Source organism: Oratosquilla oratoria, chromosome 21 (genome assembly GCF_046742065.1).
Source record: "Oratosquilla oratoria isolate Oo_2021 chromosome 21, ASM4674206v1, whole genome shotgun sequence".
Classification (NCBI taxonomy): domain Eukaryota; kingdom Metazoa; phylum Arthropoda; class Malacostraca; order Stomatopoda; family Squillidae; genus Oratosquilla; species Oratosquilla oratoria.
In genome coordinates, this window is record NC_134797.1 from 18,199,662 (window position 1) to 18,343,840 (window position 144,179).

Here is a 144,179-nt window from a genome sequence, read left to right on the forward strand (position 1 = left end):
TATGAGGAAAGAGCCTCAATCCTGTATACTATATGCATAGATCATTCAGTTAATCACCGAAAGATAATCACACACACACACACTGAAAACAACCTTCTCTTTTTTTCTCTCTCGTGGTCCAATTCCACACACTGAGAACAATCCACCTGAGTCTTGAAACTGAGTATATCCTTTAAATTCAGTTTGCACATTTCACACGTCAACATAGGCACTGAAAGGGGTACTACTCCAAAATCGTGTTCAAAGTTAAAAAATACAGTTTGAACACAGAAATGCGAAAGGTGCCTGGAACTATATGTTTATGAATAATTAATAATTCCAATAACAATAACTATCACTATATAAACTAACTTTCGATATGACAAATATGTCACAGTATCACGCAAATACAATTTTTTTTATTTTTTTATTTGAAAGATCTATTTTATTCCCTGTGGAATGGTTACGTTAGGTTATATTTTAAGTTAGATAATGCTATGTTAGAAGCTATTGGACAACGTAAGTTTCATGTTAGATATCCATGCTTGCGTGATTATGGAATTTTACCCCTATACCGATACAAATATACCCACGCTTTGTGACTTGTCCGCATCAAGATATGAACAACATCCTTGAATATGTTACGTAAGAAATGATAAGATATCAAGTTACTGCAGTCTTGCTTACCAAATCGTCTGTTGACTCCACTTCTAACTGAAAATTTTCAGACTGTCATTAAAATAGTTTCAGGAATCACAGCCGGCTTGTGTGAGCCAACCACTGCAAAGGATTTCCAACGTTCACAAGCTGGACAAAACAAAACAACATCAACACAACGACCAAAATAGAAAAATCGATTGTCAGAGTAGTTTGAAATAATCTATCATCTTTATTATTTCATGCGTTTATGAAATATGTAGTTATCATATTCGTTTACTATAAAACTTAAATATATATCTGATATACCATATTCAACATACATTTATGCATTTTTGTGGTAGTTTGTATGAAATGCAAATAAACACTGGCGGCGGCATAAACGTAGTTTCACCTGTACACAATCGTAGTTGCCATGTTTCACTCGGTACCATAATAATATAGCTTAAGATATCACTACCCTGTACTGGTGTATCGGCTGCTTGGTGACTGTTTGGGTGCTCCTACGTAGCAGGGTCACACATCATTCATCTGAGTAAAGTCTATACTTATAAAGGAATGATGAGATGCTATTGTACTACAACTGTCCCCTACGCCTTGAACACACACACACACACACACACACACACACACATACATACACACACACACACACACACACATACACACACACACACATATATATATATATATATATTAATTCATTTCTATAACTATACATCTTCCATCTTTGGTTCCCCCTGTGGAAGTGCATGTGTGTGAGTGGGCTGGAGGATGGGGGGGGGGTGTTGTTGCTGGCACCGTGTCCCCATGCACATCGTAGAAGGAGAACGACCATAAGGACTTAGAAATTTACCTAATGAAGACAAGCTTAATCACCTTAACTCTGGAAAAAGGAAGAGTGACGGGCGATCTAACAGAGGTATTCAAATGGATCAAGGGCTTTAACAAGGGTGATGCAGGCAAGGTCGTCATATTAAGATGCAGGGCAGAACTCGTAGTAATGGGTTTGAATTAGACAAATTTTGGTTCAAGAAGGAAATAGGGAATAACTGGCTTACCAACAGAGTGATTCGAATGGAATAGACTTCGTAACCTATTAGTGAGCGCTGAAAGAATTCCTTGTTTTAAGAAAAGATTAGATAACTTTATGGATAGGTATGACAGGTGGTAAGTGTCATGGAACTATCTAGTGTAAACCTTATAGTCTCTTGCAGTCTCTTCCATTCTGTTCTAAGTGAGCATGAGGGATCCTCTGCAAAAAATGAAGGTATAAAGAGGGTTCAGTAAGACTCCAACCAGACCCTTAGTAATAGGATCATTAAATGCGCGTGGATATGGTAGTAGATCAGAGCACAAGGGAAGAAACTGGTAATATGTTTGTGAGAAGAAAGATGGATGCATTAGCGCTGAGTGAAACGAAACTGAAAGGGAAAGATGAATTGTCATGGTGGCGAGGAGGCGAGGTAGGAAGTAGCACTGCTGGTAAGTGATGAGATAGGCAAGTACTTGGTGGAGGGAGGCGTTTTCAAGGATGTGAGCAAATATGCGACTGGGATAGGAGATCTGGGTTTTTGCGTTTGGATGTGGTTCTAGACGTAAGAAAACTGAAACGAGGAAACATATGAGAGGTACAGAATGAAGAAGGAGGGAGAAAAACGAAAGTCAGTAAGGCCAAAAAGAAAATGGATGCAAGGTGGGGTAGGTGTTTGATGTTCTTTTCTTATGAAAAAGGGTGTTCTGAAATGAATTAAATCGAGTGAAAGGAGGAGAGTCGGGTAGAGAGTAGAAAGTGAAGGGCGCAGATGGAAAGACACTAATGGATGAATGCGGTCATGGGAACACGAGTAGGGTGGTTTGGGAAGTTGTTGAATGCAGAAGATAGGGAGGCTTTGACTTTGGCAGCGGGAGATACCAGGCGCATTCCTGTGATGAGGAAGGAGAATGGAAGGGTTACAGGAAAAATGAAGATACCAAGAGCATTGAAAGTGATGAAAAATAGGATGAGATATTCTTGTCTGCTCTGTAAGTTTTTTTTCGAGTGAATGGATGGAAGTCACCACATAATGAAGCGGTGTAGGCTCTGCTGTAGAACTGCTGTCTTGCTGCATTACAATTGGCCTGAGCGGTGTGACACGAGCCGAGGATGACCCTTCTTTCATTGAGTTCTAAGATCGGAGGGGCAACGATTTAGGACGAGAGAGCATATGCCTTTTGTTATATGCATGTGCCTATGTATCTTAAGCATTATACTCGTAGTTTAGCCTTTTGTTCTCCTTGTGGGCACGTATGTAATACAAATATCATGGGTCAGAAAATATCATTCGTTTCCATGATGCGGACGCTGAAAAAGTTGGACTCTTTTTCGTGAAATGTATCCAATATATCCAGATTGTTATTCCACATCTGGCCAACACCAGTGGCATGTCCTAACAATGTGGACTGCGCGATTACTTAAGACAGTTTGCAAAGTAGTGGACGGATTAAATAAACGTAGAGACAAGGAGAATCTATATTCAATTGTGAACAAGGAATACTATGCAATATAAAAAGTGCAATATATAAGGGATTTTTTTTCCAGACAGAATCATGGCAAAAAATTAAGTAGATGGTATTCAGAAGAGGTGTAGAGTTAAGTGCATCTGATAAGGAGAAGAAATGCTCACCCAAAACTAAAGCCGTCACCTTTGAACCACATACTTGGACTGCCAGCAAGTCAACGATAATTATTGTTGGATTACAACCCGGGTTCGGTTTTTTTTTGTGTGTGTATTCACCTCGGATCTGCTGCAGTCTCTGTCGAGACAGCCAGACACCACCCTACGGCAGTGAGCTCAGAGCTCCTTATTAGCCGATCTCTGGGTAGGTCTGAGACCACTCACACACCACACACCGGGACAGCAAGGTCACAACTCCTTGACTAACGTCCCGTACCTACTCGCTGCTAGGTGAACAGGGGCTACACGTGAAAGGAGACAAACCCAACTTATCTCCGCCCGACCGGGGAATCGAACCCCGGTTCTCTGGCTTGTGAGGCCAGTGCTTTACCAATTCCACCACCGAGCCGTGTATGTGTGTGTGTGTGTGTGTGTGTGTGTGTGTGTGTGTGTGTGTGTGTGTGTGTGTGTGTGTGTGTGTGTGTGTGTGTGTGTGTGTGTGTGTGTGTGTGTGTGTGTGTGCACAACAAAAACAGTCAAGGACTAGAAATAACACATGATTTGAAGAGGATGAAGGAGACTGTTCCAATTAATAATCGACTGCCACAAGAAATCCTTCTTGATATATTACTCGTGTAACTGTAAGGTTACAGAAACTTCTTTCTGTAGGACTGCAAGGGGACCTGGTGATATGTGTAAAGAACTCGGACAAAAACACCAAATAAGAAAAAAAAAGTCTTATAGAGCAAGAGCAGAATTCAGGATAAGCTGTTTTAGGTTTTTACAGATGACAAGGTTGCGCTGTGATTAATGAAAGATGAAAAAATTAAGCTATGCCTTTGTCATTATGGTTCATTAGAACAATGAAGTTTAATTTCAAGAATATTTCGGAGGGAGGGGATTGGGTTATACTGTGTCTAACTTGAGACAAAGTGATAAAATTGTATAGACTCGTTAGATCATGGTAAAAGATTAATGCACAAAAATACTTAGTTCATGAAATATTAAGTCTTAATTAGACACCTTAGAGTGCATAAGAGTGTGCAATGAGTGTCATACTCTCCCAAAGAAGTGAGTTTGGAGAAAATAGGATACATTAAAAGTCACTCTCTGTGTATCGAAACAGATATCTGAAAGAAAGTGAAAATATTTTTTTTTAGCATAACTTACGGGAGATGATATCATACGGATTATATAATGAGTGTAAATCCTGTATCGACTGCAGAATGCGACAGGAAGGCATTGGAAGCGCCAGTAAGTCTCCTAAGGCCTGACCCGGGTTGGGGACAGATCCAGTCCCCCTCAAGAGAGGGGTGGGGGGACCCCCGAGGTATGGTCCTCCTGCCTGCAGAGGAATACAAAGGAAGTTGTAGTTGGAAGTGAAACCCAAGATGCATTGCCATTTGGGAACAGTAGGAGCAAATTGGACAGACGCTATTCAAGCAAGCGAGGCTGATCACAAAGGGGCATTGGGATTGGGAACCAAGTCTCCCTCCCCCTCCCCACCCCTCTCTCTCTCTCTCTCTCACTCTCTCCTCTTCAACAGATCCATTTTAAGCCACCGGGAACAGATCACGCTCAACATGTTCGATTTACAGGTACAAATGCTCCAACACTGGGCTTGTGAGGCTACACCACCACTACCCCTTCCATCACCATCACCACACCCAGAGAGAGGGAGCGCATGCTAGGTGCCCTCAACCACTATAATATGAAGAAAAGTGTCGAAGTATGATCAAGACAGAGTCGAGAGGTGGGACTAAGAGAACAAACGATGCTATGTAAAACTCAATTGGTAAAGTACACACACACACACACACGGGGCTAAACTGAAAAAGAGCACGTGTCTAAAGGATGTCAATATATATATATATATATATATATATATATATATATATATATATATATATATATATATATATACATACCCATCAACTGATGATAGATATAGCCAAAACTAAAACTATAAGCGAATTCAAAACTACTCATAAGTTTGATAGCTGGAAAAAAAGGGACAGGATGAGTGTAGTTTCTTTCCTGGATATTACCATTAAGCAAATACAGAGACTCTTTCACAATAAATACACACTCACACACACAGACAATCGCCATGTGGACTGTGCACTGTCGCACGAAAAAAATATGTTTTAGATTCGGCACTTATAGTTCGAGAGTGGTTGTATTTTGTTCATAATATATACAAAAGCACAAGGACACAAGAATGGAGGAGACTGCGAGACCATAAGTCCTACACTAGGCAGTTCCATATCCACCTGTCATCCTTATCCATAAAGTTATCTTCTCTTAAGACAAACAAATGCTTCCGCGTTCCCTACATGAAGGTTACTAAGTCTATTCCATTCGTTAATCACTCTGTTGGCTAACCAGTTTTTGCCTATTTCCCTTCTTCTTGTGTATTTTTTAAGTGGCGAGATGGTTTCAGCCATGGACGGCGGCAGCGATGCGTTCTTGGACGTGTCGGCTGGTGACGTGACTCATCTGGAAGGGAGAGTCTGGCAGGACTCCAGACAACGTTACGATGACCTTCCGGAGGAACCCCGTCTCCGCACCACCTCCTCCACATCGCCTCCACACTCCTTTCGCACCTCCATCCATCATTTATTCGCTTCCCTAACCCACGTCTTCGTCTCGTCAACAAGGTCACGTGTTTTGTGGATTCTGATTCGGTTAAGAACTAATACATATACATATGGGGCGGAATTTGGCCTTAAAGGGGTTTCCACTCCACTTTTCAGGCCTAATTCCACTACCAAGCCGTTTGAAATCGTGTTTTCAGCCAGAACAAAATATGTGAAGTGCATCATCCTGCTGGAAAGACCAACGCTACTTAATAGTTTCTTGTGTTTCCACTTAGCTATGTACCCCTCTCCTTCGTGAACCTTCCCCCCCCCCCTCCACTGGGTGCAATCAACACCACCTTCACCTAACTCCCCCCCCCCACACGCCACCTGTGAGCACTACACCTTTTCTTCGCCATTTACATTTCACCTCTGAACTCTTGTTTCCTCTCCACCTGTTCAAGAGGATGGCGACTCTTGTGGCGGCAGGAAATTTCAGTTACCTGAAGGGCGGAATCGGGACGAAAAGGTGTCTCGATCTATCGAGGTTCCACGGGCACCCACTTCGGATCCTAACCTGAACAGAATCGTGTAGAATTGGCCACAACAACAAAACGCTCTAGCCTAAAGTGCGTCACCGCGTTGAGGTTAATTTGGCTCCGCGCTTTCAAGGCAATGCAACTACTTCCCCCTCATCGACTATCGTCCAATTCTCCCTTACGTCTCCATTCCATCTGTCGATGGGCTCTGACCAATGCAGAGCTAATCTGTACTGGCAAAAATACTGAGATTAAAAGACGTAATCTTGTGGGTTGAAATTCTCTCTTTCGTCAGTTTTTCACTAAAATGACAAAAATTCCCAGGTTCAATGACATACCTGATTACGTTGAATTCTCTCTTACGTGTAATTTTTCAGTACAGTAGCCAGAGCAAGTATTCTCTACTCTAAGCTGGTGCTTGTTCCCATTTTTGGCCAATAGAGACGTACTCTAATAAATAAATGAATAAATACATACATAAATGAATGAACAAATAAAATAACTAATAAAATTATATCATATATATATATATATATATATATATATATATATATATATATTATATTATATATATATATATAAGATAATGAAATACATATAGGTTTTAGAAAAATAGACGGGTAAATAGAGAAAACAACAACAGAAGGTAAAAAGCATGATCAGCCAACATTGCATATTAAAGAAGCTAAGATTCCCACACTTAATTTAGGGTCAATTTCACGGAGCCGGATATTCTGCATTGGTGATACATCACGGCCGTAGAGCATATGCTAGATTCGTGATCAATAGTTATTACCATTACGGATGAAAGCTCACAACTCGAATCTAACATAAGGGCAATGCTGTGATTTTACATACGTACATCTTATTCCCTTACTCAAGGAGGACGGCAACGGCTTGTAGTATCGGTGAAAGCTTTTCCCACCTGGAGCGCGGCTTACGTGCGTGTATGCATGCATCTAACCCTAAAGCACACATTCACAAGTATTACTTTTGTTCCCTTGACGCTGCTATATTCTCTCCTCCATGCTATTGAGCTTTTACGATTGTATTTTCATTTCCACTTGTTCAATGCTTCTTGGACTCCTTCGTACACACCAGGTCCGTCCGTGGCAGCTCCTGTGCTATTCATCTCCGTGGCACCCCCCCCCCCCCGAACGGCATCAACGGGACCAGAGTCTGCCAGGAATGAACCCCTTCCCTGCCGTGTAGCACTTTTCATTTCACTTTACTGCGTCAGGCTATTTTATTCATCTCCATGTCAACACCTTGATAGCGGGAGGCTGGCCAGACACTCCAAGGACAGGAGGATCCGCAAGGCTAATTTCGCCGGCAGAGAGTTCACTTAACTCGACTTTTCCCTCGTTATAGGGTATATAGCTTATGACCCTAATAATAACACTGACAATGGTGTAGCGTACACCGAAAAACCAGCCGCAAAGCAAACGTCAGATGAAGAGTTCTTTGGCTTTACGGGCCCAGTTCAGCGTCATCGCTGCTGCCTGCACCACCATCCTCCCAACATAACTCCAAAGACGAGGAACTTACGCCAGGAGGAACCGAGCTGCAGATGTGGTGACCTTCGACCTCAGTTCGTTTAGCCACAGGGTGGAACGAGGCTGTCACCAGGCACCGCCGCCTCTTGTCGGTTTTCTCGTGTTTGCATAAACCTTCTACACTGACCCACTGGGATGTGTTGATATTCGTTATTACTACTTTCGTTACCTTTACCATTATTACAATTCTTATTATTTATTGGTACCATTTAGCTTATGAAAACAACCGCGTACACGCATGCAGAAGCCCCACAAAGGGTTCCTTTCAGGGTGCCAGCGACCACTTTGACCTCGATGGTGGCTTTCCTATGCATACATTTCGACTAACATACGATCTATAGTAAGACCATTTGATTTTGTTAAGACTTTGTCCACTAATGTCTCTGAGTTGGTTTGTCGTTCTCCAATTACAATTTTCCGGTGCTTTCTCATTTGTTTAATGTACACCCCGTCATTTTCTCCGAATCGGCTGAGAAACCTTTGTTAAAAAGAAAAAAAGAAGGAAAAAAAACAACAACAACGCCAAGATAGAATGAACAAAGATTAGTGGGGAATACTAACACCATAGGAACACCCAAAGTAGGGAAATTGTAGAGGCCATTGTGTCCTCTTGGTCTCTGCTGCATCTGCACTTGGCCCATGGTGGCCCCAAACTGTCCACCTTCACTTCTTGCCTTCCCTTACCACGGTACTCCACCTTCCTCTCGCAAGCTCTCCCCATAAAAACGTCCCTCACGGACCATTTCACACTTTCTCTCCTGTCTTAATCCCCTCCCAGCGGTCCGCTCTTCCTAATTTTCACCTTCGTGCCTTCCCAAATATACATCGTTGCCATCCAACGCCCTCTATACTCGTCCCCAACACGCACTGGTAACGACGAGATTCGGCCTCTTCCTTGCGCATTTTTCCCATGAAATTGTTTCCTATATATTCTTCCTACAACTGATTTCGCTCAACCCATATACAATGCAAACGCACACGCATACACACACACACACACATACCTCCCCTCTTCTCCCCTGTCTCACCCCTATCGTGTTACAATCCAAGCTGGCAACATACCTGAGTCTAAAGCAAAGTTTGATGTATGGAGATAAACTGACGGTGCTCCAGCAACATGATTCCAACCCCATTTATAAGGTATTCATTTATATATATATATATATATATATATATATATATATATATATATATACATATATATGTATATATATACATATAAATATATACATATATATACATATAAATATATACATATATATAAATATATATATATATATATAATTTACATCTCTAAAGCTAGAAAGCCAAATTTCCTCGACAACCTTGTGTTACCGCTGCCTGCCTACAGATGGCACTTGAGTCATTGCCTGCTCGCAACGTTGCAAATGTCTGATGATTAGCATTTCACTGAAACACTGCAACGCTCAATCCAATCTCGTGTGTTGATGTCCACCATCAGGCAAAGATACAGCTAGTCTGTCGGAGAACTTGGAAATCCAGAATCACCTTCTGAATACTTTATCGGTTCTTCTTGCAGGCCTCCAAACCACCACCTGGTCCTATTTGCAGAAGGCCGCTACTTTACAACATTTCGTGCTCCGTGCCTTCCACACTACCACTCACCGAATACCTTCTGTTCCATTTGTTCCATGGTGGTCGAGGTCGTCCAAAGACCACTTTCCTCTTTGGGTGGTGGTGGTGGGTGTGGTAAGTCTATATCCTCATATTGGAACAAAACGATGAACAAATTGAATCTCCTGTTTTCCAGCGAGTGCGGTTGACCATATAATCATTAGAATAATTTAGCCCAAAATCCATTAGGTTTGAGTTAACGGAACGAGAAGAAGAACAACAGGAGGAAGAAGAAAAAAAAAAAAAACTGTTTTCAAAAGCACATCCGTATGGCCGCCACAAAATCGTAAACGTTTTTTTTTTTTTTGCCAACATTTGCTATTTTCTACACATTGTCATAAATAAAGTGCAACACAGATGTGAACTTAAGTTCACATCACAGTTCATGCACCGAAGATGTGTATGTGAATATTTTTAATTTTTCTTATTACCAATGACAAAACACATTAAAGTAGCAAATGTTGCCGAAAATTCTTTGACATTCACGATTTTGAGACAGCCATGAGGACTCCCGGTGTTGGCGGCGGATCCAGGATAAATTTTGGGGGATTAACCTCAATTCCTCCCTCAGAGTAGTGGGAGTTATAATACTGAATTTATTATTTTCAGATTTACTTGTACTTTAGGTATGTATAATAAAAGTAACATTCAACTGGGATGGCTTGAATTTTGTTTTTTATATACTGTATGTATATATGTATATATATATATATATATATATATATATATATATATATATATATGCACAAATTTCACAAGTCACACGTGAATCACAAATATGCAGAGTCCACTAGGTAAAGGAAAAACACACGGAGTCCACGCGCTTTCGTGATATATTCACATTATATATCAATGAATATATCACGAAAGCGCTTGGACTCCGTGTTTTTCCTTTTCCTTGTGGACTCTGCATTATATATATATATATATATATATATATATATATATATATATATATTTATATATTTATACATACACACACACACACACATATACAGTATATATATATATATATATATATATATATATATATGTGTGTGTGTGTGTGTGTGTGTGTGTGTTTGTATAACTGAATAGCAGAATACAAGTATGACTTAAAAAATAAAGAAATATAAACATAAATGGGTCTGAGTGTTAATAACGCACAGCATGGTTCATATTATTTCACACGAACATCAACTTCCTGTGTCTTTGGGCAAAGAAAGATATAAAAAATGTACATTGGTTTCGCTGTCTATTTTAATATCAGTTTCGTTGTGAACACCAAGCAGTGCCAGGACGTTGCTGAGGCGTTCTTGACCACCCATGGTATTCCTCAAGTATGTTTCCAGTCGCTTCAGGCCTGGTAATGAACGCTCGGCCTCCGCGTTCGAGACTGTGAGCCTGATCTAAACTGTGAGGAGCCTGGTCAGGTTTGGACACATTCGGGTCTGGGCAAGGGCATCTCCAATGGAGTCAACCTCGATTATTGACGAAAACCATCGCTCTGCTTCCGCCTTGACGAGGCTCAAGTCCTCGGAGTCAGCCTCGTATAATTTTGCCGCCTCCAGTCAAGCAGAAACATCTCCGTCGGCGCCGCTGAGCAGATGTCTGATGTTGAAGTCGAGACCGGAATAGTGTCATCCCGGAACCACCGGCTCTGTAGCTCAGTCCATAGATCTTGGCTCAGTCAACACCTGGTCAAGGAACGAGACGTAGACAGATCGGCGGTCATATTCCTTACAGCCGTCTGGAAGGTTCGCTGCGTTTGCTGCCTACATTCTCGAGGCACGGGAATTATGTCATGTGATGTAATAGTGACACTACAGAGGTCGTTACACAAAAAGGGATTTCATGCTGTAATTCGGTACTTTTATAACTCGGTACTTCCCACCTCTGGGAATTTCCATTAATAATTCTATTCAACAAATAACATGATAACCATAATTTCTTTTTACAGGAATAATGATGATGCGACTATGTGTCTATTCAATAAACACGAACACTAGAATGTTGGTGAAAATGTTGGCTATAATATAAACTTTCCAGATAGTTAACCATTTACCCAGTGCTTTTATTAACGCAAATATAATAAAAACAAACCAAACACTCACTTGAAAAACTCGGTATACTTGAAGTCACAATATATGTGAAATTTGGTTATTTTTCCAAGGTTTTGGAAATACTAAACATACATTATAAAAAATTAAACATGATTTCACATTTAAATACACTAAAAATTATATTTCCAATACAATACTTCGAGTATATTGAACTTCATAAGATATTTTGCGTTCAAAATTCAACATCTCAGTATAAATTGAAAACAAATTATGTACGAGTGGATAACATGGTATCAGTTTAGCTCGATTATTTCATCGAACGTTGGAAAATCTTTGCTATTTAGTCGTAAAAAGTTTTGTCGCAGCGATAAATGACCGATGATCGTTTTGTAAATATAGATGACGCTTTTAAACAGATGTAATATGTAACACAATTACGTTGATTTTGAATATAAATTGAAGTATATGTTCTCACTTGATTTATTTTCTTTAAAAATGTTGGGCAGAAGTAATACTTAATCTTACGTTAAAAAAAAAATACCCTCAATAATATGCTGAATATCCTTTCAATTAGTAACACTGAAGTGTTTTATTAAATGCTGCCCATTGTGTTACTGTTTTCTGCCACGTACCGGCGTCCACGAGGAAGGTTTCTCGATCTATATAATGAGGTAATGAAACAACAAATTTGTGGGGGGTGGCGGTTTCACCCCCCCCCCCCGGGTCCGCCACTGTGTTAAACCACTTGATTCCTTTTTACCAATCACTCTACAATAACCCAATCCTCTAAACTGATACAAGGTTGTCAGGTGTGTCCATTTGAAGACACGTCTTTTTGTGTATATTCTTGTATGTTTATATATATATATATACGTATATATATATATATATATATATATATATATATATATATATATATGAAGAAGCATTGTAGGGAGAAACGTTAAATACACTGAATCCCATACTCTGCGTTTGGCCTCTCTCCTACAAAATTGTCGCATAAAATCTCCATATAACTTTGTACAATCAATGTCGTATGGAGACACACGACAACTTCCAGTGGAAGCCAAAATTCCTTCAAAAACAGATAAGAGCCCTACAACAAGAATGTTGACACAATTCTAATCACACACACACACACACACACACACATATATATATACATGTATGTATATATATATATATATATATATATATATATATATATATATATATATATATATGTATGTATGCATAGTGGCCTCCAACTGCCGACCTCTTTATGTTATTGTTTTATTGGTTCATTGAATAAGGACCAGGTAAGCTAATATCAACTGGTATACATATATACAATATGGAATCTTCAACAGGGGAAAGCTACGGGATCTAATAAAACAGCTTGACGGGATCAAGAACAAAAGGTCAGCCGCTACAGAGGGGATTAGACCCAATGATGTGCCAACGACTCGGGTTTGGGTGGTTAGGTGCGTCATTTTGTTCTTCATCAGTAAACGTCCCACCATGTTTACGACTTACGTCTCTCAAACCATCGGTTTTGCGGGCTCTGGTGCCCCCTCCACCACCGCGACGATCCTACTACACCTCTTGGCTGGAACCAAGAGCGAGTCACTCGTTCGTTCGCTCGCTCGCTCGCTCGCTGGCCAGCCACCCCGGCAGGCTGGCAGCCGCAAGTCGACCACCACCGCGTCGGTTTCACATCTGCAATTTCCTCGTCAGCTGCCGTTAACCCCGTCAGATCGATGACACCCTCTAAGGACTGTTCTCGCTGACGAAAAGCGATTTTATTCAGCAAAGGCTACGCCCTCAAGTTGACGGGGTTAAACAAGGGGGAAGGGAAGAGACATGGCTGCCGATTCCTTCCTCAGTCATTTTATTACTCCTATTGTTACAATCCACGGTGTTAACTTACCCATACAAGATAAGTCACACCACAAACGAAACCTGCCTATTCTTGCCAGGGTCCCATACACCTTAACACATACCTAAGGACCATCACACAGGCACGACCACAACATATCTAGGGCGGAGGGCCTCTGGGTGGAGCCCGAGAAGGGAATATATTGTCTCCGTCTCCACGGTGTCAAAAATCACTGACTTGGTGAGCTCACCGACATCAACAACACCCGCTCACACATACCAAGAGGCCCTTTCCCCCTTATATGGGGGGTGGCCTCGCGTCTCCACACTATTCATGGTTTCCATTCACTGCGTCCTTCTCTCGTCTCAAGGAGGCGTTGGTCCTCGATCTCGCCTCGTGATTCCCAGGGGTGAGGTTCGATTCCCAACGACTACTGATGACTGCCACTTGCTCTTCCAACACACACACACCTTGGCGCCTCTTGTTGAAAATTGCTCGTTTCTTGCAACATTATTACATAAGACAGATGGATACTCTGATCCTTGAGGGAGGTTAGAAAATTATCAGAAATAAAAGAGGATTCAATTCACACGCGTGTGTGTGTGTGTGTGTTTCAGTAAACGTTTCCATAACATAGGTCATACTTATTTCTTATCCACGATGATATGAAAAATATATATACTTGGCTTGCTCATTTGATCCTGTGTGTAATTAGACCACTTAAATTCTACTGAAAAAGACAATTAAGCGCGTTTGAAGGCGTCATAATTGCAGCGTGCACAGACAGCTGGGACAAATGGCGATCAACGGTAATCGAACCTGTGCTCCCGTCATCACAAAGCGGGATCGAAGTGAAGTGACACGGTGTCACTTCACTGGATACATCCAGTCATACCCGGCCCTCATGTCCCCAATGTCATATCTCTCACTCACCGCCTGGCCTGGATCGCTATCAGCAGACTCTGAGAGCTGAAAGTTCTTAAAGCCGAATCTTCCCAGTTTCTGTTTCTACCCTCTATAGTAAGTACTGGGCCCCAAGTCTCCCCTACATAACTTCCGAAGTCACCTGCGAACTGGTTTCGAAGTCATCTTCACCCACTCTGCGTCGCTGGGTGATGCAGACGACCTCGCTCAGCTGGGTAGATGGTGACCCACCATTTCGTCCCAAGATGTGTTCTGAGGTTGTATCGTCGCCTCAGGGGATAGGCTGGTGATCCTGCAGTGCCTCAAGGCTGAACACTCGCAGTGCTGGACTGAAGCATAAGCTAAACATGGCCTCACAATCCACATGGGGGCTTACAAAAAATCAGAATTTTGTTGGACGCGTTTTTTTTTTATAAGTTTTCACGAAACTTTTTATGTGCAATGTAGCCTTTAACACGTGCTGCACAGCAAGCTTTCGTGTTTAGGTTTAAGCCGGCTTTATATACAGCTAATTAAAGTAATCTATTTGTCTAAATCTATGTTTGGTTTGCTTTAGAGCAAATCGCCTTCAAGCTATAGCTTAGAACCTCGCTTCGTCTTCCAGCCCTAGTCCTAGTCATCAGATTGAAGGGTTCTATGCATACAGCCCTGATGGTTCCACCTCTCTATCTCTTCTCCCCCCCCATCCCCTTTGCCTTCTCTCCTCTCAGCCCAGCTGTACCCAGCCAGCCAGACCTAACTACTCTGGCCTTGCATGGCCTTGCCTCACCTGTTCGTGGCTCCACATTCCAGGGCAGGACTGGGGTAACAGACATCGTTAGTATGTCAGTAAGGAAGCATCACTGCAGACCTCGGCGATATCTACAGCCGGAGGCGAGGTGCGGTACGGAGGATCTCTGGGGACGTCGACGCTCGGAGGACCACTCCTCCTCCTTCCAAACACGTTCGTAACAAAAGACAGACATGAAAAGACGCCTGGGAATGTGTAGCCATGGATACGGTCATTTAAGGGACACACGGTATGAACACACACTGATATAATATAGACGCATACTCTTATAAACTGCTATGCTATGTAAAAGTACCAGGTGACGCCAGAAAAATGAATTAAAGGATGGATTGATGAATGCGGAGGTCAGTATTGCTAATGTGCATAAAAAAAAAACATACCAAAGGGAGATGGAGGTAATGGAGTGGAAAGAAAAAGGCATAATAAAGAGGTACGATGGCACAGAAACAATTACACACACACACACATGCACATGTACATACACACACCAGCACCATACATACATACATATACCAAAGGCTTCTTTCCCCTTACACGGGGGGTGGCCAAAAAGAAAAAGGCATAGAAATCACTCCCACCCATTTCATTTCCCATATATGCCACTCCCCTCCACCCTCCTTCCTATCTTGGCACCTCCTGGATGACGGGTCATCCCTGCATCCTGTCCCATAAAACCTAACCAGCACCATAATACTCTAATATCTACAACAACATACTACCATCACAAGACATCTATACAAAAGACATATGCATTCAGATTACAATACAAGCAAACATTTCCAGACATTAATGTCACAGAATTTTTTCCCCAAGAGAAGCAAGAAACACACTAACATGACTGATGCATTCAGTAGCTTCCTTATATGTGATGTAATGAGATGGGCTAGTGTTGTTGAGGGCTCTTGCATAGAACTGTGCGTCTATCATTTTCATGTGATGTTATTTGTGGAGAATTATTATTTCTATGTGGCGTTCTAGTAAGGTGGTTCTGGTGCACCCTGTTGTCATTCTCTCTCTCCCTTTCTTTTTTTTCAAGAACCGTTTGTCAACTGTGATTGGAATTTCCTTCTGCTACCACAGCTCATGCTTTCTACTGATTTTGGTATGTTTACTTTTTATTTTCATTGTCAGGTCTTTGATTTGCAGGTTGAAAGTTATGTTAGTATAAAAAATGAGGCACAGAATTGTTGGGTTCATTTACAATAGAAGGGTTTGGCCATCCATTATTGAGTGCTTCTTTTGTTTATAGTAGTCTGAAATGATTTATGTTACTAATGATATCTGAAGGGAAGCCTCCATTCCATTACTGTATTTCTAAGTCATTAAAATATTTTGTCTAAGTAAGATGGGTATTCTTAGCAGTTATTTTGTAGTTGCTATGCAGTGTTATTATTGTCACATCATCTGCATATGTGATCCCTTTGGTATCTGGATATGGAGTTGGGGAATCTTATGTAGAGATGATGGAAAATGCAAGTGAGGCTACTGATCCATGGGGACTCCATTGTCCAGTTCTTTAGTCTCAGAAATTTAGTTGTTTTGGGTTCCTTTGCACTGTCTGCTAGCTATAAAGTTTTTTAGCCACTTCTTGTCATTCTGGGTGTTGACCTCTATGATTTTTTTTACATAATATGTGTCTAAGAAGTTTATTAAATGCCTTGTTTCTGTCTACTATGACTAGACTGTTCTTTCTGCTGGCACTTTCTAATTAAATCCCTCTAGCACTTGTGTGAGGTTTGCGAGAAGTGTGCTGGTGGAGTAACCTTCCTTGAATCCATGTTCATTTAGGGAAGTGAGTGGAGTTGATGTTTCTGGAATCAGTCTTACCATCAGTGTGAATATGGAAGACAGTGATGAGATTGATTTGTAGGATGATGGGTTTCCTGGTGGTTTGTTTGTTTTTAAAATGGGTATTATGTGGGCTCTTTTCCTGTTGGAGTTTTGATATACAACAAGTAGTAGCTGAAAGTATAAGCCAAAGCCTTTATTACACTTGGGCTGAGGAATTTCAGACAGATGTTTGAGATCCTGTCTGGAAATGAATAAAAGCTCAAAAAGACCATCTTTGAACTAATCAATGGGAAGTGAATTACTTACCACATCAAAGGAAGAGAAAGATCTAGGACAGGTGTTCCTAAAGTAGTGCTTCAATACCTCTAGGGGGTATTGAAACTGGTTCTTGGGGGTGCCCAAAAAAGGCATCATGGAGGAAATATTAAATCAATGATTTTGTTTGGAATTATATTTTAGTCATCTTTTTACTGAAAATAAAAAGAAAGCATCCCTAGATTTCAGCTGTTTGTTCATAGAAGTTCTCTTTTCTTTCTCTCTCGCTTTTTTTTTAAGTTGAGTAAATAAAAAGTTGAAAGTCAAGAGCAGCAGGTTAATATTGGATATCAGATTATCTTGGAGTTGAATTTTGGGGTATTGGGGCTGCAAAACTTTAGGAACCACTGATCTAGGAGTATTAATTAGATACCAAGTCACCTGACAAACATATCAGTACAATCGTGTGTTATACAGAGTACTGATGAACATAAAAGTAGCTTTTAATTACAGAGACAAGATGATGAAAAAATATTACAGAATGCCTGATCAACTCTATACAAAAATATGCAGCAGTGGTATGGTTTTGGCATAAAATGAAGGACATAGCCAAGATTGAGAAAATAGAAGGAGCAGTGACCAAGTTCATTTCTAGCTTTGCAAATAAAATGCATAAGGAGAAAACCTACCACCATTGAGAGATGAGAAAGATGTGAAGTGGTGGCAGTGTTCAAGTCACTTACAGAAGTAAATAAAACAGTCAGTCTCTTGGTCAGGGGCAGGAGAAAGTCACAAGGTCATGGAAAGAAATTGAAACAGACCATATGTTAAAAGATGTCACACAGTTTTCCATATAGATAAATAAATTCCTAGAATAACTTGGAGCTTAACAGAGGTCAAACTAAAACCTTAACCACTTCGGTACGATGATGCCTATGTAGGCATCATGAGGTGCGAGTGAGTACACAAGGATGCCAGCATTGATGTCTTGATTATATATTTTTGTAATTGTACACAATTTATTCCCGGATTCTGTGAACCTGTTTCATCACATTTTCTATGTTTATTATTATTCTGAGTAAAAGAGAAAGAGTAATACAGCAGTGACTTTATATTTTATAATACGAGTAGTGTGATGAATTGTACATATGGCAGCCGATGCTGCATGCATGAATTTGACTCATACTGAGGTGATTAAGCAAATTCAAAGCTATGAATAATAACTGGAGAGAAAGAAACAGCATCCCACAAATCCACATACAGTGCTTGTCACGGCAATATGCCAAGTGAGCACCCCTACATAATGCCATGACAAATAACCATGGCCTACCATATGGGGGGGGGGTCTTTTTCCGTCACAACATTATTCCAGGTACCAGCTGTTAGCATGATGTCACTACCTCCCAACAAACACCACATACCGAATCAGTGTTTGCGTGTCTGCCATGGTGAGAGGAAGTGATGCCCCTTTGTTCTCTTATTCGCCTCATCTTTTGTCTGGGCTTCCCTTGGTTTCGTTATACAGTACATATGCATTCCTGAAAACCTTACCGCAAATTGAAATTACCGCATACCGAACCCATTATAACATGTAATAATAGGATATAGCAGACGTACCTTCTCCCTGCTCTTTCCTCTTCAAAATATCTAGCGGATACAATATCTGTGAATTTTTCTTACCGTAAATAGAATTGTGGGTAATAATTACCAAATAATGTAACTGTGAATTTACCGAATAAAGAATTACTGTATAAGGAGGACTCACTGTACCTTGGTGACTATAGGTAAAAGGAAGTCATTAATGCCTGTAACTATAGCTCAGATCATATGGCTTCACAAAGCTGGGCTCCAGACAAGAGAAATAGTGGTGATTGTTGGTGTGAGTGAGCGATCTGTGAGAAACTGGTTGAAGCGTTTCAAGGCCAATGATGGTGTCAAGTTACCATATGCTACACCTTGGCCTGGCCCCTTGAAGAAGACATCTGTATGTACTTTGACTGTGCTTGAAAAGCAGCTAGAGAGTACACCTACCATAACTGCAAGAGAATTGAAAAAAAAAAAAAAAAAAAAAAAAAAAAAAATGCTTTCTGAGGTATCCATAAGAATAGTCAACAGGTGTGGGTGGATAAGCAGAGCTACAGTAGTCACTGGCAGGTAAAGAAACCCATCCTTACCAAGCGGCAGAAGAAACGTAGGCTGAATTTTGCACTTAAACATCATAATTGGACTCCTCAATAGTGGTCTGAGGTACTGTACTTTGGAGTGATGAAGCCACCTTCATCATCACCTGTAACAATGGTGGACATGTGTACCAGGCCAGAGGTAGCGACCCACTAGACCCATGGAACACCTGTGGGACCACCAAACACCCAGACTTGTTCAAGGTTTGGGGATGTTTCACTGCTCAGAGTGTTGGCAAACTCATAGTGCTCCCCAAAAACCAGCATATGAAACAATGTAATTATCTTGAGGTGTTGTGTGACAATTTACCTGATGCATTTGACAAGTGTTGAGGTATGGTATTTATACAGGATGGTGCACTGTGTCACACCATCAGATCTGTAGTTGGGTGGCTTAAGGACTGTGATGTGAGCTTCTTTAATGACTAGCCAGGCAATTCCCCTGACCTGAACCCCATTGAAAACCTGTGGTCAATAGTGATGCAAAGTTTGATAGGCAAGGATATTGGTTTATTCCATGGCTCGAGTCTGCTGTATGTGAGGCATGGATTAATATAACTCCCCAGATCCTCAGGAATTTGTGTGAGTCTTCTTAACCCCTTCACTACGGGCCAAAATCTCGCGGGCAGCATTAGCTGCCAGACATGCAATGTTGCGTCATAATACTCGCATAATAAAAAATAAAGTTACCGCTGTATTGCTCATTCTCTTTCACCCGTGAATTTTGATAACCATAGAAAATATGATGAAGCCAGTTTACAGAGTATGGGGGTCACGCAGGTACAACTACAATATATATAATCAAGACGCCGACATCAGCATCCTCGAAGGGGTTAAACATCTGAGGGATGTGGTGAAGCATAAGGGAGGCAGCACCAAATATTAGACCCTCGACAAGTGTGCAAATGTATTTTTATGATATGTGTTTGTGTTTTGGTATGTGTGTGTGGGCTGGCCAGAATAATGCCGTGACGAGCACTGTAATGTGAAGGATATAAAGAGTATATGAAAATGTAAAAAGCAGTGACCAAACTGGTTACTAGCCTTGCAGATAAAATGTAAGTAGATTAAAAGCAATAAATCTGCCATCATTAAAAGAGAAGGAGGTGACATGAGCATAATGTTCAGGTCATTAAAGGGAGAAGACAAACCTGACAGTTTGGAATAGGTGGGAGCCATGAAGTCATCAGAACAGAATGAAAATGGCTACATATCTGAAGGATGATAAAAAACATTTTTCCATACAATGTATCAATTCCAGGTATATCTTAGAAGATAGTATCACCTGAATTAAATCAATCAATCATCCATTTTAAGTCCACTGCTGAACAAAGGCCTCTCAGGACATTTAATGACTTGAATAACAGCACCAACATCTGCCACATCATTCCTGCAAACTCCTCTATCTCATCTCTCCACCATCTATCTGGTTTTCCTTTTTGTTTCCCATCTTTTGGCATCCAGTGAGTAACACACTTGTTTTATCATCCCTTACTCTTTCATGCCAGCTTCCTTGACCATTTTCGTTTCCTCTCTTTTACCACCTCCACAATATCTTTAGCTCCAGTCTGTTCTCACCCAACTTGCCCTCTTCCTGGCTTTCAGCATTATTCCCAGCACTGATCTCTCTATTTCTAGCTTTGTCTCCACTGCCTTTGGAAATTACCAAGTTTAACATCTGTAGATTATAGCTAGCATTATATGCTAACTGTAATCTTTGTATCTCATACATATTGGCAGAGAGGCTATTATGTTCTTATATTTACCAAACATTTCCCAACCAACTCTGGTATGCTCATTTATCTAATTTTTATGATCTTTAATCAGTTTCAGCATCTGGCCCAGATACATTCTTCAATTTCTTCATGACTTTTTTCAGTTATTATAATTGCTTTCTTTTGAACTTTTGAGTTGAACATTACTTTGGTTTTACTCATTTATCCTCAAACATACTTTGAAACTGTCCTTGCTCAGATCACTCAGCATACTTTAGAAGTCTTCTGCTGTTTCTGAAATTAAAACATCATCTGCAAATCTAAGGTGATTAAATATTATCCATTAATCTTGAAACCTTTCCCTTTCCAACTCAACCCATTGAAAATATTTTCTAGGCAAGCCTGGGTAAATTGTGCTGTCTTACTGTATTCCTTTCACAAAAACATGCCAACAGAAAAACATACCCTTAACATTAAATAAATATGCATAAGCAGTATCACAAACACATGTATTTGCTTAAATTTATACATAGCTATACTCCAAGAAACAAAATTAATACTATAATTTACATTACCCACATTCCCTGATTACACAATAGTACATACATACATACATATACCAAGGCTTTTTCCCCCTTACAAGGGAGGTAGCCAAAAAGGGAAAGGCATAAAAACACTCCCACCCATTTCATCCCTACATACACTCCACACCCCTCCCACCCTCCCTCTCATCTGAGCACCTCCTGGATGACGGGTCATCCCTGCACCCTGCCCACCGCCCTGGGTCAGAAGCAGTGTCGCAAGACACAGCACATCCACAGCAAGGCCGCTTCATTTAATCGGCGACCTCCCCTCTCTGTCCCCCCTTGTATATAAGGAGAGGACGGGGAGAAATCCCTTCGGGCTGCGTCAAAATTTACTCACACATACTACCCCCCCCCTGCCCATTCCTCCTCATGCAATCACAACATCATCCATATACAACCATTCTCCACTCACCTCTGTCTTCTGTCCTCTCCCTTCCTTCCTCAACAGACATTCCCCTCTTCCCCAAAGCCCCCTTCACCCCATCCATCCACCTCATCCTAGGACGTCCCCTCATGTTCACTCCCTCCACATCTGCCTTCCATACCTCTTTTACTAGTCTTTCTTCACTCATTCTTTCCATGTGTCCAAACCATCCTAATATTCTTTCATCAACCCTATCTCCCAAATCCTTTTTCACCCCTGTTCTCCTACTCACCTCCTCATTTCTCACTCTATCCAGCCTAGTAACCCCACCATACTTCTCAGACACCTCATCTCACACACATTCAAACTCCTTCCCTCTTCTTCTCTTATGTTCCACGTTTCTGCCCCATACAGTGCTGTTGGCACAATCACTCCTTCATACAGTCTCCTCTTCGCATCCATTCCCAAATGTCTATTCCTCATTACACTCTTTAATCCACCAAGGCATTTACTCCCTTCTCTCAATCTACATTCTACCTCCACCTTCACTCCACCTTTTCCTGCTACACTTGCACCCAAGTATCTAAAACTATCCACTTCCTCCAGTCGCTCTCCCTTAATGTTCACTTCCAGTCTACTGCCACTTTCACCCCTTGTACATCTCATCACCTTACTTTTACCTACATTTATCTTTAGCTTTCTTCTATCACATACTCTCCCAAACTCTGCCACCAGCTTCTTCAATCCCTCCTCTGACCCTGCCACAAGCGCAGTGTCATCCGCAAACAACAGCTGGCTCACCTCCCACTTTTCTCCATTTTCTTTAACCATCTCCAATCCCTGACCCACTACCCTAGCATTCACCTCTCGCACCACCCCATCCATGTATAAGTTGAACAGCCAGGGCGACATAAAGCATCCTTGACGAAGTCCCACCTTTACTTCAAACCACTCACTCTCTCCATTTCTAATCCTGACACAAGCTCTACTACTCTCATAAAAACTCTTGACAGCTCCCAGAAGCTTTCCTCCTATCCCATAAATCTGCATAACCTCCCACAGTGCCTTTCTGTCTACCCTATCATAAGCCTTTTCCAGATCCATAAAAGCCCAAAAAACATCCTTCCCCTTTCCTATAGCTTTCTCACATATCTGTCTTACCACAAAGATCTGATCTACACAACCTCTACCTGTCCTAAATCCACACTGTTCCTCACCAATTACTCCTTCTGTTCCTCTCCTAATCCTCTCAATTAAGATCCTCCCATAAGCCTTCCCTACTACACTAACAGGCTAATCCCTCTGAAACTACTACATTCACACTTGTCCCCTTTTCCCTTGTAAAGAGGAACTATACAGGCACTTCTCCAGTCCTCCGGTACTCTACCCTCTCTCCAGCAAACATTAAATAACCTCACCAACCAGTCCACCATCACTGAACCTCCCTTTTTCAGACATTCTGCATGGCATCCATCCAGACCAGTAATAGAAGATAATACACAACACAAAGATGGACTTATCACACTAATACAAAACAGCATCCTACAGACACCACACCAGAAATAATCTTAATCCAAATACAAATAAAGAAATCAATTTACATTACAAAAATCTACATACCACCCACTACATCACCCCCTAGAAGCTGCACCCCTAAACTCACAAACTACATACTGGCTTGCAATCTGAATGTGCATCACCCAATTTGGCACAACACAAATTTTAGATAAAAAAAGGCCACAAAATACTACTACTCTTACTACTCAAAAATAAATAAATAGATAAATAAAAAATAAATAAAATAAAACCTTGAAACCACCTCACTAGTCAACTCCCTCAACATAACCAACAAGTAATGTCCCCTGATATAATAATGTGCTCTTCATCCTTAAGTATGCAAACATGGGAAACCTTACATGACCTCCACTCAGACTACTTCCCATTACAGGTCAACAAAGAACTAGAGAGAAGTATACACATGCACACATGAGAGGTACACAAGAGAAAAAGAAGAAAAAGAGATAGCAATAGCAATCCTAAAAGAAATTCAGGATGGAGCCCAGGTTGTAGGGAAGGACATCAACGATGTGTATAGAACTGGTCAATATTCTACGGAAAGAAATCCTCCCCTAAAGATAAAACTAAGATCACAAATGGTAGTAGAAGACATATTTGAAAAAGTAGGTAAACTGGCAAGGAGTGAACAGTACAATAAAGATATGGATAAAAAGAGAAATGAATATTGAGGAATTAGGAAAAGAGAAGACACAAAGAGATGAAGCTATGGAAAAAAATGCGGAGATAACGGAGACTGAAAGCAAGGAATTCTATTGGAGAGTAATTGAACTGAGACTGAGAAAATAGTACATCAGAATGGGTGAACCAAAGACAGTAAAAAAGATGGAGAAAGGAAAAATTTGAAAGTGGCCTATAATTACATCGATGGATTAATTTCAGGACTGAATGAACTTAATGATTACCTGTTAGAAAAACCAGACATAATGGGAATTGTGGAGACTAAACTAAGGGGTGCAATACCACCCATCAATGTTGCACATGGACTATACAATTACTGGATTAAAAACAGGATCAAGAAACAGGGAGGAGAAATCATGTTCTTGGCCAAGAAAAACTTGAATGTGACAAAAACTGTGGAGGGCGAAAAAATGTAGAACTGATCATGATAAAAATCGAAGACAAGAACATGAAAAGTAGAAAGTTTGTGGTGACTTATGTGCCCCCAAAAACGAACACTTGGAAAGAGAAAGAGCATATGAAAATGCTAGAAGATACAAGGCATTCATTAAATGAGATACTAATGGGCGGAGGTAACCTGGTAATTATGGGGGACTTTAATTGCAGAGAAATTTGTTGGGAGGACATGACAGTGAAAGGCAGAGAAGACTTGTGGGGTAATGTATTACTGGATATGACCATGGAATATACAATGACTCAGTGGGTCAGTGAAAACACCAGATACAGAAATAATGAGGAGCCGTCGAGATTAGATTGAATATTTAGAACAGAACCTGAAATTGTGGACAAAATCCAATACAAGACACCAATTGGAAAGAGTGACCACTCATTGAGACTGAACTAAAGGAAGAGATATATATGGAGAGTAATGAAAAGCATAGGAAAGGAAGACTGATGTACAGCAAAATGGACTTTGGAAAAACTAAAGAAATTCCTCCAGAATGCAAATTGGGAAAAATTTTACATGGAAGACACATAAGTGGAAGAGAAATGGGATATCTTGATGGATAATTACAATGAAGGGGTGAATAGGCACATACCAAGACAGAAGCTAGAGAGTGTACATTAAATGCTGGTTCAACAAAAGATGCAGTGAGGCAAAAGATGGAAGGGACAGAGCTTGGAAAATATGGAGAAAAGATAAAAAAAAATCCCGGAAAATGGCAAGTATTTATAAACTATAGACATGAGTATGTAAAAGTGCAAAGAGAGGAAAAAAGGAACAATGAAAAGGTCATTATAGATAAATGCAAAGAGCAGCCCAATCTATTCTATTGATATATGAACGGTAAACTTAAAAATAAACAGGAAATGGTGAAACTACTCCAAGGAAATATAGAATACACAGAATTAGAAATGGCCGAAGTCATGAATAATCACTTCAAGTCTGTTTTCACTAGAGAAAAAGCACAATATTGGGACAAGGGAAATGAAATGTGATCTTCCCCTATGAGCTAGATAATAATAACACAAAAAAGAAATAATGGAACATCTATCAAACCTTGACATCAGGAAATCACATGGCCCAGACGGATTTGCAAATTGGATTCTAAAAGAATGCAAACAAGAACTAATGGACAAAATACATAGCATAATAAGTTGCTCAGTTAAAGAAGGAAAAATACCAAAAGACTAGAAAAATGCTAACACTGTACTAATATATAAAGGAGGAAACAAGGAAGAACCAACTAACTATAGATCAGTCTCACGAACAAGCACTATAGCCAAAATTTGTGAGAAAATCATCAAGAATAGATGGGTAAAACACCTGGAAGAAAATAATATAATAAATCCAAGACAATTTGGGTCCAGAGAAGGAAGATCATGTACCACAAACTTAATATGTTTTTACTCAAGATCAATAGACATAGTGCAAGAAAGGAAGGGATGCACTGATTGTGCCTTCCTAGACTTACAAAAAGCTTTGACAAAGTCCCACACAAAAAATTATTTTAAAAAACTGGAACATATAGGAGGGATACAAGGGAACCTACTAAAATGGATGGAGGACTTCCTGATTGGTAGAAAGATGAGAGTAGTGCTCAGAGAAAAATATTCAGGTTGGAAAGAGGTGATCAGTGGAGTTCCACAAGGATCTGTATTGGCTCCAATAATGTTTGCTATTTATGTGAATGACATGGATGATGATGTGCAATGTTACATGAGTTTCTTTGCAGATGATGCTAAATTGTTAACAAAAGTAAAAGCAGAAAAGGATTGGAAATTATTATAGGAAGCTCTAAGGTATGGTCTTGGGTTCAGAAATTGGAAGTGGACTTCAATATTAAGAAGTTTAGCACAATGGGGTTTGGAAAAAGTAAAAATAGAATATCAGGAAAATATAAAATTGGAACTAAGGAGGTAAAGAAAGTTGGATCCGAAAAAGATTTGGGTGTAATTATCTCAAACAACTTGTCCTATGACAAACAGATAAACAAAATTTTTGGAGAATCCTATAATTTGCTAAGATCAATAAAAGTGGCATTTACATATTTGGATGAAAAAATTATTTAAAAATTTTAGTCACACTGATAAGGCCTAGACTAGAATATGCGGCAACATTGTGGTCACCCAGTACCAAAACTATTAAGAAAATAGAAAGAATCCAGAGAGCAGCCACAAAAATGGTCCCTGCACTTGCAAACTTGTCATATGAGGAGAGACTGGCTAAACTGGAGTTACTGACTCTGGAGCAAAGAAGAGAGGCGACCTACTGACCATCTATAGAATCATGAAGGGCACAGAAATTCTTGATAGAGAGGACTTGTTAAACTGGGACAAGAGAAACACAAGAGGACATGGAAAGAAAATAAAAAAACATAGTTATAGAAGAGATCTGAAGAAAAACAGTTTTCTACATAGAGTGGTGGACACTTGGAACAAACTGGATGAAGAAATAGTGTGTACAAAAACCATTCATAAGTTTAGGAGCAAACTAGACAATGCGAGATACAAAGGCAGGACACCACGAGTGTAGCTCCCCTTCCCGTAAAATACAACTAGGTAAATACACAAAGACACACACACACACTCAGATAATGTTTCCTGTTTATATAAATGACATGAATGAATGCATTGAATGTTATATGAACTTCTTTCCAGATGATGCGAAACTATTGAAGAGAGTAAGTACAGAGGATTGCAAATCTTTTCAAGAAGACCTGGACAAAGTCTGGAAATGGAGTATAAAGAACGAAGTGAATTTCAACATTAAGAAATGTAGTATAATGGAATTTGTAAAAAGTAAAAATAGAATATTGGGTCAATACAAAATTGGTACAAAGGAAGTTACAAAAGTAAACTCAGAAAGGGACCTAGGAGTAATTATTTCAAACAACATGACACCAGACAAACATGTAAACAAAATAGTTGGTGAAACTTACAATTTAATAATATCAATGAAAGTGGCCTTAGACTACATGGATGAGGAAATGGTAAAGAAAATACTAGTTATACTGGTAAGACCAAAATTAGAATATACAGGATCACTATGGATACCTAGTACAAAAAAAAAAAAAAAAAAAAAAAAAAAAAAAAACATAAACTAAAAAGAATTCAGAGTAACGACAAAGATGGCACCAACACTTTGCAAATTGACATATGAACAAAGAGTGGACAAACTAAACTTATCAACTCTGGAACAAAGAAGAGAAAGAGGTGATTTGATAACCATCTACAGAATTATGAAAGGGATGGAAATCTTTGATAGAGATGACCTACTTAAATGGGACAGAAGAAATACAAGAGGACACGAGAAGAAACTTAAGAAAGACAATTACAGAAGAGATCTGAAAAAACAGCTTTCCACACGGAGTAATAGATACATGGAACAAATTGAAAGAGAAAACAGTGAGTGCTAAAACTATACATGATTTTGGGAAAGAGCTGGATGCGAAAAGATACAACTGTGGGTTACTACAATCATAGCTCTCCTCCTGCAAAATGCAACTAGGTAAATAAACACGCAAGGACATGACACTGGATAAGCATATTGATAAAATATTCGGAGAAACCTGCAATTTATTGAGGTCAATTAAAGTGGTGTTTGCTTATTTGGACGAGGAAATGATAAAAAAAAATTCTAACTACACTAATAAGACCAAAACTTGAGTACACAGCAACACTATGGACACCCAGTACCAAAAAGAATAATTTTTTTTTAGAAATAATACAAAGAGCAACAACAAAGCTAGCACCAACTCTTTCTGAACTGACATATGAGCAAAGACTGTCCAAACTAGAATTACCAACTTTGGAACAAAGAAGGGAAAGAGGAGACTTGCTGACTATCTATAGAATAATGAAAGGAATGGAAGTCTTAGATAACATTGACTTGTTAATATGGGATAATGGTAAAACAAGAGGACACGAAAAGAAACTAAAAAAGGATAGTTACAGAAGATCTGAAAAGGAACAGCTTCCCACACAGAGTGATAGATACTTGGAAAAAATTAGACAACAAAACAGTGTGTGCAAACACTATTCAAGATTTTAAGAAAAAACTTGATGCTGAGAGATACAAAGATGGGTCACCACGAGCATAGCTCTCTTCCCGTATAATACAACTAAGTAAATACACATGAACCACCAAGCTGTCAACAACATCAACTGGATTTCTGTAGGTTGCTGAATAAGATGAAAATTCTCAACAGTGCAAGGAAAGCAAGAGGTCTGGGTTGTATTGAGTGGGAGGGGGAGCACTTCTGGTTGCCCAAAATGATCTCTGCACACTGTTGAACTTGTCTATCATGAGAAAATGCAAGGGAACCAAGGTGGATAAAGAGAAAATGGCAACGAGTTTCAATCAAATGTCGACACAAACACAGAACCCTACAGAGGGTAATAATTGCTGTTGTCACCATTATCAGTACATCCAAGTACCACAATTAATGACTTTAACCTTGATCCCACCAAGTAACATAGCATTGCCTAATTCACCCAAGCCAACTACCCACCAGCAATTCATATTGTCATTTTCATGTGATATGGGGAAAATTTTAGTTTTTGAATGCAGGTGTCCTATTGGAGTGGTTTTGGGGTATCCTTTTATTATGATCATAGTTTTATTTTGCATAGCCCATAAAATGTGTGTGTTAGTTTTGGTGATTGTTGAGAACAAAGTACAGTTGAAACTCAGATAATGAATGCCCTACTTAACAAACAAATCAGTTAATGAACAAGTTTTGTGAAAAGTTTTTGTCTGTTAATGAACAATACTTTGGGGTATGAACATACACATATGCCTGTACACACTATTCCACTGGCTCAGTAGTGCTTTGACACTGTTGCCATAATTACTCTGGTTAACAAACATTTCGGTTTAAGTATGGAGTCATATTTTGGGTTAGGACTGTTATCCAAAATCCCACTGTATACATACATACATACATACATACATATATATATATATATATATATATATATATATATATAGCCACCAATATACCAAGGGTTTTCCACCCCATTCCAGGGAGGTAGCTAAAGTCAAAAGACATATACTTACTCCCACCCATTTCATCCTCAACCATTCCACTACCATCCATTACCCTTTCCTCCCTCTCATCTTAGCTCTTCATGGATGATGGGTCATCCCTATATCCTGCTCACTGCCCTGGGTCAGAAGTATTGTAGCAAGACACAGCACATCCACAGCAAGGCAGAAAAATAGACAGGGAGAAATCCCTTCAAGCTGCATCACTATATCATTTACACATAACCACTCCCTAACTCCCCCACCCACTCCCTTCCTTGTATCATAGTATCATCTACTATACACACAGCCACTCTCCACTCACCCCTATCTCTCACCTTTTCCCTTCCCTTCTCAAAGGACATCCCCCTCTTGCTTGGCACCCCTTTCACCCTATCCATCCATCTCATCCTTGGTCACCCCCTCATGTTCTCTCCATCCACCTCTGCTTTCCACACCTCTTTTACTGATCTTTCTTTACTCATTCTTTCCATGTATCCAAACCATACCAATACTCTTTCATTAACCATCTCCTTTTCCACCACTGCTCTCCTAACCTCATTTCTCACTTTATCCAACCTTGTAACCTCTACCATACTTCTCTGACATTTCATTTCAAACACAGAGTGATCTAAATAAAGTACAGGAATGGAGTAGGAAGTGGGAGATGGAGTTCAACACAAAAAAGTGTAGTATAATGGAATTTGGAAAAAGCAAAAACAGAATAACAGGATCATATAAATTGGGAGAAGGAATAAAAAAAAGTAGAAAATGAGAAGGACCTGGGAGTCATTGTTATGAATAATATGTCACCTGAGAAACATATAAATAAGATTTTTGGAGAAACTTATAACTTAATAAGAACAATCAAAGTGGCATTTACATACCTGGATGAAGAAATGGTGAAGAAAATTCTAATCACTCTGATAAGACCAAGACTGGAATATGCAGCAACGATATGGTCACCAAGTACAAAAAAATGTATAAAACTTGAAAGAATACAAAGAGCAATTACAAAATTGGCACCAACACTCTCAAAACTATCATATGAAGAGAGACTAGCAAAACTTGAATTACAGACACTAGAGCAAAGAAGAGAGAGAGGAGATTTGATAGCTATTTACAGAATCATGAAAGGCATAGAAATTATTGATAGGGAGAATCTGATAAAATGGGATGATAGAAATACGAGAGGACACGGAAAGAAAATCAAGAAAGACAGCTATAGAAGAGATGTGAAAAAGAACAGCTTTCCTCACAGGGTAATAGACAATTGGAACAAGTTAGATGAGAAAGTGGTGTGTGCAAAAACAATACATAAATTTAAAAATAGTCTAGATAAAATGAGATATAAAGACGGGACCCCACGAGCATAGCTCCCCTTCCCGTACAATACAACTAGGTAAATACAATCAAACTCTTCCTCTCTGCCTCAATTACCGTATATTTCCACGTATAAGACGACCCTAAAATCCAAAAATTCACCCCTTAAAATTGGGGGTCGTCTTATACTACCATTATAAAAATCAGACCTTGAATTCTACGTGAGATGACTTGGTACGCTAGCCTGCCGATAACCACCGATACACAGGAAATGATTCACATTATGATAAGAACTGGAAATAAAGGTAATTAAACCATATTTACCTTATATATTATTGGCATATCTTTATAGTAAATGGCAACTGTTAATAAATTTGAGGAATAATTCTATATTAATGAAATTACAGTACTTTTAACTACTCTATGTAAACACATTTAACACAGCTGAAAAAAATGTAAACATCGAGCACTGGTTGCATTCATAGCAACCTTCTTCTTTCGATAACTTTTCAGTAATTTTTAAGACTGAAAATAAACATTTTGGATTACAATACATAAAATGTTTATCAATAAAAAAAATGTATATCAGTAGTCGAACCAGGTGTGTAAACAAATCATTTTTGTTAGTTAGTTGACGTGTGTTCTCAGAAAATCATGATACATGATTTGCTTTGTTATTTCATTTACTTTGAATTTATAAGGATACAGTAAGTAATTTATCTGGTATAAGGATACAGTTAAGTAATGAGAAAGAAAAGAGAAAAAGCGGAAAAAACAGCTGATAAACGTAATCAAAACAATTCTTTTTGTACGGTAGGTTTGATACACTGATGCTTTTGTAATTTAGCAGTCGTCTTGTACTACCAATATGAGATAAATTCATAAAAATTTGCTCTAATTTTGTACCTCGTCTTATACACAGGAATATACGGTAAATTCCATATCTACCTCATATTTATATGTATTTACCTAGTTGTATTTTACAGGAAGGGGAGCTATGCTCGCAGTGTCCCGTCTTCATATCTCGTTTTATCTGGACTGTTTTTAAATTCGTGTATCATTTTTTCACACACCACATTTTCATCTAATTTATTCCAAATGTCTATTACCCTGTGGGGAAAGCTATTCTTTTTCAGGTCTCTTCTATTAGTCTTTCTTGATTTTCTTTCTGTGTCCTCTTGTATCTCTACTATCCCATTTTATTAGATCCTCTCTATCAATAGTGTTTATGCCTTTCATGATTCTATAGTTATCAAATCTCCTCTCTCTCTTTTTTGCTCTAATGTCTGTAGCTCAAGTTTTGCTAGTCTCTCCTCATATGATAGTTCTGAGAGTGTTGGTGCCAATTTCGTAATTGCTCTTTGTATTCTTTCAAGTTTTGTTAAACATTTTTTTGTACTTGGTGACGTCGTCGCTGCATACTCCAATCTTGGTCTTATCAAAGTGACTAGTATTTTCTTCACAATTTCTTTGTCCAGGTATGTAAATGCCACTTTGATTGTTCTTTTTAAATTATAAGTTTCTCCAAAAATTTTGTTTTTATGTTTCTCAGGGGACATATTATTCATAATAATGACTCCCAGGTCCTTCTCATTTTCTATTTTTTTTTAATTTCTTCCTATCCCAATTTATACGATCTCACTATTATCTTTTTGCTTCTTCCAAATTCCATTATACTACACTTCTTAATATTGAATTCCATCTCCCACTTCCTACTCCATTCCCATACTTTATTGAGATCACTCTGCAGCGACTCACAATCTTCTACAGTGTTCACTTTTTTCAACAATTTTGCATCATCCACAAAGAAGCTCATATAACTTTCAATTCCTTTATCCATATCATTAATATATATAGCAAACATTATTGGGGCCAGAACTGTTCCTTGTGGAACTCCACTTATCACTTCATCCCAATTAGTGTTTGTCTCTTATCACCACTCATTTTTCTTTCATGCAAGAAGTCTTCCATCCACTTCAGCAGTTTGCCCTGTATTCTTCCTGCAGTTTCTAATTTCTTTAGCAATTTCTTATGTGGCACCTTATCAAAAGCTTTTTTCAGGTCTACAAATGCACAATCAGCTCATCCATCTCGTTCTTGTATTGCATCTATTAGCCTTGAATAGAAACACATTAAGTTTGTGATGTATGATCGTCCTTGTCTAAATCCAAATTGCCTTGGATTTAGTACGTTGTTTTTTCCCAAATGCCTTACCCATCTAATTTTGATCATTCTTTCACAAATTTTAGCTATTGTACTTGTAAGAGAGACTGGTCTATAGTTAGTAGGGTCTTCCTTGTTTCCCCCTTTATATATTGGTACTATAAATGCTCTTTTCCAATCTTCTGGAACTTTTCCTTCTTTCAATGACCTGCTTAATAGACTATGTATTTTGTCTGTTAGTTCATTCCTCCATTCTCTCAAAATCCAGTTTACCATTACATCTGGTCCATGTGATTTTCTGACATCGAGATTATTCAAGTGATTCATTATTTCATTCCTTGTTACTTTTATCTCTTTCATAGGGGGACTTTCTCCTCCCACGCAACATCTCTAAGTTGTATGGTCTCCCTCGTAAACACCGATTTAAAATGCTTGTTCATAATTTCTGCCATTTCTATTTCCTCTATGTATTTAACTCCTCCTTGTCGTAGTTTCTCTAATTCTTGTTTGTTTTTCAGTTTGTTTACAAATCTGTACAACAGTTTTAGTAGATCTTTACATTTTTCTATGACATTTTTTTCGTATTTTCTCTTTTCTTCTCTGCACACTTGTACATATTGTTTTCTATAACTAGTATATATTTTCCATTTTTCAGGTCTTTTGTCTTTTTCTCCATTTTATCCAAGCTTTATCCCTTTTGTTTTTAACTCCCTACATCTTTTGTTGTATCAACACTTTACATATACTTTTTCTTGTTTTTGTCTTGGAACATAATTTTCCACTCCTTTATAAATTTTTGTCAAAATATTCCATTTCTCTTCTACTGTTGTTTTCTCCTTGTGTATCTTTTTCCAGTCTGCTTTTTTAAAGAATTCTCTTATTCTATCAAAATTTGTTTTTTCCATACATCTTCCCTTTCTATAGTGTTCATTTTTTCCATGTATTTTTCCTCATTTAGTTCCAGTTCAACCAATATGTGGTCACTTTTACTTATTGGTGTCCTATATTCAATCTTGTCCACTATTTCGGGTCCTGATGTGATTATTAGGTTCATTCTCACTGGGTCTTCCTCATTTCTATACCTAGTATTCTCTTGTATCCATTGCATCATTGTATGTTCTATTATATCAAGTAGTACATTTCCCCATAGGTCGTCTCCACCCTTCACTGTCATCTCTTCCCAGCAGATTTCTTTACAATTAAAGTCACCCATTATAACTATTCTTCCTCCATCTTCCACTATCCTATTTAGTGTTATCCTTGTGTCTTCTAACATATTTTTGTGTTCTCTCTCTTCCCATGAAGCCATTTTAGGAGGCACATAATTTACTACAAACTTCCTGCTCTTCCCATTCCTGTCCTCCACTTCCATCATAATCATCTCTATTCTTTCAATACATGACATTCCTCACATTTATATCCTTCTTAGTCAGGAACATAACTCCACCCCCTTGTTTTACCCCTGTTTCTAATCCAATAATTATATGCACCATGTCCTACACTGTTGGGTGGTAGTGGACCTTTCAATTTTGTCTCTACAATTCCCATTATGTCCAGTTCTTTTTCCTTCAGGTAATCATTTAGTTTATTCAAGCTTATTATTAAGCCATCTATATTTGTGTAAGACACTTTTAATTTTCTGTTACTTCCATTCTGTTTTCTGTTTCCCTTCCATTTTTCTCTGCTATGAACCATTTCCTCACTTTCATGTCCAATACTCTCCAATAGAATTTCTCTTTTTCTGACTGTTCTTTTCTCGTTTTTTTCCTTAGCTTCTAGTCTTTTTGTTTTCTCATCCTCTCTTTCCTCTTTATTCATCTCTCTTTTTATCCATACCTGTTTATACTGATCACTTTTTGCTAGTTTCCCTGTTTTTGCAAAGATATTCTCTGCTGTCGTTTGTGACTTGAATTTAACCTTTATTGGTCTGGTCTTATCTGTATTGTATTTCTCTAGTCTATATATTTCTTCAATTTCTTTTCCTGTTTCTTGTTCATCCTCTTGAACTACTTCTAATATTTTGTTTACCTTTTCCTTTTCCTCTTGTAGTCCTATTTGGATTAAGCTTCTCTTCCATTCCTAATATAATTATACATTACTTTTTGTCTGCTACGTCTCTTACTATATTCTCCTTTTCTCTCATCACTTTAATAACTGTGTCCTTAGTTTGTTCTTTCATCTGTTGTGTCACTATATCTCTAAATACAAATTTGTTTTTCTCTTTGACTTTTTTTTGCTATGGACTCTTTATTCTCTTTATTATTCTTTAATTCCTCATTCTCATCTTTTACTTCTTTTAACTGTCTTTTTAATTCTTCTATTTCTTTATTTAGGTTTTGGTTCTCCTTTAGTTCTTCCAATTTATCAACTCTTTGCGTAATCCGTGTAAGTTGGCTGAACCTAACCTCCCAGTGTTCGATCATTTTCTCTAGTTTTTCCTCTAGACTTGCTAATTGGGGGAGGTTGGCATCCCCTCCCTCATTAAATCCATGGAAATTATTATCTCCACTTTCTATTGTGTTGTTTTGATCTATATTTCTAATTTTAGTGCCTTTACTGATATTTTCGACTTCACCAGTGTCGTCTGCAGCTCTCTTGTTGACATTTCTTCTGACGTCCAGGGGAGCCCATTCATCTCCTACATTTCCTTCCATTTCCCTCAGTAATCCCTCCCTTTCTCCTTTTTCTTCCCCTTCCCACTACACCACGAGCTTTCCCATTCCCTACTAATACAACAAAGGTACTCCCTCATTCTTGAGATTGGCAAAACTTGAACTTTTCCTGGAGTTCCTAACTTCGCTGTCACTTCAACCAGGGTGTGTGTGTGTGTGTGTGTGTATATATACTGTATATATATATTATATATATGTATATATTCACATGACAGAATTGAATAGACACCAAGAGAAATCGTTTAATTGATTAAACAAGCAATTGATACAATTAAAGTGCTTATAAATGGTCACAATGTGAATAACTAATACTTGGTTGACATCCCCTTTGCTTTTTTCAATGCAAGGACCCTTCTAGGCATGGCAGTGATTAGTTCACGAATATCATCTTGAGGGATTTCTTGCCATGTTTCCTGTAGTAATCCTAAGAGTTCGGGCTTTGAAGATGGCTTCCTGTTCTTTTTGCCAAGTTGTCGGTCTAATATGCCCCAGAGGTGTTCAATAGGGTTCATATCTGGGGGCTGACTTGGCCATGGAAGTTTCCTGATCTCATTTTGGCTCAACCAATTTTGTGTTGCTTGAGCAGTGTGACAAGGAGCTCCATCTTCCATAAATAGGAAGACATTTTTACTCATTCTACCACTGGAGAATATTGGAATGAGTCCTTCCTTCAATATAGAAACATATTTGCCTGAATTGACATTTCCTTGACACTCCACAAGCTCTGATTGACCATCACTACAAATTGGATCCCACATCAGTATTGAAATGCCCCCATGTTTCACTGTTGGCTGCTGTCTTTTGAGGTCAAACACTTGACTACAGAGTCTCCGAACCCACACTCTTCCACTATCAGAAAATAATGCGAATCATGACTCATCAGAGAAAATGACAGTGCTCCAAAAGGCCACAGGTCTCTCCACCATCCCAACAGCCCAATCCTTTCTGCACTTGATATTGGCTGGACAAAGGAGTGGTTTCCTTCTTGCAGCTCTGCCATAGTAACCCAGCTTGTGGAGATACCTGACAGCTGTTCTGGGACTGACATCAGCTTGTGCTGCTATGCCAGAGGCCTTGCAATGTGGATCCTCTTTGACATTTCCTTTAACAAGATGCAAGGTTCCTTCTGAGGGCCCAGGAATACCTGAATGAGATTTTGTGCCCTTCTTGCCCTCTCTGGTGAATTGTACAATCACTCTATTAACAGTAGAAAGGGGTATTGACAGATTTTCAGATATTTTGCATTGACTAATTCCACCTTCATGTTGACCCACAATATGACCTCACTGAAATTCAGATAGGTCTACTGCTCCTTTGGTTCATGGCATGCTTGATTAATCTTGTATGTAATCTGAAACATAAATCTAGGTAAATATAAGAGCAGAAATGTATTTTTCTTGGTGTCTATCAATTCTGTCATGTCTGTTATATACAGGGTGTTTGGGATCAATTTGATACTTTTTCAAAAAGGAAAGAAAAATGTCATATCTTGGCCAAAAATGTATATATTCTCAAAATTCAAAGTGCATCTCTTTGAGGATCTTTTTCCAAATACAGCTCACTCAAAGAAGCCACCCTGAGCCTCCACCATGGCCTCCAGGTGGGACCTGAACCTGCAGCATGCACCCTTCATGGTGTTCTTCAAGAGATGCCTGAACACCAGATTGATCCTGGTAGTCAGCTCATCCTTGGTGTTGCAGGCGGTATGATTAGTATCTTTTTCAACTGCACTCCAAACATAATAGCCCATGGGGTTGCAATCAGGCGAATTGGGGGACCAGATGTTGGGACTGGTGAAATTGTACAAGTGCTCTGACAGCCACATGTATGGTCTTCCCACAGCCACCCTCTCCACCCAGCACTTGACAACGGTGAACAGCAACTCAATATAGCCATCTGAAGTGAGTCTGAGTCCCTCTTCAAAGATGTGGGACGGCATGACGTGACCTTCGCTGGAAACACACCCAAAGACCATCACAGTTTGAGGGAACTTGGTCTTCATGAAGTGTGGGACTTCATATGGACTGTAGGCTAGCCACCTGTTGTTCTGTGCATTGTGCAACTGCTCCTGGCAGAAGTTCTTCTTGTCTGAGAAGAACCAGAGCATCCCTGCTGAACTGGGTGTTTGACCTTGTTAAGGAGATTCTTGGACCTTGCTGAGGAGTTTATGGGCCTTGGCGGTGAATAGTTGGCCCTTGCACCTCTTGTTTGAGTAGTGAAGATCCCCATTCAGCACTTTCTCCATAGTCACCACTCCAATGCCCACCTCTCTTGCCAAGGTCCACATTGCCTTGTCTGAATCTTGCTGCACCTTTTTTTTTTCTGCAGCTTTTTGGTGAATTTTGTTGTGCAGACAGAATCAGAACGCCTGCTAGGATTATTCCTGCTACCCTCTGCTTCCACATCTCCATCGCAATTCTCCAGTTCACATCTCAGAGCTTTCACAGTATTCAAAGAGCACTGAGCTGCAGCAAAGATTTCCAAATTTTTTAATCCAGCGTGAATCATAATGATGCAGGTGATTCTCTTCCAATATTCTGGTGCTTTCCAGATGTCCATGCTCTCTAGCTCTCACACCTACCAATAGTACACAGAATTAGCCATCTGTTGCACTTTGCTGCTATTAAATCCTTCAAATGGTTCTGAAATGACCAATAATTTTTTTTTTTTTAATTATCCCAAACTCATGCTTTGAAGTATAATGAACATAGTGTTAAGTTGTGTGAAGATGAAGTTAGGGAGTTAGATCAGTCACTTACAAAGCAACAGTGTTTTTAAACATGTTTACCAAGCTTATGAGAGCCTAGTTTGGGCAAGTTATAGGATTATACAAGAAATAGCTGTGTCTTCACAGCCTTTTTCAAAGGGAAACTTTATAAAGCATTGTATTTTTGTTGGCCACAGAGGATATTTGCCCTGAAAAACATCAAGCATTTGCAAACATAGGCCTCTTAGGAAACACAGTTTCAGTTAGAATTAATGAATTATCAGAAAATCTTAACAGTCAACTCAAAAAGTTGCTAAATTTGTAGCATTTTCTGTAGCAATTGATGAAAGTACATATGTAACTGACACAGCACAACTTGTAGTTTTTATATGTGATGTAAATGAAAATATGAAGGTAACTGAAGAATCTGTGGAACTGGTACCAATGAAGGGAACAACAATGGGGGATGATGTATTTTTGAGCTTGGTAGGTGCACTAGATAAAATAGGTGTTGATTGGATGAAAACTGTGAGTCTGGCTATAAATGCAGCACCTCAAATGGTTGGTAGCAAGCTGGTGTGGCAACTAAGTTAAAGGAAAAACTACTATCTGTGAACACAGACCACCAAATTCAGTTTTCATTACATAATTCACAGAGAAGTGCTTTACAGTAAGACATTAAAGATAGATCATGTCATGGATGGTGTTCTTAAGGCAGTGAACTTCATACGTGAGTGAGGTCTGAACCATAGACAGTTCAACAGCTTATTGGAGGAAATTCACACTCACAGGTGACCTCTTCATCCATATACTGGAACACCATTTTAAACAAATGCAGAAGATTAAAGTGGTGTTCCATTATATGGATGAAGAGATGATGAAAAAACTCATCAAAATCCTGATACATCCAAGACTGGAATATACATCAGTAGTATGGTCCCCACACAGAGTAAAGGATATAAACAAGACTGAGAGAATACAAAGGGCAACAACCAAACTGGTCCCCAGCCTGGAAGACAAATCATCTGAGGAAAGACTAAAAGTACTGGGTCTACTAACATTGAAAGACCAAAGAGAAAGAGGTGACATGATTACAGTGTTTAGGTCACTAAAGGGGATAGACTGCATTGATAGACAAGATCTCCTGATTAAAGATGGGAAGGCTTTATGAGGTCATGGAAGTAAATTAAGAAAGACCACATGCTGAAAGGATGTGAAGAAATACAGTTTTCCATATAGATGTATAAATATGTTTTTCTCTTATCTCACTTTAATCAATCTTCTCTGGCGAGAACTTCCATCCCTTTCATAATTCTGTAAATGGCCAGCAGATCTCCTCTTTCTTTTCTTTGTTCCAGGGTTGGTAGTTCCAGTTTGGCCCATCTTTGTTCATATGTCAATTTAGAGTGTTGGTACCATCTTTGTCGTTGCTCTTTGGATTCTTTCTAATTTCCTTATATTCTTTTTTGTACTGGGTGTCCATAGTGTCGCAGCATACTCCAATCTTGGTCTTATCAGTGCGACTAATATTTTCTTTACCATTTCCTCATCCAAGTAGCCAAAGGCCACTTTCACTGATCTTAGTAAATAGGTTTCTCCAAATATTTTGTTGATATGCTTGTCTGGTGACATGTCTGTTAATAATTACTTCTAGGTCTCTTTCTGAATTAACAAGTTTTACTTCCTTTGTACCAATTCTATACAGTATTACCCTGATATTCTATTTTCACTTATTCCACACTCCATTATACTACATTTCTTTAAATTGAGTTCACTTCCCACTTTTGACTCCATTCCCAGACTTTATCCAGGTCTTTCTGTAGTGATTCAGGCTTCCTCTGTACTTACTTTCTTTAGTAGTTTTGCATCATCTGCAAAGAAGTTCATATAACACTCCACACCTTCATCCATGTCATTTATATGTATGGCAAACATTATCGGAGCCAATACAGAACCTTGTGGGACTCCACTTATCATTTCTTCCAAGGTCGAGTTCTTGTCTCTAAGTACCACCCTGATTTTCCTCTCATTCAAGAAATCTTCCATCCATTTCAATAACTTTCCTTGTACACCACCTATTATTTTTATTTCTATTATAGCTTTTTGTGAGGTACTTTATCAAGTATTATTTGAAAATCTAGGAAAGTACTATCAGCCCAGCTGTCCCTTTCTTGCATTATTTTTATTAGCCTCAAGTGAAAGCAAATCAAGTCAGTGGCACATGATCTTCCATGTCTAAAGCCAAATTGTTTTGGATTCAGTACATTATTTTCTTCCAGATGTTTAATGCATCTACTTTTGATAACTTTTTCACATATTTTTGCTATTGTGCTTGGAAGGGAGACCAGTCTATACTCAGTTGGATTTTCCCTGTCCCCTCTTTATATATTGGTACAATGTTTGCATTTTTCCAATCTTGTGGTACCTTTCCTTGAGTGAGTAATCAATTATCTTATATATTTTTTCCATTAGTTCATCCATACATTCTTTTAATATCCAATTTGCAATTCCATCCAGACCATGTGATTTTCTGATCTTTGGTCCCTTATTTCCTTCTGTGTCAGTTATTTTTCACTGGGGGGAGATCTTTCTGTCCTTCCTTCCAATTTCGTGTACTTTCAATTGTGAATACAGATTTAAAATGCTTGTTCATAATTTCAGTCATTTCTACATCTTCTATATATTCATCATTCCCTTGATGCAGTTTCACTATTTCTTGTTTATTTCTAGTTTACCATTCACATACCTATAGAATAGTTTAGGCTGGTCCTTGCATTTTTTTTATGTGTTACTAGGCTGGATAGAGTGAGAAATGAGGTGAGGAGGAGAACGGGAGTGGAAAGGGAGTTGGGAGATAGGGTTGATGAAAGAGTATTGGGATGGTTTGGACACATAGAAAGAATGAATGAAGAAAGATTAGTAAAAGAAATGTGGAAGGCAGAGGTGGAAGGAGTGAACATGAGGGGGTGACCAAGGATGAGATGGATGGATGGGGTAAAAAGGGCATTGGGAAAGAGGGGAATGTCTGTTGAGGAAGAATGGGAAAGGACAGAAGGTAGGGGTGAATTGAGAATGGTTGTGTAGAGATAATGCTGTGATGCATGAGGGAGAGTGGGTGGGGGTTTTGGGGTGAGGGAGTAAGTGTGAAAAATAATTTGACGCAACCAGAAGGGATTTCTCCCAATCTCCATTTCTGCACAAGAGGATGGAGGGGGGGTCGCCAATTTAATGAAACAGCCTTGCTGTGGATGTGCTGTGTCTTACAACACCTCTTTTGACCCAGGGCAGTGGGCAAGGTGCAGGGATAACCCATCATTCAGGAGGAGCCAAGATAAAGAGGGAGTGAGTTGGATGGGAGTGGAGTATTTGGGGATGGAATGGGTGAGAGTGGTTTTTATGCCTTTGTCTTTTGGCTACCTCCCTTGTAAGGGGAAAAAAAGCTTTTGGTATATGTATGTATATATATGCATGTATGACAACTGTCAGCATGAAACCAGGGAGCACATTCTTTCCCTCTCATTCATGTTTTCCATGCATATTATAAAAGACAGGCCATACCCATATTTATTAATCATGTATATACCACTTTGCTGGATTTATATACCTCATGAATCTCATGTAATTAAAAAAGTTGATGAGAGAAAGTCCTAAAACAGCTGAAATTTAACCCAAAATGTGAAAATGTGTTACTAGTTCTCCCCCCAGGACTCTGCAGTGTTACAAGGTTACAAAAGGGTGTGTGGATGGCTCTAAGTCAATCCATGACATCAAAAATATGTAGTGTATGGTGGGACATTTATAACTCATCAAAATTCTATTCAATTGGGTTCCCAAAGTCTCCAACCACTGTGTACAATTGTCATGTCTTGTGGTGATGTGTGGAAACCACACAGCTCATCCAAGCCAATTTGTTAGGAAGCAGCTGCTATGACAACTATTGTGGTGTCAGATTAATGCTGTTGGTCCTCAAGCTAGTCAGATGTTGCAGGTTTAAATAATCACTTGATGCTCAAGCTATTCTAATGTTGCAGCATTAAATTAACGCTGTTGACACAGTATGGGCTACGAGAATGAATAGTGAGAAATGAGGTGGTAAGTTGGAGAACCGGTGTGGAAAGTCAGCTGGCAGAAAGGGTTTATCAAAGAATACTGGGATGGTTTGGGCATATGGAAAGAATGAGCAAAGAAAGACTAGCAAGAAGAGTGTGGAAAGCAAAGGGGGATAGAATGAATTTGAGATGATGACTGAGAATGGGACGGATGGATAGGGGATGGCGACCTTGGTTATAAAAAGATGTACTGTATACTGTATTAAGTAGGAGAGGGTGATGACAAGATACAGGTGTGAGTGATGACTGGTTGTGAATGAATAAATTGATGCAGTCATTCCAAAAGGATTTCTTCTTGTTTGCTCTATAAGTTCTGTATTTGATGCAGTGGGGGAAGGTTGTACTGTTGCAATGCAACAAAAAATTGGGGGTAAAGCAGTTTCAGCTGTCAGGCCCTGCTGTGGTGTTGCATTTGTTGCATCTCCTCTGACCTGAGTAGTGAGCAGGAGACAAGGATGACACTTTGTCCACAACGAGGTAAGATAAAAGGGAAAACAAATGGGTGTTGGATGGGTATGGGATGGTTGAAGAGCAGATGCATGCCTTGGCTAGCCTGCCTCACTATAAAGGAGAAAGGGCCTTTTGGTACATTTAATACATGTTATTATTCATGTTGCATTTGGGTGCCCTAGCTGTGGGCAAATTCCCAGCCAGGTTGGGGTAAGGGTGCTTTGTCTGAGGCACTTTTTTGCCTCTTCCCCACATGGGGTGAGCAGGGTTATTCAGTTGTACAGGCTGCAGCCAAACTGTAATACCCCTTATCCCACTACAGAGGCACTAGACCTGCACAGCCACCCATGTAGAATGTGACTAAGGGCCCACACCATCACACACCATCACTGGAGGACTTTTGTTGTTAGTTGGAAGAATGAAGTTATTGTTAATGATTGAAAAAATTTACGGTAACTAAATATACTGTCAGTCTCAGCTACTGCCTCAATCTTGATATCTACTTGCAGATGGGAGAGAAGGACTCTGGGGCACCAAATGGAAGTGGTGAGGCAGCATTTGGATTTCCTTCCACCTGGTTCTAAATCATGCTGAGATCTTGCATCCCTCTTCTTAGATATGAAAAAGGGCAGAGAGGGCTAATAGATTTTGAGAAAGGATTCATAAATGACAGGGAAAACCTCAACTTCCAATAATTTTTCGGGCCAATGTACACCTGTTCCCTTACTGTGGAGTGGTGATATACTTTTAAACCTGTTGTTGCTCTTTTTTTACATGTTGGAGAAAATACAAGCTATAGGATATATATAGTACTTTCCATTATTCTGTACATACTGTCAGAATAGCTTGTACATAGCATGGGATCACTTATTATACCACTATAACATGATCAACAACTTAATGGGAATATTTGTTTACCATGCTCAAATATACAGTACTTTTCAAAATCTACACTGGATATGAATTTTTACAATATGAGCTAGTATTACTGCTTCCATAAAAGGTTATTTCTATGAAATTACTTTGTTTGTTTTTTGTTATATTTCTTTATTCAACATAATATAAACTTTTAATTCCTAACAAATGCTCTTCCAAACAACAGTAAGCTATTGCCATGAAAATATATTGAAGTAATTAGAGAAACAATAGAATAAGGCAGAGACCACAACAGCCTATGAACCAATAAATCATGACTAGTTAAATTAGAATAAGTTACTTGACAAACTAAATCAATATAAACATATTGGCAGGCATATCTTCCCCAGGGTGCTGCTGTGCCTGGCCTGCAAGAGGCTACACCACTGGAGCATTACCAAACAATGAGATGCAGAAGATGTTATTAGATGTCAAGAGCATAGATGATCCAATTTGCCCCTCAACTTTTCCCCACCCCTTCAGAGGGGTGCAGCCCCAAGGGTCCAACACCTGGTCTCTGGATTGGGTTAAAGTGTCACTTATTGCACTTTCACATGCCACTTCCAACACTCTCCCTCTATTATACACCAACCTTTTCACATGACAGTACACCAGCGCCTCCCCTCCCATTTCTGTTAGCTAGTGACCGAGAACTACACTAAAAACATTAACTGCACACACATACATCTATTAACCCTTCATATGCCATGTGGAGTTAGCTTGACCCCAATTTTTCTTTTATAAGATGCCATTTAGCCACATTTTGTTTTAGCGATGAGGCCTCTCAGAAGTGTGTTTGTACTTAGCCAGTTTATAAGCACATAAATTTTGAAAAACAAAGATATTATCATTTAGGAGTGACAAGGTGGAAAACTTTGGTAGGCTCATCTGGTATCCCACCTAGCATACCGTGTAACAATTTTTTCTTTTCAGATTCTAGGTATTATTGGCCATGGCACTACCTACTAAACTGTATTACAGTTAGAGGGTGGAAATTGGAAATCCTTCTATATCTGATGGTGATATTGATTCTTGCAGTGATTTATCTGACAATAGTGACTATGAACAACAATTTTGTGCTGGAAGTGATGATGATGATAAGTAGTAATAATGTGATGATGGAAAAAAATAATGGTACATTGGTTTCACATGCTGCATCCTGGCCAACATAGGTAAAATATTTACAAAGGATTATAAAGGCGGAGCATGCCGACAGGAGACCTTTTGGTCCATATCTAGGTCGGATGCGAAGGAAAAATCATAATAATAATAAAATAAATAAAAACTATAATAATGTAAATAACAAATAGAATACATAAATAAATGCATAGGTATAGTTAAATAATAAACAAACAGGTAAATAGTAAATAATGATAAACTAACATACAACTAATAATAAATGAAAATCAGACAGACAAATGATAGCAAAACAAAAACAAATAATTTAACATAAATTATAATCATTACAGCATCTTGCTTAGGTGTTTATCTAAATGATTCTTAAAGCTTCGAACTGAACTACATTGCACTACCTGTGCAGGAAGTTTATTCCATTCATTAACTACACGGTTGGCAAAGTTGTTTCTACCTACTTCCAAACTGAATCTATTTCCGGACAGTTTGAGACCATTGTTTCTTGTCTGATTCTCATTCAATGTGAAAATGTCGTCACTTTTGATGTTGTCAATTCCCTTTAGAATTTTAAAGACCTGTATCAAGTCACCTCTGAGTCTACGCTTTTTTAGGGAAAACAGATTCATATGCTTTGTCGATTTTCGTATGATTTATTTTTTATATTTGGAATCAGTTTTGTGGCTCGCTGTTGTACTTTTTCCAGTCTGTCAATGTCTTTAATGAGATTCAGTGACCATACGGAAACAGCACATTCCAAATGTGGACGAACTAACGATTTATATAGCTTGTTAATGAGTGATGGACTTTTGAAATCAAAAGATCGCGCAATCAGTCCTAGAATCTTATTTGCTTTCTCAGAGGCTGAAATACACTGCTTGGATGATTTGAGGTCGTTACTGATAATTACGCCGAGATCTTTTTCACGATCCACTTTTGTTAACGAATTTCCAAATAACTTATAATTGTACTTACTGTTATTTTTACCTATGTGCATTACCTTGCATTTACTTGTGTTAAATTTCATTAGCCACTTTTCAGACCATTGCTGTAATTGATCTAAATCTTCTTGAATATCTAATTGGTTTGAGTGATCATTTGCCACTCCGCACAGTTTTGTATCATCAGCAAATTTGTAACAATGTGCATATGGCAGAAATGCACTGTTCAAGTTGGGGCCTTTCAGGACCCCACATAGCATTTTGAGTTATTTTTTCCTGCCTGGCGTATGAAGGGTTAAATGCAACACATGCCACAAATGGTTCCTTCTGAAATATACAAGACTCAAAAACACAAACCAATACACAAAACAATGGAGCTGTAATCAACACAAAACAACCTTCTCACCCACAGAGACATCACAACACACACTAAACACTGCAAATAAATGGACTCACCAACAAATATTCAGAAATGCTTCACTTATTACAAGAACACAATATACACATTACACTCATACCAAAAAAAAAATTGACACCTCAACCAACTATTCCCGCAATCAGACACTACACTACAATAAGAAAAGACAATACAAGACACAAAGGAGGACTCATAACATGACAGCATACTTTTCTCAAACAATAAAACACTAGACAATCACAGGCATCAGTGAAATAATTACAATATAAACACAAATAAAGAAGACAACTGACACTATCACACATCCACCCCAAGAGAATACATGCTCCCAGCTTCAACCTCATTACACAATATCAAATCACATAGTGGCAGGTGATCTGAATACCCACTACCCAAACTGGTTTGTCACACAGCAGAGCAAAGAGGACACAGAATTATTGAGCAACTCCCCAACCTAAACATAGCTAACTACAGCAACAACCCCACCAGACAGCCTCTAAAACACAATCAACAACTTTGCCAGACATAACAATGTGGTCACCCTCTATACAAATCCAAACCACATGGGAAACTATACATGACCATCTGATCACTCATCAATTAAGATCATCATATAATTGGAAGAAAAGATACATTCCAAGACAAAGAGAACCTTCATAAATTACCCTTCCTCCCTCTTTTCTTGGTTCCTCCAGGATGACAGGTCATAACTGCATCTCACCCATTGCCCTCATAAGCAATGCAGCAAGACACTGCACATCCACAGCAAGACCACTTCATTTAATTGGTGACCCTCCCCACCCTCTCTGTCCCCTTGTGCAGAAAAAGAGAAGATGGGGAGAAAAATCCATTCGGGCTGCATCACATGTTATTCACACATAACCACTCCCTAACCCCCCATCCCCCCACCCACTCCCTTCCATGTATCACAGTATCATCCATATACAACCATTCTCCACTACCTGTATCTTCTGTCTTCTCCCTTCTTTCCTCAACAGACACTCTCTTTCTCAATGCTCCTTTTACCCCATCCATCCATCTCATCCTTAGTTGCCCCCTCCTGTTTAAGACAAAATTAACTAAAAATTGGCCAAGCTACAGATTCAAACTGCTCCAGATTCAACCATCACACAGAAGACAGAACACCTCATACTGCTATACCCCATGCTAACAACACAATATCTCTTTCCTAAGTGACTTACAGTCCCAACCAGATGTTCCCAGTTTCCTAGAGGCTGCAAGTCTTCTGTAAGAGACCTGGGGCAGTGGATCGATTGACTGATCCCAGGAAATTAAATTAAACATATTGGGAGGCATGACTTCCCCAATAAATTAAAACTCAGGTCTCTTAGTATCAAGACTAGAGTTCAATTCCCAAAGCAAATTATGCTTTCTACATTTAACCCAATTGTGTTAGTGAAGACACAATGGAAAGCATGATTTTCCCAGAGAATCACACCAAGGCCTCTCAATGCAAAGTTCAGTTCCTGGATCAAGTTCTGCTTTCCAAAGTTAGCCAAACCAGTGAGCACCCATGCATTCTCTTGTCCATTCTGTCTGACAAACCCAACACCAATGGAATTGACATGATCTTTGTGTGCAAACCATGTGCATGCAGCCACCGTCACGCTCTGTTGGTGCACGACATTTTGGACATGGTTTGCTTAGCACACGGAGTGCAATATTAGATGCATCATCCCATCGTGATTGTGCAGCACGTTCTGGGTCCACAGAGTAACTTCCATTCATTCCTGAGCTGCCAATCATATCCAAGCCTGTTTCTGGAAAAATACATTCTCCAATGTGGTATCCCTGAAGGCAGTTACTGCAGAACACATACCCACAGCCAGCTGAGCACACCACTCGACGACAGTCTTCGTCAGGTAGGATACCCATACCACAACCTGGATGTGGGCATAACACCCCCCCTGCAGCAAGCACAGCTTCTTCAGTGCCAAAGCGTTGGTATCGATCATAATGGTGTTCTCCCATCAGCTTGAAGTGATGAACTTCCTGGATCTGCGAGTCTGGACACTGAGCAGGGCAGGGCAGTGTGTAACCTATTTCCTTATCAAGTTCAAACTGGCGCTCATTTAGACGTGACACACAGTAGGTGACAAAACAGTCTAGGCACATGACATGGGCTGCTGTGCAAGGGAACACTATTACAGGTGTAGATATATCTGTGCAGGCCAAGCATGGAACTTGTGGAAGGTTGGCTCTAACTAGGTACAATGCCACTGCAGTGTCGTCTTCACCCAATGTTTCATGGTCACGGCACTTGAAGAAGAATTCTGCTGATGTGCCATGACATCCAGGTTGCTCACATGTGCCGCTGATCTGTTATATATGGTACTTTATGAAGACATTTGATAAATGTGACAATGTAAAAAAGTTCTACACTAACACATGAAAAGATGAGGGGACATCAATTCCAAATTCTAGTCTTAACCACTTCGGTATGATGACACCTACGTAGGAGTCATGAGGCGCAAGTGGCTACACAAGGATGCTGGTGTCAGCGTCTTGATTATATATATTTTTTTGTAGTTGTACCTGAGTTACCACCAGATTCTGTGAACTGGTTTAATCACATTTTCTGTCTTTATTATTACTGAGTAAAAGAGAATGAGTAATACAGCAGTGACTTTATATTTCATAATGTGAGCAGTGTGATGAATTGTACATCTACCAGCCGATACTGTGTGTGAGAATCTGACTCGTACCGAAGTGGTTAATGGCTAGAGGGGAAACAGATTATTATAACATAAGATAATTTACTGCTGATTAACTGCCTTGACATTATAATACCTTTTGCAGCTTTTGGCTTGACAAATGCAAGATAATTTTGAATTGTGGTGGCAGACTAAGGACAAAACAGGACCTCAATCAGTCGACAACCCATTCTGTCACAAGTTTGCCCTTTAACTAAATGAAATACAGGTTGAGAATCCTTTATCTGAAATTCTGAAAACCAAAACCTCCAAGAACAAATATATTTCAAATGTTGATGTGAAGTGCAACTTTTAAGTGAAAAGGCATTGCTGTGGATGTGCTGTGTCTTGCTGCATTGCTTCTGACCCAGGGCAGTGGGCAGGATACAAGAATCAGCCATCATCCATTAGGAGCTAACATGAGAGGGGGGAAGGGGTGGTGGATGGAAGTGGAATGGGTGGGGGTGGGTATATACCTTTTGACTTTGGCTACTTCCCTAGTAAAGGGGAAAAAGCCCTTGGTATGCAGATAGAATAGATTGACATGAAGTGCTAAAAGTGGAAAATTCCACTAGGCCGGTTCCCAGACTATGTGCAACTGTTGCACACCAGATGACAAAGTCGTAGTTGTAATGTAATGCATACCTATATGTACTAAACCTTTTGATCAAACCATTAGGGATCAATGATGGATGCCTATATGTGGTGGTCCTACAAGATGGACACCAAAGCTATTTTCAAAACCCATCAATCCCTTTCACCCCATCAGGATGTGCATCATGAGAGGCCGACATTGGTCTCCAAACTGGGCCCAAAATCTCTCTCTAACAATTTCAACTGTGTTTCTTATACTTCTTCATACATGGGGAACTGACAACTAGCAACTGGTCTCCTTTTTCTACAACTTTTGGTTGACAATATTGAATTAGTCCCACGCTGATTCAAAACAGACAACAGCCCTAAGTTTCTTCCCAGAGAGATTTCATTGACTGATTGATCAAAATATTATACCATAGGTGATCATTGATGGCTTACAATACTTTCCTTCTCAAAGTGATATATTCAAAAACATACATTCTTCCTCAAGTTTCTCATACACAATGCAGGTGAAGTGTTTGGTCCAAATTTTATCCCTGTAATCTTTATTGTAAGAAGTGTACATTCTGGTCTTCTGGTAGTACAAATACTATGTACAAAACATTACATGATATCTGAATTTAAAATCCATATAAAACCCTGAACTCTTTGAGAATAACCTGACTAGCATTATTACCAGTATCTGTATAATACAAAATTATTAAAAACTTGTATAAAATTAGCTTTGGAGTACAGGTATAACCTTTAGATTATTAGAATCAATCAATTTGTTGCTTATGTCTCTCTTGCAGGAGACCAGGTCAGATATAACCAGCAATGGCCACGGGACAATCACATAGGCCATTCAGAGAAGAAATATTGTGTTGTCTAGTGATTTAGTGTAGAGCAGTGTAGAACGAGGTGGTCAATGTCCCCAGTCTGATGGCTGGTTACATCTAAGGCATTTTGATTTTGTAAATAGGCCTATTCTATGCAGATACAATGTTAAACGTGGATGGTTTTCTGAATGCAAGTGTACTAGTGGAGGGGTGTGGAGTGTATTCAGGGATGGAATGGGTGGGAATGATTTTATGCCTTTTTCTTTTTGGCTACCCCCCTTGTAAGGGGGAAAAAGCCTTGGTATATGTATGTATGTATGTAAATGTACTAGTGTGATTCTTGGTTCTCTAGCAAGGGATTATTTAGTGCGGCTAATGTTGGGGGTGCAGGGATGACCCGTCATCCAGGAGGTGCTCAGATGAGAGGAAGGGTGGGAGGGGTGTGGAGTGTATTTGGGGATGAAATGGGTGGGAGTGTTTTTATGCCTTTCCCTTTTTGGCTACCTCCCTTGGAAGGGGGAAAAAGCCTTGGTATATGTATGTATGTATGTAATGTTGGGGGTGAGTTTGATGGTCTGTCTTGATGAGCTTGTTTAATGGTTTGGGTGTAAATGTGTTTTTGTGTGAATGTACTGTTTGGTGCAGGTAAGTTGTACATGTTTGAGTAGTATGGTTTTTTTCCTAACATTCAGTTGGTTATGCTAGTGTGAGGCTTGAGATGTGAGAGTGAAACTGGAGATTTTTCAGGGAAGAAATGTGCACCTACGATTTTCATATTCTTTATATGGGGAGGATTTTGGTTTCTGAGTGCAGGCGTTTTATTATTAGAAAAATAAATCAGAATACCCATGTATTTTTCTCCTGTAAAGAGTCAAGGGACTCAGCCACCTCATCTATTAGGCAGAATGAGGTTGTTGATATAGAAAAGCATACATTAACTGCAAATGAGTACTATCCCTAAGCTATCTTATTTGTCAATATAAATGTAAATAATCCAATCACCCCTCAAAAAAATCCAGACTCCAATTCATTCTGATCCCTACTACTACAGATAAAGGATTCTCAACTTGTATTGATTTCAGTCAGAATAAAGGTCTGTAATAGGCATCACTAGGAAGAAGGGGTTAACGAAATAGGTATAAATAATGCTAACCTGTAACTCTTTACTGTAGATTCAATCTGCCTTTGAAGCAATGAGTTTTAACTTCTAATGATAACTTACTGGACTATAAAAGTATTACTGCTTAGAATATGTTAGATCAACACAACAAAATTCTAAAAAAAAGCTTATTCAGGAACACTCAATCAAAAAATAAAGCATAATGTTGCCTATTTTAGTCACTTTTCTACTGGGGAAGTCCATGCAAAGATGAAAGAAAAACTTCCAGTCATGAGAAATCAGTTATTCCACTTCATCCATCACATACACTTCAGCTGCCAAATAACATAAATTACCCTTTCACATGTTAACTTTGCTTCCATGCAACACCCTCTTTCATTTGTTGTCTACTAGTCCCCTGTGTACTTTATTTAATATTTCCCTATCTTCACAAAAGGCTACCTCCCTTGTAAGGGGGGAAAAAGCCTTTGGTATATATGTATCTTCACAAAAGGATGGCACATGTCCACTGCAAATGAAGTTCAGATTACAAGCCATGGCAAGTGAGGTAATCAATAGGACATAGGAATAAACAAAGACAAGCTTAAGAATATCTATATCAATGTGAAGAAAGTGAGAAGAGTTACACCAGGAGGCAGATAACTGTGGCCAATGCCATCACCTCTGCTCTATTTGTCTCGACTGTTGGGGCAGGTAACAGTCACTGCTGGGAATCAGTGAGGAGTGCAATTCGAACCCATAACCAGGCAAACACAAGATCAGCACACTTTTGATTATGCCACCAGTAAACAGAAAAGTAGCTATGCCTGTGGGGTCCTGTCTCTTAGTCTCCATTTATCATACTTAATTTTTATTTTTATCTACATATTCAATCATATGCAATAAAAACACTAGGAGCGTGTGTTCACAAATGCGTAAATAACCACTAGGAAAAAGTAAACTAACGAAGCAGAGCGCTTTCGTGTAATTACATCTTCAGTGCAGATACAAAGAAGGAATTATAAGATGAAGAAACAAGGTACAGAATATATGACATAGTGAAGAGGGCATTCGGAGAGGTAGTGGAAGAAGTACACGTGACGGACGTATAGGCCGTCCTGGTAGCCAACAAGTATGGGACGTTTGGGCTGTCCTGGTAACCAACAAGTATGGGACAACTGCTCATAACTTATATTACAATTCAAACAATTTTGAAATTTCATGAGAAATACATACATACATACATACATATACCAAGGCTTTTTCCCCCTTCCAAGGGAGGTAGCCAAAAAGGGAAAGGCATAAAAACACTCCCACCCATTTCATCCCCAAATACACTCCACACCCCTCCCACCCTTCCTCTCATCTGAGCACCTCCTGGATGACGGGTCATCCCTGCACCCCGCCCACCGCCCTGGGTCAGAAGCAGTGTCGCAAGACACAGTACATCCACAGCAAGGCCGCTTCATTTAATCGGTGACCCCCCCTCTCCGTCCCCCTTTGCATATAAGGAGAGGACGGGGAGAAATCCCTTCGGGCTGCGTCAAAATTTACTCACACATACTACCCCACCCCCCACCCCCCCGCCCATTCCTCCTCATGAGAAATAAAACTATCTAATTTGTACAAACCTTGATGAAGATTAATATTTATCCCCTTACTAGATTTGATCAAACTGCATTCAATTAAATTTCTTTCTGTTATGTTGTTGTTGTTGTATGTGATGACTTTAGCGTTATCCCAGTCAACTGGGTGGTTAAAATGGTTCATGTGGTTGAATATACCGCTAGATTGGTTTCCCTCTCTAACGTATTTCTTATGTTGATTGATTCGTGTTGTGAGTGCTTTAGCAGTCTGACCAACATAAAACTGATTACATGATTTGCAAGGTATTTTGTACACACACCCTTTATTACTATTGACAGAATTATTTATGAGCAGTTGTCTTACAGTGTTCTTGTTATTGAAAACTACATTAATGTTAAATTTACGTAACATATTTGGAATATTTTGCAGGTTCTCTTGGTACGTGAAAGTGAGTTGAAGTTTAGTGTATATCGCAAACCAACCAACGTTTGTTCATATATACACTATTATTCCTCACACCCTGATGGCGTGAAGGTATCTGTTTTCTCGTCGATGTATCTCAGGGCCCTACGCATTTGCAGCCCAGAGTACATCGATGATGAAATAGGATGTATTTACGACATTGGTACTAAGCTACAATACCCCACACATGTTCTTGATAAAGCTTACAATCGTGCTAAAAGGACATTTTACAACCTTAGGTCAACTCAAACTTTCAATATGAATAACTTGCTAATTTTACCGTACCAAGAGAACCTGCAAAATATTCCAAATATGTTACGTAAATTTAACATTAATGTAGTTTTCAATTACAAGAACACTGTAAGACAACTGCTCATAAATAATTCTGTCAATAGTAATAAAGGGTGTGTGTACAAAATACCTTGCAAATCATGTAATCAGTTTTATGTTGGTCAGACTGCTAAAGCACTCACAACACGAATCAATCAACATAAGAAATACGTTAGAGAGGGAAACCAATCTAGCGGTATATTCAACCACATGAACCATTTTAACCACCCAGTTGACTGGGATAACGCTAAAGTCATCACATACAACAACAACATAACAGAAAGAAATTTAATTGAATGCAGTTTGATCAAATCTAGTAAGGGGATAAATATTAATCTTCATCAAGGTTTGTACAAATTAGATAGTTTTATTTCTCATGAAATTTCAAAATTGTTTGAATTGTAATATAAATTATGAGCAGTTGTCCCATACTTGTTGGTTACCAGGACGGCCCAAACGTCCCATACTTGTTGGCTACCAGGACGGCCCATACGTCCGTCACGTGTACTTCTTCCACTACCTCTCCGAATGCCCTCTTCACTATGTCATATATTCTGTACCTTGTTTCTTCATCTTATAATTCCTTCTTTGTATCTGCACTGAAGATGTAATTACACGAAAGCGCTCTGCTTCGTTAGTTTACTTTTTCCTAGTGGTTATTTACGCATTCAATCATATATATATAGCTTGAGCTATATCAACTAGGAGTTTGTACATCCATATGGAAAATTTTATTTCTTAATATTCTTCAAATGTGTGGTCTTTTTTCAATGTGTTCCCATAACCTCAAATGAAGTGACCTCTTGTCAATTTTGTCCATTCTCTCCAATGACATGAAAAACACAATCAAGTCACTTCCCTCTCTTCATTCCTTTTACAATGGCAGGTCCAGTGCATCTAGTCTTTACTTATAGTTTATCTGCAAGACTAGGAACCAATTATGTTGCTGCTCTTTGTATTCTCTTGATCTTACATATTTCACTTTGTGTGGAGATCATAAACTGCAGCATACTTCAATCAATGGTGAATTATTTTTTCATTATCTTTTCATCCACGTGGTGAAAAGCAAAACCCCTTTTATGTTCTTCAGCAAACTTTACTGATACATTTGTTAGGTAATAAGTTATCCCTAATCAATACGCCTTCATACTTTGTTTTCATAATGGTTTATTTCCCACTGAAAAATTCAATAATGGTCTTTAAGAGCTATTGTCCTTTTCTAATACTTTGCATTTTTTGGCAATAAAATAAATTTTCCACTATTGGCTCCTGGCATATATGATTTCTAGATTTTTTTTAATACCTTCACACCTTATCTCCCACTCATCTCATGGTCTTTGCATCATCTGGAAACATGTTTATGTAGTTTGTTGTGTCTTCCATCATCTTACGCTGTTATGGAACATACAAGAGCTAGCTCTGACCTATGTGGGACTCCACAAGTCACTGCCCTCCATCTTGACATCTTATCCTTTACAAATTATATCATATACCTGCCCCCCAAAGGGGTACTAAATGAATAAATTCTATGCAATCAATATTTTAAAACTGGGGGACTAATTTTTGCTTGTAAAAGAATGTTGGTCACTTTTAACTTCTACAGTCCCTCCTCTCAATTATTCTACTTGAATCTCTCATCTATCATCCCTTTGGTACAATATTGTCCCTACAGATAGATGAGCTGGTCATCACCAAGAAAATACTAATGTGCTTGTCCTTTAGGAAATCTTTTATCTAATCAAAATGTTCACCTCTACATCCTCTATTACGCTCCATTTTCCAGAGAAGTTGATTCAATTATAGTACCTTACTGAATATCTTCTTTAGGTCTAAATACACATGATCAGTACACCCTTCCTTCACATGTAGCACACCATCTCAAGTAAAAGCTTTGAATGAAAAACTGGGTTCAATATACGTGCTCCTCTGAACTGAATGTCTGCCAAAATGTTTATTTCTTCAAGGTATTTGACTTACTGATCTTTCATAATATATTACAGGACTGATATACTTTTAAGATTTGGTACCATGATAACCTTTTTCCAATCCTGTGGTACCACTCCTTTTAATGAATATACAGTTGAAGTGGCCTTGCTGTGGATGTGCTGTGTCTTGCGACACTGCTTCTGACCCTGGGCAGTGGGCGAGATGCAGGGATGACTCTTCATCCAGGAGGAGCCAAGGTAAGAGGGAGGGAGTGGAGTGGATGCGAGTGGAGTATATGGGGATGGAATGGGTAGGAGTGGATTTTATGCCTTTGTTTTTTGGCTACCTCCCTTGTAAGGGGGATAAGCCCTTTGGTATATGTATATATGTAAGTACAGTTGGGCTAAATATGTTCCCTACATTCTTTAATAATCCAATTTGGGATCCCATCAGACCCTGAAACGTTTCTCATACCCAGAGGCTCTAATACTTTGAGCTTCTATGTTTATATCTTCTAATCCAAAAATACTGTTCACATCTCCATCTTCTAAAAAACACTTCCATACCAAGAAAGAAAGAGAAAAAACAAAGGAACTTGTCAATGTAGCCAAGGAAAGGAGCAAGACAAGGACAAAGCAAGAGTGGCAAGTTTTTTTGAAATTTTCCTTATGAAACTAGTTTTTCTGGAGAACTTCAATCAGAAATTGAGGAAATGAGATTTAAAAAGAGAACAGAACAAGATGGTGCATGAAGAAATGGAAGAAAATTAATGTAGATGGTTTACTGTCACCCAGATTAGAAATTAATGCCTACTTAATGCTAAATTTACCGAGTTGTATTATACGGGAAGGGAGCTATGCTCGTGGTGACCCATCTTTGTATCTCTCAGCATCAAATTTTTCTTAAAATCTTGAATAGTGTTTGCACACACTGTTTCTTTGTCTAATTTGTTCCAAGTATTTATCACTCTGTGTGGGAAGCTTTTTTTTTTTCAGATATCTTCTGTAATTATCTTTTTTTAGTTTCTTTTCGTGTCCTCTTGTTTTTCCATTGTCTCATTTCAATAAATCATTCTTCTCTAAGATTTCCATTCCCTTCATAATTCTATAGATACCGTAGTTAGTCTCCTCTTTCTCTTCTTTGTTCCCGAGTTGGTGATTTAAATTTGGGCAGTCTTTGTTCATATGTCATTTTGGAAAGAGTTGGCACCAGTTTTGTTGTTGTTCTTTGTATTCTTTCTAATTTTTCTATATTCTTTTTTGGTACTGGGTGTCCATAGGGTTGCTGCATACTCGAGTTTTGGTCTTATTATTGTAGTTAGAATTTTTTTATCATTTCCTCATCCAAATAGGCAAATGTCACTTTTATTGACCTCAATAAATTGTAGGTTTCTTCGACTATTTTATTAATATGCTTATCCGGTGTCAAGTCTTTGGTGATCATCTCTCCAAGGTCTTTTTCCGAGTTTACTTTTTTTACCTTTTCTTCACCAATTTTATAATCTCTCGATATTCTGTTTTTACTTTTTCCAAATTCCATTATACTACATTTCTTGATATTGAATTTCACTTCACACTTTTGAGTCTATTTCCAGATCTTGTCCAAGTCTTGTTGTAATGATTTGCAATCCTCCTCAGTTTTTACTTAATTGAGGTGCTCAGATAAGAGGGAGGGTGGAGGGGTGTGGAGTGTATTCAGGGATGGAATGGGTGGAAATGATTTTATGCCTTTCCCTTTTTGGCTACCTCCCTTGTAAGGGGGAAAAAGCCTTGGTATATGTATGTATGTAGAAACCAAGCACACAGAAAGGTTTGGAAGTGAACACAGTTTGCAGTACAATGAATCACTGGAATGGCCACAGTTACCATCACAAAGGTACATAGAATCTTTGTTAGGATAAAAATGTACATATGCGTAAATGTATACCAACAAGATACTTAACAAATCATGACAAATTTAAATTAGCATGAGAAAAGAAGTGACCAGGATAAAATTAAAATACATCCAAATAAACTAGCACACAACAGACTATAAAACAAAATTGCTAATAACTGAATCATTGTAATTGTTTTGCTGTCATCTGCTAATACAAATTGCAACTGGAGATCTGAATTTCAGTGTAAAGATTCATTGGCATAAAAGGTAATGTATATCAATGTATAGTTAAGACATTTTATGGTAATAATGATAATACAGTAACATGACACAACCCTAAACTAATGAAACTGGTTACAAATCATGTAAGCTTTTGTATCACTGAAATTGATCAAAATATGGTATATATACATACGGAAAGGGTGGAGTGGAGGTGGAGGTAGAATGTAGATTGAGAGAAGTGAATAAATGCCTTGGTGGATTAAAAAGTGTAATAAGGAATAGACATTTGGGAATGGATGCTAAGAGGAGACTATGTGAAGGAGTGATTGTGCCAACAGCACTGTATGGGGCAGAAACATGGAACATAAGAGAGGAAGAGAGAAGGAGTTTGAATGTGTTTGAGATGAGGTGTCTGAGAAGTATGATAGGGGTTACTAGGCTGGATACAGTGAGAAATGAGGAGGTGAGGAGGAGAACAGGGGTGGTAAGGGAGTTGGGAGATAGGGTGGATGAAAGAGTATTGCGATGGTTTGGACACATGGAAAGAATGAGTGAAGAAAGACTAGTAAAAGAGGTATGGAAGGCAGATGTGGAGGGAATGAACATGAGGGGTCGACCTAGGATGAGATGGATGGATGGGGTGAAAGGGGCTTTGGGGAAGAGGGGAATGTCTGTTGAGGAAGGACAAGAGAGGACAGGGGTGAATGGAGAATGGTTGTATATGGATGATGTTGTGATGCATGAGGTGGAATGGGTGGGGGGATGGGGGTGAGGTAGTATGTGTGAGAAAAATTTGACACAGCCCGAAGAGATTTCTCCCCATCTTCTTTCCTGCATGAGGGGACAGAGGGGGGGTCGCCGATTTAATGAAGCAGCCTTGCTGTGGATGTGCTGTGTCTTCCGACACTGCCTCTGACCCAGGGCGGTGGACAAGATGCAGGGATGACTCATCATCCAGGAGGTCCCAAGATAAGAGAGAGGGTGGAGGGGAGTGGAGTGTATTCAGGGATGGAATGAGTGGGAATGGTTTTTATGCCTTTTTCTTATTGGCTACCTCCCTTGTAAGGGGGAAAAAAGCCCTTGGTATATGTATGTATGTATATACATACATACATATACCAAAGGTTTTTTTCCCCTTTATAAGGGAGGTAGCCAAAAAACAAAGGCATAAAAACCACACCTACCAATTCCATCCCTATCACACTCCACTCCCCCTCTGCATGAGGGGGCAGAGGGGGAGGTCACCAATTTGCTGTGGATATGCTGTGTCTAACTGCATTGTTTCTGACTCAAGGCAGTGGGCAGGATACATGAATGACCCGTCATCCATAAGGAGCTAAGATAAGAGGGAGGAAAGGGTGGTGGGTGGGAGTGGAAGGGGTGGGAGTGGAAGGGGTGGGAGTGGATACTTGCATTTTGACTTTGGCTACCTCCCTGGTAAGGAGGAAAAAACCTTTGGTTTATAGGTAGATAGATGGGGAAAAAAATCAAAGGAAAGGGAATCCTTTGCTACAATGACACAAATGGCATACTGTAAGGTATATCCAGATGAGAAAAAATTTAACCAACAACAGATCCCAATAAAGCAAAAATTTCCCATATAAAACAGTGTATTCACACCTTTGTACATATACTATACAACCCTGTACACAACAAAAGTCTCTACAGTAAACCCTCGATATAATGTACAATATGGAGACAGGAGTCTGTCGATATATCTGAAGATCCGTTATAACCGAGGATCCCTCGCTATAACGGATGAAAATCCGTTATAGCGAAGGTTTGTCCAGTCAGATTTTTTTGTCCGTTATATACGATGTTCACTGTATTTCCTTTCTTAAGTTTGATTTCCCTTTCTTTACTCAGCTTCCTTGATTAAATTTCTCTTCAGTTCTTTTGGCACGGATGTTTATACATTTGCACAACACTCATTGCATTCACACTCATGGAGTCCTTTCCACTCTCTAAATTACTTTCTGTCAACTTACCTGTCCTGGTGTGAGGACATCCTGCCAACAACATGGATCACGGTGAAGCACAAATGCCCCACCAGAGCATGTAGAGCATCGGACTCGCAACTTGCCCACACGCACTGCTGCACAAGGCCGTGCACAATACACATAGAAGTGAGCACGTTCGCCCTCCATGCTCTGCAATTCAAAAGGAAAACAAGTTAATAAAATTTAAGCAAGTTGAGGTTACTAGCCAATGTTTCCCTAATTTTGACTTTCAGGACTGAAGTGATTTTGTATTAACATGACTTCTTTTATTGATGATGATGACTGATGATTTGGTTTAACGTCGCAAACTCATCCATCATTAGGTTAGGATAGTGCCCCTTATAGAGGCCTCTGTATCACGGATTTTAATAAACCATACCCTTGGTCCAACTTGCTTGCGGCAGAGCTTGAACTACTGTTACCTCAACCTCAGTCACAAGTAGCAATGATCTAACCCACTCAGCCAGCGAGGTCCCTTTGCTTGAAACCTCACTTACAATTCTTTAAGGCTGTGTCTCTCACACAAAACTAACTAGAGTTACTTTCTTATGATCCTATGTCATTCTATGATTCTGTATTGATGTGTGCACATGTGCTGAGTATGTACTGTATGTGCATGAAAATGTGAATGTGTGCGTACTTAACTAATTCTTCCAAGACCTTATGCCATGGCTTTTCATAGGAGGAAAATACAGACAAGAGGATCCCAATTTAGTTACTTTTTATGACACAAATAAAAGACTATTGTATGGGGATAGGATGGGTGAAAGGTGAGTGAAAGTTGTGACTAGGCCACCTGCCCTGTTTGGTGTATGTACACATGTATATATGTGTTTACCATATTATTATATAGAGGAAAGGAACTATGATCAATGTCTTGTCTCTTTTTCTCTATTAATCAAACCTGGCTTTAAATTAATTTATAATTTTAAAATGGGCTGTCTTTTTTTCTATTTCATGAATTGACACATCTATAAGGAAAACAGCATTTCTTGATAGCACTTCAAGCATAGTCTTTTTTAATCTGAATGGAGTTGGAGTGTTTCTTTTGTGATCGAGTGTTCATGTATGGTTGTGTTACATAGTGGAGGTGGTAGGGTGTAGATGTTTGAGTTGTATTTGTATCCATTCTGGTTTTTCTGTTGCATTCAGTAGATTGTGCTTGTATTATGTAATAGGAAGGATGGGTCGGACACAGAACTACACACCCATCACCACCATATACCTAACTCATGGTGAGGACCTTGGCCTCTACATGTAAATGCTTTACTTATGTGCCTCAAGTGCATCCCACTATTGTTCCCAATGCTTGGTTTTGTGTAGTTTGCAGGGTATCCATATTTGCCCTCTTAATTGTAGGGAAACACACCAAGGAGTGGTCAAGTGTGGCTCCCACAAGCTGCCCTTATAACAATAACAGATGAGGAAGACTCCAAGTTGTTACAGAAAGATTTACACATAATATATATGTCTGGAGTCAAGTAAGAAGAATAAACAACATTAAAATATATATATATATATATATATATATATATATATTGGAAATGGGCAAAGCTCCAAGATGCCAATCAATGAATTAGTCAATGGGAAATACATATATACATACACCAAAGGCTTTTTTTCCCCCTTATAAGGGAGGTAGCCAAAAAACAAAGGCATAAAAACCACTCCCACCAATTCCATTCTTACCATACTCCACTCTCCTTCACCCTCTTCCCTCCCTCACATCTTGGCACCTCCTGGATGACGGGTCATCCCTGCATCTTGCCCACTGAACTGGGTCAGAAGCAGTGTCGCAAGACAGCACATCCACAGCAAGACTGCCTCATTTAATAGGTGACACCCCCTCTCTGTCCGCTCATGCAGAATAAGAGAAGACGGGGAGAAATCCCTTCGGGTTGTGTCAAAATATCATTCACACATACTCCCTCACCCCCCATTCCCCAACCAATCCTTTCCATGCATCACAGCAACATCCATACACAACCATTCTCAATTCACTCCTATCTTGTCTTCTCCCTTCCTTCCTCAACAGACATTCCCCTCTTTCCCAATGCCACTTTTACCCTATCCATCCATCTCATCCTTGGTTGTCCCCTCATGTTCACTATCCCCACCTCTACCTTTCACACCTCTTTTACTAATTTTTCTTCACCCATTCTTTCCATGTGTCCAAACCATCCCAGTGCTCTTTCATCAACCCTATCTCCCAACTCTCTTTCCACCCCCACTCTCCTCCTTACCTCATTGTTTCTCACTCTATCCAGCCTACTAACCCCTACCATACTTCTCAGCCATTTTATCTCAAACACATTTAAACGCTTCCTCTCTTAGTTATATTAATTTCTATTGCTGGAGGCTGCAGGTCTTATACAAGAGAGACCAGGGGCAATGGATTAATTGATCATTTCTTTGGCTAGGCTTATTCTGTGTTAGTAATGCTTTAGTGGGTGAGATGCAGGTTGAGATGCAGGAATGACCTGTCATCCAGGAGGAGCCAAGAAAAGAGGGAGGGAGGGGTGGTGAATGTGAGTGAAATATGTGGGGATGAAATGAGTGGGAGTGGATTATGCCTTTGACTTTGGTTACCTCTCTTGTAAGGGGGAAAAAGCTGTTGGTATACGTATGTATGTCGTAATGTCCTAGTGCTGGATGGTAACCTGAACAGTCATTCTACTTTGACTTTTGCTTCTCTTAGGAGCAAATTTTTGTGGAACTAATGTCTGGAGAGGTCTACCCAAAAAGTGAAGGATATAAACAAGATCAAGAAAATATAAAGAGCAGTAACCAAATTGGTTCCCAACCTGACATCAATAAAGAGAGAGAGAGAGAGAGGAGGAGGAGGAGGAGGAATGATTGCAGTCATCAGGTCATTGAAAAAAGTGAACTAAAGTGACAGAGATCTCATGATTTGGAACAGGAAGGTGTCATGAGGTCATGGGAACAAATTGATATCACATGTTCAAAGGATATAAAGAAATACAATTTTCTGTACAGATGTGTCAACTCCTGGGAGAGCCTAGATTATAAATCCCAAACTAAATCTAAAAAAAAAAAAAACAAGCATTGTTACTTTCCTGTGTACTACACTTAAATAAATACTTCCACAACTCTTCTAATCATCCTCTTCAGAACTGCTGCATTATCCATAATATTTCTTCCTTGAGAGACTAGTGGGCCAACCCGGTGGCTGTTGCCAGTTACCTGGGTGCTGTAAGTTTTATGCACGAGAGACCTGAGGCAACAGATTGACTGATCCAGTTTAGATCCATTCTTAATCTCCCTTCCTCCAGTTGATCAGATATTCTACCACCTTCTCCCAAAACACATTAACATCCAGAACTCTTCCATTCCTCCTTTTGAGCACCAATACATAAACTATGAATGTGCTTTCAACTACACTCCCATCAACCACCCTGGCCCACAATGTTTATGTTTATCTTTATTCTTAAAAACTATCACTGAAAGTTGATAATAATACCTTAAGTTCTTTAATTTGCTGTTGTTCTTCTTCACTCATCTGGATAGTCATGACTGTTGAGGCATCACAAAGTAGTCGTCCTGCACATTTGGGGTGGGTGTTTGTTAACTGTGCACCAGATACTTCTTCAGCATCAGGCATTGGAACGACAACACTGCTTGATTCCTGTTAATCGAAGAAGAAGAAGGCATAACATAATTATGATAATAGTTGTTGCTTTGAGTTTTACTGTTCACTATACAAATAACTGAATAACATTTCTTTTACACAACTTGGTTACTAGGCTCGTCAAGAATTTCCAATAAATGAAATTAAAAACATGCTTGCATACATGTTCCAGAGAGATTTAACAAAAAATCACCACCAAAAAGAACTGTAATGGAAGCAACTGTGTGTGCCTAGAGACTGACATCCACAACAATGACAAGCAAAGGTTGACAAACTTCTTAACAGAAAGGGAATACAATGTATACTGAAACAACCAACTATCTGGGATCAAAATTACAGTAAATTTCCTCAGGGAGCAATACTTTCTCCTACATTAATTAACCTCTTCACAAGTAATCTCCCCACTCCAAATCCAGAGAATAACACCAAAGATGTCACCTACGCAGATGACTTAACAATAATAATTCAACACAGCAATCACAAAATTGCTGCCAAAAAACACCCAAACATAAATATACAAACTTGAATAGTGGCTGAGACAAAACAGAATGACAGCATTCCCTCACAAGTCATTACTGACACTGTTCACTCCAGACAACTATGAATCAAATAGCATCAAACATTCAAAATAAATGGCAAACTTTTTCCATTGGACATCAGCCCTAAAATCCTATGCATCACCTTGATGTGCACATGTCCTTCTGTATCACTAACAAGCACCATTGCCAAAATTTGTGAGAAAATAATCAAGAATAGATGGGTAAAACATCTGGAAGACAATGACATATTAAACCCAAGACAATTCGGATTCAGACAAGGAAGATCATGCTCCACAAACTTAATATGCTTTTACTCAAGACTAATAGACATAGTGCAAGAAAGAAATGGATGGGCTGATTGTGCATTCCTAGACTTGCAAAAAGCCTTTGACAAAGTACCACACAGAAAACTACTAAGAAAACTGGAACACATAGGAGGAATACAGGGAAACCTACTAAAATGGATAGAGGACTTTCTGACTGGTAGAAAGATGAGAGTAGTGCTCAGAGAAAAATATTCAGACTGGAAAGAGGTGATCAGTGGAGTACCGAAAGGATCTGTGCTGGCACCAATAATGTTTGCTATCTATATGAATGACATGGATGAGGACGTGAACTGCTACATGAGCTTCTTTGCCGATGACGCCAAACTGCTAAGGAAAATAGAAACTGATGAGGACTGTGAAGCACTGCAAGAAGACCTAAATAGGGTATGGAACTGGAGTCAGAAATGGGAAGTGGACTTTAATACTAAGAAGTGTAGCATAATGGAGTTTGGAAAAAGCAAAAACAGAATATCAGGAAAATATACAATTGGAACCAAAGAAGTAAAGAAAGTAGGATCCGAAAAAGATTTGGGAGTAATTATCACGAACGACTTGTCCTATGATATACAGATTAACAAAATTGTCGGGGAGACTTACAACTTGCTAAGATCAATAAAAGTGGCGTTTACATACTTGGACGAAGACATGATGAAAAAAATATTGGTTACATTGATAAGGCCTAGATTAGAGTATGCAGCGACATTGTGGTCCCCCAGTACCAAAAAGAATATAAAGAAAATAGAAAGAATCCAAAGAGCAGCTACAAAAATGGCACCTGCACTTGCAAACCTATCATACGAAGAGAGATTGGCTAAACTGGAGTTACCGACACTGGAGCAAAGAAGAGAGAGAGGTGACCTATTGACCATCTACAGAATCATGAAAGGCACAGAGGTACTCGATAGTGAGAACTTACTTAACTGGGACAAAAGAAACACAAGAGGACATGGAAAGAAAATAAAAAAACATAGCTATAGAAGAGAACTGAAGAAAAACAGTTTTCCTCATAGAGTTTTGGACACTTGGAACAAACTGGACAATGAAATAGTATGCGCAAAAACCATTCATGAGTTTAAAAACAAACTAGACACTGCAAGATACAAAGGCGGGACAACACGAGCATAGCTCCCCTTCCCGCAAAATACAACTAGGTAAATACAACTAGGTAAAATACAAATGAAGGCCCTAATAGTAAAAATCAACAAGAAAATAAACATACTCAGATCAGCAGTAAGGACAGGTTTTGGTCAATAGAAAAAACATTAATCACTATGTATAAACAGTTTAATTATGCCTCCACAGTATGGCTCCCTACAGTAAAAAAAACATACAAATTACACAAAACAAAGGATTAAGAATAATAACTATATTTGCGTGCCTGCACATACAGTGGATCCCCAAATATTTGTGATTCTACATCCACAACCCCAGCTAACTGTGAGGTTTTCCTGGCTATTTTTTATATTATTATTTTACTTTTATCTAAAAACTAAAAATATAAGTTATTTTGTGAAGTCCATCCACTTAAGTATTGCCAGAAAGTACAGCCTATCACTGTCAACAGAACTAAAAGGGTACACAACAAAGGAAAATTTGCAAAATGATGACATACATACATACATATACCAAGGCTTTTCCCCCTTACCAGGGATGTAGCCAAAAAGGACAAGGCATAAAATCATTCCCACCCATTCCATCCACGAAAACACTCCACACCCCTACACCCTCCTTCCCATCTTAGCACCTCCTAGATGACGGGTCATCCCTGCACCCTGTCCACTGCCCTGGGTCAGAAGCAGTGTCGCAGGACACAGCACATCCGCAGCAAGGCCACTTCATTAAATCGGCGACCCCCCCTCTCCGTCCCCCCATATAAAGGAGAGGACGGGGAGAAATCTCTTCGGGCTGCGTCAAAATTTTTGCTCACACACACTACCTCACCCCCCATTCCCCCGTCCATTCCACCTCATGCATCACAACATTTTCCATATACAACCATTCTCCATTCACCCCTGTCTTCTGTCCTCTCCCGTCCTTCCTCAACAGACATTCCCCTCTTCCCCAAAGCCCCCTTCACCCCATCCATCCATCTCATCCTAGGACGTCCCCTCATGTTCACTCCCCCCACATCTGCCTTCCATACCTCCTTTACTAGTCTTTCTTCATTCATTCTTTCCATGTGTCCAAACCATCCTAATACTCTTTCATCAACCCTATCTCCCAGCTCCCTTTCCACCCCTGTTCTCCTCCTCACTTCCTCATTTCTCACTCTATCAAGCCTAGTAACCCCCATCATACTTCTCAGACACTTCATCTCAAACACATTCAAGTTCCTTCTCTCTTCCTCTCTTATGTTCCATGTTTCTGCTCCATACAGTGCTGTTGGCACAATCACTCCTTCATACAGTCTCCTCTTAGCATCCATTCCCAAATTTCTATTCCTCATTACACTTTTTAAACCACCAAGGCATTTACTCGCTTCTCTCAATCTACATTCTACCTCCACCTTCACTCCACCTTTTCCTGCCACATTTGCACCCAAGTATCTAAAACCACTTCCTCCAGTTGCTATCCCTTAATGCTCACTTCCAGATTACTGCCACTTTCACCCCTTGTACATCTCATCACCTTACTTTTACCCACATTTATCTTCAGCTTTCTTCTATCACACACTCTCCCAAACTCTGTCACCAACTTCCTCAATCCCTCCTCTGATCCTGCCACAAGTGCAGTGTCGTCCGCAAACAACAGCTGGCTCACCTCCCACTTTTCTACATTTTCCTTAACCATCTCCAATAATCCCTGACCCACTACCCTTGTATTCACCTCTTGCACCACCCCATCCATGTATAAGTTGAACAGCCAGGGTGACATAACACATCCCTGACGAAGTCCCACCTTTACCTCAAACCACTCACTCTCTCCATTTCTAATCCTGACACAAGCTCTACTACTCTCATAAAAACTCTTGACAGCTCCCAGAAGCTTTCCTCCTATCCCGTATATCCGTATAACCTCCCACAGTGCCTTTCTGTCTACCCTGTCGTAAGCCTTTTCCAGATCCATAAAGGCCCAGAAAACATCCTTCCCCTTTCCTATAGCTTTCTCACATATCTGTCTTACCACAAAAATCTGATCTACACAACCTCTACCCGTCCTAAACCCACACTGTTCCTCACCAATTACTCCCTCTGTTCCTCTCCTAATCCTCTCAATCAAGATCCTCCCATAAGCCTTCCCAACTACACTTAACAAGCTAATCCCTCTGAAACTACTTCATTCACACTTGTCCCCCTTTCCCTTGTAAAGTGGAACTATACAAGCACTCCAGTCCTCTGGCACTCTACCTTCTCTCCAGCAAACATTAAATAACTTCACCAGCCAGTCCACCATCACTATACCTCCTTTTTTAAGAAATTCTGCATGGCATCTATCCATACCAGGTGCCTTATCTGCTTTCATCATCTTAACTGCTGCCTTCACTTCATCCTTCCTTATTTCTCCTCCATTTTCCTCACTCATCACTCTCATTTTCTTAGCATTTCCCACTGCAGCTATCTTTCCCTCCCTATCCTCCTTCACATTAAGCAACTCCCTAAAATATTCTGCCCATCTTCCCCTTACTGCCTTCTCCTCCATTATCATCTCTTCATCCGCACCTTTTACCTTTTCTTCTCTATTTGATTCGCCTCCTCTTCCTCTCAAAATGATGACACTAAAATAAAACTCAACACTATATTATAAAGTTAGAAAATATAATTAGGTATAACAAACCCGACATTATAGTATATGACCACAAAAATAAGCATATAGTGATTATCAAAATTGGAGCTACATCTGCTGAACTCCTTTGTGTACCAATATACTTGTGATATCATACCATTTGTTATCACTTGAGACACTATCATTACAAAATATAACAATATCTATGTTCAGGAACTAGGTCCAAGTTGAAATATCTTCACATATATTCAGACAATATGCTTGAAGAAAACATTGGAAAATATCTCTCAGGACTTTAGGAGAAGTTTTCACTAAGAAGAGGAGAAAGAAAGGTTACTGGATGAACTTTATATGAACTATTGATTGTTGTATGAAGAAAAAAAAATTACATTGAGTTTTACCTTCCAAAATTAAAAATATCTTCACCCCTAAAACCTTAAAATCTAACTTATTAGTTAAAAAAAAAAAATAAATAAATAAATAAATAAATAAATAAACAAACAAAAAACATTAATAATAATAATAATAAATAATAAATAAATAAAAATATAGGTCAATTTTATTAAAACATATGAAAGTATATATTGAATTTGAACCTGAATTCCTGTGTGTAATTGCTTGTTTCAAAGTGCTCCCATCAAGCAACCTGATTGGTTGGATGTGATGTGATTGGCTACTTTCTTAAAGGAGGAAGATGAGGGCCCAGCATCTCAGTTCGCTATGTGTCTCTCTGACAATTTTTGTGCTTGTGAATTCTCTTTCTCTCTCTTTTTTTTACACCCTTACACTGTTTTCTCCATCTGTAACCTTTGTCACACTTATGTTTTTCTAAGTCAAAAACATGACTCCTCCACTCTGTTTTTCCTCTCTATTTTTCATCCCGTGATTATATAATCCTTGTCCAACACTATTTGGTGGTAGTGGACCCCTTGATTTCATCTCCACAATTCCCATTATATCTGTTTTTTTTTTTTAACAGATAATCATTTAGTTCATTTAATCCTGAGATCAAACTGTCTATGTTAGTATAAGTCACTTCTAACTTTTTCTTTCTCTATCTTGTTCTCTATTCCTTTAATTTCTTTTTCTTTAATATACCACTTTCTCAGCCTCATGTCTAGTACTCTCCAATAGAACTTTTTCTTTTCAGTCTCTGTTTTCTCATTTTTTTTTCTTTAGCTTCACCCCTTAGTGTCTTCTCTCTTTTTCATCATTCATTTTTTTTTTTTTTTATCCACATACTTTTATAGTTTTCACTATTTGCCAACTTTCCTGCTTTTACGAATATTTCTTCTGCTACTATTTGTGACCTTAATTTGATCTTTAGAGGTAATTTTTTTTTTTTAATTGTCCCACTCTATGCACTTCTATTTCCTTTTCTATTTCTTGCTCTTCATCTTATACTGCATGTGTGTGTATTTACCTAGTTGTATCTTATGGGAAAGGGGAGCTAAGCTCATGGTGTCCCATCTTTGTATCTCTCCATATCCAGTTTGCTCTTAAATTCTTGTATTGTTTTTGCACACACTGTTGTGTATTTTCCTAGTTGTATTTTACAGGAAGGGGAGCTATGCTCACGGTGTCCCATCTTCATCTCTCATTTTATCTAGACTGTTTTTAAATTTGTGTATTGAGGGAGGGTGGGAGGGGTGTGGAGTGTATGTAGGGATGAAATGGGTGGGAGTGTTTTTATGCCTTTCCATTTTTGGCTACCTCCCTTGGAAGGGGGAAAAAGCCTTGGTATATGTATGTATGTTTTTGCACACATCACTTTCTCATCTAACTTGTTCCAAACATCTATAACTCTGTGGTGAAAGCTTTTCTTTTTCAGGTCTCTTCTATAACTGTCTTTCTTGATTTTCTTTCCGTGTCCTCTTGTATTTCTACTATCCCATTTTATTAGATCCTCTCTATCAATAGTTTCTATGCCTTTCATGATTCTATAGTTATCAAGTCTCCTCTCTCTCTCTTCTATGCTCTAATGTCTGTAGCTCAAGTTTTGCTAGTCTCTCTTCATATGGTGGTTCTGAGAGTGTTGGTGCCAATTTTGTAATTGCTCTTTGTATTCTTTCTAGTTTTGTTATACATTTTTTTGTACTTGATCACGTCGTCGCTGCATACTCCAATCTTGGTTTTATCAAAGTGACTAGTATTTTCTTCACCATTTCTTCGTCCAGGTATGTAAATGCCACTTTGATTGTTCTTATCAAATTATAAGATTCTCCAAAAATTTTGTTTATATGTTTCTTAGGGGACATATTATTCATAATAATGACTCCCAGGTCCTTCTCATTTTCTACTTTTTTAATTTCTTCTTCTCCCAATTTATATGATCCCACTATTCTTTTTTTGCTTCTTCCAAATTCCATTATACTACATCTCCCACTTCCTACTCCATTCCCATACTTTATTGAGATCACTCTGTAGCAACTCACAATCTTCTTCAGTGTTCACTTTTTTCAACAATTTTGCATCATCCACAAAGAAGCTCATATAGCTGCAACGTCTACGTCGTGGGACCACCCCCCAACCCCAAGAGTTGGGGGCCAATCAGCAGCAACTACCCCTGGCCATCAGCTCTACGCAGATGGCACCGATCCCCAAGGAGGAGCTACGCCTACCTGGGGGAGTACCACAATCCTTTTTTTTTTTCCAACACACAATGTTACGTTTTTTCTGCACTGAGGGGTCATTTTCCGGCGATCACCCCTCTTCTTCTACTTTTAGCCGGAGATGTAGAGAGCAATCCTGGGCCCACCACAAAATACACATGCCCAACATGCTCTAAACCCATTACTTCGAGCAGACAGACAAAGGGCTCAGTTCAGTGCAATATGTGCAAAAACTGGGCCCACCTCACTTGTACAACACTTGCTGACACAAACCAATACACAAACACTTGGACATGTTCTACCTGCCCTCCAGTAACCCCAATCCCACCTCCCCAACCACAGCCAACACCCTTACCCACTCCCAATTTCCCTTTGCCCTTACCCCCGATTAGTACTCCCCTTCCTTTGTCCCCGATCTCTCCTTTCCCCCCCTCTGACCCAGATCCTACACCTTCCCCACTACCACCCCAACCTCAACCCCAAACGGCAACATACAACACATACAAAACACACAACATCAACATATTACAACACAACATTGACGGTATTAACACTAAAAAACATGAACTTGAACACTTTCTTAAACAACACAACATACACATTGCAATTCTACAAGAAACAAAATTAAGACACTCACACAAAACACCATCATTTCATAATTACACCACCATCAGACAAGACCGGACTGACGGCAATGGCGGTGGACTCATCACCCTGATCCACCATTCCATCTGTTTTGTGGACACAAGTGCCACAACCAAAATTCTCCTCCCTACCACAGATAACACAACAGAAACCCAATCCATTCGTATCCGCACAGGCAACAATTCAACTCTAACAATAGTTAACATGTACATTCCCCCCCAATCATCCCCCACAGTTCCAACCACCTTCAGACCTCAACTCAGCCAACTAACCTCAATCCCCAACCTGATCATGGGTGGTGACTTCAACGCCAAGTCGTCTGCCTGGTTTGTCGACAACCCTGACACAGACAGAGGGCTTGATATACAGACTCAATTCGACTCATTGACTATCATGAACAACACGCATAATCATACACATATCCCATACCAAGCCCTCTACACTCCCTCCTCTCCTGATATCACCTTTTGCTCCCCCTGCCTAACCCCAACAACATCATGGAGAGTGGTCGGAGCCCTTGGTTCTGACCACCTTCCAATCATCATCACCACCAAAACAAGATGCACCCCAGCTGGCCACAGACACACTTACACCAATTACAAGAGAGCTAACTGGGAAGCCTTTAATGAAGAGACAGAACAACATTTTGAAACACTTAACAGTACACCAATCACAAACATAAACAATGCTGTGCACGCTTTTAATACAATCATACAAAACGCAGACAAGAGATACATCCCTAGAGGCAACAGAAAATCACACAACCCCAACTTCACACCAGAAATCCAAGGCCTCATCAGACAACGTGACACACTTAAACACGATACCCCCACACCTATCACTCAAAACATAGCAGACCAAATACAAACACTAAACACTGTGATTGCCAATAAAATACATGAACAAAAAACACAAAATTGGCAAAACTTTATCAATACACTTGATCACAAAACAAACACCAGCAAATTGTACAAAACACTCAACAGCATCACACTATCCAACACTAACACTACACGCTCTCACGCAGCAATAATCACAACAACAGATAATCTACCCTCAAACAGACAACAAGCAAACGCACTCATACGTCATTTTGCACAGACGAGCCATCTTACATCTCACCCTGACGACCGACGCACCATTCGACGTAAGAAAGACTTTCCCACAGACTCAGACTATACACCCTTCATAGACAGTCAGACAAAACTCATAATGCATAGTCTCAAGCACTCATCTGCCTGTGGCCCTGATAACATAAGCAACATCCACCTAAAACACATTGGACCACAAGGTATACACGCACTCACAAACATTGCAAACTACAGCTATTCACACAACACTATACCCGACATCTGGAAGCATGGTAAAATAATCACCATTCCAAAACCGAACAAAGACCCAACAATCCCAACATCGCACCGCCCAATCACACTTCTCTGCACCCCCTCTAAAGTCATTGAACGCCTAATACTTAAACTTGTCACACCATATATTCCCCTTGCTGACTCACAACACGGTTTTAGGCCACTACACTCCACAAACACTCTTCTGACAAACCTCACACAAAGAATTTTAGATGGCATCAATTCAGATAGGCCCCACCACAGAACACTTCTTATAACATTGGACATTAGTAAAGCTTTTGATGCTATCCCCCGCCACAACCTAACAAATAAAATATATAACACAGACATGCACAATAACACCAAAAGATGGCTGGCCAATTATCTGGCAGGCAGGAATGCTCATGTGTCATATAATGGCCAATCATCGCACATCAGAAACATTAAGAACGGAGTACCACAGGGCTCAGTTCTATCCCCCACACTATTTAACCTATACATGCATGACTTACCCACGCCAGACACCTCAGAAATACAAATCTCTTCCTACGCAGACGACATAACAATCACATGCACACATCGTAACACAGACAAAGCTGCAGAAATAATCCAGCCTTACCTTGACACACTCAACACATGGTTCATCACAAACAGACTCAAAATAGCTCCAACCAAATCTACAGCAACACTTCTCACCAACTGGACAAAAGAACACAAATACATACCTCATCTCTACATCAACAACACTCTAATACCACACACAAACACACCGAAAATTCTTGGTGTAACATACGATACATCCATGTCTTTCAAACAACACCTCACAAACATAAAAAACAAATGCACACCTAGACTTAACGCACTTAAGTCAATCACTGGAACAACATTTGGACAAAACAAAGAAACTAATATAACAATATACAAACAATGCATACGCTCAGTGATGAATTATGCGAGTCCTGCATGGGCTCCTAATCTCAGTGAGACACACCACAACACCCTTCAAATCATACAAAACAAAGCCCTAAAAACAATTACAGGCTGCACAAATACATCACCTACAGACCATTTACACCATGAAACAAAAGTCCTCAAAGTCAAGGACCACCTCGACATGAGAGGCACACAAACACTTGCTGCAGCCACCACAAACACATCACACCCGCTACACTACATAGCAGAACACCCACACACACCAAGAAACATTAAAACTACACCCATAGACCTTTATTACACACAGATACTCTCTTCTCTTCCTCCACAACCACCAAATACCAGCCTCCGGAAACATATTCATAATCATATCACTCACCGCTCCATTAACACACTGAAAGACAACACACTGCTGCATGCCAGACCCCCTGATATCCACCCTTCTGAATCCTCTCTCCCACGTAAGGACAGAGTCCACTTGGCCAGACTGCGATGCGGTCACCACCCAGCACTTCTAAGCTACCAGAAGAGGCTGGACGACCGTGTTGTGAACAGCTGCCCAGGATGTAACACTTCACCCCATACCATACAACACATAATGGAAGACTGCATTATACACAATCATGCACGCAAACAACACAACATACACTCTATAAAGGATTTGTGGGAAAACCCAGTTTCGGCTGTGGCCTTCCTTGGGGAGACGGGACTGCTCGGACAGACAGTCTAGGGAACGACAACAACAACAACAACTTTCAATTCCTTTATGCATATCATTAATATATATAGCAAACATTATTGGGGCCAAAACTGTTCCTTGTGAAACTCCACTTATCACTTCATCCCAATTAGAGTGTTTGTCTCTTATCACCACTCTCATTTTTCTTTCATGCAAGAAGTCTTCCATCCACTTCAGCAGTTTGCCCTGTATTCCTCCTGCAGTTTCTAATTTCTTAAGCAACTTCTTATGTGGCCCCCTTATCAAAAGCTTTCTTCAGGTCTAGCAATACACAATCAGCCCATCCATCTCTTTCTTGTATTACATCTATTAGCCTTGAATAGAAACACATTAAGTTTGTGACACATGATTGTCCTTGTCTAAATCCAAATTGCCTTGGATTTAGTACATTGTTTTTTTTTCCAAATGCCTTACCCATCTAATTTTGATAATTCTTTCACAAATTTTAGCTATCATACTTGTAAGAGAGACCGGTCTATAGTTAGTAGGGTCTTCCTTGTTTCCCCCTTTATATATTGGTACTATATTTGCTCTTTTCCAATCTTCTGGAAATTTTCCTTCTTTCAATGAACTGCTTATTAGACTATGTATTTTGTCTGTTAGTTCATTCCTCCATTCTCTTAAAATCCAGTTTGCCATTTCATCTGTACCATGCAATTTTCTGACATTGAGATTACTCAAGTGATTCATTATTTCATCCCTTGTTACTTCTATCTCTTTCATAGGGGGGACTTTCTCCTCCCACTCGATATCTCTAAGTTGTGTGTTCTCCCTCATAAACACCGATTTCAAATGCTTGCTCATAATTTCTGCCATTTCTATTTCCTCTGTGTATTTGACCCCTCCTTGTCGTAGTTTCTCTAATTCTTGTTTATTTTTCAGTTTGTTTTTTTACAAATCTGTAAAATAGTTTAGGTTGATCTTTACATTTTTCTATGACATCTTTTTTGTATTTTCTCTTTTCTTCTCTGCACACTTGCACATATTCATTTCTATAACTAAAATATATTTTCCATTTTTCAGATCTTTTGTCTTTTTTCCATTTTATCCAAGCTTTATCCCTTTTGGCTTTTAACTCCCTACATCTTTTGCTTTACCAGCACTTTACATATTATTTTTCTTGCTTTTGTCTTGGAACATAATTTTCCACTCCTTTATAAATTTTTGTCAAAATATTCCATTTCTCTTCTACTGTTGTTTCCTCCTTGTGTATTCTTTCCCAGTCTGCTTTTTGAGAGAATTCTCTTATTTTATAAGAAAAAAAAATTTCATACATCAGTCTTCCCTTTCTATATTGTTCGTTTTTTTCATGTATTTTTCCTCATTTAGTTCCAGTTCAACCAATGTGTGGTCACTTTTACTTATTGGTGTCTTAGATTCAATCTTGTCCACTATTTCAGGTTCTGATGTGATTATCATGTCCAGTCTCGATGGATTTTCCTCATTTCTATACCTAGTATTCTCTTGTATCCATTGCATCATTGTATGTTCTATCATCATATCAAGTAGTACATTTCCCCATAGAACGTCTCCACCCTTCACTGTCATCTCTTCCCAGCAGATTTTTTTTACAATTAAAGTCAGCCATTATAACTATTCTTCCTCCATCTTCCATTCTCTTATTTAGTGTTATCCTTGTGTCTTCTAACATATTTTTGTGTTCTTTCTCTTCCCATGAAGCCATTTTAGGAGGCACATAATTTACTACAAACTTCCTGCACTTCCCATCCTTGTCCTCCACTTCCATCATAATCATCTCTACTCTATTCTTTCCATATGTGACATTCCTCACATTTACATCCTTCTTAGTCTCCACCCCCTTGTTTTACCTCTCTGTTTCTAATCCAATAATTACATGCACCATGTCCTACACTGTTGGGTGGTAGTGGACCTTTCAATTTTGTCTCTACAATTCCCATTAGGTCTGGTTCTTTTTCCTTCAGGTAATCATTCATTTTGTTCAAGCCTGTTAAGCTGTCTGTATTGTGTAAGACACTTTTAATTTTCTGCTACTTCCATCATGTTCTCTGTTTCCCTTACCTATGAACCATTTCCTCATTTTCATATTCACTACTCTCCAATAGAATTTCTTTTTTTCTGACTCTGTTCTTTTCTTGTTTTTTTTCTTAGCTTCTAGTCTTTTTGTTTTCACCTCCTCTCTTTCCTCTTTATTCATTTCTCTTTTTATCCATACTTGTTTATATTGATCACTGTCTACTAGTTTCCCTGTTTTTGCTAAGATATTATCTGCTGTCGATTGTGACCTGAATTTAACCTTAATTGGTCTGGTCTTATCTGTATTGTATTTCCCTAGTCTATATATTTCTTCTATTTCTTTCCATGTTTCTGGTTCATCTTCTCTAACTACTTCTAATATCTTATCTACTTTTTCCTTTTCCTCCTTTATTCTTGTAGTCCTATTTGGATTATACTTCTCTTCCATCCCTAATATAATTATACATTTATTTTTATCCATTAAGTCTCTTACTATATTCTCCTTCTCCCTCATCACTTTAATAACTGTGTCCTTAGTTTGTTCTTTCATCTGCTGTTCCATTATACCTCTAAATTCCATTTTATTGTTCTCTTGTACTTTTCCAACCACTTACCTCTTTTGCTATGGACTCTTTATTCTCTTTATTACTCCTCTTCAATTCCTCATTCTCATCCTTTACTTCTCTTAACTATCTTTTTAATTATTATATTTCTTTAGTTAGGTTTTGATTCTCCTTCTTTAGTTCTTCCAGTTTATCAACTCTGAGTACTCAACTTTAATTGGTTAAATCTAACTTCCCAATTTTCATTCATTTCTTTTAGTTTCTCCTCTAGATTTACTAGTCGGGGAAGTTGTCATTTCCTCCCTCATTAAAACCATGGAAATAGTTATCTTCACCTTCCATTGCACTGCTCTTATCTATATTTCTAATTTTTACATTTTTACTAATCTCTTCAACTTCACCATTGTCGTCTGGCCGTCTTTTGTTGATGTGCCATCTGACTTCCTGGACCCAATTTTCCCCTTCCTCATTTCCTTCCATTTTCCTCAGTAATCCCTCCCCTTCTCCTTTTTCTTCACTTTCCCACTACACCATGAGCTTTCCCCTTCCCTATTAATACAACACTGGTACTTCCTTGTCATTGTGATCCTCGAAATTTGTAGATATCACCGGAGTCCAAACTTCGTTGTCACTTCGACTGACATGTGTGTGTGTGTGCGTATTTACCTAGTTGTATTATACGGGAAGGAAGCTATGTGTATGTGTGCATGTGTATGAACACATAAAATTACAATCAACTTACTTCATTACTGCTGTCTTTTATAGATGGATTTACTTCAGTTTCCTGAGAGTATGAGGGAGTAATAGTTGGTGCAGGAGGTTTAACACCAGCACTTGTAATGGAAAGAGCTGTAGCATTTTGTGAGATCGAAGCTGATGACTGTGTGGTTGCATCAGGCTTGGATGCTGTCCTGACAACATGAAGTATACTATGCTGGCCAAGGTCACACTGGTTAATGATGAGGTCATCTGGTAGTGCTTTACCAGCAAAAATGATGCGTATAGTTTCCTCAGTAGTACGTAAGTGATGGGCCAAATCTGCTTTCACCTGTGCAACAGAACACTCTGGGTCCAACTGCAAAGCAACCTGTTGGTACAATACAAAATGTTAATTCTATATGTAGACAGATTTCAAGAACATAATGAAGGCATCGAAATGTCCTTTAAAGATAGAATTAAATTGTATTCTAATCTACACATACAAAAAGAGTTTGTTTCTTTGTCTGCCTTCAAGTTATTTTGAAACAACAATACCCCATAGCATTCAATGATTCTTCCTGCCACTTTATTTACATTAGGGTAGGACTATAAATGTATTCTTCCAACCCACTGAAACATTTCCTCCCTTGACACATACACTTAAATGATCTTGCCATCCACTCCACTATTACCACTCCACCCACATAAGGGGGAACATAGGTCTAACAAATATAATAAATTCAACATATTTGCTGTATCTAATATCAGACTAACCTAGAATTGTGAAGATGGATTCTTGATATGTTGTGGGGGACTTTGAAATTTACTTGTCACTGGATTTTGCCCACTGCCTTCAAAATCTATTAAATTGGGGTCTGTTAAATTGAGGGCTGAGTGTATAGTAAATTCTTTTTAATGTAGCTGGTAATGAGTATGGACATGCAGTGACAGAAGATTAGGAAGGGAATGGAGGAAGTGATTTGGGAAGAAGAATGCAATGCATATTGCTATTAGTAACCAATGTTCTATCCACAGAGATAATAATATACTTAAAAGTTTGAGTCATAGAGGTGCTAAAGAAAGATTTTGGGCTGAGAAGAAAATGGCAAGTAGATAAGTTTTTGCGATAAGACATGAAATATTTAGGAAAAAGAATAGAAGTTTTCTGAGTTTTCTTTGACTTAGAGAATGAATATGATAGGCCTGACAGAGAAGATATGTGGAGCATATCACCAATATAAGTAATAACAGGAAGTCTGTTAAGGGTGATAAAAGATTTTTTATGCGAGTTGTAGGGCATGTGTAATTGTTGAAAATGGAGAATGAATGGTTTGAGGTTAATGTGGAGTCACATTAGGGTTGGATAATATTACCATGCTTGTTCAAACATATGAATATGATGCTAAGAGAGGCATACAAAAGAATACTAAACAGAGATTTAGAACTATGACATGAGAATGGAAGGGCATGAGCCATGAACCAATTGTTATTTGTGGATGACACAGAGTTTGTAAGGGTATGAGAAAAGGGAAAGTTACAAGTGAATGTGAGCAAAGGTAAAGAAAGATGAGATACACAAGGAGTGATGACAGTAGCAGGTTGGATATTGGCATGTAGGGTAAGAAGTTGTATAAAGAAAAGACTGTATCCACAACATTGTATGGAGCAAACTTGCAGTATAGAGGTGACAGAAAAGAAGACTGTTTCTAAGATGAAGGGCTTGAGAAGTTGGATAGTTGTTACACGAATGGAAAAGATTAGAAATGTGGAAGTAAGAAAGAGAATGTGGGGTCAAAATAAAGCTGTCAGACAGCTTAGATCAAAGAGTGTTGAGGTGGTTTGGACATATGGAAATAGAGAGGATAGACTAGCAAAATATGTTTGGGAAGCAGAATTAGATGGAGTGAACTTGAGAGGAACACCAAGAAAAAAGTAGATGGATGGGATAAATAGGGCCTTGGATGCATATGGAAAGTCTGTCAGGCTGGAAGGAGAGAGTGCAAAAGATAGGAGTGAATGGAGAAAGGCTGTGAATGGACAAAAAAAATATGGCCTAATGGGATATTATCCTCATCTACTACATAATGTTTCTCATGTGAATGAGATGAGGGGTTGCCATACAGGGTGGTCCAAAAAGATGTAACCATTTTATTATCACTATCATTTCTATGAAAATTAATACAGGCTTCTGTTTTTCAGGTGAAACAGAACAGGCAACAAGCAGGAGAGGATCAAGATTGTAGAGGTCTACTTCGCGACGAAATCAGTTGTCCAAACTCAATGACAATTTCAGAGGAATTTTCCAGGGAGAAACGCTCCAACCAGACTCACAATAAAGTGCCTCTTGGACAAATTCAGGGAGACAGGAAGTGTACAGGATAACAGTCAGGACAGGAAATAACATTGTGACTGTGAGATGACATCTGGAGCAGTCTCCATGGAAATCTACAAGACATTTATCCCAGGAGACAGATCTTTCAAGGAGTTCAGTTAGGTGCATAATGTGCCAGGATCTTCACCTGTTTCCGTATCAAATACAGATGTTACAACAGCAGACCAATGCAAATAAGGCTGAGAGACATGCCTTTGGGCAAACCATCAGTCAGTGTATTGAAGACCATCCTGATTTCTTGGAATTAATTTTTTTCAGTGACAAGGCAAATTTCCACTTTAGTGGTCACATGAACAAACAGAACATGTGCTTTTGGGCTATGGCTCAGCCTAATAAACATCAGTATCACCCACTTAATGTGGAGAATGTGACTGGTGCACATTGGGTCATAATGGCATTATTGGGCCATACTGGTTCAAGGATGCTAATGCACATCCGGTAACTGTGAACACAGAGCAATACACTGAACTAATGATAAGAAAATTCATCCCGGCACTGAGGCAGAAGTGAGGAGTGGACTTGGTTACTGTGATTTATCAGCAGGATGGAGCAACACCATATTGCTCCAATGCTTCACTTGAATACCTCCATCGCTACTTCCCTGAAGACAGGCTCATCTCCTGTCATACAGACCACCCTTGGCCTGCACATTCTCCAGACCTATCGTCTTTGGATTATTTTCTGTGGGGATGTGGTGGACAAGCCCCCCACATGTGCTACGACACGGTATTTTGGCTTATAGCATCCCCGCCTCAGAAATGGGATGGACTAGGAATTGATAGTTTGTGTAGAAGTAGCTGGCCTTCGGCCTTATAAGAATTGTATGTAGGTTAAGTCATTAGTATGCCTGTATTACATGCATTTGCATCCTCTCGAAAGCACAACCTAAGCCCTGCCAAGCCATGTTTCGGTCAGGTTGGGTCGTATGCTACTTTTGCGTACGCATAAGGCCTATATAAGGATGCCAGGTTCTGGTGTCCCAGTTCAGTTCCTTTCAGCACTTGTACCCAGCAGTGCCCGGCTGAGGCTCGCGGTTACTCTTGTGGTTTAGGGCAGGGCTTTGTGCCCTGCTCGCCGACCCAGCCTCGGTCGACTCTTGAGCTAACCAGAATAAAGCCACGAAACTCACTCGAGTCTCCTTCACTCCCTCGGCACCTAAGCGCAAGTGACATTCGCGTAATGTTACAGGGATACCTAAAAGACAGGGTCTATGCTAACAATCCCCAAACTATTGCTGCACTCAAGAATAACATTAGAACAGAGATTAAGAGAATTCCCCATGACATGTTGGACAGGGTCATTACAAACTTCAATGTGCGAGTGGCCACAGTGATTCAGTGCCAAGGAGCTTGGACTGAACACATTATATACTATTGAGCTGTGCTTGCAAAATGGTGGTATAGACAAACCACGCAAAACTTACATGTCTGTAAGACAGGTATATGAAAAAAAAAGGTAAAGTTTTCCTTTCAATAATAAATGCTACTTTATCACAAATGGATACATCTTTTTGGACAACCCTGTATAATGAAGTGGTGGAAGTTAACCAGGTCCACATGTCAGGTCCTGCTCTGGAAGTATTGTACTTTGCTGCATTGCCTTTGACCCATCCATGAAGTGCTGAGAGAGGAGGGGCATTAAATGGGTTGTATGAAGTTTGTGTGTCCTTTGCCTCAGCCACCTCTATAATAGGGGGAAGTGCCTTTGGTATAAGTAAAACTTTCTGCCACTCAACAATTCTATTCAGGTGATGCACTCTAAGGGTTAAATATGAGAAGAAATACTACCATACATGTACCTGTTCTCCAGTGTTGGTTTTTACAAATATATCTAATTTGTCTTTGAGAGTTTTCTTGTTGCTCCACAAGCCGAACATGTTTAAAATGAAGAGCCAAACACCATTGAGAAGATTGATGAGGTATGTAAACATGACTATCTGAAAAGTAAAATTTTGTTTAAAAAATATGAAGTGCAGTAAAAGAAAAAGAACTATGAAATGAAGAAAAAGATACACACTACTTATAATGGTGAAATATGTACTGACCTTATCATAATATCCATAAAAGTAGTTAAGCTCTTGACACCATGTCTCTTCTTCACTACCTAATATATTGGTACCACATTTTAGTTCTAGATTGGACTATGTCTTCTTTTAGGCTATTCTGGAACCTCATGGTACCCTCCCATCACCTAAAAATATATCCTCTCAGTCCATTATATCCATTCATTTAAGTGACCTGAAGACTGCAATCAAGTTAACTCTCTTTTCTCTCTTAGTGATGGTAGGTCTAATAAATCTAATCTCTCTTCCTATGATTTGTTCACTAGACTGGGAATCAACCTGGTTGCTCCTCTTTGTATGCTTTTGATTCTTCACTCTGTGTGGAGACCATATCACTACTGTATACTCCAATTTGGGATAGATTAGATTCTGTAAAAGTTTTTTCATCATCTTTCCACCCATGTCATGAAAGTAACTTTAACGCTTGTCGACAATTTGTATGTCTCACCTCAATTTTGTCAATGTGTTTGTCTAGTGATGAAATCAATGATCCATGACCAATACTCCCAGATTCATTTCCACCTTTACTCTTGTAAGGACGTAAGCACCAATGATGGGTACCTCCATGTGGTGGTCCTATAAGATAGACAGCAAACCTGCCCATTTTCAAAACCTGCCAATCCTATCACCTCCAACAGGAGGTGCAGCCCTAAAGGGTTGACCAGTCTCTGGCCTGGGCTGGAGATTTCTCTCTTTCACCTTCAACTGTATTTTGTACACCTTTCACACACACACACACACACTTTCAACGAACGGACGGCTTGAAGAACGCTCTGAAGAAAAGTGCAGATTGTGGATACCAACGCAAAGAGAAGTGCCTTTTTGTATTTGCAGGGGGGGGGGGAAATTGCTCGTGAGGTAGTGGGAAAGTAAGGAAAGAGGAGAGGGGGAGGGATTGCTGGGGAAATGGAAGGTAATGAGGAGGTGGAGGAAATGGCCCTGACGGGCCGCCGTAAGGTAGACAAACGACCCCAAGACGAGTTGGATGATAACATGTCTAATAGGAATGTGAAGATTAGAGGTATAGATAGGAGCAATATAGCAGAAAGTGATGAGAATATTTTCAAGGGATTTAAAGAGAATGGGGGGGACACAAACCCCCCCCGACTGACAAGACTAGAGAAGAAGGTTGATAAGGTGATCGAGGACTTGGAGAGTAGGTTAGGTCATATGAACACCATTTTAAAAAGGGTTGAAAGATTGGAAGAACTGGAAAAGGCGAATAAAAACTTAACTGATGAAATAGAAGAACTAAAAAGACAGTTAAGAGAGGTAAAGGGGGAGAATGAGGAATTGAAGAAGAATAGTAAAGAAAACAGAGAAACAATAGCTAAAGAAAGTAAAAATTGGAAGCAAACCCAAGAAGGAAATAAGATTTCATTCACTGACATAGTCAAACAGCAATTGAAAGAACATACTGAAGACTCAGTTATTAAAGTGATGAGACAAAAGGAGAATATAGTAAGGGATTTAGCAGACAAGAAGAAATGTATAATTATATTAGGAATGGAAGAGAAACACAACACAGATAGAACCACAAGAATCAAAGAGGAAAATGAAAAAGTAAGCCAATTACTAGAATCAGTTCAGGAAGATGAACCAGGAATTATGAAACAAATCGAAGAGAAATTTAGACTCGGAAAGTATAGCACAGACAAGACCAGACCAATTAAGATTAAATTCAAGTCACAAACAACGGCAGAGAATATCTTATCCAAAACAGGGAAACTAGCAACAAGTGAACAACACAAAAAGATATGGATAAAAAGAGAAATGAATAAAGAGGAAAGAGAGGAAGAAAAGCAGAAAAGACTGGAAGCTAAGACAAAAAACGAGAACAGAACGGAGTCAGAGAAAGAGAGATTCTATTGGAGAGTAGTGAACATGAAACTAAGGAAGTTCGACATACAAAAGAAAAACATAAGGGAAACAGAGAACACAATGGAAGTGGCAGAAAACTAAGAGTGTCTTACACAAATATAGATGGATTAATAACAGGATTGAATGAGCTGAATGATTATTTGAAAGAAAAAGAACCGGACATAATGGGAATTGTAGAAACAAAATTAAAAGGCCCACTACCACCCAACAGTGTAGGACATGATGCATACAATTATTGGGTTAGAAACAGAGAGAAAAAGCAAGGGGGTGGAGTTATGTTCCTGACTAAGAAGGATATAAACGTGAAAGGTGTCATATATGGAAAGAATACAGTAGAGATGATTATGATAGAAGTGGAAGACAGAGATAAGAAGAGCAGAAAATTTGTGATCAATTATGTGCCTCCGAAAACAGCCTCATGGGAGGAGAGTGAATATAAAAGTATGCTAGAGGACACAAAGATAGCATTAACTAAAATAATGGAAGACGGAGGAAGAATAGTTATGATGGGCGACTTTAATTGCAAAGAAATCTGCTGGGAAGAAATGACAGTAAAGAGTGGTGATGACTCATGGGGAAATGCTCTACTTGAGATGATTACTGACCATTCAATGACACAATGGATACAAGAGAACACTAGGTATAGAAATGAAGAAGAACCATCGAGGCTAGACTTAATAATTACATCTGAACCTAGAATAGTGGACAAGATTGAATATAAAACACCAATAGGTAAAAGTGACCACATATTGATTGAACTGGAACTTAATGAAGAAAAATATATGAAAAGAAATGAACAATATAGAAAAGGAAGAATGATGTATGAAAAAACAAACTTTGATAAAATAAGAGAATTCTTCCAACAAGAAAACTGGGAAGAAATATACAAAGAAGAAACATCAGTGGAAGAGAAATGGAATATTTTGACAAAAATATACAAAAAAGGAGTGGAAAAGTATGTCCCAAGACAAAAACAAGAAAAAGAATATGTAAAATGCTGGTACAACAAAAGTTGTAGGGAGTTAAAAGACAAAAGAGACAAAGCCTGGACCAGATGGAAAAAAGACAGAAGACCTGAAAAATGGAAAATATATACTGGTTATAGAAATGAATATGTACAAAAATGCAGAGAGAAAAAAAGAAAATATGAAAAAGATGTTATAGAAAAGTGTAAAGATCAACCAAAACTATTCTACAGATTTGTAAACAATAAACTGAAAAACAAACAAGACTTGGAGAAATTGAGACAAGGAGGAGTTGAATACACTGAGGAAATGGAAATGGCAGAAATTATGAACAAACATTTTAAATCAGTGTTTACAAGGGAAAATATACAACCTGAAGAGATTGAGTGGAAAGAAAAAGTCCCCCCTATGGAAGAAATAGAAGTAACAAAGAATGAAATATTGACACACTTGGGTAATTTTGATGTCAGAAAATCGCATGGGCCAGATGAAATAGCAAACTGGATTCTGAAAGAATGCAGGAATGAACTGGCAGACAAAATACATAGCATAATAAGCAGTTCCTTAAAAGAAGGAAAAGTTCCAGAAGATTGGAAAAAAGCAAATATAGTACCTATATATAAAGGAGGAAATAAAGAAGAACCTACCAACTATAGACCAGTCTCTCTAACAAGTACAATAGCAAAAATTTGTGAAAGAATTATCAAAAGTAGATGGGTAAAATACTTGGAAAAAAACAACGTACTAAATCCAAGGCAATTTGGATTCAGACAAGGACGGTCATGCGTCACCAATTTAATATGTTTCTATTCAAGGCTAATAGATATAATACAAGAAAGAGATGGATGGGCTGATTGTGCATTTCTAGACCTAAAAAAAGCTTTTGACAAAGTACCACATAAGAAGTTGCTTAAGAAATTAGAATATGAAGGAGGAATACAAGGTAAATTGCTAAATTGGATGGAAGACTTTTTGCAAGAAAGAAAAATGAGAGTAGTGATAAGAGATCAGCACTCAAAATGGAATGAAGTAATAAGCGGTGTCCCGCAGGGAACAGTTCTGGCCCCAATAATGTTTGCTATATATATTAATGATATGGATGAAGGAATTGAAAGCTATATGAGCTTCTTTGCAGATGATGCAAAACTACTGAAAAGAGTGAAAACTGAAGAAGATTGTGAATCACTACAGAGTGATCTAAATAAAGTACAAGAATGGAGTAGGAAGTGGGAGATGGAGTTCAATACAAAAAAGTGTAGTATAATGGAATTTGGAAAAAGCAAAAATAGAATAACAGGATCATATAATTTGGGAGAAGAAGGAATAAAAAAAGTAGAAAATGAGAAGGACCTGGGAGTCATTGTTATGAATAATATGTCACCTGAGAAACATATAAATAAGATTTTTGGAGAAACTTATAATTTAATAAGAACAATCAAAGTGGCATTTACATACCTGGATGAAGAAATGGTGAGGAAAATCCTAATCACCCTGATAAGACCAAGATTAGAATATGCAGCAACGATATGGTCACCAAGTACAAAAAAATGTATAAAAAAACTTGAAAGAATACAAAGAGCAATCACAAAACTGGCACCAACACTCTCAAAACTATCATATGAAGAGAGACTACAAAAACTCAAACTACAGACACTAGAGCAAAGAAGAGAGAGAGGAGATTTGATAGCTATTTACAGAATCATGAAAGGCATAGAAATTACTGATAGAGAGAATCTGATAAAATGGGATGACAGAAATACAAGAGGACACGGAAAGAAAATAAAAAAAGACAGCTATAGAAGAGATTTGAAAAAGAACAGCTTTCCTCACAGAGTAATAGACAGTTGGAACAAGTTAGATGAGAAAGTGGTGTGTGCAAAAACAATACATGAATTTAAAAATAGTTTAGATAAAATGAGATATGAAGACGGGACCCCACGAGCATAGCTCCCCTTCCCGTAAAATACAACTAGGTAAATACAACTAGGTAAATACACACACACACAAAAAAAAAAAAAAAAAAAAAAAAAAAAAAAAAAAAAAAAAAAAAAAAAAAAAAAAAAAAAAAAAAAAAAAACTGGCTGTCACGTCCTTAGTGTGAATAGAATCCTGTGATTGTGCTGGTATCAACAAGGACATCCGACGCTGAACATGCACATGTGTCCAATGTCAAAGTTCCAAGGTATCATGTCACACATGCTCTTCTGCAGCCACTTTCACTCCAGTTTCTACAAGATTTGAACATGTCCATATTGATTTTGTCAGTCCACTGCCCTTCTTACTTGCATCAACCATTTCACACAATGGCCTAAAGCTGCACCCTTAGCTGACATCTCTATGGATACCATCGCCCATGCGTTCATCAACACATGGATCTCCAGATTTGCTGTCCCTCTTAGCCTTACTTCCATCTGTGGCAGCCAGTTTGAATCCAACATGTGGACCAAGGCGATGACGTTTCTTGGCAGCCAACGCTTTCAAAATGTTAGCTATCACCCACAAGCGAATGACACCAGTGAAAGGTTTCACCGTGAACTAAAGTCTTCCCTCACAGCCTCAACTGAATGTGAAGATTGCTCACAAGTCCTTCCTCTAGTTCTTCTAGGCATACGTACCTCGATGAAGGAACACCTACGCCACTCCTCTGGAGAGCTTGTGTACACCACAACGCTCAGGTTACCTGGCCAGCTCCTAGCCTCTACACCTAACTCTAAGCCCTGCACCATTCAAGACTTTGCAACCCACCTAAGAGAAAGCATGCAACACCTTCAGCCTGTACAAAATCATACATCACCCTCCAAGAATTTTGTAAGCCAGGACCTGGACACCTGCACACACATTTGTTAGAGTCAACTTGGTATAGAAACCTCTTCAGCCATCATATCAAGGCCCCTCCAAAGTCATCTGCAGGAGAAAAACCATTACCATTGACCATCTCAAGCCAGTCTATCTCCTCCATGAGAGCACAGTTACACCTCCATCAAGAAACCTCCATCTATGAAACCAACAAAATCTGTACTGTTCCTCTTTCCTCATCACTTGGGGGGGGGGGGGGTTATATAGCCTATAGTTACCCTTTGTCTTTGACTAACATGTATTTACCTATTGCATTATATGGGAAGGGAGCTATGCTTGTGGTGATCCATCTTTGTATCTCTCAGCATCAAGTTTTTTCTTAAAATCTTTAATAGTGTTTGCACACACTGTTTCTTGGTCTAACTTGTTCCAAGTATCTACCACTCTGTGTGGAAAGCTATTTTTTTTTTCAGATCTCTTCTGTAATTAACTTTTTTTTAGTTTCTTTTCCTATCCTCTTGTTTTTCCATTGTCCCATTCTTGCCCAGAGATTATGTTCACTGGTGAGTCATCTCACCTATGTGCAGACTTGTTGTAATTTTTTTTAATAATTAAGGAAAGTACGGTAATAATTGAGAAACAAGAGTATTAGCTCCTATCAGTCCTTTTCCAACCCTGCTCCAGTCACCTCTTCCTTTATACTGGGGACCCAGCACTCCACATAGCAGCTCAACAACACAGTCACCTGGTGTCTTTTCACTGAACCACACAAAATGCAATATGGCTGCCTGTCCTCAGCCAAATGACAACAAATAAACACTACAACAAAGAGTTTTCTTAACTTCTTCTTACCAGTACATACATATACCAAAGACTTTTTCCCCCTTTTAAGGGAGGTAGCCAAAAAACAAAGGCATAAAAACCACTCCCACCTATTCCAACCCTATCACACTCCACTCCCCTCCACCCTCTTCCCTCCCTCTTATCTTGGCACCTCCTGGATGACGGGTCATCCCTGCATCTTGTCCAATCCCCTGGGTCAGAAGCAGTGTCGCAAGACACAGCACATCCACAGCAAAGCCACTTCATTAAATTGGCGACCCCCCCTCTCCATCCCCTCATGCAGAAAAGGAGAAGACAGGGAGAAATCCCTTTGGGCTGCGTCAAATTTTTCTCACACATACTCCCTCACCCCCCATCCCCATCCATTCCACCTCATACATCACAACATCATCCATATACAACCATTCTTCATTCATCCCTGTCTTCTGTCCTCTCCCATCCTTCCTCAACAGACATTCCCCTCTTCCCCAATACCCCTTTTACTCCATCCATCCATCTCATCCTAGGTCGACCCCTCATGTTCACTCCTTCCACTTCTGCCTTCCACTAGTCTTCTTCATTCATTCTTTCCATATGTCCAAACCATCTCAATAATCTTTCATCCACCCTATCTCCCAGCTCCCTTTCCACCCCCATTCTCCTCTTCACCTCCTCATTTTTCACTCTATCCAGCCTAGTAACCCCTGTCATACTTCTCAGACACCTCATCTCAAACACATTCAAACTCCTCTATTCCTCTCTTATATTCCATGTTTCTGCCCCACACAGTGCTATTGGCACAATCACTCCTTCATACCCTCTTAGCATCCATTCCCAAATGTCTATTTCTCATTACACTTTTTAATCCACCAAGGCATTTACTCACTTCTCTCAATCTACATTCTACCTCCACCTCCACTCCTCCCTTTCCTGCCACATTTGCACCCAAGTATCTAAAACTATCCACTTCCTCCAGTCTCTCTCCCTTAATACTCCTTCCAGTCTGCTGCCACTTTCACCCATTGTACATCTCATAACCTTACTTTTACCCACATTTATCTTCAACTTCTTTCACACACTTTCCAAAACTGTCACTAACTTCCTCAATCCCTCCTCTGATCCTGCTACAAGCACAGTGTCATCCACAAACAACAGCTGGCTTATCTCCCACTTTCCTCCATTTTCTTCAACCATCTCCAATCCCTGACTCACCACCCTTGATAAATGCTAACAACAATGGTACTTGAGCCAGCTACTACAAGACTGGTCCCCTCCTCCCATGCCTTTTGGCCAATGACAAAGAAACAGTCCCACACCAATATAATACAGAACATTTCAAAGTTTTTTTCCTGAGAAATCTGCAGGTGGACCTGAAGACTGTTGCCAGTTATTGTGGGGTGCAGGTTTTCTACTTGGTGAAACTCATGTCAACAATTATCATTATGAATATAAATACTTTCAAGGTGATACCCCTGGATTCGATGAAACAGAATACTGACTGTACATCCTTGACTACTGTAAGACAAAATTGGGAGAAGTCCACCTCACTTTGTAATGTCTGCCAGTAGCTAAGCACATATCATTGTTGATTTGCACAACAAACACACAGTCTATAGTTTGAATCTAAACAGGACTGGTAATTTATCTAAACACAATTAGGTAAATCCCCCTCACATCAAATCAAACAAATACAGCCACCTAAATGCAACATAAAACCATCATTAACATCTACAATAACCTACACCCAGTACTCCATCAATTTTATATTTCCTCCACCTTTTACATAAAGAGAACTAACAAATGGTGACTGCTCTCCTCCAACTACTATAAGCCAGTGCCACAGAAACAGTCCCACACTAATACAACACAACAAACAGTTCAAATCTTTTCTTCAGAGATTTATAAGTGAGCCTGAGGACTGCTGGGTTACTGAAACTATAACAAGGTTCCAACATACAAGAAGGAAAAGTGAAAGGATCAGCTTAACAACAGATAACATTAATTACCAAAATACACAAAATATAAAAAAGTACAGATAAACATAGAATATGATATGAAACTTCCCAAGTTCCTATGGCAGTCAGACACCCTTCAAAAGAAAAGAGCAGACTGAATATAATGGGATTTCAAGAAAGTACCTGGTAAGGTATCCTACAGGAAGTAATTGTGAATGTTGAACAAGGCATGTTACTAGAATGGATGGAAAAATTCTTGGAACAGAGGAAAATGAAAATGGTAGTCTGTGTAGAGTACTTACAATGAAAAGGTGTGACACATGAAACCCCACAAGGATGTTCTAGCACCAGTCATATTCCCTGTGTAAACAAAAAATATGTTAACACATTTATAGATTATACCATACTGCAAAGAAGAATTACAAATGAGCTATCAACACAAACATTACAATCAGATCTAGACAATGAACTAGATCAAGCCTGAGATCATACTTATGAAAACTAAGGGTCTAACTGGTGACCTGTGCTAGTTTTCTAGATACTGCTGTTGAGGGGTTTTATAATAGGGACACTGATGCTATAAATTAAAAATAAGATAAAATAATGTAATACATAAATAGAAGAAACTGTAAAGAACACACACACCCCTCTAAACTCTCCCACAAACTACTTCAGTCTATCTGAATCAACCACAAATACAATGTCATCCACTTCCTTCCCCTCTCATTCATTAACTCCAAACCTCTGCCTAGACCTCTTGCATTTCTTTACCACCCCATCTATATATATATATATATATATATATATATATATATATATATATATATATATATATATATATATATATATATATATATATATATATATATAATGAACGACCATAGCAACATCATACAGCCCTGATATAGCCCCACCTCACCAGTTGTCTCAAATCACTTTTCATTCTAGACCCTCACATCACACAAATCACATCTTTCCCTTCTATCTTCCAATGTTTGCAAGTCTAATGCTTTCAGTTTCTGTTTACATGGCTTATCTACCAGGTTTGGAATAAATTTGATTGCTGTTCTTTGTATTCTCTCAATCTTGTATATATCTTTCACTATGTGCAAGGACCATACCATTGATGTATATTCTAATCTTGGGCAGATTAGGATCTTTGAGTTTTTTCATCATCTCTTCATTCATGTAGTGAAAAGTTACTTTTGTATCCTGTAGCAATCTATACATCTCTCCCACAATTTTACGGATATGTTTATCAGGTAACATGTCATTTATCAATACTCCCAGCTCTTTCTCCTCTTTTGTCTTTATAATTTATTTCACTTCCCAAGGAATAAAGCAATTTCTTGGTACGGAAATTAATATCTCACTCTTGGCTCCAGGTACAAGCTATCTATACTACATTCCAATAATAAATTACACTCAATTTCTACTGTGCAGCTCAGTACAGTTGGCAGTCCTGCAGACCCCTGCTCCACACAGACACCAGCAACATGCAAATTCCTCACCTCCTTCAGAAAATATATTTCTCCACTTTGTTCATAAAATAAGAAAATTTTGTCTCAATCATTAGAAAGAGCAGTCATTCTACAACTATTACAATATTTTCAAAACTTGATAGGGTAAGAAACTAAGTAATTATGTGGAATTGAAATTAAGGAAAATAAATTATCAGTTTATGTACATCTTAACTTATAATTGATGTTTACAGCAATTATGATAAGTGTAGAATAAAACAGGTGTTCTCCTACATAAACAACTCATGAACACAATGGTGCATTCAGATTTCACACAGAAAATCATAAAAAATTAAAATTAAGGATTTTTACAAACATTTTGCATCATGACATTCATGGTGTGAAAGCGGAAGGGAGAGATGGTAGTTGTTGACTCCTTCCCTCCTCCTCCTCCTTCCAATTTATTCATCATCTGAGCTTTTCAATATGAGTCAAATTCTTGTGCACAGCATCGGATGCCTTGTGTACAATGATGCATCACAAAATTTGCATTTTTAAATATAAAACCACTGCTGTATTACTCATTCTCTTTCACTCTGAGTATTAATAAACACAGAAAACACGATCAAGTCAGTCTAAAGAAGTTGGGGGTAACTCAGTTACAACTACAAAATTAATATAATCAAGACACCAATGCATCCTTGTACACCCACTCACACCTCATGATGCCTACACAGATGTCATCACATGGAAGAGATTCATTTATTAAGAGAAAGCATTAATTTTTCATCATTCTTACGGGAAACTATTTTAATGTAATGTGAATTTATCAATAATCAGTGGAGATGATAGGTAGTTATTTGAGTGTACTAAAAAATGTAAGAAAACTAGAGATATGTTATAAGTAGGCTATATAGAATAAGATAATATGATTGTACATTACATAATTTACCCTATCATAGAGCAAAAATGCTTATTAAACCACTGAGTAAAGTAACTACATATCAGCAGGTATATACCATACCTCCTTCCCTCCCTAACACCATGAGTGTCATGATGAAAAATACTTATAACAATCCTTAATTTTCATTTTTATGGTTTTCTATGTGAAATCTGAATGCACCATTGTGTTAAGGAGTTGTTTCTGTAGAACACATGTTTTATTCTACACTTGTTATCATAATTGCTGTAAACATTGATTATAAGTAAAGATGTGTATAAACTGATAATTTATTTTCCTTGAATTCAACTCCACATAATTACTTAGTTTCTTACCCTATGAGCTTTGAAATTTTAGTGATAGGTGAAGAATGACTGCTCTTTCTAATGACTGAGACCAAATTTTCCTATTTTATGAATAAAGTGGAAAAATATAATATTTTCTGAAGGAGGTGAGGAATTTGCATGTCACTGATACCTGTGTGGAGGAGGAGTCTTCAAGACTACCAACTGTACCAAACTGCATGACAAAAATCAAGTGTAATTTCTTGTTGCAATGGAGTATAGATCTCTAACACCTCCCCACAGGCCTCTACATCCAGGGACTGAAGGGGCAAACATAAGGTGGAGTGGGGGGTTAACTTTAATCATAATGGGGCAAAATTACATGCGATTAAAACAATACTAAGAAGGGCAAAGCTCCCCTGGGCCCCATTCATTGTACGGTCTCCCCCCACCATATCAAACATACTAAGGAAAGCAAAGGGTTTGGGTTGAGAAGAGAAAAATATTAAGAAAAAAATATATATATTCTAAATCATACTTGACCATATATATAACAGTTGTTTGGTCATCCCTAGACTTTATCTATTTTTTTTTTTTAACTATCACAAATGGCAAATCTAACATTTCCAAGGCAAGTTTACAATGATGAAATTTTTTGGTATTATTATATATACTAGATAACTACATAAGTTTAATCAACATCCTATTTTCCATCACAAAAATTAACTGGAAAACATTTGTGTATTAATATAAAAATAAAACAAGGTTAAATTTCACCTACCTAATGAGACAGCTGATGGTATTTTTTAGAAGTGCACACCTACGTGATTTAGCATTAGAAAATTAATTATTAATTTTGTAAATTATAATACATACATACATACATATTATATATATATATATATATATATATATATATATATATATATATATATATATATATATATTCCAAAGGCTTTTTCTCCCTTACAAGGGTGGTAGCCAAAAAACAAAGGCATAAAAACCACTCCCACCCATTCCATCCCCTACATACTCCATTCCCTCCCCTCCCTCTTATCTTGGCACCTCCTGGATGACAGATCATCCCTGCATCTTGTCCAGTGCCCTGAGACACAAGTAGTGTTGCAAGACACAGCACATCCACAGCAAGGCCACTCCATTAAATCAGGGACCCCCCCCCTCTCCATCCCCTCATGCAGAAAAGGAGAAGACAGGGAGAAATCCCTTTGGGCTGCATCAATTTATTTTTCACACATACTCCCTCACTCCCAATCCCCCACCCACTCCCTTTCATGCATCACAGCATCATCCATATACAACCATTCTCCATTCACCCCTATCTTCTGTCTTCTTCCATCCTTCCTCAACAGACATTCCCCTCTTTCCCAATGTCCCTTTTACTCCATCCATCCATCTTATCCTAGGTCGACCCCTCATATTCACTCCTTCCACCTCTGTCTTACACACCTCTTTTACTAGTCTTTCTTCACTCATTCTTTCCATGTGTCCAAACCATCCCAATACTCTTTCATCAACCCTATCTCCCAACTCCCTTTCCACACCCATTCTCCTCCTCACCTCCTCATTTCTCACTCTATCCAACCTAGTAATCCCTTTCATACTTCTCAAGCACCTCATCTCAAACACATTTAAAATACTCTCTTATGTTCCATGTTTCTGACCCGTACAGTCTTGTCAGCACAATCACTCCATACAATCTCCTCTTAGCATCCATTCCCAAATGTCTATTTCTCATTACACTTTTTAATCCTCCAAGGCATTTACTCACTCCTCTCAACCTACATCCTACCTCCACCTCCACTCCTCCCTTTCCTGCCACATTTGCACCCAAGTATCTAAAACTATCCACTTCCTCCAGTCTCTCTCCCTTAATACTCACTTCCAGTCTGCTGCCACTTCCACCCCTTGTACATCTCATCACCTTACTTTTACACACATTTATCTTCAACTTTCTTCTTTCACACACTCTCCCAAACTCTGTCACTAACTTCCTCAATCCCTCCTCTGATCCTGTTACAGGTGCAGTGTCATCCACAAACAACAGCTGGCTCACCTCCCACTTTTCTCCATTTTCTTTGACCATCTCCAATCTCTGACCCACCACCCACCACCCTTGCATCTACCTCTCGCACCACCCCATCCATTTATAAATTGAACAGCCAGGGAGACATAACACATCCCTGACGAAGTCCCACCTTTACTTCAAATCACTCACTCTCTTTATTTCTAATCCTGACACACGCTCTACTACTCTTGTCAAAACTCTTGACAGCTTCTAAAAGCTTTCCTCCTATCCCATATATCTGCAAAACTTCCCACAGTGCCTTCCTGTCTACCCTGTCATAAGCCTTTTCCAGGTCCATAAAAACCCAAAAAACATCCTCATCTTTTCCTACAGCTTTCTCACATATCTATCTTACCACAAAAATCTGATCTAAGCAACCTCTACCTATCCTAAACCCACACTGTTCCTCACCAATTACTCCTTCTGTTCCTCTCCTAATCCTCTCAATCAAAACCCTCCCACAAGCCTTCCCAACTACACTCAACAAGCTAATCCTTCTGAAACTACTACACTCACACTTGTCCCCTTTTCCCTTGTAAAGTGGGACTATACAGGCACTCCTCCAGTCCTCCGGCACTCTACCCTCTCTTAAACTAACATTTGAATGATCTTTAGATGTACAGGTACAGCATTACTAAATACAGCTTAGGTTATGCAGGTTAGGTTAGGTTAGGTAGGTTAGGTTACAATAGATGAATTTATCATCCTTTCATTTCTTCGACCTCAGTATATATCAAAACAAACATGGCGTACCATTCACCCGTCATGACTTCGTTCATTAGTAAATCAGTTTTAGCAACTTTTTTTGTTATCAATTTCTGACAAGAAAAACACATATTACATTGATGTATTATAATTAACAAAATTAATTATTAACTTTCTATTTCTATATCACGTAGGTGTACACTTCTAAAAATTTACCCAGCTGACCTTTCTTACAGTTATATTAACTTTGAATTACAAGTAAACTTAGGGTTTTGGACATTAGCCAGACTTGCCATTTCTCTATTTTGATCTTAAGAGAGATGGTCTTTTAAGACATTGCTTCCAATAATAAGCCATTAGAACCATATAATAATAAGATTATTTACATAAAATTTATCTGTCATGAGTGTTTCCCATTACTGTCATCCTTTGTGGGTTCAAAAAACAATAATTCATCAACCTTTTTAAACTAACCAAACCTTGGACAAGGCCTACCTTAATGTATAGGATGGTTGATGACATACCTTCCCTTGATCTTTCTTTCTTAATGAGGAATCACTGTATAGGGTTGACAACAAAATTGGTCCACTTACGATGTATCAAATTAACTTTAAAAATTATGACATCCACAATGATTAACTGAAAATTATTTCTGTAGAATAAGCACATCTTTCCATGAAATATTTTATTTAACTATCTATCCATCTACCTACATACCAATAAGCTTCTTCCCACTTATAAAGGAGGCCAAGGCATGCACCCATCCAACTCAAGTTCATCACTCATTTCCTTTTTATCTTAGCTCCTTATGGATGAAGGGTTATCCCTGTACCTTGCCCACTGCTAAGGTAAGAAGTAATGTAGCAAGACATATGAAATTTTTTTAATTCATTACCATCCAAAAGCAAATAGTGAATGATATATCAATTCTATTAGTTTTGACATTCAACAAAGTTGTCATTATTCTTTGACAATTTGTGATCAACAATAACTTCCTGAAAAGAAATAGGTCTCCTAGAAACAAAAATATAAAAATTGAGAAACTCATGGGCATCTGAGGGGGAACAGGAAGGGGCAGTTACCATCTCCCTGGGAAATCTGTGGGAGGATGCAAGTATCAAATTTTTTTCAAACAACCAGTTGTATAATTCACTTGCTTTACAGTATAAAAGATATCTATGTGTGCAATATTCCAATTAAAATATAGACTTGGAAAGTTTAGCTTACATTAAGGAATAGGTAAGTGGTGTAAATTTACCATTATGCCAACTTTGCAAAAAATCCTGCAGACACCCATTGTTCAACTGATACAGTCCAAAACCCTACAAATACCAACACATACTAAACACATCCTACACAAAAATAGATGCTGTTCATACTTACTAGTAAGGTTGCCAGCTCTGTTAAGCTACAATAAAGGACATAAAAACTTTATTGATATTTAAGTGGCTATAGATCATAATAGATGCCAATATTAAATGCAGTTCAAAATTACATTTCTCTTACCTAAATGGAAATACAAAAACAAGAATGAGAAGCCATTTATTTTACCTAGATCAAAGGATTCTAATCTTTAAAACTATATTTGCCCTGGCTTTTTGCTGCCTTCAGAAAACTTGTATCATCTTTGCTGCTTTTAGCAAATTCCAAACAACTATATTGTATGTTAAAATGTATGAGAAGTTCATTCTTAATTAATTCAACAGAGCATCAGTTCCTTTCATTTCACCATTTAGATGACATTAAACTAAAAACTCTCTCACAATAAGATTATGTTCCAGGAATTCAAGGTACAAAAGAAACATTGATACATTTAAAGTCCATAGATTTAAAAATAAAATACCACTTTCTGGTTATTGTTTTTGAGCTTATGATGAGTTCAGAGCTTTTGCTAGTGTCAAAGTTTCTTTGAATTAATACTAATTCATCAAAAACTTCATCCATCTTTAATTTAAACTTTCCTTCTAACTTAAATTGTTTTACTACTTCTACAAACTTCTGAAACTTTGGGAAATGAATGGCCTACGAAGCTTAGGTTTGATAATTTGCCGAATGTTGAATTTCATTGAAATCTATTCTGTTCTTCCAAATATCTGTTTATAACATGAAATACTGGCACTACAAGTTTTCTCACACAGATTTCACAGTTCTTCTGATATTTATAACAAATTGTGGCTCGATTTTGTGAAGGGTCTCATCATTACATTGTTGTATAATAGGCCATATTTGTTTTGGCTCTTTGCGAGTTCAGTTGATAGGCGGAAGTATTGCCTTTCCAAAACGTCCAACGGCACCTCCTTTCTTTCCCTATTTTCTTTTATTTTTTCTTAGTGGTGGTTCTCATATTTAGTAACATAGGTTGCGATTTTCTGGTTTTCCCAAAATGAGTGCCTTTTTTTTTGGGGGGGGGGGGGGGGAAATTGAGTTAAACATAAAATGAAGCTAATTTTACACCCTGGTCTTCCGTCTGCCACTCTGTGCATCTGGTATTGTGCAGAATGTTGAGTTGACAGGGTCTGGAGTCCTACAAGAAGTAAACGCTTTTGCAATCATCACGTCTTGAGATCAGGAAATTTAACTATCGGTCAAAAATATTTCAAAATAAAGGACAAATAGTGTCATTTCAAATCTCAATAAAGGACAAGGACAAATAGAGCTGAATAACGGACCGTCCTTTGAAATAAAGGACAGTTGGCAACCCTACTTACTAGTATTATACAATGTTTGGAGTTTTGCCAATTCCTGTCAAACTCCATGCAAATAGCAATTATTAAACTACCAGTACTAACTACAAAAAACAATGGACAAAACTTTACTATAAATAATAGACAAAGGACAGTAGCTATTTAGCCTATTACATGATTTCTGAATTACCTTATGCTGAAACTTTCTACATAATTTCTGAACTACCTTCTTGTTATGAAATTTTCTTCTGTGCCTACCCTGAACAGTTATTACTGGCATAGGTTTATTATACAGACAATCAACCAGTTGTGAAAGTCAGAAGACAAGGGTCAAGGCAAGGCAGTGTCAGTGCCATTAGTCATACCTACATTTTACACCGCAACAGAAGTGATGAGCATGATTGGCGGTGTCTTCAGACCAGGGTGAAAGACCTGACGAGTGTTAACTTTATAAGATACTTTAGATATCAAAATACTAGTAATTCTTTAAAGACAAAGTTACTTGTTAACGTGACTCGTGAGCTAATGTTTGAGTAATTTCATAACTTTCATTGGTTACAGATTCGAATAAAAAGGACGAAAAATATATTCAACAAAATACATATGTACATCTGCATAACCCATATATAACGATATCCATAGGTTCAGGTTCTATTTATGTTGATACCAATTCAGGAAGATAACAATAAACAATTCTTATTTAATTTCCTGGCGCTATTGTGAAATTGTACTGTAAATAATTATGAGAGCTATGATAGCTTCTGACCTGACTTTTCTCTCGTGAATAAAAGGTTAGTCTATAATATCACCCAGGAATTTCTTCCGAAACTCCAAATTATGGTAAACTTACCTTAAAATACAAAATTTTCTCGTACACTGAACTAAGTGTAAATTCATACGATCCTTTTTCTTTTTCCATACATGAATGTTTTGACTAGAAAAGATAACTTAAAGATGAGAAAGTACTACATGTCGATGGTTATAAAATTATAACTACGCCATCTGTTACATAACGGTTGAACTAAAAGAAGAGAATGGCAAGGATACACAACAGTATATTTGCATTTTGACGTTCGATTATTATCAATGGTCTACAACTTTGATAACCATTTCATTCCATCATCATTTGTTACCTTTATAAGGTATGTACAATGTTGATTGGTTTCCAAGGTATTATCATTAGTATTTAAACTACAGTTATACAATGTATATATATATATATATATATATATATATATATATATATATATATATATATATATATATATATATATATATATATATATATATATATATATATCATTTACAATAATGTATCCGCACGGTTTCGTATTGATTACAAGCTTTTTGACTCTGGAAAAAGGGTATTTAATTACTGACCAACGATGGCACACCAGAAGACCCACCACACTGCTTCACTTGTCATATCACAGAAGTCACAGTTCTACTGGCGTCGTGAGGACGTTATTTAATGAACAGAATTGTACGAGGATAGCGTGTGCCTGTGGCAAATGAAACATCACCTGTACAAAGACAGAAATAAGTAGCGTGCGTCATTCACTCACAGCAATGAGTCATCGTTTGAACACTTACACTATCTGTCTATCTATATACCAAGACATTTTTCCACCTTTTAAGAGAGATAGCCAAGTCAAAGACAAGTACCCACTCCCACCCATTCCACACCCCTTCACCACTCTTTCCCTCGTCTCATCTTAGCTCCTCATTGATGATGGGTTATCCATGTATCCCACCCACTACCCTGGGTCAGAAATAATGTAGCAAGACGCAGTTTATCCACAGCAAAACAGATTCACTTAAATGGCGATATCCTCTCCGTCCCCTCATGCAGAAAAAGAGAAGACGAGGAGAAATCCTTTTGGGCTACGCCAAAATAACATTCGTACATAAGTACCCTCTATCCCCTGCCACTCCCTTGCATAATAATATCATCTATACAGTCACTCTTCACTCATCCTTATCTCCTGTCTTCTCCCTTCCTTGCTCAACAGACATTCCCCTCTTGCTCAACGCCCCCCTAAGACGAGAAGAAATCCTTTTGGGCTACGCCAAAATAACATTCGTACATAAGTACCCTCTATCCCCTGCCACTCCCTTGCATAATAATATCATCTATACAGTCACTCTTCACTCATCCTTATCTCCTGTCTTCTCCCTTCCTTGCTCAACAGACATTCCCCTCTTGCTCAACGCCCCCTCCACCCCATCCATCTGTATTATCCTCGGTCATCCCCTCAAATTCTTTCCCTCTAACTTTGCCCTCCACACCTCTTTTACTAATCTTTCATCACTCATTCTATTGTAATGCATTGCATTATATCGTAGGAAAAATAGAGTAGCCCTCACTCAGAAATACGGGTCCCAGAGATAAGAAATGTGTGAAGGAACAAGTCATATCGGGACTGATGACACATTTAGGTAATCAATCGGCGCGACGATAAGCCACGGTAAGAGATGTATGAGGAAGACACAGAACTCAGTATGCCAAAATCAGAAGTTAGAATAGAATTAATTCTAAAATATACCCAAGGTCAGATAATAAGAAATAAAGCACTACAGATCATATTATAATAAAGACATCGGTGACAAATTAGAATATAAAGTCAGGAAGTAATAAGAATAGAAGAACATATAGAAATGGGTAACTCAATGAGTCTAATTAATCGTAGGGCAGACAGGAAAAGGGACAGAAAGAGAGGGTTAGAGATAGAGTATGGGTGTTGACCAGCGGCGGCGCCAGGAATTTTTAGTTGGGGAGGCTAAGGGGGGGCTGAGCAAATTTTTTGGGGGGCTAATAGTAATATGATAATACACATATATTATCCTCATTTCAGAAGGGGAGGGGGTTAATGGTTGGGCTAGCACTGATGGCTGACAAATCTTTAGCCCTGGCAATTAAAAATTCCACTTAATAAAATTATTTCAATGAGTGTTTTAAATTTTCAATTTGCTCATTTCAGTTGAGGGGGCTAATGGGGGGGCTGGCCATTTTTTTGGGGGGCCAAAGCCCCCCCCCCCTGGCGCCGCCACTGGTGTTGACCTAGGGCTTGTGACTTAGTGTGGCTAAATTGTATTTCTACAAGAAGGTGTCTGAGTGTGGTTTACAATTGTGTTGTATTGTATTTACTCTGAAGTGTTTGAAAAACTTGTAATGTTGGAAATGTATAGAAAACGAAACAAATATTTTATTTCTCATACTACCTTTCCAACAATTATTTTTCATGTGTCCAAACCATCCCAATAATCTTTCATCATCCCTAAATGCCATCCCCTTTTCCACTCCCGCTCTCTTCCTCACCTCCTCGTTTCTCACTCTATCCAGCCTAGTTACCCCTATTATACTTCTCAAACATTTCATCTCAAACACATTCAAACTTTCCCTCTCTGTCTCTCGTAAATCCCAAGTCTTTGTCTCATTCAAAGTTGTTGGCACAACCCACCTTCATATAATCTCTGTCACAATTTTTGAAATTGTGACACCCGGCTCGCTGTCTCCCCTTCTCATTTTCTCACGTCCGATTTCTCACCGCTTCGGACCTTCATTCCCTATACTCGGGGGAATTACCAGAGTCCTTAGGACTTCTAGTAGCTATATCCTGTCCTTTCTCCTTCTCTTTATCCTCTTCAACTGTTGTGCCATTTTAGCAATCAATTAAAGTGCCTTAACGAAGTGAGAGACTTCTAATTATTTAGAGAACCCCCCCCCTTTAGATGCAAGTGTTCTCACACGACTTAGGCCAACGGATTTTCATCGGCCAAAGTAACAAAGCGGCCTTGTCCAGCTCCCGCTTAGTGGGAACACCCCCCCCTCCCCCCCCTGCGTGCTGCCACATATTTGTTTTAAGCTAGGCAATTAGAATTATTAGGATCGTATCTAACACGCTCGTGAACAGTGTCTACCTCAAGGAACAATTGGAACTGTGTCATCTTTCGCATAAACATTATTCGTAGTACCCTTCAACACTAGTGGCGGGAACGTAGAAGTATTGGCAACGTTGGAGGCTAGCCAGCAGACACTTTGACCTGACATGCCGCGGGACACAGGGCAGTCTATCCATTAGGGTCAAGCAGGGAGGTTCGGGCCGCTCACGTCCTTGAGAGCCCAATCGCGCCCTATCCTCCCTCATGTGGCTATTAAGGATTTTCATCCTTAAGTGAGCGCTTACGCACTGTAGACATTCGACGAGTGATTCCGGGACAAATCCCCTTCCGAAACTTATCAGGTGGAGCGCTGTGTGTGACATCCCGACCATCGTGGGGATTTGGATAGCGTCTTGAGGCATCCAGCCTCCAGTGAACAAATCATTCGTGTATCAAGGGGTCACGTACGTACCTGTACCCCTTTCCTCGGGACACTGACCTGAAAGGAACTGGATAGTGAATACAAGAAACCCCCTACGTGATCAAACCCGCACCCCCGCCACGAGGCTAATCACAAAGGATGACCCGGGTTCCCGCCGTGATCAACAACACCGATATCCTTCAATAGCAAAAGCATCCTGCCAGAACGAGGAACAGTACCCCATGGAAGTCATCCCCTCACCCAGCAGAGACCCTCTAAGGATAATAGCAAGTAACAAAGAGTATTTACTAGATAGGACCCCTAGATAGGCGCGCAGGGAGATAGGATAGATAGGATGTATGTGTGAAATCCAACTGTTAAAACCCTTATTTAATGTCAAGTAGCATATTTCTAGTGTTTAATTATTTAATTCATTAAAACTCACAATAGGAGTTCTGGGTTTCATTAGCCTAGGACGGTTCACTAATGAGTTGTCCCATCATAACCCCCCCCCCCCCCTCTTTGATCTACTCTCACGCTTGCCTTGGAGGGAAGGCGAGTGGTCCCGAGATGTGATACAAATCTCCTGGACTTCGGTTCCCCAACTGCAGCTATCTTCCCCCTCCCCTCATCAATCACGGTACGTGTTACTCACACCACCTCATCCACCACCTTCTTCCACTGTCCAGGAATTTGTGTCAATCTCTTTGCATCCATTTCCAGATGCTTATTTGTCACAACACTTTTTAATCCCCCAAGGTATTTATTTGCTTCTCTCAATCTACAATTAACCTCCACCTGTGGAAATATTATGACTTCCGACAATTTTCCCATCCCTTTTAATACGTAATGCTAACGGTGTAAGTTAATCTAGTTGACTGTACCACCGAGTTAATTCTGGGGTACTCTGTGAATTTTATTTACAACGTTCTTACTGAAACCGTGACTATATACCTGTGATTGGCAGGGACTCATCGAACCCTGAAAAGTACAATGGCATCACAAAGCATCATGTATCTTTGTGAATATGTAACAATATCAATCAGTCTGTTTTGTTTAGATAATTCATTAAACTATCGTATTATAACTTACCGTGGCCTTGGGGCCACTTGGTGATATTCTTCGTTTTTGTTCTGGCAGTGGTGATGTGTGTGTTGATTCTGGACGTGGCATGTAGGAATGGATGTGGGGGGGAATGATGAAGGTATGCCTTGAGGGGAGACTGGCTCTCTCATAGAACACGTCCCCTCACTTTGGTTTAGTACACGCTCATTTGCATTTACACGCCACACTGTTACTTTTATATGAGGTCTGTGATTGGGGTAAATTTTCGTATCACTCCCCAGTCACGAATCACTGTGGGTCCCCAGTCATGAATCACGGTGGGTCCCCAGACTGGCCGTGGTGAAGTCGCCTAAATATGCGACAAGGTATGACAAGGTAACACTTCTTCAGTTCGTGTCATCTCTTGGACTGCTTAACAGGGGTTCGACTTGGCGGCGAACGCCTAGTGACCCTTGACCTCTTGTTGCCAAAGGTCTATGGGAGGTACAACTTCACCTTAACTGAAGTGAAAATGTTGCACGATACATATAATAGATAATCCTCATACATGGGAATAAGAAATGGGAAATGCACCAGAACCAAAACTGAAGACTGAGAAGTCATCAGGTGGCAAATAAAAAGATTAACAATGAAAATGAAATATTGTTAACTCGACATTCCTGAAAGGAGGTAGTCAACCATGCTTGGTGTAACTATGGTGTCGAGTCTTTTACATAATGCTTTAAAATATAGATTTCATACAGCTTGATATGCTGAATTGCTATATATCAATCCTAATCCTAATTCTACAGCCATCAGTTCACTAAATTAACTGAGGCTGTAATCACAGATGTCTATATTGATTTGTATAATAGCTTATTTACTCTAAAAAAATGCCTCTGTCGGGATTTATTCCCGACACCACCACCACTCGTCCCTTTCCTGCCACATGCGACCCCAAATACCTAAAGCTATTCACTTCCTCCAGCCTCTCTCCTTTTAGACATTCATGTGGGAAGGATTTTGTCAGCAATTTCCATTGTAAATAGCAGGTCTGCCATTCTTTCACCATATGGCTGGTCATTATATGGATACTTCATGAATTTTTGAGGGGTAACTGAGTATTCAAAGGTGTGGAAGATTGAGTTGGTTGGGGTGCCTTTGATGCAGTAGGTATTCTATTAATACTAAGGCATAGGCTCTAGTATTTGGAGGGCCAGAGGAGTAGGCTTGATATCTGTGGTCAGGTTTGCTCTGTTGGAGACGGATATTCCAGAGTGATTGTCTATCAGCTCCCTACCTTGCCTGGGATATAGTGGGGGATCTAAACCTAAGGTCGTGCATTTTTGGGTTAAAAGCATGAAACTTGGCACACTTATAGAGAAACTCTAGTTGACTATTTTTGGATAGAGAGGCACGCTGTCAGAGTCCCCTGGTGGCCAAAGCAGGAACTAACATCCTACCATGTGGCAGACATCACAGAAATTAATTAAATGGTCATATATGTATATTTTTAAGTTAGGAATATGAAACTTGGCAGGTTTCTAAAATATTTAATAAGAACTATCTCTTGAAAGGACCTGGGCCTTTTTTGTGCATTTTGTCAATATAAAAGCTGAAATCTTCCACTGCAATGGATCAAATATTTGATATACAAGTGTTCTTGAAAAAGTATTTATCTGAATATACACAATAAACACATACAGCAGTTAACAATGAACATTCATTCCAACAAGTAAACAGACTGAATGACAGTGATCATCTTTACAAATGATAAAACAGTTTGTAGGAGGAATGCTTTCCAGAGACTTTGATTTCCTGGAGAATATCTGCTGCCTTGTTTCATTGATGTTGGAGAGCTCAATGGTATGGTCATACCATAGAACCACAAATCTCTTAATGAGAACCAGTGAGCTCTCTGTCAACTGACATTGTGGATTTGACAGTGACAAGAAAGCTTCTGTGACCTCAGAGAAAGCATGCCATGTCTCCCATGCACTATTTTGCTTCTCCCAGCAAAGAAAGATGTCACATCACATCCTGTGAAAGCATGGAAGAATGGCGGATCCTGAGCCTTGGATGATGGCAGAGTAGCAGTGATCTCATAAATGGCTATGTACCTTTGAGACTTTCCATTCCCAAATGATATCAACAGTTCAGAGGTCTTAAACTGGTGGAAACATGCCACTAGTACAACATCAGTGTTTGCTGTTCTGATGAGGATGTGTTGGTGGCCTTTGTTGGCAGCATCCATGACATGCAGCATGGTACGTGTGTCTGCTTACTCCTGGGTGCAGGGTTCCAGTAACGACTTGTTGTAACCCTCACTAACCATGCACATGATCCACACACATGCAAGATAGTACTCGTCTTTGGCAAGACCTCTAATCTTGCAGATCTGACAAATTCCTCAATTACAAAACAACTTGACTCAAGAATGCAACATAAGACAACATGACCCCATCACGCCATCCCCATGAAATGCCTAATGTCACCAGACACATTAACCCCTTTCTTATACCTACCCCAATTATATTATCATAATTTCAATATATATGCCATATCTAGCCACGTCCATCAATAATATAAATAAACCCCATCCAGTGCAACTAACATCCATATAATGACTAACACATCTCCCATATAGTAACCTACAATATGCTTACTTAAGCGCTTTTCCACTTTATTAACGAACAGCTACACCCGTCATAGATAGGACTGCCTAGGTTAAGGACCTAGCAGTACAGGTAGGGAGACACACTCACTCATCTCACCAGGGGAGATGTTTCCCCTTTGTACATATTTCCTATACCTGAAAATAAATTAAAGAACATCACCCATTTCAAGGAACCCATCCTTAGAACCTCTGCCCCATATGTAAGCCCATGCAATAAAGGGCTACACCTGTCCCTCACTTCTGCATTGCAGACCACTTGCTCATTCAGAGCACAGCATGTTCAGCAAGAAGAGAAAACAGCCCAGTTTTGTTGTCATTATTGCGGAGAAAACTCTGCCAGTTTCCTGGGATCTGGAAGGTGAGAGTTACTTTCTTGCAAACACACCTGCCTCTCTTCTCCCTGGTTGATCTTTTGAGGCTTTGTTCATTGTAGACATCAAAAACGATATCTACTCTGTCTACATTCTTCAAGATGTTTTGAATGTGGGGCACAAAGACTTGTGTAACATAGAGAAAGTCTTTGATATAATTGGAGTTTGAGAGTGCACCACCATAGCACCATCCAGCACAATTGCAGTAACCTGAGGGACTGTATGGTCAGAGTTAGATAGACCTCCCAGGAGAGAGAGCAATTCAGACTTCCTACCTGATCTCATCTCCCCTGACTTTGACAGAGAAGGTGGCTATGGCCGATTCTCAAACTTGAAGACCTCAAGCTTTCCCTCTCGAGATTGGCAAGCAATGTACAGCCTGGAGAACAATGCACAGTCATTCTTCATTGCAGATACCTGACTTTTCTGTTTTAAAAGACTTTGAGACTTCGAGAACAGCGACAGCTTCTTCTTGATAGGCTATGTAACTTTGAGTTGTGATGCATTAATTTACAAATGTCTCATAATAACGCTGTTCCAAGTCATACACATCCTTGAAACATATTAGTGCTGTCCTCTAGGAAAGGACTTCCAAGATCGTCTTTAACCTTCATGACAGCAATTACCTCCTTCACAAGGGAATTCTGAACACTTCGTGTCTGCTCATTGTGTTTGTCATTGGCTGCTTTCTCTGAAGTGTTCTCAAAATCGCAGACGAGTCTGCTGACCTCTAGACCTCCAATCATCTAACATCTTAGTACTGCAGGATTGTTTGTCAAGCCCACAGCCCCACCTTCTACTTTGATCAGAGCATTTTCTTGCTGATGTACCTGATCTAGTGCCATTGCAGAGAACCTGTGACTTGTTTTCTGGACTACAAACGCACCTTCAGAGAACTCTAGAAACACAGCAGGATGAGACTGCTGCAGACCTGACATATCATGGATGTGAACTGGCAACCACCTGACATAGTTGGTATCTGTAGAAAATACCCAAGGTGTCAGTCTAACTAGTGACATTATACTTTTTGAAGTCACCCTCCCAAAGTGAATGTACATACTAAAGAATATTCATCTCCAACTCCAGCACTAAATTCCAAAACTGGAACTGTGGACCCTCTGCACATATCTTCTTGACCCAGTCATGAAAGTGAACAATGTCTTCATCAGAGGAAATGCTCTGCTTGTAACTTCATAGGCTTGGCACTGTAGGAGGTAGAGAGCAGCTGCAGTGACAGTGTGGGCACAATGTGTCCTAGTCAGGTGTGCTGCTTTGAGACGAGACAACACCAACAGTTGATATAACTGTCTGTCAGCAGGTCTCCTAGGACCTTGAAGAAGGTCATCTCGGTGTGCATTGCACCTAGCATCAACACAATCTTGCCTTCACCATGACTGTCTGGAAATGCCCACCAAATCATTTTGCCAAGGGCAGAGGTTGGTCCATCACAAACACACAAACTTGACCAGGATTCACAGCTTGAGTACCTGCCCTTACAACATCCATGACATACTTAATAATTGCAGGTGTGTGTGCCATTTCTGTAAAAAGTGGCATCAAGGTTACTGTGCCAGGATAGACATAACGTCTGCAGACTGGCATGGAAGGCTGCCCATGAGATGGCATCCGACTCACTCAGGTCTGGTTTGTCTAAAACCTTTCTCACATTCTCCAACCAAACACGTTTCACAGGAGTACTAGTATTTGATGGCAGTATTGCAGAACATGCAGGCCCATGTACCAATGGGACTACAGGATCCTTCCTTTTTAGAATAACTGGTTGAACATTTGTGAAGCTTGTTGGGAGACTGGATATTTGTTTCTCATTGGTCAGCAACCCAGTAATGATGGGATGATCTCTCTTAGTACCTAGTTTGTCTTCTCATGGATGTTGTGCTAGAGAAATGCCGGTACCATGCAAAGAATCCATTGAAATGGTAGAACTGGGGTTATAGTCAATGTTGTCAACAGCAGCTGACCACTAAATATTTGCTTGATCTTGAAAATATCTCTGCATATAATATTAGCAGCCTTTGCTGTCAACATGGCCTCTGTATCATAGTCTGCATCATATCCATCACATGCATGTTTTAAAGGGTAAAAGGGGCATTGGGAAGTACGTCTGTTGAAAAACGACAGAAGACAAATACTAGGGGTGAATGGAGAATGGTTGTGTATGGATGATGCCGTGATGTATGAATGAGAGTGGGTGGGGGGATGGGACAAGTGTGAAAAATAATTTGACGGAGCCCAGCCCAGTCTTATATTTTTCTGCACGAGGGGACAGAGGGGGGTCGCCAATTAAATGAACTGGCCTTGCTGTGGATGTGCTGCATCTTGCAACACTGCTTCTGACCCATGGCAGTGGGTAAGATGAAGGGATGACCAGTCATCAAGGAGGAGTAAAGATAAGGTGGGAGGGGGGTGAATGGGAGTGGTGTGTGTGGGGATGGGATGGGTGGGAGTGGATTTTATGCCTTTGTTTTTTGGCTACCTCCCTTGTTATGGGGAAAAAGCCTTTGGTATATGTATTATAATCATAATTATTTTTCTTTACCCAGGTGGGCCTTTACCCAAGTGACCCATGGACACCCTGAGGCTGTTGCCAGATACCAAGGATTCACTCTGTGGGCACTATTGTTTCTTAACAATTCACTGAATAAATTCATAGGTGAATAAAAATACTAGAGACAAGCAGTTTTTAATAAAATTTGTACTGTTGACACATTTGAAATGACTCCATCTACCAAGGAAATGTGAAAAAAAAAAAAAAAAAAAACTCTGCATAAGAATGCTTATCCAAAAGGAGATTGTTATACAATGGTAATAATTACAAACCAGGTTTACTCAGGCACCTCTGACAAAAGCAATTCTTACAACTTAGGCAATTGAAGTTTCATACCATCATACATTGTCAATAACATGTAAGCAAACTGAATTTGATGTATACTAAATATAACTCGTTCCAGCACACCAATGCAGGCAAGAACACCATAACCTATACAGCCCAGCCTGATAACTCTCATGGGTGTGATCAAGTAGTCCACCTACAATATTTAGACTAATACCTATAGCTACACAACCCCATTCATGACCAGTAGCTACAGGAGAGGTTACACTTTGAAAAGTGAACATTTAGAAGCCAAACTCGTGCTCAGAACAGATTAAGTACATGAGAACAACCTGCTTCCATCCAATGGAACAAATTTCATCATATGTATGAAGCCTAAAGACAGACAATGATGATCAACATTAGTTGAAAAATTCATGTAGGTAACCTTTTGGTACCAGCGTATTATTGGCAGCCATATTAAAAGAACAAGACCAGATGACTCACAGGATTTTTCTTTCTAATTGGTGTCATACAATAAAAAGCCTATATTCATGTACCAGAGTACCAAATTATGACTTAGTGTATACTGCACAACAAACCCCTTGAAAAAGAAAGGAGGAGGATGAGGAGGAGGAGAAAAAAAAAAAAAAAAAAAAAAAAATTGCTAAGAAGAGCAGGGAGAGAGAGAACCCCTGAGAGCCACAGTTATGGATGAGGTATGACTGGTTACACCTAATGAAATACTGCCTTTGGATAGGGAGACGACTTCTCCCTTTAGAGAGATGTGTTGAGGAGTTTATGTCAGATGGTGCTTAGCTGCAGCCTAAGCCATCACTTTTGCCCTGTTTAGACAACTAGTGCAAGTGGCAGTCACTAGTAGCCATCAGGATTAAACCAGAGCTTTCCTACATATGAGACAAGATTGATGCCAAATGCACCACAGTGGCACACAGATTCCCCCAATTGACTTGCAACTTGTATATCCCATGCTGAGAAAAAGCCATTTGCCATCCTGGCATGTGAAATAATGAAAAATGGGGTGGAAGGCTTTCTGTTGTTTGAAACAGAGACCTATCATACCATATGTGATGCAAACAGCACAAGGAGGTACAAATTACATGTAGTAGAAGAGGGGTGAATATTATCCTAAATACCTTCACTTCAATGAACACACTACCACTATCTTTGTAATGCCAAGTATATTATGGTATCCTTAGGAAAATCCTGGTCCTATCAGATATCTTGCAACCCAATCTTATCTAGAAAGAAGTGTGCTCATTCATCAAGGCAGAGACAGGATTAGAAGTCCACTTACATCAATTGCAAGTGTTTGTAAGCAAAAGCAGACATGAATGTGCCAAAATGTAGAGCAAAAAAGAGGTGAATCACAGTCTGAATGGAAGTGAGATGGAGCCAATAAGACAACACTGACTGTGGCTATGCTTCCACCACAAATCCAAGCCTACTCAGGGTGGTTTCTCAGTTGTATGACTGTTCATCCACACTAACAATGTGCCATGACCGCAAGAGCTTTATGGCATCTTTGTTTGAGGACACCCTGAGTTGAGTGGACTTTGTGCTGCATAACAAACCCATTTTCACTTGCAACCCTTTGGGAGCTTCAGCAGTTTCCACAGGAAACAGTGTTGGTACTTGCCCCACCAAGACTGGGGCTCCCATGCTAAAGATAATTAACCCAAGTGTTATACAGGTGGCTTACTTAGCAAAAAAGCTAAACCACTAGCTGTTCTATTCACAGCTGGTCAGCACATATAAAAAAGGACTCATGTTAGTTTGGATGTGATTTGACTTTCGTCAGGTGTTGTCATTAGTTAATAATGAGGGTTTGGGGGAGAGTTGTAAAGGGGCTGTGATCGGGGGGACCCCTGGGAGAGACTAAGGAGAAGGGAGACGCCTTCATCCACTTCTGTATCCTCCCGCAGCAGCTTCGTCAGCTCCGTCTCATTTAGGTTGACACCATGAGCATTTCCTGTAAAAATAAAATAAATCAAGTTTAATGTTGACCAATGCTATTCTAAAAGGAATTTTCAAAGAACAATTATTTTAAATAGCAATATCTTTCTGTAACAGTTTGACACCCAACCTGTCCATTGCTTAATATAAATAAGATGTTGCCTTGGCTATTGAAATACCTATGCCTCTACAATACTCCCCAAGTATCATTGGGTTGGCCCACACCTACCAAAAGAAATGTTATATAGCTGTCCATAATATAACCCAATGCTGCCTTAGATTAATATGTTATATGTTTCATGCATGGAATGTACATGTGAGCATGTGAAGCAAAACTAATTCAGTGTTTGTATTCTTCACTATTCCAGTGCTGGATGGTGACATGGTCAGCGGGGGGGTAGTTTGGCTGATGTACCTTGAACAAATATTTTCTTCTAGGCTCATTTATCACTACCCATTCTCATAACACCACCATACTTCTCAGACAATTCATCCCAAGCATTTAAATTTCTCCTTTCTGCCTCTCTTACATTCTAAATCTCCACCTTATACAGTGTCACAATCACCTCTTCATAAACTTTTCATTGCATCCATTCCCAGATACTTTTTTCTCAAGACACAGTTCAATCCTCCAAGACATTTACATTTCCCCTACTGTACAATTTACCTCCACCCCCTCCTCCATTCTGTTACACATGACCCTAAATATCTAAACTAACCACTTCTAACCTCTCTCCTCTAAGACTCACCTCCAACTTACTACCCACTTTGCACATCTCATCACCTTTCCCCCCACATTTACTTTCAACTTCCTCCTATTGCATACCTTCCCAAATCCTGTCACCGACTGCCTTAGTCATGGGTTTAATGTCACAACATTCCCCTCTCAGAGAGTAGGACAGTGCTTCCTTGTAGAGCACTTTTTGAAACAGGAAACTAACTGTATGTCCTTACTATGAATTAGCTTGATGCCAGGGTGTTATTAGAGATGATTAGGATGGATTTGGAGAAGGCTAATAGGGTAAATAAGAAGGAAATACGGGAGGTATTACAGATATACGAGGTTGGGGGAAAGCTATTAAGGGCAGTCAAGAGTTTACAGTAGTAGTACAGCTGGTGTTAGGATTGGGAATGGAGAGTGAGTGGTTTAAGGTGAAGTTGGTGCTGTGTCAGAGTTGTCATGCTGCTACAGCTGTTCCATGTGTAAACGAATGGGGTGATACATACACAATATACCAAGGGCTTTTCCCCCCCTTACAAGGGAGGTAGCCAAAGTCAAGACATCCACTTCCATCTATTTCATCCCCACCCACTCCACTCCCATTCACCCTCCCTCCCTCTTTTCTTAGCTCCTCCTGGATGATGGATCATCCCTGCACCTTGCCCTGGTTCAAAAGCAATGCAGCAAAACACAGCACATCCACAGCAAGGCCACTTCATTTAATCAGCAACCTCCCCTCTCTGTCTCTTCATGCAGGAAAAGAGAAGACAGGGAGAAATCCCTTCGGGCTGTGTCAAAATATCATTCAGACATATTCCCTAGCCCACCCTCCCTTCCATGCATCACAGCATCATCCATACACAACCATTCTCCACTCAGCCCTATCTTCTGTCGTCTCCTTTCATTCCTCAACAGACATTTCCCTCTTTCCCAATGTTCCATTTACCCCATCTATCCATCTCATCCTTGATCACCCTTTCATATTCACTCCATCCATCTCTGCCTTCCACACCTCTTTCACTAGTCTTTCTTCACTCATTCTTTCTATGTGTCCAAACCATCCCAATACTCTTTCATCAACCCTATCTCCCAACTCCTTTTCCATTCCTGTTCTCCTCCTCACCTCCTCATTTCTCACTCTATCCAGCCTAGTAACCCCTTACTTTTCAGACAGCAGAAATTTAAATGTGTGAGATGAAGTATCTGAGAAGTCAGATGGAGTAAGAAATAAGGAGGTCAGGAGAGTGGGTGTGAAAGGGGAGCTGGAATATGGGGTGGTACTACAGGTAAATACGATAGTGATGGGCAGGGGATTGGAGATGGTTAGAAATATTCAAAGGAAGTAGGTGGTGAGTCAGTTGTTGTTTGCAGATGACACTGTGCTTGTGGCAAGGTTAGAGTAGGTAAGAATGAAGAAAGGTTAGCAGAGGTGGATGTCCAAGGATGACATGGGAGGGATGAAAGGGGCTTTGACCAAGAGGAAATGTCTGTTGAGCAGGGAAGGGAGAAGGCAAGGAATAGGTGCAAGTGGAAAATGGTTGTGTATGGATATTTTGACACATCCTAGAGGGATTTCTCCCGCCCCCACCCCCCAATTTTCTGCACAAGGGGGACGAGGAAGGATGGTTGTTGTGCAAATGAAGCAGCCTTGCTGTGGATGTACTGCATCTTGCTGCATTGCTTATGACCTGGGCAGAGGGCAGGAGACAAGGATGACCCTTCATTCACATATGATGAGAGGAAAACAGTGAGTGGTGGATGAGAATGGAATGAGTGGGAGTGGGTGTATGCTTTGGCTGGCTACCTCCCTTGTAAGGGAGATGAGACCCTTGGTAAAGACAGGAGGGAAACAGATGGAGTAACTGGGGAAGAACTATATGCATGTTGGCCAAATGTTTATTGCAAGACAGATGTGCAAGATGTTTTTGGCAAATAAGCTCTTTTGGGCTTTCATAGATCTTGCGGAGTATGACAAAAATTACAGGAAAACATTGTGAGGGGGGTTCTGCAGGTGCAATATAGGGAAGGCTGTTGAGAGTGATCAAAAGATTTTATGCAAGTAGTAGAGCTTGTTAGGGTTGGGAATGGAGGAAGTAATGGTCTGAGGTGAAGGTGGGCTGTGTAATATCACCATTGTTATTCAACCTGTACATATTGGAGATTGTATGGGAGGTAAATATGAGGGTGATAGGTAGGTGTTTGGAACTGGTAAGCAAGAGTTGAAGTAAGTGGGATGTGAACCAGTTACTCATAGATGAAGCTATACTTGTAGCTGGGTCAGAATTGGGACTGAGGCACCTAGTGAGAGTTTTGGAGAGTGAGCATAGAAGTTGAAAGTGAATTAGGCGAATGTAAATGAGATGTCCAGGGGGTGAGGGTGGCAGTGAGTTGGGGATTTTAAAAGAAACTCACGGAAGTGAGAAGCATTTTAAGTATTTAGGGTTATATGTAGTAGGGAATGGAGGAGTGAGGGTGGATGCGAACTGTAGAGTAAGGAAGCAGGTAAATTTTGGGAAGTGTGGGGGTGAGTGAAAAATAGTCACGAGAAATAGATTTCTGGGGATGAATGCAAAGAGAATATTGTATGAAAGTGACTGTGCCCATGACACTTTATGGGTGACTTGGAATACAAGGGAGGCTAAAAGAAAATCGAAATGTGCTCAAGATGATATGTTTATGATGTATACTATGAGTAATGAGGATAGATAAAAAGATGTGGTGAGGCAGAAAACAGTAGCAAAAAGAGCTGACAGATAAGGGTGATCTAAGAATACTGGGATGATTTAGGCATGGAAAAGAATGTGTGGAGAACAACTAGCAAAAAGAGTGTGAAAGATAGAGGTAGATGGCAAGAATCTGTGGGGATAACCATGAATGGGATAGAGAGATGGTGTGAATAGCCTTGAGTACAAAGGGAAAGCAAAATACAAGAGACAGATGTAAGTGGAGAGTGGTTGTGAATGAATGAGAAACTGACATGGCTTTCAGTGATATTTTCTTGTCTGCTCTGTAATTTCTCAAGTGGATGAGTTACCATGTAATGAATCAGCGGGAATAAACTCTATTGGACCCTTCTATGGAGGTGCCATGTGTATTTCTGTATTGCTTCCAACCCAAGCAGTAGGTGATGGACACGGATGACCCTTCATCCATAAAGAGCAAAGATGGAAGGGACAGAAAATGGGTGAGGGGTGGGTGTATTCCATGACTAGGCTATCCCCATTGTAAGGGGGGAAAGGACCTTTTGGTATTTGTATAAGCATGTTCAATGGGTGGGATTTTGGTCCACATTAAGTTGCCTTTACACAACTTCAGACCAAAGGTAAGTATCTGCAAGTGGTGGTCCTGCAAGGTAGATATCATAATGCAGGACCATCTGATCTTCAAATTTTGTGAACAGCTTCACCTTCATCTGTTCTCAAGACCAGGCTCAAGATCCCCCTACACTTTCACCTTTTCACACAAGGAAAGCCAACAAATGGCAACCACACCCTTCCTCCTCCCATCATAAGCCTGTGGCACACAAATTTCTCCACTTTAATAGACCATGGGCAACATTCCAAATTTCTTTAGAGATGGTCTAAGGATCAAAGCCAGGCAACACCTCATTATGATACAAAATGTGATCAATATGCTACTCTTGCATTTTTCCTTACACAAATATAAAATACTGAAATGCACAGTTTCAATTTAGGTGATCTTAAATGTAAAACCTGGGGGACCAGGTACATTTGTCATACTTGCCACAAATGAAGACCTTCCAATGAGAGGCACATCCCCTTACCTGCATGAGCAAGGAACAAATCCTTCAGGAAGCCGAGCTCTTTGGTTAAGATCGCGATCTTCTCTTCTAGCATTTCATTCTCGGAACGCAACTCTGATACTCTCTCCAACATCTGCTGTGTCTTCTGTTTTGTCTTTGCTCTTGACTTTTTAACAGCAACATTATTCCTCTCCCGACGCCTACAAAATAAAGATAAAAATGGTTCAATACATTCCATAAATAATTAAGATATTGGACATTTACATTCATCATTTTACATATAGAGAAGTCATATGATCACTATAAAATTATGCACCAAAAGTAAAGAACTCGTAAATACAGATTGAACACATATTTTGGGATCAATTAATTTGGAACCTCTTTTAATCTGCCATATTTTCAGCTGGGTATGTCTTTGTTATTTATTTTCTACCTTTTAAACTTGCCATAGCCATGGGATTAGTTCACTGCTCTGCCATGACTGATGCTGCAATCATCTACCACCTAGTCAAAGCCCAATGTTTGTTTGCATGTACTGCTGTGACCAGAAAATATTCCCATCATTTCATTTTATTGGATTCTAACTGGCTTCAAAGCAAAAAGCAAGTGCTAATCATGTGTAACACAAACATAACTATCAATGAAAAAGTGGAAGTGGTACAAAAATTTGACAGCAGCTTTTCTGTTTATTACCTGTGTAATGGCAGTATAAGATCATCAACTAAGCATGATATAAAGAAGCAGCAGGATTTTTTTTTCTGACAGTGATTCAAAAAAATGGATATGCATGCCAAAACAACAAAGGATGGGAGAAGTGTGGAATGTGATTGAGTAATGATGCAGTGGTTTTTGACAATAAAATGTGACAGTGTAGACACATGATGATAATTGCACAAAATGTTTTATCATGAGCTTGGTTGACAGCTTTAACCCCTACAGCATCAGCAGCATATGTTGTATACCACAAATTAAAATTTTTGCCAAAAACAGGCATTACATTGAGGGTCAAATCTGTGGTAATGACCAAGTAGCCCTATCCTTTGGCTATGAAAGACACCCAAATTTTTTATCTATTGACAAAACTGGCAACCCCAGCAGCAATTTTTCAAGGGGTAACTTGGGGTATAAAATTGGCCTTTTGGACGTAATTTAGGTGACTGGTGTACGAAATAAGTATGAGGAAGTGAAGTTGTATTTCGACAGTTAGGCAAGTGCTTTTTAGTGCGTATTCAGACGTATTGAACTGGCAATTTCGCACTGCCAAATATCCTAATAAATGCATAATACAAAATGTGGCCAGGCAATAATGGTATGATGGATGCTTAATAAAACATTTACCAAAACAATAAGAAACACCACAATCACCTATCCTCCATAGGGAAAAAAATAAATAAATAAATAAAATAAATTTACCACACAAAGTGATAAATATTTGCCATAAAATCCACAAAAACTATTTATAAACACGTTTTTCGTAAGTGTCAGACTACTATAGGTGACTGTACATCGATTTGAAACATCATAAATGTAAATTTCCCTCACTCTCTGAAATTCTAACAAAGTTTCCCCCAAAGAATGCGACCTCGTCCAACCCATAAGAGGAGCAAAAGAAAGTATATGGATGTTCTACCAAACTTTTGCAAGCAAATCTCGACAAAATCGACCCAGTTTCTCCACTTCTAAGCTAAGTTGAATCAAAATAAGCAAGGTTTGTTGGTTTTACATCATTTTGAGTTTATTCAAGCAATATATATATATATATATATATATATATATATATATATATATATATATATATATATATAAAAAATCTATTTTGGCTCCGATGCTGTATGAGTTAAGAGAGGGGGGGTCACTGATTAAATGAAGCGGCACTGCTGTGGATGTACTGTCTCAATGCACTGCTTCTGATCCAGGGCAGTAGGCAGGAGACAGAGATGACCCTTGATCCCGAGGAGCTAAGATGAGAGGGGGCAAAGGGAGGTGGAGGGAAGTGGAATGGGTGGGTGTGGGTACACACCTTTTGACTTAGCTACCTCCCTTGTAAGGGGAGAAAAAAACCCTATCCTGATTATCATAAGGGTTGGCTATAGATTCAAGAAGAGTCATGGTATTTTTACATACAATGTTTGTGAAGAAAATCTATCAACTAATGAAGGGAGCTGCAGAATGTCAACAAGTTCACCAAGCTTGTTGTTATGGAGCACCACAGTCCTGAATAGGTGCACAATGCAGATGTAACTGCATTGTACTGGAGGTACATACCAAAGTGAACCTTAGCTACAGACGATGAGGCAGAATCAAAATAATTTAAGGATTCCAAGGAGAGTCAGCATTCTTGGATGCTCAAATGCAGCTGGTACACACCCATGATCACCAAATTGAGTGGAAATCTTTGAGCTTTGAAGGTTTTTCCTGTCATTTAGGGTGGATTACTAGAGTTACCTTTGGAATGGTTCACGAAATATTAAGTGCCAAAACCCTCTGTGCACTGTGCATCAGTAGACCTAACCTCTGACTGCAAAATAATTCTTATTTTGGACTACTGCTCAGCTCACCTTAAAGCAGAACTTATGAACAAGAACAATGTTTCTGTTGTGTACATAAACCTTCCAAAAAGTACCTCATTTACTCAACCCCAAGACTAGGCTATCTTAAACTTTTAAATCTAACTACTGTTCACCATTCATGAAACAAATTTTAGATGTGCTCAATGCATGAACACTTGCTCATAAATTCATCAGACTTCAACATGAAAGACATGTATTTCAGTAGCAGTGACTGAAATAGTAAACATGGATTTCATGTACTCTGAGAAAAAGTACCTGTTTGTGACTTCCTCGAATAAAAAAGGATCCATCCACCCCTTTCATCACAAACACAACACACTGCACACATGAGTTTAAAAACAAACTAGACACTGCAAGATACAAAGGCGGGACATCACGAGCATAGCTCCCCTTCCCGCAAAATACAACTAGGTAAATACAACTAGGTAAATACAAAAGTAGCACCATTCTACTTGAGCATATCCAATATCCTAACCTACAACTCGAGATATGTCCATGTATAGGTACATACACACATCACTATGCAAGCACTTCAAACAACACCAAATCCAGTATGTAACAATATACAAACAATGCATACGCTCAGTGATGAATTATGCGAGTCCTGCATGGGCTCCTAATCTCAGTGAGACACACCACAACACCCTTCAAATCATACAAAACAAAGCCCTAAAAACAATTACAGGCTGCACAAATACATCACCTACAGACCATTTACACTATGAAACAAAAGTCCTCAAAGTCAAGGACCACCTCGACATGAGAGGCACACAAACACTTGCTGCAGCCACCACAAACACATCACACCCGCTACACTACATAGCAGAACACCCACACACACCAAGAAACATTAAAACTACACCCATAGACCTTTATTACACACAGATACTCTCCTCTCTTCCTCCACAACCACCAAATACCAGCCTCCGGAAACATATTCATAATCATATCACTCACCGCTCCATTAACACACTGAAAGACAACACACTGCTGCATGCCAGACCCCCTGATATCCACCCTTCTGAATCCTCTCTCCCACGTAAGGACAGAGTCCACTTGGCCAGACTGCGATGCGGTCACCACCCAGCACTTCTAAGCTACCAGAAGAGGCTGGACGACCGTGTTGTGAACAGCTGCCCAGGATGTAACACTTCACCCCATACCATACAACACATAATGGAAGACTGCATTATACACAATCATGCACGCAAACAACACAACATACACTCTATAAAGGATTTGTGGGAAAACCCAGTTTCGGCTGTGGCCTTCCTTGGGGAGACGGGACTGCTCGGACAGACAGTCTAGGGAACGACAACAACAACAACAACACCAAATCCAGTTGATCAAACTCTCCCAGAAATTAACCATGTCAAGATAAATCACTTTGAAGACAGGCAAGAGTGATACTACATACATACATATACCAAATGCTTTTTCCCCCTTACAAGGGAGGTAGCAAAAAACAGAAGCACAGAAACCCCTCCCATCCATTCCATCTCCTACATATTCCACTCCCTTCCACCCTCTTCCCTCCCTCTTATCTTGGCACCTCCTGGATGATGGGTCATCCCTGCATTTTGTCCACTGCCCTGGGTCAGAAGCAGTGTCGTGACCAAGGATGAGATGGATGGATGGTGTAAAAAGGGCATTGGGAAAGTGGGGAATGTCTGTTGAGGAAGGAAGGAAGGAAGGAAGGAAGGAAGGAAGGGAGAAGACAGAAGATAGGAGTGAGTGGAAAATGGTTATGTATGGATGATGCTGTGATGCATGGGAAGGGGTGGGTGGGAGTTGGTGGGAGGTGAAGGAGTACGTGCAAATGATATTTTGACACAGCATGAAGGGATTTCTCCCCATCTTCTCTTTTTCTGCACAAAGGGATAGAGAGAGAGAGAGGGGGGGTCATTGATTAAATGCAGCGGCCTTATCGTGGCTGTGTTGTATTTTCCTGCATTGCTTCTGACCAAGGGTAGTGGGCAAGATGCTGGGTTGATCCATCATCCAGGAGCCAAGAAAAGAGGGAGGGAGGGGTGGTGAATGGGAGTGAAGCATGTGGGGATGAAATGGGTGGTAGTGGATTTATGCATTTGAATTTGGCCACCTCCCTTGTGCGAGGGAAAAAGACATTGGTATATCTTTATATAATACTAGTACCTCTCATACACTCCCTCCAGACAACAATACATCTTCACAGAGTGACTTATTGGCCAAATTGATAGTGGAGGGGTGGAGTGGTCTCCTGGAATGGAGAACTAAGGCAATGACTGACCACTAAATAGTTATATATTCATACATACATAGAGGCTTAGGTCAGAGGCTACATTTTTTACCTAATCAAGTGTGGCAGGAGGGAGGGGGTAAGGATGACCCTTTATGGTAAATGTTCAGTTGTGCACAACTATGCAATATAGCAATAGAAAATTAATTATTAATTTTGTAAATTATAATATATCATCATAATATACAATTTTCTTAGCAGAAATGAAAAACAAAAAAGTTGCTAAAACAGATTTCGTAAGTAATGAATTTGCGCAGGACAAATGGTACGCCATGTTTGTTTTGATAGATGCTGACATCAAAGAAATAAAATGATAATAAATTCGTCTATTCTAACCTAACCTAATGTGTATTTAGTGAATTGGTAACTGTAAGTTAAGGTCATCCGAGTCGTTCTCATCGTCGTCGTCATGGATGTTGGCGGCCTGTTCAATTGCTCTTTCTGATTGAGGGGTATATAGATTTCTCATGGCTTGAAGGAATGCATGGATTTCTGCTCCATAGCATTCCTTCAAGAATATACACCTCATGTGGTACTGGCAGAAGTACCGAGGGCATACACCAGGCCTCAACTGGACTGGGCAAACAACAAAGACTTGACAAATGACAAGATGGCGTCCCAATCCTATGCTAGCGACTTTGTTCATTAGTATGTTTGCTTGTAGCGAGCTATTTTTTTTTTTCCGCCAAGAAAATTGCACATTAGGTTCATGTGTTATAATTTACAAAATTAATATTTAATTTTCTAATGCTATATCGCATAGTTGTGCACAACTGAACAAATACCCCCTTTCATCCATAGGAGTCAAGATGGGAGGGATAAGTGTGGAATGGGTGTTGAGTGGGTGTATACTTTGACTTGGCCACACCCTTTGTAAAGGTGAAAGGACCTATTGGTGTATGTTGTATGTATATGTATCAAAAACACTCAGCCAGAGGCAAACCAAAAGTGTCCTCACCAGGAGATGTATTAGCATATTTCTACGTGCACCTTTGTCAAAGACCTGTGATACTGGAATTTTGATACTTTTATTTCTCAACATTTACCTTTTCCCAATCCCTTAGTGTATATTCAACACAACATCCAAATAAAACACACAAGTGTAGATCCAAACATCCCGACTGATTTTTACATTTAAAGAAGTTCTTGTCACTCAACGTAGGTCCACAGCCTAACATGGAAACACATTTGTGTGTAAAAAATGGGCACAAAGTTCCAATACTTCAAATTGACTTTCTTATGATCATGGTGTCCCAAATCATCTGTATGCAAATTTTCGCATCTACCCACAATTCTATCATTTTTAACAACACCTAAACAATGACCCCATGGTATCTTTACTCACCTGCGATATTCATCAGAGTCTTTTGCAGTGCGACGCTGAGTCCCACTTCTGTTATTCCCAGTTTCACTATTCATCCCTTCACTCTTAGGGGCCATCTGAAAAAGATAAATCCCAATAAATATTGGACAAGGCTATTTTCAGTATAGTTATTTAAACTTGGATTGCTATTTTAATTGCAGAGTACTTATAATGTATTCCTAGAATCTTAGGTAGCATCACATAATTGTGACTGAACATCAAAATTTTCTTTTTTGTGAGCTGTCATGTAGGAACAAACTTTGACTAGTTATTTCAGCCAAAACTGTAAATGACATTACCACTGTTATTATGTGTGAAAGGCAGAGAGATAGAGAGAAATAAACACTTCCGTGCCTATGTTGACTAATTTCTATAATGGTTATAAAAAAAAAAAAAAAAAAAAAAAAAAAAAATCACTGCATACACAGCCACTTCAGTTCCCTCAAATAAACAATGTTATTTGTACCCTTTTCCTTGCAATAAAAATCCATGTTACATTATCATGTCACAACACTACATGCATAACCTTTCATCCAAGAGCAACTCAAATTGAGTGACCATCCTCATCCAACTGAAAATAATTTACAGAGCAGACAAGAACATCCCTTCAGACTGCATTTCTTCATCAATTTACAACCACCCTCCATTCACTTTTAACTTTTGCATTCCCTCATCCTTGCTTAACAGACACTCCACTTGCAACCAATGCACCCTTTACTCTATCCATCCACTTCATTCTTGGCTTTCCTCGCAAGTTCACTTCATCCACTTCTGCTTTCATTTTTTTTTTTCTATTAGTCTTTTCTCAATCTTTCATTGGGCCAAACCACCTCAGTACTCTTTGATCTACCTTCCAGCAGCTCACTTTCCACCCCCCCCCTCACTGCCTCCCTTCCACATTTCTCACAATCCATCTTTGTAACATGTACTATATTTCTTAAACACTTCATCTGGACATATTCAAGACCTTCCTTTCTTCCTCAAGATAGGCACCTTGCATACTATGGAAAAGAACAATTCCTTTACTTTATATACAAGACAATCTTAAGGGACCAATGAGTACCTGCATATGGTGGTCCAGCAATATCAACATAAGAATCATCTGTCCCCCATGTTAATTTCACAATTTGAAAAACCCCTCTCCTTGGTCTCTAGACTAAGCCAAAGACACCAAGACACCAAAACCTCTCTCAACTTCAACTGTATTTCACCTTTTACATGGAGCCAACAATCAGTGACTGCTCTCTTCCTCCAACTAATATACACACAGAGACTGTCCCACACTTGTATACATGGATAATATTCCAAAGTTTCCTCTCAGATATCTATGATAAAAAATGAGGACCAATGCCAACCAGTGGGGCTGCTGTTTCCAGGCAGTGAACCTTGAAGCAACATCTATTGGTATCAATATCTTTGAGGAATTTAAGCAGCAGAGGTCAAGATGACTGCAGTTCAAACACACCCATCAGCAAGTTGGACCAAGAGCATGAGTCATTAAATTCAATGCTACAAAGTCCTCTGTGAGGGGCACCATCCTAGCCTCCTGACAGGGGGTGGGTGGGGTGGGGTAATCATTATGTTAAACCAAATCACAAATACCTCCAGTGTTGCACCCTGCTGTGGAAGTGCTGTGTTACTGCACTGCCTAACCCACCCATGATGAGGTGCTATTATGGAAGGTACAATGAATGAGGTTCTGATGGGTATGGGATGGATGTAGACTGGGTGTATACTTTGACTCAGCCATCTCCTTTGGGTATCCACGTACAAATATATTGTAAAGACTGACAGGAATGGAGAACAACTTCACACTACTAGAATTGATAGAAAACACCAGAATCAAACAATCAATCCACTGCCCTAGGTCTCTTGCAGTAGATCCATGGCTCCCAGGTAATCAGCAACAGCCACAGGTCACTGAAGGAATAGATACTATAGCATCTGGGTATGGCTTGAGTGGTATAATGAGCTGTTCTGGATCTTCAGTGTGGTGACTGGATTAATAACAGTTTGATTCTGGCTAGACCTATTGTCTTTGTTCTGTTTCAAAGCTAAACACTATCATGTTGGTGTGGTTATTGTCATGGGAGGGATCTTTTCAGCTGGTCTGATGTCTAAAACAAAATTTGCAATATAATTATTTGCATTTTGCCACCAGTATCCATGGAATACAATATGATGTTAAAGAAATGGATTAAGATTTAATGAGGGTAGTTGAAAGGAAGGATGTTGTAATTTACAATGGTAAGCATTCTTTGCATGGAGATTAGTCTCCAATATTAAAACTATGCACTATGACTGGTCCATAGTCCCTACAATATCTGCTGCATAAAATTTATCCAGTCAATACCCTATACCAGGAAATATCAAATGAAATTGTTTTTACAATCTATGTGGTTTGGTGACATGAACTTCTCTCTGTGGAGGTTAGAGCAGTGCTTCCTCATAGAGGACTTTTGAAATGAATTTAATGTATGCCCTTAATGATACACAGGGTTTGAACTGCCTCCACTCTTGTCCACCATAAGTAGCAATGCTCTATCCTGCTTGGCTAGCAAGCATCCTTCATAAAATTATATATATATATATATATATATATATATATATATATATCCATTACAAAGACCATGATATATGTACTTTCAGCATTACTTCCTTTAATTTCTGAATACTCTTCATGACAATTACAGCAACTGATGGCCCTATTTTCTACTTATACACATTATAATTCATCACTATTAATGACATACACGTATATGTCACCAGAATACAATGAAAACTCTATTTACAGCGATCTTACACGACTTTTTCATATAAACTATTTACCTTATGTGAAGAAGTCAACACAGCAGCCTGACTACTGACTACTGTGATCCTTGTCTCCAACTATCTTTGGTTTGATTTTGCCTCCGTGGAGCGTTCTTTGAACGGAGCCCCGTTCGAGCTACTTCCTTCTTGCTTTGGGAACACTGCTGCTGCTTCGCGATGGCGTGCGTGTGGAGCTTCTCAGTCACCTGGGGTTGTCCCCCCGAAGCACAAACCTCTTACACTTCTCTGTCTCTGCAAAAATAGTCACTGATTAGGAAACACGTAACCAGTCGAAGAACACTGCACACATTACAACTACCCATGTTCACTACTTCCTTAAGACACACCATTACTCTAAGAACATACACTGACAAGTTCCCCTAGCAAGTGACCACTATACACAGACCGCATGTTCCGAGCTAATTCTCGTGTAAATATAAACAAACGTTAGAAGCTATGCCCTAACCTCATTTTTTTCATTCGAGCGTTTCTCAGTTTCACGGGAATTAACCGCCACCTTCTCTGCATGCAGACTAGGCAGGACCTGCTTCCTATTGACCAATACTATGGCAAATGACAACACCGTTTGGCACCAGAGAATTCAAGAACCCATCTCACTCTCCACGACAGGCCCCTCACCCTCCCGTGCGTTGCCAAGTAGGCAACTAGCGCTACACTGACTACAGAGTACAACCCGTCAGAGCTGTTGCTGTTATCAAGGTCACAGTCACTGCGAACAACAGAAGCGCTTGGATAAATAATCGAATACAAGAAAACTGTTCGGTGGTCAGTGACCTATACCAATTTCTATTCTTGTATGTATTTATTTACTTTACTGTACTATACAGGAAGGGCATTGTTCGTTGGGTCCCGCCTCCTATTCTCTATCAATTATCCTACCTAGCCTCAAATTCATGTACAGCCCCAACTTAATCTATATCCTTGATTTCCAATGATGATATTTAGGATAGGGCATAGGATATAGGCCAATGCATATACGTGTGTGTGTGTGTATTATACAAACATACACACTGTAATAAATAAGCCTAATGATCAGCGAGTACAAAATAAGAGATATATTAAGGTAGGGGCCATACATTGAATATACACTGGAACTTTGCTGTAGTAATTTAAGAAATTGGACACGAATTCACAAAACCACGTCAAAGTAAAATAATTCTGAAAATGACCTACACAGTATATCTAGATATATCCCTATGCCAATATATATATATATATATATATATATATATATATATATATATACTGCTCAACAGGAGATACAAGAACTAGGAACAAATATATATATATATATATTTATATAAATATATATATAATTATATACATATATATATAATATATATATATATATATACACACATATATATATATATATATATATATATATATATATATATATGCACCCTAATATTACACAGGAATTTGCTACACTAGCAATATTGCTACCGTTAAGAGCACGTAATCTATATTGTCGATGGTAGATTAAAGGAACAATCACAGCCCAGTACTACACAGGTAATATGCATTCATCAACAACCATTATGTCCCATACCCTATGCCCTATTCTCAAGTTCTATATTTGGTCGTTGAATCTCAGTGGATTTTCTTGCGCTCATCTGTCATATCAAGCAGGATGTCGCTACTCTCAATATAAAAAATAATTGTGTAGCAATTACATCACATTTCGCCCAGGTATATAAATAATAAAAAAGAGCACAAGCAGTTCGTTAAAGAACACTATGAGCCAAGTGCAAAGAGACTAAAATAATCTTGCCAGCCAACTCCCACATCGACGACGCAGTGGTCTGCTGCTGCTGTCGCCTGTTGCCATGGGAGATATGCCACAGCCTTTGACGCACATTTGTATATATAAAAACAAGAGCAACTTTGTATATACACTTTTAATCTCGGCAATAGTAACGCCCATTTAGGCCACGTCCAATGCCGCTTCTGAAGACTGCACTACACGTCATACTAAAATGACCTTTGCATCCTGAATTGCATGCGAGAGCTTCCCAGGCAAAAGAAAAAAGTCGTATTCTATGCAAGTCTTGTGTGTATATCATACACACATCAGTGGTACGTGCGCTAACTCTTTAATAAGTTATCAAAATCATATGACATGGTGTATTTCCCGACATTTCTCACTCTGCTCCTTCCACTTATTACCTGATTGGTGCATTGCTCTTATGCAATTATTCTAATTCAATATGGCGGTTGTTTTCCCATATTCCACGATACTGGACGAGATGGAAAAAAGTGGAAAGGGACAACTGCGCGGGGGGGGGGGTTAGATGGAAGAAAAACGTAAATCCCTACCAAAAAAGCAGGCATAATCAATACGTTCATGTTTTTCAAATGTTACAAATCGACTGCTACGCAATTTGAACTTAAAAATCAATAGAAAGCGTACGCTGGCAGTAAAACGTCTCCGCCGGCTAGAGAACGTCACGTGACGAACGCCATCTTGGTTAGTCCTGCATGCATATGCATGCTCAATGTACCAATTGAGGCTCTAGCTCTGCGTAGAATAGAGAGTTGCTGCTGTGTTCATGGGTTGTTTTTATCATTAAACCATCAAGTTATCTTCACCAAAATGTCTTTTTGAGTGGGAGTGAACTAATCCATCCGCCTCAGAAAAGAATGTGGGAGGTTCCACAAGTGATCATTTATCGTGAAGCGATGGTTATAGAGATAAAAATATGAACGAAAAAATAAAATAAAATAACCGCGGAGTTGAATCCGTTGCCAGTGTCATTCGTGCAGTCTTTTGTAAGTAAACACACTTTTGGAAGTAAAAACACGACTTTAAGATTACAAAAACTCCCAAAATAAGAAAAACTAATACAACTTATGACGAAGGTTTAACCCCCTAACGCCCCATAGTTATGCATGGGACTTAAAGTGACTGAGCGACAAGGCAAGATCGGTGCTTGGCTGGAGCACCGGATGATACTGTTTATCTCCCTAATCCCCTGGGAATCGCTTCAATACGCTTTAAGTCTGACGGCACGTCGGCTTCTGCAAGCACAGGGCCGCCCACTCGCCACCCACACCCGTGCACTCCCTTAGAAAGTTCATGCCTTTCTGCACACCAATGCAATCTCACGTTTCTGTAACAGAAAGGCTGGAATTTCTGCGGAGCACTACAAATAATGCACATACCATAAGATGATGAACATACGTTTAAATTTGTTCTCAATGATAATTACGACCAATTGTATTTAGTGTATTTCACGCGGCCAATTTGGTTCTCAGTGAACCATAACGGATTGCGCACCGAGCGTGTCAATTATTTCTTTCACACATCGGTCAGCGTCGCGCGAGGCTAAAATCCAAAATGGAAAAAGTAGCGTTTACATAGGTTTGGGCAGGAAAATGAGGGGAAAATAAATATATAAATGAATGAATAAACAATTAAACGAAAAGGCAATTTAGAGGTAAGGAGCAGAGCCTAAACAAATAAATAAATGAGAAAGGAATTTGGAGAAGATAAGCATGCTGGAGGAAAAGCGTCACTACTGGACAAACAGCAAGATGAGAGGAAACCAGAGTGCTTAATCTAGAATAGAATTTGCCGACTGAGCATTACAGACTAGACAATTAAAACAGCGAAAGACAAGGCGATGAATAGCTGGCATGGATGTTAGGGTAGCGGAAAATGGATTCGAAGAGAAAAGGTTGTATGTAGCAGTTATGAACTTGAAGAAAGCTTACAATGACTAAGAGCACCTTGCTGATGAAGATGTCAGGAGTATACACGGTATGCATGCCCATGTTCAAGCAAGGAAAATTACTCCCGTGCAGGAAGAAGCTTCGCAACGTCCCATCAAATTTAAATTAAATATTTTCCTACACTGGAGACTGTAACAAGTCAGCCGGCTGAGACGAGTATTATGCTCAAAAGACAGTACAAAATCTTCTGCGTTTTAAAACCTTTACTTTATGACGGACTACGTGCAAACAGACATGTCAAACCTGCTCGAAGACATTCAATCTTATGTGTGTGAAAAATCATTCGGCAAAAACACTCTCCGCTTCCTGGATTTCATGCCAAAAGGCAGACAAACAATACTCTCGTTTTTCTACATTTGGCGACATCACTCACCCGGACTGTTTTTCTTTCAGCTTCACATATCTGCACAATTCGTATCCTGTGTGTTGTACTCCTACTCGTAGCTGGAGAAGTGGATATGACGATCGAATATCCCTCTCTCCCTAGAATATGTTTACACAAAGAAAAATATCTTTATATAAACGTGTATACTGTCACCTAGAGTATCTCTCGGTAGAGACCCACGGCTACCTTGTATCGGGCAACGAGCACCATAACTCAGCCAGATACATCCTGAGCCCAGAATTCTAATCATCAGTTCTTGGTTCGCGACAATGAACGTGATCATGACAGCATTCTAATAACGAGTTCTCCAATCCAGGGCTGATAACGAGGCCTCCCTCCTTGTTCGTCACTATTGCGGTCTCCACAACGCAGTTCAGGAGACAGGTGGGTGAAGAAGCAGACCTGCCAGTCGTTTCCTTCCTCATGTTGCCTCGGTTGCGGACCAAGGTTGCAGCGGAAGAGCACTGCGGGTGCTATCAAATGACACTGACATAGTGGTGGCGCTTCTTCTTCTTCTTCTATCTTACATCCTGAAGGAACTACCGGGCGTTGATCGGTTCGCAGACCTGGATACAGCGGCAATCTTGTGCTGCAAAGAACCGGACTGACCGTGTCAGGCGGGGGTGTTCTACCGCCACAGACACCTCTGGTTCAAGTTCCTCTTCGCTTCGGTGACGTACTTAGTATATTTCGTTCTTCCTACCGTAGGTTAACCTCAATTAACCTCTTTACTACCGTCACGCCACTGGCAGACTTTGGTTCTAGTTAAGGCCAGATTGCATCCAGATGCGTTCCGGACACCACCCAGCACTAAAACAATACAGCCACAGGATCCGCTGCAGGGAAACATATCTACTCACGAAGCTCACGAAGTTGTCACAGAAGACAGGGAAACACGTTTTGAACCACCCAATATTCACACACTACAGTTGATAAGTGATTTATGGCCCAATCCCATGTCTCTGGGTCACAGACTTCTTGGAAGAGAACCATGATTAGGTCAGGAGTCTACGTCACGTCAGAAGGCGCGTGGCTGCGGTCGGAGCCGTCACCCTTGTCATGTCCTCTTGGACTGCTGGGAATCGGGGAGAAGTGCGGGATTCGAACCTACAACTAAGCGAATGCGAGACCAGCACTCTTCCGACTAGGCCACTAGGACAAATAACCGTTACAGAATTATTTGACTGAAAATCTCGTGCCTATGGGAGGAACCCATAGTTTATTTATCTACCGCCAGACAATTCAATTAAATTGAGGGAAGAATCTCATCTAAACGGGTTTAAAAGACAAACCAGACTGAACACATTAAGCCCAGAGTTCCCATTTCCCTGCGACCAAGACTTTTCATCCTCCTCAACTGTTATAATAATAGACACGAGTGTTTCCTCTGCCTCACTACCCAAAAAACACCAAACGGGGTACAGACCATGAGTAAGGACATGCTAGGGGGACAAAAATGTTACCTCAGCCCATAGCCAAGTGTGACAAGTGGCAAGGACGTTAGCTGTAGGGGTTGTCTGCGAGGAGTTTTGCCACAAGGGCATATGTGTGATTACTATGGACGCAGTCTGGTTGTCTATGATGCACTTTCCTTTGGGAAAATATGTATAAAGTTTATTTTCAAACAGAGGAATTCGTACGGATCTGTGATTTTTTCTTCTTCTAATATTTATTGAATTCGAAATATAAAAAATGAAATGTCTATATCCTTTACATATACTTATGTCAATAAAATATATCCTCACTCTACCAAATCTACAACTACGCAACGGTTCTATTTTATAATGTTATTACGGAACACTGCTACAACTGCATCAATATCGCTCTACTTTTAGTCCCGAATGATAATGACCTTGGTCTTAATTACATGATATAAGAAATCCTCCAGCTTATTTAACCTTGAGCATTCTGAAACCATTAGTGACCCAGGGTATCCTACGACCACATATACGACAACAATTAACCAAAGTCCCAAGTATAGTGTTTATATCTATTTCATATCATATTTAGTTCCCTATTTTAGTCCATTTAGTATCCAGTCCCTTAGGAACATAAGTGTTTTATAACTAATTAATAACTTTGTCTAGCTGTATAATGATGTCTATTTCTGAAGTTACGCTGTGGTTGACTTTTAGCTCATCAGGTTTTGAAGTTCCACCCTCATCCTTTTTGTACGCAAGGGACGACCCGACCCTGAAGATCTTCAGAGGTGCAAAAACTCATTCTGAATCTGTTGTGAGCGGACACCTATAATCACCAAGGCCTGAAACGTAAGAGCTTCAATTATGTGATAAAAGTGAACGCCGCACAGCGCAAATTGTGTACCCATTTGGGAGTGGACTAAACATACCTTTCCACTGCTGTCAAAAACCACACTTGTTCTTGGAGTCGCTGCTCGATTTTATCTACGCAAATAAAATCACTAGAGTAGCGAACAGGCACCCTATCTCTAACGATCCTTTCAGTGTTACTGACAATGAACATGCGTTCTCGATGCCGCTAGATTTTGCTTAGAGAACTTAGGTACCTGTCGATTGACCCTTTCAATGTTCCTGTCGATATATATATATATATATATATATATATATATATATACAGTATATATATATATATATATATATATATATATATATATATATATATATATATATATATATATACAGTATATATATATACAGTATATATATATATACAGTATATATATATATATATATATACAGTATATATATATATATATATACAGTATATATATATACATATATATATATACAGTATATATACATATATATATATATACAGTATATATACATATATATATATACAGTATATATACATATATATATATATATATATATATATATATATATATATATATTTCTGACTGCCACCATATTCGTTCTGCAGACGGCAAACTGCGCAGCGTAACAATTTTACGTCAGGTATCGCCTGTGGTATCGAACCCCCCCCCCCCCGAGGAAGATGCATCGATGCAGTTTCCATTCAAGCCAGGGTACCTCTCCACAACCGAATAAATTTCCTGAATTTGCCATCACAAAATTTATACAGAAATGTATCGACTGGATTTTTTTTTTCAATAACCACAGCGCAGTAAATAACGCTTCCGTATCCAATTGTAATAAGTCATGTCAAAAGATATAAAACCTTGATGAAGAAAACACTCACAATCTTATCGAAATACAAGTAATAAGGAACGACCAATATATAAATAACGCCGTCCGAGATCCCAATAAAAATAACGGATGTGAATGACAATGTGAAGTGCGTAAGCCATAAGGACACATATCCGTCAACACAATGCTGACGATTACATTTCTTACCAACCCGAGCTTACGTAACAGAAATGCAGGATCAGGCACTGCGATGCACGCTGGACACACACCCTATACAAACACACAATATATATTCCCTTGGCTATTACACAATCACTGCAGAATAATTGTCCGTATATCAATATTGGACAGAGTAAACGTTTGAAATATGGATAAGGCAATCTTTGAAAAATAACTGAACAAGACACCCTACAATACAGTACACGCCAACACGAGAGCACGCTATTTAAAGCTGGCATGCTACTCCTGCGTAGGCTACCTATCGTACGCAACTAAACTGCTAAAACCATGCACATACCATATTCATAATGATTAGCTATTCTTGATACCCTACACGACTGTGCCCCCGCCCCAACAAATAAAAAAATAAACATATAAAAACATATAAATTGCCTGCCTCCATTTAACGAAATTAATACCTCTCGAGTTGAAATATAATAATGTGCCAAAATAAAACACCTTAACACTACATGTCAATGCATATTGAAATTATTTCTATGCAGAACGATTTCAGAAAGAAAATTCTGCACTAGACACAAGTCACCGAGTACGAACAGGCGTACCAACCCTTCCGATGCTACCGCCCGACACTACTGTTGCCATATCGTGTTTTTTTTATTTCCACTATTTTTCCAATACTGTTATCATATATAGAGCTACAATTAAACATGTACAATAGTTACGATGAATAAATTTTGCTGTCTTACATAACACCAGACCATTCTTAATTGTGATGCCTGTGGCAATTGATGCCGCCTTACGCTAAGCACTTTAGCAATCAAGCAGGATAGTGCCCAACGGAACGTGGTAAAGACTAGATAAGCAATTGTAACACCTGCAGTATAAGGCGGGATTCACGCAAATGTGTTCTGCCACAGCTAAATACTGGGACAAAACATTCCGTATTCAGCCTTATGTTGTCACTACACATTCATTATGTTGTCACTACACATTTCCTTACCAACAGCAAAAGCTTAATTCCTTGCACTTACTGTGGAATCCAAGACCTGGCGCTTGTTTTGCAGGTTAACATCCTCAGCTTTCTGACCGCCTCCGCAACGCAGAGCAAATGGAGTTCACATTACGTAACACCCATGGCCTATTCTTACTGCGCCGTGAAAGTTTATTTACGTAATTTCGAATGCATGGAATACTATTATATTCACACAATCGTACCCGGAATTCTCTCTTAGATGAAAAACATAACTTGGCGTTGGCTAGAATTACCTAGCGCTAGCCAGAATAAAAGCAGATACATTTACGTTAGCTAGAAACAAAACCAAAACGAGCCATCAACAGGTATAAACTAGAATCAAATTCAGTTGCTTGTCTGCTTGCCCTTCACGTCGTCTGCCGGACAATTCTAGTTTTTACACACGACTAAGCAAATTTCACGACACGAATTTGCCTCCCTCGGTTCGCAGCAACACCCTCCGTTGCTTCCAAATCTGCTTTCTTCTAAGACTAAAAGAATTAAACGAAACTTAACTGCTTCTTTGAGCTCAATAGCCAAACCTTCAAGAACTGCTGGTAAGGCTGCCTTTTATTTTTATCTTATATTATCATTATTATTAGCTTGGCAAAACTGAATCTTATTCTATATAACAGTTGTTCTTACCATTATCAATATCATTATTAATTTGACAAGACCACACTTGCCTCGTATACTAGGGTAGTCAAGGCTAGTGACAGTCACCGGCATCCATTGACTCAATCCTAGATCTTCATGCGAAAGCTGTGCCGTGAATTTCATGGATGCAGTATGCAGTGGTGCAGGCATGGCAAACGAACACAGACACGGCTCTCGCTAATTAAAATTCTCCCAAATACGATGAGCAATGAGAGCGTCTATTTAGCCAGTCTCAGGCGGCATGACGTCATTGCTGTCCATAACGCGACCTTTACAAACCTTCACGTTATTTTACATTTTTACCCAGTTCCTAGTAATATCATCCACCTAGCTTTAATGTTCCAATAATTGAAAAAAAAATACTATATTAATGAGGATTAAAAAAACTGGAATTTTTAACGAAACATCAATCATGACTGCCAATCCATTTATCAGCGTTTTTGTAACAAATCAATTACGTATTAATGATTACCTCATATCGGGGTTGATTCCAAGTACAGGCGACTGTACTTCAGTCTAAGTGCCTCGATATTTTCCAAAAGTAGTCATTTTGCAATGTACTAAAGTCCATGTACATCATTGTACTTATCTACAATGTGATGCAAAAAACCCTGTCATTCATTCGTAGAGCATTAAACATAACAATGTATCAAATTATATTATTACAAAGTTCGCTAGAATCTACATACAGCATAAAGATTTTTATTTAATACAATGTATTCGTTTGTACTTTAAAATCCAAGTACAATTACATGGAAACCTGTACTTATGTCCAACTACATATACTTGGACCCAACCCTGCCCTCGTATCAATACAAATACCTGAACTTTCAAACATATATTTACACAAAAGGAAATAGTAAGGAGCTTCTCATCCTAGGGAGCCATCGTGCCGAGTGTGTGAAATTATGGGTCGTAAAGAGGGGGGCTATGGAGAATATAAAATTTGGTAAAGTTAAAAATTATTAATACTGTTGAGTGAAGATCAATCTTTAGTCGGAAAAAATGGGGTGTTACTCTAACCAAAGTAATGATTGCATACAAATTTATTGTCAAATATCCCATACGATCTGCAGTTGGCGAAAAAACAAAATACACAAAATCCAGATGTTGCTTTCTAACCTTGAAGGCGTGGATTTTCTTTAAATTAAATTGGCGCCAGAGAATAAAGTGTATATTTATATACGCAATACATAAATATGCTATATAACTATACAGTATGTTGTACATCATCACTGTTATTATCTTCGTCAGTAACTCGGAAAAGATCAAGAATGTAGAGAAAACGTGACGTCATGTCGCCATAAAGGAAAGGGTGTTACAAGATTCATTTCACACACCCTCCTTAGTTGAGGGTACGGGAGTGGGCGTTCCATACCAAAATAAAATCGCCTGGCGACGGCCACATAATAGTAGCTATCACAAGGTACCAAGGTCCCTGGCCTAGGGTGAAAAAAACTAGCCCAGTACATAACTGGTCAGGAGAACTCCCAGTCATTTCACCAAGGGGCCAAACTCTCCGAATTACGTTCCCTTCTCGGGACGTCCGCAGGTACGACTGACCGATTCAAAAGTACATTGAGTCAGCCGTAAGTATATAAACTGAACACGTGCTAACGAAAAAAAAATCAGTGAGGTACTTCATGATTCATTAGCGTGTATGTGTGTGTGAGGGGGGGATGAAGTTACCGGATCTTGTTTAGAAATGTCTGCATGCTTTCCCATCGGATGAAAATAGATCAGATGAAAGGGAGGGGGGAGGAGGAGAAACCCAAGACCACTCTAATGAATAAAACAGCCTGGCGTTAACCACCAGTAAATCTGCTAAAGATGTCGTGAGCCAAAGTAAATAGCTAAAAAAAAAAAAAAAAAAAAAAAAAAAAAAAAAAAAAAAAGCGAACTAGAACAAAATGCATAAGATATAACATGTACTCATCACCACTTAATCCATGAAAGAGCCCGCATCAGTCCACTTCAAAGAAAGAAGAAGAAAAAGTCCCACATGTTAGACATGCAAAGGCTATCTCAAGTATTGTGTGTGTGTGTGTGTGTATTTACCTAGTTGTATTTCACGGGAAGGAGAGCTACGCTCGTGGGGTCCCGTCTCCATATCTCATTTTATCTAAACTATTTTTAAATTCATGTATTGTTCTTGCACACACTATTTTTTCATCCAACTTGTTCCAACTGTCTATTACTCTGTGAGGAAAGCTATTCTTTTTCAGATCTCTTCTATAGCTGTCCTTCTTGATTTTCCTTCCGTGTCCTCTTGTGTTTCCATCATCCCATTTTATCAGATTCTCTCTATCAATAACTTCTATGCCTTTCATGATTCTGTAAATAGCTATCAAATCTCCTCTCTCTCTTCTTTGCTCTAATGTCTGTAGTTCAAGTTTTGCTAGTCTCTCTTCATATGATAGTTTTGAGAGTGTTGGTGCCAATTTTGTAATTGCTCTTTGTATTCTTTCAAGTTTTTTTTATAAAAAAAATTGTACTTGGTGACCATACTGTTGCTGCATATTCCAATTTTGGTCTTATCAGAGTGGTTAGAATTTTCTTCACCATTTCTTCATCCAGGTATGCAAATGCCACTTTGATTGTTCTTATCAAATTATAAGTTTCTCCAAAAATCTTATTTATATGTTTCTCAGGTGACATATTATTCATAACAATGACTCCCAGGTCCTTCTCATTCTCTATTTTTTTTATTCCTTCTTCTCCCAATTTATATGATCCTATTATTCTGTTTTTGCTTTTTCCAAATTCCATTATACTACACTTTTTAGTGTTGAACTCCATCTCCCACTTCCTACTCCATTCCTGTACTTTGTGTGTGTGTGTGTGTGTGTGTGTGTGTGTGTGTGTGTGTGTGTGTGTGTGTGCATGCGTGCGTTCATGTGCCACGTGATTGCTCACGAGTTTAATCGATAGCATTTTTAAACCCCTTTGTGTCCAAGGGTTTCATTTAAGCCGATTAACATCACTCAGAACATGACAGATAATTTTTTTTATTTACACACACATATGGTTAAATTACATATGACGGCACAAAAAGTAATATTAACTGTCTAGCCCAGGGGTTCCCAAAGTGGTCGACAAATAGCCAAGGGATCGAAAGGGGGTCAGTAGATTGCTAAGGGGTCGATATTGACCCCCAGGGATTCATGAAACCATCTAAGGGGTCGGAAGGGGTCGAAAAAGGGTTCAGTAGATTGCTAGGGGGTCGAAAGGGGTCAGTAAATTACTATGGGGTCGAAAGGCAGTCTTTAAAATTAAATGGTTAGCATGAAATGACCCTGTTCTCTTCCCGTACTGAAAAAGTGAAAATAATCAACCAACCAATATCTAAACTTGAAGAAAAACCATGTCAGTTCACTCTGAGTCGAAAATCGTCCCCATTCTGTGTATGTAGGGAGAATCTCACATACACACAACCACATCGTGAATGAACATCAAGATGAGCTTGTGTAATATTATTGGCTTGAATATTACCTATAGTAATATAATAAAGAATATATAATATCACTTTTAAAGCTATTGGTAAATTATAAATATTTATTTCAGAACACTTATATGTATGTATATGTGAAAGTGTCTCTATCATTATTGGAACGCCGTCGCCTTGTTGAATGTTGCCATTTATCCCTTATATATCGGATCAAAATGACACTATTGATAACTAAAATTATGATAATAATAACAATAATAGAATAATAATAATAGTAATAATAATAATGATGATAACTATAATAATAATAATAATAATATTACTAGTATTAATAACAACACCAATAATAATAATAAACTGACATAATTCGCGAATTCGTAGTTTGGGGGTCTATAGAAAATCTTAAACTTTACTAGGGGGTTGAAGAGCTGAAAAGTTTGGGAACCCCTGGTCTAACCAAAGCAGGCCCAAGACACGTATCCGCTCTCAAGACAGTCGCCCCCTCCCCCACAGCACACCCCGCCTTCACCTGCCAACACACAAGACAACAAACTTACCCCCAAAACCCGTCTTCCCACCTTCTCTTGCTCACCCAGTGATCTGGTCCTACCCACTTTGGGTGCGCGCGAGCGAGCGAGCGAATGTTTTGAATGCATACTACGTTTCCCCGCAAGAACCTAAACCATACAACAGTCCGGTCCCAGTAGGATCGCCCTCTCTCATTTCAGAGGATTGCACTGGAAAGGGAGGGGGGGGGGAGGGAGGGTTCTTGAGAAAGCGCACGAAGGTTCTCCGGGGGTCTAGCCAGTCGACGGCTGATTGCCATGGTGCCACATCTTCAGGAGAACCGGGTGATAGGATCCCCCGGCCCTAGTATATCATGTCAAAGGACCCACTCGCCTCAAGGAGGAGTTGGCAACCACTCCCGGAGGAAATATCCACCCGACCCTAGGGGCTGCAATCGGCGAAGAGGTCTCCTCCCTCCTACTCACACTATCACAAAGGCAGAATACTTCGTATGTGCTTCAGAGGTCGTGGGCCGAGGTCGATGTGACACAAGAGAAATCGCTCCACCATTTAGACCTGCTTGTGTGGCGATGGTGGCTCTCGTCTATGTGAGTGTCACTGAAGGTCGGCAGGTCACTCCACTGACTGGTCAGCGTGGAGTCGTCGTCAGCTAAGAGGCTGCAACCAATGCCCGTGGAATGGCTGACGAGTGTCTGACGCATTCGAAGGCACATGAAATTAACCTCATTCATTGATACTTCAAGTGTCAATGACTAGAAATCCACAGCCTCAAGGTAGGCGGCAACAGTCCTTGGAACAGATTACTCATACGATCCTATCCAGTTTTGCATGTTAGGCGATTATATAACGTATTAAAACACTAAGTTTACAACTACCAAGAACCTGTTCTTAGTAGTGGGAAATGAGGCGAAAAGGGGTAAAACATCGTATTGTTGGCAAATAGAGATGAGAAGTGCGCGTAGGTGAGGGGGAAACGCGGAGAAAAGAGAAAAAGAGGAGAGAGATTGGGAAAAGGGAGAAGAGAGAGAGAGAGAGAGAGAGAGAGAGAGAGAGAGAGAGAGAGAGAGAGAGAGAGAGAGAGAGAGAGAGAGGAGTGGAGAGTTTGGGAGAAGGAAAGAGTGGAGAAAGAGAGAGAGAGAGAGAGAGAGAGAGAGGAGTGGAGAGTTTGGGAGAAGGAAAGAGTGGAGAGAGAGAGAGAGAGAGAGAGAGAGAGAGAGAAACAGAGGATAGAATAGAGGAAATACAGTAGACATAGGAGAGAAGAGACTTGAGAGGAGAAGAGAAGATAAGAGAGAGCGAGAGGAGGTGGACCGAGGAACAGCCCGAAGGAAGTATGCACGGGCGATTCCCAGACTCGTTTCTCGCAGAGACGTGGCGCCCCGGAAAACTGCCGAGGGGAAGGGACGGGGTTATGAGAGGAAGGGCGGCGCTCGGGGCCAGCCTCATGGCGAGAACATGAGGAGTCGCTGCAGACGGGGATGGACAAGGAGGCTGAGTGAAGAAGGATGTGGGAGGTGGGTAGGCTCTGGTTGTACTGCAATAAGTGCAATGTTGTGAAAGAAAGCACCCGGAACAACTTGTTTGGCACGGTGATGCATTTATTATTATTTTTTTTTTCTTCTCTAAGCCGATGGACGGGTTTGCGGCAAGGCGGAGGTCTCGATCAACGTATTTACTGTTTGCTGTAATTTGGAGCAGAACAAGCGGGTGAACAAAATGGGGATAGGGGGAGGAAGGGAAGGGGAGGAGAGGGGAGGGGGTGGGAAAGAAAGTCAACTGAAACGAAGGAAAGAGGGAAAAGGGAGGAAGGCAAATGGGAAGGGATAATGATCTCCAAGTGGTAAAGGTGAGTAAGGTAAAGCAGGGGAAGGAAAGGAGAGCAAGGGACTGGAAGGGAAGAGAAGAGGAGGTAATATAGAGGGAGGAGGAAACGAAAAATAGAGATGCAGAAATTAGGCCTCACCCTAAGAGGGAAGGAGGGAGGGATGGAACACAATTTCCTGACAAAAGGACGAAGACGACCCTGCGCCATACATCCACGTTACAGGACCACAGGAGGCTATCAAGGTGAAACGAAAAGGCAGACCGACGTTGGGGAAACAACACAGGCGAGCGAGCGAGCGAGCGAATGTACCAGAGGCGAGGCGAGGCGAGGCCATGCAAAGGGGCCCCACACTTCCCAGGGGTGTCGTCGCAAGAGCTGTCTTAAAACCCGTCAGTATTTGCCGTCACCCGAGAGATCAGGTCCTGGCTAAAGCCTGACCATTTCATTCGGCCTTGGAGGTTCTAGGTGTTCATGGGTTAGGTGCTGAAGGATTTACATGTAGGAAAGATGGGCAGAAGAGGTTCCGTGTTTTGAATTCTCTCTAGTTAATTCTGCTGGAGCGGCCAATTTATTTCTTTAATAGCAAGCCTCCGGGTCCCCACAAGAATATTTTGTCTTCGCACGTCTACCAGGTCGTCGCAAAAGGACTGAAGATCCTTTGCACGAATTTATTATCACTTTGAGGTCATTCTTGAGAGGTGGATTATCTATAACACATTCCAATATAGGTGACGGAGCGAGGGCAGACGGTGGCGCCGTACGGTCGACCTTCGTCGAGTAGGTAAGATGAGGTGAGTAGCACGAGGTGAGGAAGAGGAGGGGGAGAAGGAGGCGCAGGAGAAAGGGGAGGGAGAGAGGGAATAAATGGAAGGGGAAGGAGAGGAGGGGAAGAGGGAAGGGGAGATGGGGAAGGAGAAGGCGGCAGAGGAAAAAGAGGTAGGAAATAGACGTGGGGAAGACAGCGAAAAAGGAGGGGGAAGAGGGGGTGAGGGAGACGGACGGGGAAGAAGATGAGGGTGAAAAAGAGGAAGTGGGACAGGAGGAAGAGATGAAAAGGGAAGAGGACCAAAAGGACGAGCTGGAGGGGGACGAAGAAGAAGGGGATAATGAGGAGCAACAGAATTGTAGGGAAATGCAGGGAAGGAGGAGGAGGAAGTGCAGGGAGAGAGGAGGTGGAGGGGAAGACGAGGATGGGGAAGGGGAGAGGAGGGGTGAGGGGAGAAGAAGGGGGGCAGAGAGGAAAAATGGGAGAAGAGGAAGGGAATAGGAGGATCAAGAGAGGGGAAGGACGAGGAAACGGGAAGACGTGGGAAAAGACAGGATGAGGAGAAACAGGGATGATATGGAGGCATACGGGGTGGAGGAGGAGGAGGAGAAGGAGGAGGAGGCGGTATGCAAGGCAAGGACCCGACCTGCCTGACGGGTCCTGTGGGGCGGATCCTGGGCCGTGCTTGCATGTTGTACCCCGCCACCTCCGGTGGGCTGCACAGCCACGCCACGCCACAGCGCCGCGCCGTTTCACTGCCACCAGTACCACCGCCACCATCACCTTTCCTTACACTTACCTAACCTAACCAGCACAATGTTGATCAGTCTCTCTCTCTCTCTCTCTCACACATACGTGCACACACAGCCATGCTAGGAACTATGCTACCATTACCTACCAACACCCCCGCACATAACTCTTCGAGTATTTCATCATCATAACAGTCACCGCACGACGTATAATCTTCACCACAGACGCTCTGTAGGGTTACTAGGTGCTTCATTTTCATTAAATTTGTCCTTATAGGATTCCACGTATAATCTTTCAAGAAAAAAAAAATTGTCTCCAACCGTCAACAGGAACAGGGTCAAACGAGCAAAAGAGGACAGCGTTCTTTGGAAAACCCTGCTCACAAAACATATATGGGGTCTCATCAATGCGTTATAACACAATCATGAAAAATATGTGGTTATGTCTTCGAATATAACTTGTCCTGTATTACTTGGTTTGATTTGTATTTCTTTTCGTCATCGTGCACATGGCAACCTGCCTCCCCAACCGCCACGAGGACCCCCCCATCCCCCCCACCCCCACCCCGGTTCCGTCCACCACACGACTTCCCTCGATCACGGCAACCATACGAACAATGCCTGCTCAACTATCAACACCAACTTGTTTGCATCACCGGTGACACCCCGACAACTAGAGCTAGTGATCATCCTCGCAATGTTTCTGGTGATGGTGTCTATGCTAACGCTATCAATACTACTACCACTATGGAAGTTGCTGAAGATGCTTTGAGCACGAATACTTTATCCCTCACTCTACGACACCATGTCCCTCGAAACCTCTTCCACGGGTCACCATTGTACTATCGCCTCCCCTGCCACTCCTGCAAGCTTCTCTATCAACGTCTCTGGTGTCTGAACTGGGAGCGCCAAGCAGGGCATCCAGGCCAACTTCGGTATTGCCACCTCCACCTCCATCCATCCACAACTGGATAAACTGCTTCTCGGCCTTGACTTTAGCCCCTTCAGCTGGGGGGAAACATGCTTACATTTGTTGTTGTTGTTATGCCCATTATGTTCAGCTTGGGGACAGTCTCGGGGGTAAATTGTTGTGAAGGTCTTCGACACCTCCCCGCATAAGGACTTCTAAATGTTAGTCAATAGTTTTGGGGCATTAATGACACCCTACAGACCCGAGTCACGTACCATTCTTTTTATATCTGGAGACCTCCACTCAAAGAAGAATGCTGATCACTTCCGTTCCTCCTTTATTCTTCGCGACAGAGTCCCTAGGGATGTAAGTGGTAATGAAGAAGAAAAAAAAAAAAACTAATTTCACCAAAGCCTGTTGCTTCTTCTTCCCAAATCGAATAAAATAATCTGGCGCCAGCCATAGCGAACTGGACAAAGAACGCCGACGGATCTGGCCTGGTACACAATCCCAACATGCATCTGCTCTCTTGTTTACGCCCAGCCGGACACAAAAAGAGGTCGCAGCAGACGCAGCCGTAGTCGTGAAGCAAACGAAGCGTAACTGCGCAGTAAACGTGGCAAGCAAGCAAGCAGGCAGGCAGGCAAAGCAGAAGAGTTGGTAAACCAGCAGGCAAGAGGAATCCAAAGGCAGCGCGGACTGCATCGGAATGGGACGCAACCAGGATTTCCTCCTGAACAGCATCCTATCCACCGCCCAGGGAAGCAGCGGCAGCAGCAGCAGCCGAGCAGCAACAGTTACTTTGGAGAGGAGACGCCTGATTCCTTTCCTGCGGCTGCGCTCCAACCCACTTCTTCTTCTTCCCTTTTCTGACATTTTCACAGCTAAGGAATATGTATCAAGAATATACGGTTCCCAAACAATCGTCATTTCCCGTTGGGGCAAGGGAGCTATGCCACTCAGTGATTCAAAATATTTGAGGCGAGTTGAACTCGCTGGAACTACGTGAACACGATTTTCGATTTATATATAT

General features: G+C 39.7%; 2 protein-coding genes across 13 annotated transcripts in view; both read right to left on the minus strand.

Annotated features, from left to right (window-relative positions):
- Positions 1–44,280: 44,280 nt before the first annotated feature.
- park (E3 ubiquitin-protein ligase parkin) lies at positions 44,281–100,609 on the minus strand. Of its 8 annotated transcripts, XM_076204367.1 has the most exons (9): positions 99,942–99,999; positions 99,461–99,523; positions 97,791–97,815; positions 91,235–91,292; positions 82,250–82,387; positions 78,103–78,447; positions 63,775–63,939; positions 60,282–60,443; positions 44,281–49,003 (listed from the first exon to the last, which is right to left on the minus strand). In XM_076204367.1, the coding sequence occupies exons 5-9, from the start codon at positions 82,379–82,381 to the stop codon at positions 48,176–48,178; spliced, it is 1,632 nt and encodes a 543-aa protein (XP_076060482.1). In that variant the 5' UTR covers positions 82,382–82,387; positions 91,235–91,292; positions 97,791–97,815; positions 99,461–99,523; positions 99,942–99,999; the 3' UTR covers positions 44,281–48,175. The 8 variants fall into 8 exon arrangements, with proteins under 8 accessions (XP_076060482.1, XP_076060480.1, XP_076060479.1 ...); XM_076204365.1 differs by lacking the exon at positions 97,791–97,815 and having other exon boundaries at positions 99,942–100,023; XM_076204364.1 differs by lacking the exons at positions 97,791–97,815; positions 99,461–99,523; positions 99,942–99,999 and adding an exon at positions 100,472–100,609.
- Positions 100,610–110,175: 9,566 nt separating this feature from the next.
- Positions 110,176–144,179, minus strand: part of LOC143036724 (CCAAT/enhancer-binding protein gamma-like) — a 90,570-nt gene continuing 56,566 nt past the window's right edge. For 4 of the 5 annotated variants that reach the window (XM_076204370.1, XM_076204371.1, XM_076204372.1 and 1 more), the window contains exons 2-5: positions 125,818–126,051; positions 122,971–123,065; positions 116,799–116,977; positions 110,176–112,309 (exon numbers count right to left, since the gene is read on the minus strand). In XM_076204370.1, coding sequence (XP_076060485.1) covers positions 112,152–112,309; positions 116,799–116,977; positions 122,971–123,065 — 432 coding nt within the window. In that variant the 5' untranslated portion in view covers positions 125,818–126,051 and the 3' untranslated portion in view covers positions 110,176–112,151. Of the gene's footprint in view, positions 112,310–116,798; positions 116,978–122,970; positions 123,066–125,817; positions 126,052–126,265; positions 126,414–144,179 lie in introns of those variants that run through there. The other variant, XM_076204373.1, reaches the window with a different exon arrangement.

What these genes read in the sequence shown, in the direction of transcription:
- park (XM_076204362.1), bottom strand. Translation starts at nt 100,010, where the DNA reads ATGGAAAAAGAAAAAGGATCGTATGAATTTACACTTAGTTCAGTGTAC. An exon ending in AGAAAATTTTGTATTTTAAG is followed by an intron (nt 82,388 to 99,941) that starts GTAAGTTTACCA and finishes TTTACTTTTCAG; the next exon opens with ATAGTCATGTTTACATACCT. An exon ending in TAAAAGACAGCAGTAATGAA is followed by an intron (nt 63,940 to 78,102) that starts GTAAGTTGATTG and finishes TTCGATTAACAG; the next exon opens with GAATCAAGCAGTGTTGTCGT.